This window comes from Glycine soja, chromosome 7, assembly GCF_004193775.1.
Source record: "Glycine soja cultivar W05 chromosome 7, ASM419377v2, whole genome shotgun sequence".
Classification (NCBI taxonomy): domain Eukaryota; kingdom Viridiplantae; phylum Streptophyta; class Magnoliopsida; order Fabales; family Fabaceae; genus Glycine; species Glycine soja.
In genome coordinates this window covers 15,492,688-15,616,799 of record NC_041008.1, presented here as the reverse complement: position 1 = coordinate 15,616,799, position 124,112 = coordinate 15,492,688, and the positions used below count along the sequence as shown (strand labels likewise).

Below are 124,112 nucleotides of genomic sequence, written 5' to 3'. Positions count from 1 at the left end.
AAATTAAATACTTTTGTGTTTGAGTTCTTTTCGGTAGGGTTATTTTTATATACCCGTCTACCCATGACTAGGAGTTTCATTGATCTACTTCACACAGTCAAACCAGCATAGGTGAGATTTTAATTATTTGACAAGCAAGTTAACTAAAAGCTAGAAACCTAATTAAAAAAACTAATTTTATCTAAAATGATGTTAAACTAGTTTATTGAATTGGAAGTATATATGTAGTAAAATTAACAATAAATGTAAAATGAAAATGACATAAAATGCATTTCTATATATTTATTTGTTTTTAGGTTTTTGGTTAACTTCTATCTCCTCATTTAAACAATCATGCATCAAATATACAAAATCCCAAATGAATTTATTGTTGAATTGTATTACTAATTTTCTTTTCTTTTTTGTTTTTACCAAATATTACTAATTTTCTTAATTCAAAGGAAAGAGAATCGATTTTTATAAATGAATCTTGAGCTTCAAATACCATGCATAATACAAATGCTGTGGACAATTTAGGTTGAGAACGGATAATTTTGTATTTAACTGCATAACCTCTTTGTTTAATTTTATGCCCCCCAAACCCAACTGGGCGACTCCCAATCCTATCACATCCTTTACGAACGAAGTTGAATGGAAATTGCTTGCACAAAACACTAAAAAAAATAATGTAGAAATTATATTTATACACTCATTTTTTTTATCTTATTTTCTTTCTCATATTATCATATTACTGAATCAGTTCTTGTACAGTTAATCATATTACTTACTATATTTACTATTTTTTTCTTTTTCCGTCATATCATTTATTAAGCTTATCATTTTTTTCCTCTTTTTTCTTTCTATCTCCTAACACTCCTAAATGAAATGTACACTAAACATTTTTCTTCATTTGGTCTATCAATATGCGATATCGTTTATAATATTTGTGGAATTTGAACCCTAACCATCATCAATATAAATTAATTTTCGCGGGATCGAGAAAATTCCCAATGACTCAAATTTCTTCACAAATCACAATGCACATTACTAATGAAGTCAAAACTACTAACTCATTATTTGACTAACATCAGCTACTTCCATTTACAATTGAAGCAGTTAGCGTAAAGTTAATCAAAAAGTAAAATATTATTCAATTAATTAATGCCCTTTCCAGTTTGCGTAAATGATTATATAGTTATCCAAAGAAGCAGTAAAAATCTATTTCTAGGCATTAACACTGCATGTAAAACTCAAATCAATTTGTCAAAAACATCATTTTCATGAATTCATTGTTAGCATGACAAGTCATATCTATCTAAGGATAGGAACAAAAACTTCATTAGTGTATTTTGTCAATCATCATAATCTCGGATTTTCGTGCCGACCAAGTCAATAACGCATGATACTGATGCATTCTCCGGTGGAGGGGGACTCGAAGACTTCTCAGCTTATTTTTTTCAATAAAGCAAATTATTATTGAGAAAGAGAGACATTCCACATGCCTTTTTAAGTTTTTTTTAATAAAAAAAGAGAAAAAAATTCAGTGATTAAATAAAATTAAAAAAAAGGGTGATAGGAAGGGGGAAAATGACAATATAAAAGTAGTAAAACGGTTACTGTGAATTAAAAGAAAATATATAGTACAAGTTTTAAAAGTGGTTTAAAAATAAAATTGTCTAATGACATGTATATACTAAATTTGATTGATGAGTTAATACTTAATAGTACATGTATATATAGTTAATCATATTCTAAATTTTAAACGTTTATGTGATAACTACTTATTATTAGTAAACATTTTATAATTTATGATGAGTTTATATTAATGTAAGTTAAATTAGTTATTGCATAATCAACAACTTTATATAAATTTTGATTTCACTTATCAAACCATTATCTTATAATATTATATTACATTGTTTATATTCAATTTTTCAAAATTTAATAATAAGAAGAATATAATCAAAATATTCTTATTTTATGAATTGAATATTAAATAATTTTGTTAATATAATTTATAAATATAATATATAGAATATCATTCCTAAATAAATCTATTTGATAAAATATTTTAATTTACCAATAAATTTGAGAGAAAATTATTTGATAGTGAAAAAATAAATTGATGCCTCCTCTAATTTATTAAAAAATTAAATTTAAACATATTAAATTATTATGTTTTATAATATTAAAAAAGCTATAAAAAGTCTCCTTTTCAATATTCTCAGCCAAGAAATCTTACTCCTATAAAGTGGACAGCAAATTATTCTCCACATAACTGCTTGTCAACTCCTTTTTTAGATGATAAAAATGCCACCCTTGCTTCTTTTTTCAGTGGAAGGTTATTTCGTTCGCATTTTGATGATTTTTTAAAGAAAATTTGTGTGATTGACAATGATATACAAATGCTCGAATCATTTATAAAATGCTGTAAAAATATTTATTTCAATAACAGAAAATAATTCCTTTTGTTTAAATTTGAAGTACTTAACATTATCTATATATAAATAAAAAAATAACTATAAAAATTATTCTGAATTACTTTCTTTAAGCTTATTTGGAAAAAAGATTTTGCCAAACATGATTACGACCTTGAATCAGATAAGAATAGGAATTGTGAAAAAAGAAAAAGTTTCACACCATAAAAAATAAGTATACACGAGAGAGAGAGAGAAATAAATAGGTAGAGGAAAAAAAGATATAAATGCGTGCGATACGTATTAATTAAGTAGTGAAATGAAAAGGAAGGAGTTGAAAAGAAAGTAAAATAAGTATACAAAATAACGTAAGGAATTGCTGTAATAATGTAAGCCTCAATTGTATTCATATAAATGAAAACAAATTTTTTAATCAGTCACAAATCACGAGCGTGTTTACGTATCCATCACCATCCAAGTCAGAAACACACACATGGAACTGAAAATCACAATCTTGATGAGTCTTTAGCAAAAGTAGAAGGGGACCAACAATGACCTCAGCACGTGTTTTTGAGATAATGCATTGTTTATAATAAAAAATTGCATTTGTAACCTCTAAAGAAAAAATGAAGAAAAATTACCCTTTATATCCTCTAAACGAAACATTTTTAGAATATTTTCAAATTTCAACCAGAGTGGTTTATGAAATTTCTAAATTTATGCAGTTCATCATTAAAATAATCCTTCTTATCAGTTCTTTGTTGAAATTCATGATTCTCACAAGAGCTTAACCATTAAATGCTCTTACATCACTGCCCTTCAATACTCACAAGTCACATCCATTAAAATAAATGCTATTTATCATCTAAATGCCACTTTGCCACCATGCCGAAGTTTCGCACCCTCGACTTCAATTGTGAAAGACAAAGAGGAAAATCGCATATTATGGCAAAGAAAACAAACAGAAAAACTAGACACTTTATTCCAGCAATAGTACTAGTTTAATATTATAAGCAGAGATTCATAATTCAGATTAACTAGCCGAACTTTATACAGAAGCGACCAATTACCAAACATTTATATATATATATATATATAAAAAAAAGGCAACCATGACCTTAACACACCCATCACAAGTCCAAAACACTTGAACTTGCTCAAGGGCAAGAAATGACCACTTTATTCTAAGGGTGTTTGTTTAGACACAAAACACCAGAGTGCAACATAATACATACTACATAATTTTGAAGTTTTGAAACTACATATAGTTTTTATCATTATTTCTAAGGGCCATTTCTGCTTGAAGCTTTAGCTCTCCAACACCTCACTTGCAAGTGCAGGGGTTGCAGGTGCAGTTAGCTCCACATTTGCAGCCATCGTTCTCAGCGGGAACACCCATTTCAGCACTCTCGAATTGAGCCTTAACTGGTGCCACTCCCATGACCAAGGTCTCGGTGGTGGTTGACTCGGTGTAGCTCAAGTCTGGGTACATCTTGCAGCTGCATAACAAGTAGAATAAAGAAAACACGGATTAGTGAAATTTACATAACACAATTACACAAAAGCAAAAGAAGATTCTTATGATAAATTTTCACATGAACATCTCATGTGAAAATTGTGTCTCTCTCTTCTTAAAAGTGTACGAAATTTTATATGATTTATATCCAAACATGATCAAGTGAATTCATATTCAACACACGCCAGTGCTCTCAGAAGAAACATTTTCCCCCGAGAATAAAAACCTCGGGGTGCTTCTAAAGAAGCACAGGTTAACAAAAAGGGTACCCTAAAACCAAATAAGGAACGAAGCATGGCCATCTTTACACAAGTAAAACAGATCCTCAAAGTGAACCTCAAAGTGAACAGAATTGAACTCGTAGAAACCCATGCAAGAATAAAACAAAAAACATTATTTTTTTTTATAAAATTTACCAAAAAGGTACCCAAAAAGCCAAGCAAAACACCCCAAAAACCTATAAAATCGACATGTTCTGACTTCTGTAAAGCAGAACAAAGGTTCAGGTGATCAGAATGTCCTCATGCAAGAATAAACAAAGCATAATTTTTTCATGCAATTCAACCAAAAGGGTACCCAAAAAAGCCCATAAAAAACCCAAGAAGAAAATTTTCCCGGAAAAACTCAATTTTTCGAAGTGTGAAGCAACAGTGACACAACAAAAATCTTACCCTCCGCAGCCGTTGCCGCACTTGCAGGCGCTTCCGCAACCACAGTTACCACCGCAGCAAGACATTTTCAGGTGAGAGAAAAAACAAACACACAAACAACAAAAGAAGAAGATAACGACGAAGAAGAACGAGTCACAACAATCACATACACTAGAACGAGTTTCAAGGCGAAGCCACGACCCCAATTTATAAAGCGGTTGAGGGGAGAGAGTCCGAAACATCCACCGTACACGTGTCGAAATCTGACGACGCGTCTAATCCGTTTGCGGATCTTCTCCCACGTCGACGTCGTTTTCATCACTTGGGTGGATTGATGAGAGAGAGGGATTTTCTGGTATGTTCTAAAATGTACGTTTGTTTGCCGTTGGATGAGATATTAAATGATGATCAACGGGGGAGAGTTGATGTGATGGAAAGGTGTGAAAATATCTGTCTCGAATTTGTCACCATGTGCCACTCATGCAATCATTCTACTCTACCTCTTGCTTTTTTTTTTTTTTTTTTTAAATTTATATTTTTTTATAAAGCTTGCTCATTTCATTTTAATCCTTTCCTCTCTCTTACATAGCAAAAGTGCACAACATAAACTTGAGTTTTCAATTTTTTTCTTAATGAGACCACTATTTTTCACTATGGGTATTAATTAATTCATCTAGATTCTTAGATTCTTATTTGTGAATCTTATGATTAATTTCACAGCCTAATATTTCATTTAAATTCATTTATACTTTAAATTATAATATATATACAAATATTTTTTTTCACTTACAAATAAGGTAAATAAATATTGATTGTTAAATTTTACTATTTATGATTGCATAATTCAAACTTACTCATCACTCTCGTGTAAAAATATCAACTCATTAGAGATGCCTCCTATTATCATGTGAATATGGGGTGTGTTAGCAAGTATAAATGTTAAAAAAAAGTTATAATAATTTACGCATCTTATTTAATTAAATCAACTTTAACATGCACACATAATTATACTTAATTGTCCTTATATAATTGTATCATACATATTTACTCATCCCAATTTTATATAAAACGGGCAATCTCATTTATTTGTGAGTTTTAATATTAAATATAAATACTATTACTAGAATTATTTTAAAATTTAAATGTTTTTGGATTTTTTGAAACATGTTACTTTTTTGGAATGAGTTCTTTTTTTAATGTTTACCTTAGAAAAAAAATGTGTGTTTTAATTTTATGCCAAGATATTTTGGTGCTAAAAATAATATTTACAATTAATAATAAATACAAACAAATGGACTACTTTGAAGAAAGGTCATATTTTTGCCCTCCAAAAAATCATATCTTTAAAGGTTAAAAATATATTTAAGATTTAAGTTTGAGGTTAAAAACCATCATAATTTGTATTTGTATTTATTTTTATTCTATAATTTATGATGGTTTTTCTGTAATTTGTGATGATTTTTAATTGATTTTTAGAAATTCTCACAAATTTAAATTTACACGAATCTTGTTATGTTCTAAAAATATAACATATTTTAATTTTATTTTACGTGGAAGAAAAATCAACGATAATTTTACAGAAATCGAACATTTCTACTTTTATAACAACGAAATATATGTATTAGAAAGATAAAAAAAAAAAAAAAGTATAACTAAGTCCGTTCAATGATAAGTTATTTGAGCTAAATTTTATACTCATACATGATACACCACAAGCAACTTGTACCCATCACACACGTTCCATTTCACATTTTCCTATGCTTCTGTTTTTCAATTGCTTTTCATCATTGGCTAAAGTAGAAAGTGAAAAATAAAAAACAAAAAAAATATGCCACTAAAAAACCATATGCCTATTCATTTTTTTAACATCTTGCTTTTTTTTAAGAGACATCTATGGCTATAGAAATAAAAAAGATGACAAAAGTTAGTAATGGTTATTGCAATGATTATTACTTAAGATTCTATGAAAAACTATGGAAATCCAAATGGGTGGATGTAATGGAAGCAGGACATTGGGCAGATGTGACCCGATTTGAGGTAAAATAAATAGATTGGTTTGAATTTTTATAGGTAAAATCAATTAAAAAAATGTTAGATTTAATTTTTAAGTATCAAATACATTACTAATTAACTCATTCAATTTTTATGTTGTAAGAATTAATTCATTCAATTGATAATACGTGTCAAGTTTTTTCACATACATCACTTAATGATTTTTTTTTATGAATTACAGAATTTAACAATCTAACCATTGAATTGAAGTGAATTTTTATAAAGTTGATTGAGTTTATAAAATTTCATGCAAATTAGAGACTAATTGATACTTTATTATACTATTTTTTTATGGATAATATATATTTTTATCAGCAAAAAATATATATTAAATGTGGATACAAAGGTACCCCAATCCATTTACACTATAGTTTGGCCTATCTAGTATCTGCATCACCCTTGGCATATTGTTGTGCACCATTAGATTTATAACATGTTATTTAAAATATAAACCAATGTCTATTTCTAGATAATATATCAACTTGTTAGCTACAAAACCATGTTCCACTCTCGTGATTAAAACTCAAAAGAATATACACGTGGATATATAATTAAGGAACCTTTTTCTGATATTTCCGTCCATCTTAGGCTTGTTGATCGTCTCTTATATCTAACAATTATAAGATTTGATCTCTATTATATTCTGCAATATCTTAGTCAATTCTTATTAATTAGCTTCACCTCTAATGGTTCATTATCATGATTCTATCAAAGTTCTCAGACATGTCAGAGGTACTTTAGCTGAGGGTTGTTTTTTATGTATAAAAGCTAATTAGAAAGAATGAATTCACGCATTAGTAATTAGAAATCAATTACAAGCTTTTCTACATGAAAAAATAACATTATTATGAATTTGCGTTTTCAGTAGACATCAATCATGCACGTTGTAGAAGATCTTGGACTTCTCAAACGACTACTCTGTATTGCACTAGTTTATTAGAATTTTAGATTGAAAAAAAAACAATAGATTAAAATAGAGATGGTGTCCAAAACAGAAAATATAATTTATATATAATTAGATTAAATAATTTATATCAAAATTGCAAATTATGAAATCTTTTAAGAAAAGGAATAGACTAAAAACAACACTTTTAGATGAAATTATTTTAGTTTAATATATTGAGTTGGATTAAAGGCCATCAAGGTAAAAACCTGTTTTGTATACAATTTCAAAAGCCGCTTGAGAAAAAAAAACATTTTCATTTAGAAATTTGCGTGGGCTTTATTTTTTCTTCTCCTGGAAGTCAAAGATTAGCATATTGTACCGGAGTTTTTACTTTCTGCACTACTTTTTTCAACATCACTGTCCTTATATTCAACTCCGTAAGATTAGATGGAATTACCGAATTACCAGAGAGAGGTTTGAGTAGTTTACATCTTAAGTTCAAATTTTATTGTCCTTATTGTACAAAAAAATGCCATCCTTTATTTTTTTAAATTATTATCTAAAATTTCCATTGCTTAGTTGAATCATTTTTAGAAATTTAATTTTAGAATTTATTAAATTTCTTTTAGAAATTAAAATTTGAAATTAATTTATAAAATATTATTGAAAATTTTAATCCTAGAATCTATTTAACTTTTTGTTCATAAAATTAATTCCACAAGTAATTTGTAAACTTTTTTTTTAAAAAAAAGAAATATTAAAAGATACTTTATAAATCACATTGGAATTAAAATTTTGAAAAAAATAAATACATTTTAAATTAAAAATTCTAAAAGATATAACATCACACTCATTTTATTGGAATAATGGTAATTTTGAAATAATAATTACAAAAAATAATGGGTCATACCGTAGGAAAAAAGGTGGTGTAGCAAAAACCATCTTGCATTGGTATACCGGTGGGCCCTTAGTTTAGTGTGACCGTCCTATGTGGGCACCGAATCCATTTGGACTGTGGACCAAATAATCTTTTTGATTAGTTCTTACACGATGTTTCATATTTATTTTGGTCCTACATCATAACCTTTATCTATTATCAATAATTTCTCATCTCTATCAACAAAACAAATACATGTTATTCCTATTATGAATAATTAAATTTTGATTATTCATATTTATCTCAGTAGTATATTTTATGAATTTCTTTATTATTATTTACTTTTTTGTAACTTTCTGGTTATTCGTTGTATTTATAAATAAACTACTACCCTTGAAAATAATACATGCAATTCTATTCTCTCTAATATTCTGTCTTCTTTTTTTTTTTCTCTATTTTTGTTTGTTCTGAGTTATTTTATTTAACAATTTCACATTCTGTTTCTAACAGCAACAGATAAAGCGTTTGCTGTAGAGAAAAGAAAACCGAATGCAACAACTATTTGAAAAAGATACTATCCTCACTATAATTTGCTAAATTTGTTCATATGCAGTTAAGGGGAAAAAAAAGTAAAGCAAAAGTTAACTTGTGCTTTTCTGACAGAGTAAAAGTTGTATGATCAATCAATCTCGGAAGTTTTAGTTTCACAACCTCCACTTTCTTTCCACTAATGTTTAGCACTGATATTTTGTATTTATTTTTTAAATCTCACGAGAAGTAGTATTATATTTATATCTTTAACTGTATGGTTGGATTAATTTATTTTAAAATATCAAATATTCTATCTAACTATATGATGGTGTTGCATTAATTACATATGACATCTCAATTATATCTAATGATTGAGCTTTCAACTCAAATACCCTTTTAATTCTCCCGACATTCTACAGTGACAAATCCCAATTTTCTTCTATTGTGCCATTATGTACTAAAACTTCTGCATTCATTTTTAGCATGTAATAATATATCACAAAACTACAATAATAACAAAATATACTCTTTTTTATATTATAAAGGCAAAATTTTAACTTTAATTTCCTTATTTTTTTCCAAAATCTCGCTTCTCTTATTTTATAAATTTATAATTTTGATTCAATTTTTAATTTTATATAGGTTTATTTTTATATTTTTTTACAGTTAAGTAATTAAATTATGTTTTAATGATACTAAAAGTAAATATGTTAAGTCTACAATTTAATTTGATTAAAATAAAAGAAATAAAGCATATCAAGTATATGATTTGATGAGTCAGATTACTTGCTTTATTAATTAAAAATTCTCAATATTGTCTTGTCATAAGTTTTTAAGAATTTGAAAAAAACTTTTACCTATGTGTGATTTTGAATTCCCCTGACATCATTTCTCCTACTTGATAGACAATCCTCCTCTAGAAGATCTCTTAACCCCTAGAAACTAATTAAGTAATCCTGTTTAGGTAAAATTGTTTGCGATTTGGACATGTATAATAATCCTGAGGTAGATCTCTAGGATAACATGACATCCATAACATTTTTACCATTGGGAGTGCTTTCCATTCTATCATTTTTTCAGCATGAAAAAGTTTTATTATTTTTTAAAGACTAATTTTTTATTTTTCTAAAGAATTTATTTGTAATAGAAATCTTTAGAAAGACATCATGATTCATGACATGATCCAACTTTTTGATTATTAAACTGCCAACTGAGTGCTTAGTCTAGTTACTTTAATGCTATTACTCTTTAAATTTTGAATTATTCATTGTTTAAACTAATATATGTATTAAAAATATTATTAGTTGCATTAATTATAGGTTTAGTTAAAGATAGTCAGACAAGGTTTTTGGTAGAATCTGATATCATGGTGACCCCCTAAAAAAATATCCTTTATAATACATAATTTGAAACAATGAATTAATTTTATGAAATAGAAACAACTAAAAGTATTACCAGTAAAAACATCGATTTAATATTTTAAAAATAAGAAATATTCTCAGATAAATTAAAAGTCTTAAAACAACAAATAAATAATATGAAAAGCGTGGGAATTATTGTTTGGAGAAGGGTTGAGTCATGGAAACGCCCCAAATAAAGCTTCAGTGCAGTGTTGTAATTGTGACATACAACAAAAAACGATGAACATCATGAGTGGTTGTTCAGAATCTTCAACCAAACCAAACACCATCATCAACAATTCACCCAAATCCAAGCCTCCTTTCAAGCCAGCAAAGGATGATACCAAGCCCGTTCTTCAAGATCCTGTAAAAACTCTTTCTCTCTCTAGTTTCTTTTTTGTGCTTCTTTCTTTGTAAATTATTAACCTTTTTTCTTCTTCTTAATTCTTATTATTCTCTGTCAGATACTGAGATCCGACCCAATTGAGACAGAGGAAGCTGTGCTGCGATTGCCACCATTCAAAATCCCCACTTCAACTTCAACACCTGAAATGGCATGAATGTATTTAATTTCACTCTTTTTTTTCTCTTCTTTTTTACGTTTTTTCGTCTTCAACAATGGGTTTATGAGGTTTGGTTTGAATGTTTTTTTTATGAGCAAAATAATATATTTTAGTAGTTTTAATTAAAATAAAGGTAATATAGAAATAAAAAATAATTATTTATTTTGCTCGCTTCCTTATCCGAGAACTTTGTAATATTTTATTATAGCATATTGGAACAATGGAATGGAGGATTTATTCTATTATGATCTGTTATACTTTATTCCATTTCATTCACATCTTTCTGTCTTATCTCTTTCTGTTGATTCAAACATAGGCCCTGTTTAAATAAAATTTGTCTATCACTGTTTATAAGAGAACTAAATAAAAGGTAAAATAAATTAACTTATGCAATTCAGCTTTTGTAGAAGTTAGATGAGATGGGTTTCTATAAAAGTTAAGTTAATTTTAGCTCATGCCAAAAACTAATTCATTTTATCTTCTTATTTTCTTTTCCTGTAAATACTTAAGGGCCATGGTCTTAGTTTTCAGCAGTTGAGAGGTTCAGTGTTGATTATCACGGCATGGAATACTTTGTTAGTCATATTCAATTCATCTCTTAATCAAAGATTATCACTGCTCTTATGGACAGCCTTTTAAATTTTCTCGTATTTCTCAGAATTTAGGTCTGGCTTGAAACTTGAAAGAGTGGTTTCACTGCCAAACAGTAGTGATGCAAGAATAATGAGTTAGGATTTATGATCATTTTGGTGCTTGCTTCATTGGTTTTGTCTGTCAGATTGGAAATTTAGAATGCACATTGTCAGTGTACACTACACACTGCACAATCATGTTGTTTATTTGCTATTACTTGAGTTGATACCACAACAATCAATATTAGTTCACATAATAGTTTTTGAAGCTTAATTTCTTTTTCAGCTTGAATATGCTATTGTACTGGTGTTTTACTTATTGTTTGGGAGGGAGGAATATGGGATGTCTGTTTCAAAGTGAAAGATTTGGTGGTTGCTGATTTTATCGATGTTTTGACGACTATATTGAAATGATTATAGGTTCAACTAATCATTAATTATTTGATCTCTATAGGTGACACTCGTTTAGGAGTCAATCTTTATATATGAAAAAAACTTGAGTCCCTATACACCCTTATTAGAATATAATGGTCCTTATCGTTACTATGTTTCAAGAAAAACTAGAGTTTTAGTTTGATACATTCTTATAGGGACTAAAACTTCATTTTTTTCATTAAGGGATTGATTCTTAAATGAGTGTCACTTATAGTGACCAAATAATTAATTAAACTATGATTATATTTGAAGGATGCATGTGATGATGTCACTAGCATGAAGCTTCAAGGTCTTTGTATGACTGCCACCTTGTGTGGGTGGAATTTGGCTTCTCCAATTTGCAAATTTTGACAATCACTTCAAATCTGTAAAGTCCCAGATAGCTTGCAAAATCTAAGTAATTAATTTATGGAAGTAAAGGGAATGACTGGTGTCAATTCTGCCCCCACCCCCTTTTTCCTAAGATTTGTTTTGGTTGTTCTGTGTATCACTTATATTGGGTTTTCCGTTCTTACAGCTTCGGAAATGAAAGATTCCTGTTTGCAAAGAATTTCTAATTCTAATACTATTGGTAACTAATTATCAGAAGCAAAATTAGTTCGAATGAAGCTTTAAATAAGTTTTATTAGAATTACGTTCTACAAAGGGGCAATGGAGGTGGAAAGATTACTTAAAGAAATTTATTTGCAGAGTCATTGCTTTGACTAATATTGAGTGAAATAGCTGCCTCTTGCAAAGCCTATTATTTTTATAATTTAATTTCATCTACTTTTAGGATTCATCTAACTGAATGCGTTATGTGATTCATGTAGACTACGTCACCTAAGGAAATATGATTATTGTTGTGATCATCCATCTAATCTTTGAGCTTATGCTTTTCCCAAGATTTAAAAGAAACTTGTAATGAGTTTTTAAGAAAAGTTGTTTAGGTAGATTAAATATGCAGTATCCATTGAGATTTTAAGAGTTGCATGTACAGTCAAACAGATGAATGTCCCAAGTTTAGTTAGTTAAACTATGAGTAACTACATTGACATGTGAATCACCAATGCATCATTAATTCGAGTCATATATATGTGAGAAAATAAATGACTTATTATAGCATGTGTACAGTAGGATATACAATGTTTTTCACTTTTAGCTTGGATGATATTAATGCTTTTTTTTGTTCACGATACAATTTCTCCACCTGATGTGACAGTCTACCTTGACTATATAAGTTTACCCCAAAGAGTTATTAGCATTGCATAATGAAATAATTGATATTAGAACTGAAATATAATAATGATAACTGAGAAAGTTCAAGTTATTTCAGCAGGATCCTCCGAAGCAAATTAAGCCGCATATTATACTTTGGAATTTGTGTAGTAGTATTAAGATTGTATAAAAACTAACCATTATTAAGGTGGTATCAGTAAAATTGGGGTTTAAACTATTTAAGACATTGAATTCAAATTTTATAAATGAAAAAAAAAATCTAAATTTTATGAAAGGTTATTGCACGAAATCATATGAAGTAAGATAGCTGAAATTCAAGTAGTTACGTAATATTCACTTCAATCACTCGTGTATGGCTATTAGGACCCTTACTTGTCCAACTCTATACTTAGTTTTTGTTTAAATTTTCTTCTTAACAAATAGTATTAGTGATGAAAACAAAATGTAGTTAACAAAAGTGATGAAGATTAATTATTAACAAAAGTGATAATTTTTTTTAGTGTACAAACTCCGTTTAGCCCTGAAGAAGTTCACCCCATCCATTAAGTTTTCCTAGATCTGCACTTGCAAGATCAGGTATTGTTTGGTCAGCCTTGGATCTCAAGCACGTGTACTGTTTCATTTAAGTCAAAATGCCATGATGAAATTATTTATTATTAAGTTATACATATCTGACACAATTAAATTCTGCTTTGTCTTTGGTGTCTCCATGAAGTTGAGGAATCTCATAGTTCAACTGCATGGTCAGATTCTCCACATTTTTTTTAATAATTTGTTGTTCAACATTCAGCAATATCATATCAGTGAGTCTGGACTAAGATTTTGTATCCGTTATCATCCAATCACCATCTATACATGCGAATAATCATGGCAATGAAGCAAGCAAATCACTAACAAGAAGTGACAATTTGTTTAATATAAGGAGAATAAAATATATCATTAATATTAGATCGACAATAATAGAAAATCTCTCCATTCATGCTTCCAAATGAAAGGAGATTAAAAAAAACTCTTCCGGTCAAATAAAATCACTATGGATGAACAAAATTTTTCTTTTAGAATATTCAAAACGGGTTGTATATTTAGAATTCAAATTATTAGTTGAATTAAAATAACTTTATATCATATAATTAAACTTATAGGATTAACAAGTAATATAAGATCTCGTTATATTCACCGTGAGAGAAAGATTTAGTAAGAGAATCTGAACTTGATTCTCATTGTGTTTAAAAATTCTCTTAAGTCAGTAATAATCATGCATTAGTTTTCTATCTAATGAAATAGAAGATATCATGATCTTTGATTCAGGACAAAATAAAACTTTATATCAAATAATATACCAAAAAATTTATGTTAGGTGATTAAATGATTGCAAGTTGTTGTTATAAAGTATAAATCTTTTCACACCTATTTTCAATTCTTACATATCAAAACAATTATAAACTGTTTGATACCTACTTACAGTTTCTGCAAATAAAAAATCAAATTATCTAGGCATTCCATTCATGCTTCTTAAATAAAGTTATAAAGAAATAAAACATAGAAGGTAGCAATAAGAATCTTCATAAATGCCTCCAACGCCGCTTCTATGCTAACTCTGGAAAGTCAAAAGCATCCAAATTAATGGCCATTGCTATTTCAATTTAAAAAGTACACCACCTTCTCCCTTATAAACTCTTCCTTATTCAAACTCACCACTACTAAAATAAAGAAACTCTTCCTCATTCAAACTCACCACTCCAAAAAAAAAAAAAAAGAAACCTGTCTCTCCTAGCCTTTTACTCAAACTCATAGTCAACTAACTCATCAGAAGAAAGGAAAATTCAATTAAACCATAAAAGAAAAACGGCCATGAACTAACTAGAAGAAAACAACATTTCCATTTTAAAAATTTAAAGTGCCACAAAGTCAACACCCCCTCCCTCTTCCCTCTCTTGCAAAAAACCCTGTTCCTTGCATTCAACCCTGTTTTGCTCTGCTCTGTTCTGTTTTGTTCTGTTTCCGTCTCCTCTGTTCTCTCTGCAATGCACGTTGCTTCACTTTCGGCATTGCCACACCCACATAAAAAGCTCAAAACTTGAACCCTTTATTCTCTTTCACTCACCAATGGGTAACCGAATCGGTAATCTCTGCCTCTGTTCGTCCGGCGACGCCTCCGGGAGGTTCGAGAACAGAGCTTCCTTCCTCTCCAAGCAACTCCAGAATTCCCTCGGAAACTCCATCTGCTATGTGAGATCTGAGACGTGCCGGTTCTCCGACGATGACGTCACCCTCTTGACTTTCCGGTCGGTCTCCGGCGCCACTGTGAGTGCAAACACATCGGCCACGCCTTCAACTTCGCTCGACGATTCGCTTCAACACAGCGTCGTTTTGGATTCCTCTGCTTCGTTTGAGAGCTCTGGCTCCTTCACTTCCACCTTAGTGCCTTTTCAAAATCAACACATGCCCCGTGGATTCTCTGTGGAAGGCTCCACGGAAAGAGGGTTGTATTCGGGTCTTCGTGATAGTGTGATGAACGGTGAAGGGTCCATTGAGAAAGGTTCTTCTGAGGTAGCAATAAAGAAGGGGAAGAGAAGTAAAAGAGATTTGAAAAAGGTTTTGAGTAGAGCGTTTTTAAGTATTAGGAGAATATCAATAAAGAAAAATGATAACGCTAATGCGAGAGTAAGTTGCAGTACTAGTTTGAGTGCTGAGATGAGTTTGCATGGTTCTGAGGGTGATAATGATAATAAATATTTGGATGGTGATGAGTGTGATGTGCTAATGGGGTGTGAGAATCTTCATTGGGCACAAGGGAAAGCTGGTGAGGATCGTGTGCATATTGTGATTTGTGAGGATCATGGATGGGTTTTTGTGGGGATTTATGATGGTTTTAATGGCCCTGATGCCACTGATTTTCTTCTCAACAATTTGTTTTATGCTGTGAATGATGAGCTCAAGGAGATCTTGTGTGGTCACAACAAGTTTGAATCCATGGTTATGGATTCAGACACTTTGGAGTTAGATGAGAATGTGTTTTTATCATGTAATGGAAATGGAGGGGCTGATGGTGGTTGTTCTTCAAGTGAAAATAAAGAAAACTATCCAATAGAAAATGAAGAGTTAAATTTGGAATGTGCATCAGAAGGAGAAGAGGGAATGAATGGGATAAATAGTGAAAAAGTGGGTTTGAGTCATTCAGATGTGTTAGAAGCTCTTTCCGAGGCATTGAGGAAGACTGAAGATGCATTTATGAAGACCGTTGATGAGATGATTGGTCACAACCCTGTGTTGGCTATGATGGGTTCATGTGTTTTGGTGATGTTGATGAAGGGTCAAGAAGTTTACTTGATGAATGTAGGAGATAGTCGTGCAGCGTTGGCCACTCACACTGGGGAATCTCTTCAGCTCACCATGGACCATGGCACTCACGTGAAAGAGGTAGCTTGTGCAATGCAACTTGTTTTTCTGAGCAGTGAATGAATGAATGAAAGTTAATTGGTGTTTTAAGTTCATATGACATAGTTTGTGAGACCTTTTGTGAATCTCAGGAGGTTTACAGAATCAGGAGGGAGCATCCTGATGACCCTTTAGCAGTAACCAAAGGCCGGGTGAAGGGTCACTTGAGTGTCACAAGGGCTTTTGGGGCTGGGTTCCTTAAGCAGGTAATTACTTACATTTCTGCATAAAAAAAGCATTTTCATGGGAGATTTCATTGTGAATAATAATATCCGGGAGAATTTAGCAGTTAACCGAACTTAACGACGTCATATAATTTATGTAACTGACTTTAATTGTAATCACGACCTTTGATTCTTTGGTAGGACTCTAAGGTATCTCTTTAAGTTTCAATCTTTTGGATCAACTATAAGATTATAATCACACTTAAAAAGCTTTTTGCTCCTTTCCCAAAATGTGTTGTAGGCTTTGTTGCTGCTATTACTGCATAAAAGCATGCAATGCTAGTTTCATTCCCCTATTTTTTACTGTTACATGGAATTATAGATATTGATTATATTCTTCACAAGTAATAATAATAAGACAAGTCAACTTTGTTAAGACTCAATCCTACCACATCTAGCATGTTAACAATCTTAAAATTTTGTAGCACCCCAGTTGCTACTTTAATGGACCACTATATTTCACCCATGGCATGATTTTGTTGGTCCATTTTGCAGCCTAAGCAAAACAATGCAGTGTTAGAGACTTTCAGGGTCAGCTACATAGGGGAATCTCCATACATCACATGTTTTCCTTCACTCCACCACCACAAGCTCAGCACAAATGACAAGTTCCTCATACTGTCTTCAGATGGACTTTACCAATACTTCACCAATGAAGAAGCTGCTGCCAAAGTAGAGTCATTCATTACCATGTTTCCGGATAGAGATCCTGCACAACTTCTCATTGAAGAAGCACTAGGTCGAGCAGCAAAAAAGGCTGGTACAAAGCACTTTTTTTCCCTCAACTGTTAGGTTTGTTTAAACTTAAAAAACACAATTTTAAAATAAATGCTTTCTAAAAAATTGTTTTTTTAATAAACAAATAAGATTTGTTTCTCAAAATAAACAAATATTTTTTAAACCATAAACAGTTTAGACAAACATATTAAGAAAACAAAAAGTTGTTTATTTTATTAAAATAAGTATTTTTTTCAAGAAATAAATTTAAACATGAAATGAAAGAAATTCACAAGTGGTCAGAACAATCTTAGTGAGCAACTCAGAAAAAAAAAATTAAAAAATCTTAGTGAGCTTGATTTTCATTGTTGCAGGTATGGAGTTCCATGAGTTGCTTGATATTCCACACGGGGAACGCCGCAATTACCATGATGACATTTCTATTGTCATAATCTCCTTAGAGGGAAAAATATGGCGTTCATTGGTGTAAATATGCATTTGCTTATAGTAACTAAGCACTGAAACTTTGGGGCATTCCTTCTAGTTCTTTTTTTTGTTACCTCTTTCTAACATTTTTTTTTTCAATACCAAAGATTCAAAATTAGGGGCAATCAAGAGCTACCAGTTCAAATTCCCTTCCAGAAAGGACCAGTTCTGTTTTGATAACTCTCAATCATATTTCTTTCAGTGGTATATCTAATATTGCAAGGGAAATATTCCCTTTCTCTTGGAATATAAAAACATTGTCATAACCTGATCATAAAGTCAACGTCCATTTTTTTCCTCCAATGATACCAAAATGGCATGCAGTTGACAAAAGATCCTTATTTTCTGCGCTAAATTCATCAAGAATTTAAATAATCGGTTTCAAACAATGAGAAGCTGTAAGAAGGATCCACAAACTAGTATGATTTTAGAGTACCAACAATTTCAAATTGCTTAGTCAACCTATTAAGGAGCAGGAAGTAGTAGGTTTGGATATAATAGGGTTGATAGTCTAAGAACTTGTCCTATTTAATTCAAACTCTGTACTGTTGAAATTAATGATTGTTTATATATAATCTACGGCAAATTGATTTTGAAAGCAAAGTTTTAATTTGCTCGAAGAAAAAGTATACTTCGTGACATTTTTTCCCTAATTGTTTAATTGCCAATTGGTTTCAGCAAAACATGTATACAAATCATGCGTGACAATGACAATTCTAGAAGCAATCTACAATATACTATGAACTTCAACTACACTACGTAGAATGATAGGCACAAGGGTCGTAAAAGACAATGCAGTGGGTCTATGGTAATTAGAAAACGCGTGGTTGATTTTAAAATCACATGCACATACACAGATCAATCTGTACTAGGATGTTTAACAGTGATTTAGGTCTATCTAAGATCTTTTGATAAAGGATCACTTGAGTTAGAACATTGAAGCCATTCTAGAATTATTGTCTAAAAAATTGAACTAGCTGATTTGATTGGAAATTTTTTGAATGAATTAGGTATACGATTTCTTTAAGAGAGTTTCTACCGTGTCCTGTTAATTTTGGGGTATTCACACTGTTGTTTTTTCAACCCAAAAGAACTACTAATTTCAAAATCAATGGACTAGTCAAATTTGTCCAAAATAGATTATGAAAATTCGAGAAATCAGTTGTTTTAACTTTAAAATGTTTATTTAACATTTTTTTATATTAAATAAGGGCCTAATGTCAAGTTATAAAAGTCAATCTCTATGTGTCTAAAAAGAAAAAAGCCTATGACTATGGTTCACATATAAATTGTTATTATTTAATCTCTTATATTATTGATTTTTTTCCATCTTGGAGAGCATATAATATAATTATTTTATATTAATATAAGATTTTGCCTTATTTCTTTTATGTTTGTATTAGTTTATTATTTAATATACATATAATATTAAAATATATATTAAATTAGAATCTGTTCAACTGTAATTAAATGTGATCAAATCAATAAATCGTGAACTAATATCTTCATTTGTTCATTAACTAGTTTGATTTTAAAAACAATTGGTAGAAAGAAGCATATTTAATCTTAGAAAAAGATTTTCTGAAGTTAAATTATCTTTAAATTGAACATCGCGGTAATATTTAACCTTGAGTTTTAATTACTAGTAATGGGTTAAAATTACCATGTACCTTAAATTGAATGAAATATTAATACATTACTATTTATTCACTTTATAGAAAAATTTACTTTATATAAATTTATTTATTTTTAATAATGTACAATAAAATGTGCACTTTGGTTTGACAAATTTATTGAGACCTTATTTTTTCAAAAATGCCAAATCAACTATCAATTTTTATTGGTCCAGTGTACAAATTATAAAAGAGAGGATCTCTCCTATTTTACACTCCTATTAAAAATATGTGTGGTGGTAGTACATGACAATGACATAATATAGGACTACTGGACTACTTGTCTTGTTTTGAACAAAACAAATTAATGAAACACATAAAAAAAGAAAAGCAAATTGAAATAGTTTGAACCTTTTCAGAGGTAGTTTGAAGCGTTTCCACGCCTTAGATATCTCAACTGCAACAACTTGACTTTTACAATTTTGTTTTAAAAGTATGGTGAAATTTCCAAAGAAACAAGCAAAGAGCCCAGCTGGAGATGTTGAGGATTGAGAACAGCACAACGCCAATTCTGAATTGAAAAATGTTAGTATAGAAATTGAAAAGACTACATAATTAAATGAAATTTAAATAATGGAGCAAGAAATTATGCACATTAGAGCCAGGGGAAATTGAAATTGAGGGATCAATGTAAATGATTACTGAAAGGGATCATGTAATCTCTAAAATTTAAATTTTAAGGACGCGAATTTATAAAAAATATATATTATTACATTATACCTAACAGGTAAAAAATGTTCTATGAAAATTTCAAAATTGGCTCAAATGTGCATTTCAAAGAATGCAGAAAATTTAAAAGATATTTGTGGTGAAAAAATCAATTTGTTCTTTTGGTTAAAATTACGATTTTGTTTAGTCAATCCTCTATTTTCACACACACACACACATATATATAAAAGAAACAAATGTCAGTAACACTTTTTTTTAACATGTGATTAATTGAAATTTTTAAAAAATTACCTGATTTAATCTTGAGACTTACAAAAATTAATAATTTTTAATAAATTTTAACTAGCGCTCGTATGCCTCCCTTCCCTGAGAGGTACTAAAAAGATAGGACTAAGACCGAAAAAATAAAATTTATCAAAAATCAAAAACAATTTTAGGAACCAAAACCAAACATTATTATTGTATAAGGACTAAGAAATTCATTAAAACTACCAAAATTGTCTAAATGATATAATCCACCGGCCATACAATATCAAAATGTCAAAAAAATAATCCAGGTAAAATCATGTGCTGGTGTGGAACAAGGACTCAATTTTGATCATATGACACTATTAATTTTTCAGGTTAAAATCTCATCATAACAATGTCGCATCATATGATAGGGAAAAAAATTACATCAGTATCAAATTTAAACTCTTGAACAAAAAGTTGTAAACTCCTACAAAACCCGGAAAAAAAGAGAGCCCAAGAGATTATTTATTAGTAACAATGTCGCCTTGATTTAAATACTGGAGTACTATAACAATATACAAGCATTATATAGAACATTTAATTTTAAATATAACGTAAAGTAAAACAAATAAAATTTGAGGGTGGATACATTCCTACTTATTGAGGACATTGCATAGGTTATTATAAACCCTTGGGTATGTCTTCAATTCCTACCGATAAAAAAAAAGCACTTTACAAATAAGCTTACTTCTAAAAAGCTTTTTCCATGAGGATCATCAAATTAATGTAAAGAAAGACCTGGACTTGACAAAATATTTGCAAGTCACAGCTACAACAGAGCAACTGTATTACATATTCAGGCAAAAGCACTCGATGATAGGCTAAACCATAGGGCAGCATGAGAAAAGAAATAAAGAATACTAACATTTTTCTTCTGGTGTCACTTTTCTATTACCTATATTTACATCATTCCTAATGCTAGTGTAACACTACCAACTGCCAGTCCAGAAACCATTTGAATCACTTGTAATTGCCATCATTCTCCAACAGGTTTACAAGCAAGCCAAGAATAGCATCAACAAGAAAGTCTAGCTCACAGCCTCACAGTGGCCTATCATAGCTGCAACTTACTAGGAAACCAACTAAGAGGCGACTCATTTTTACATACATTTTTGGAAATGGAAAATACAAACAGTTCTAGAGTTGAACCATCCAATGATTTGAATATCTTTCACTAGTACAACTTCAAACAGAACACAGACTCACTCAACAAGCAGTAATGGAATGAAACTTGTCAAACATTTGGAACCTGTAAAATCAAGTTATTAAACAACTCAGGCTCAATTTCCCAAACCCATATCATTCTTTAAGCATGTCACAAAAGAAATCATGTAATGCAACATACCAAAACATTCATCAATTCCCTTTGTTTAGTCATCCATTTCCAGTCTTGGGCAGACTACAAAAGAAATAACCTGCAATTCAATGCAAACAGATGAATTAGAGATTGAAAATACGAATGCCACAATTCGGAAATAGACAGAAGTAATTGAAATAACGACAGATTACTCACTCATGTCACCATGTTATCATAGTCAACCTTCCATAAGTTACAATTAAACTTTGTAACAAACTTGGTGTCAATGTGCAGCTATAATGGTCTGCCATTATAATCAGACAAATTGTGCACAAAATTCCAGTAAGAAAATGGTCCCTGATCAATTGATTAACACTTTCAAGTTTACTAACTGGAGAGTATACAACATATAAGAATGACTTTACATTGGATAAACAGTGCCCAGCATTCAATCCCCTTTTGTCATCACCTTCGGACCTTCCAAAGATCAGACACGACAGCATATCCCAAAGAATTTCCATCATCACACCGCATTCTCTGTTAATATCCTATCAAGCTCAGAAGCATTGCCATCTAAATTACCCACAACAAGTTTTAAGAAAAGATCCCACCATTCACCGTCAACTCCAGTCGTCATGGCCAACAAAACTACCTTGTCAATTTCCTCTTTCTTTCCTCCTGAAAGAGAAATCCCATCAACCAATATTGAGAATGTCGACTTGTTAGGCAAGCATCCACTCTCCACCATCTCCTCCAGCACCCTGATAGCCTCCTTCACATCCCCAACCTTACAAAACCCTTTCATCAACACATTATAAGTAAAAGCATTCGGAACACGGCCCTTCTCCACCATCTCATCCCACAGCCTCCCCGCCTCGCAAAGCTGTCCTCTCTCGCACATCCCCGCAATCAGCGTGTTATACGTCATCAAACTCGCAACCTCCCCTTTCTCCAGCTCATCCAACACGCCCCTCGCCTCCACCACCTTCCCCTCCTTGCAAAGCCAATGCACGATCGTACTCACCACCGCGCCACCGACCCTCCACCCCTTCCTCACCACCCCCCTCCACACCTCGCAAGCCCTCTCCACACTCCCCTCCTCACACAACAAATCAACCACCTTACAACACAACACTGAACTCGGCACAAGCCCCTTCTCAACCATATCCTCGAGCAAATTCACCGCCTCCCCTGGCTTCCTCCCTTTACAATAAGCCTCAATCATAACACCATAAGTAACCTCACTAGGTTGAACCCTATTCTCTTCCATCAAATCCATCATCCTAATTGCATCCACCAACTTCCCCAATCTACAAAACCCACTCATCAAAACAGTGTAAGAGGTTACATCAGGCATCCACCCTTTATCCAAAATCTCACCAAAAACCCTCATAGCACTCTCCATATCACCCTTAAACACAAACCCACCCAACACAGTGCTGTAACTAACCACATTGGGAACCAAACCCATCAAACTCATTTCATCCAAAACCCTAACAGCGACATCAACCTCGTTCCTCTTACACAGCGCCTTGAGCAGAATGTTGCAGCTAACAACGTTCGGCACAAGCCTGAATTTCTCGGTGGAACTTTTAAACACGGAATGCGCCAAACGGTGTCGTTTGTTCTGGACGAGCGCGTTGAGGAGAGCGTTGAGGGACCTGACGCCGAGGGGTTGGAATTTGAGGAAGATGCGGAGGGCGGAGAGGGGTTTTCCGGCGAGGCCGTAGGCGCGGATAAGGGTGGTGAGAGGGGGCTCCGGCGGGGGGTTGGGGAGGTGCGTGAGGAGGGATTCGAGGTGGTAGAAGCGACGGGCGCGTGAGAGTTTGAGGAAGAGCGCGTGGAGGGGCTGGGGCGCGTGGGAGAGGGAGGGGTGGGCGTGGTGAAAGATTTGGAGGGAGAGGTCGGGGTCGTGCTGGCGAGAGATGAGGGAGGCCAGGTTGTGGGGGGTGAGGCGGCGGGGCCAGGGGTAGATTGGGGGCTGAATTCTGAAGGACGAAGAGGGGAGGGCGGCGGCGGCGGGGACGCTGTTGGCGGTGATGGCGGCAGCGGCCGCGGTGGAGAATGGGTGGAGTTTGCGCCGGGGAGGGCGTGAGAGTATGGAGTGGAGCATTTGGCAAATACCAACTGGCAACAACAAAACGAAGTGTGAACTGAACTCTGAAGTCAATCTCAGTTATGCTCTTTTTTTTGGAAAACAGCCATGGTTGATGCCGTCACAAATTTAGTCTTTAAAAAATCAAATTAGTCTTGTTTGTGAGAATAATTTATCATTAAGGTGTATAGTTGAATGATTAATTTGATAATAAGTTTATTTTTTAAAGATTAATGTGTTACGACTAATTTGTCGAACGTTTTGTGCATCCTGAAATTAAATTTGTATTCTTTCATTTTTAAGGAACTATTCTGTCAAACTAAATATTTATTGAAAGAAAAGCTACTGGCACAACATGCCCTTTTCATTACGGTTGCATTTATTGGGAGATTTTGTAGTTGCTAATAGAGCATCAATATTGTAATTCACAAAAATCGAGCGTGCTGCATCAGGGATCAATAATTTTTTTTACAAACTTAAGAAGAAACTAACAAATCAATTATACAGTTAGTTATATAACAATTGAATCACTTGATCAAGGGGACACTTCGTGCTGCATGGATCTTAGCCTCTTACTATCTATAGACTGTAGAACCCATGTCATACAAGTGAATAAGATGATCTCCCCAGCATATTCTCTAATTCTAACTCAATCAATTGAAGCAAAATTCATGCAACGGACATAAATGAGAGGATATTCCTTCATGAACTTCGACCAAGGAAGATCCGAGATAAAAGTTGCAATAAAAAATGGGGCTCATAGCTTTATTTTTATATTCAGGTGAAATTCATATTGTGGCAAGTGGGGCTGCAAGGAAAAGAAGAGCAGTAAATGCGCTTTACTGCTTCTCGGTCAAAGTACCAATCACCAACGGATTCAGCAATGGTCTGCTTCAGAGGCAAGGCAACAACAGTGGATCAACCACAATGGATTATATGTGGTAATGTTAATTTGTTATCAAGAAGTAATGCATTGTATGGCCCAAGCATATTGCTAAATTAGCTAGAGTTGCTACATCGACACCAAATCTAGTATTGAATGAGTAAGGATCTTCGTATTCTAATGGACAGATGTGGATAAAGAAGCTATTCCACGAGTACCCAATTAAGTTTGGTACTTTAAATATCAGTACATTGACAAACCAATGGAGGTGATGGACACCATGATTCAGAGAAAAATTAGCATCATGTGTCCAAGAATTAAGTTCCTGCAACTCAAGGATGACAAATATGACAGAGAACTATAGAAGGATAGACAAATGTTCAAATAGTAGGCTCTAAGGCTAAGGAAGGTAGCTACCTAGGTAAAGCCTCCCCTATATGAAAAAGAAATGATCAAAAGCATTTCATCAAAATTCTCAGACATCATTATCGTGGGAAAAAGGTACAAACAGGCATGAGTGTGAAAATGACCTACAGTTCTGGCAGGAGTGTTAACCGTAAATATCCATTGAAGTTGATGAAGAAGAAAGGGAGATTAACTATGTAGCTTATTAACAAAGAATGGTCCCTCAATGAAAACCCCACTACAGGCCCAATTATCCTCGATAAATATTCCCTACTTACCGTGTCTCGTACATCACAACTGTCGCATGAACTCCTTACCCTCAACCCTACAACCCAAACACACCATATCAAACACCTCCACCTGTCCAACTGAATCCACCTACTGCACTACAACCCCAACCATGGTTCCAACCCAAACCAAGCAAGACCCCACCCCAACCCCCAATAACCAAGATAAGAAGCCACCCACTCGATCAAATCTTGATGACTTAAAAGGGAATACACCTACACCCACAACACACACACACACACAAATGAGAATGTTAAGATGTATGTGTGACCACACAAGAAAGAACATGATACAAAATTAGTGTATACGAGGAGATATTGGTGTGACACCTATCGAGAAGACGATAAAAAAACAGTGGAAGTGATTTGGACATATGTAAAGAAGGCAACTGGAAGCAGTTATGAGAAAAGTAGATAATATGGTGTATTATTGTATTTTAAACTAGGTAGTTAAAAGTGTTGTGTTAGCAGAATGCAATAGCCTTTTTTTGACCATGTGTGACGCGATAACTGGGTGTGACACAGTTTTGCAAACATGATGGGTGTAGAAACTATTAGTTGCGAGTTCACACTAGTTGCTCATATGCAGGCACAATTGCAAAATCGAAGAAAATGGAATTAATCCCTTTTCACATTGTTCCAGAGTTCTGTTTGTTTTTTAATCTTTTAAACCTTTTCAATTGTGCCCCTCCCCTCTCAATTTAACCATTCTTCTCCTATTTCTTCTCAACATTATTTTCAGCTCTTTACTTTTTCTCTATGATCTCTTATTTCTTTTTACCATGGCACCATCTCAACCACCAAGTGAACAACCAATTCTTGGAAGCATTGCTTCATCAACCGGTTCAGCCTATATAGGTGACAACCTTGATATCGTTTGGGAATGGAATTCCCTAAAGGACATAAACAATAAAAAGGCTGTCATTTGTGATTTTTGTTTGAAGACTACAATGGGTGGAATAACTAGAGCCAAGAGACACCAAATGGGGATGAAGGGAGATGTTGGTGTTTGCCAAAAAAATCTCACTTGAAATCGAGCTCAAAATCAAGGAAGCTTATGAGAAGAAGAAGGTTGTAAATAATGCGGCATTTGGGGTGGAAAAAGATGATGATGAGGTAGAAGCATTGGAAGAAACTAACAATATAAGGGCTGGAAAAAGACCTGCAGCAGCAGGTTCTACCGTTGCATTTGCTGTCAAGGGAGATACAGGGAATGATCATATGGATTTGCATACACTTAAAAGTCCAGAAGCATCAAATAAACTCACAGGTGCAATGGCTAAAAGAAAAACAGCATACAAGATACTTGTATTAAAGAAGCAATCTTGTATTCTTCTATAGGAATTTCCTATAGGAATGGTTCTAGCCCTTTCTTCTTTAACACAAGCATACCGTATGTTTGTTTCCTTTTAGCCATTGTGAGTTTGTTTGATGCTTCTGAACTTTTAAGCATATGCAAATCCATCTGGTCTTTCACATTATTTCTCTTGGCAGCAGGAGCAAGGTTAGAATCTGTTGAAGCAAATCTTTTTCCAACCCTTACGTAGTAAATTTCTTCCAATGCTTCTACCTCATCATCATCACCTTTTTCCAGCCCAACTGCTACATCATTTACAACCTTATTTTTCTCAGAAGCTTCCTTGATTTTGAGTTTGATTTCAAGTGGGACTTTTTGGCATGCACCAAATCCCCCTTCACCCCTATTTAGTGTCTCATAGCTCTAGTTATTCAATTGAAAAACTTTAAAAAATTAAAAAATTAAAAAACACAGAAACCCAAAATGGTGTTAAAAGGGACGAATTCCATTTTCTTCCTTGATGTTGCAATTGCACCTGTGTATGTGCACAATTGTTGTGATCTGGCTGCAAATAAGAGACGAATTTGATTTTCTTCTCTAATGCTGCAAATGTGTCTACGTATGCGCGCAACTACTACAAACTCGTCACAAATAGTGGTCACACCCACCACTTCACAAACTCATGCCACACCCAATTATCAAGTCACACATGGTCAAAAAACGCTACCGCATTTTGCTATTCTATGCTAACACAACGCTTTTAACTACCTAGGTCATAATCATAATATTAATGGCTTTATAGTGTTTATAAATGGAAACATAATTACCCGAGTGTGTTTGGATGGAGAAATTTAAAATTTTGAGAAATTTTAAATTCTAAGAAGTTCAAATACTTCAATTGAAATTCTTTTATTTTCAAAATTTTGTGTTTGGATAAAAAAAATTAAAATTATGAGGATGAAAAAAATGAATGAAAAAAAAAAGAGAAAATATGATTGGTGTACTAACTATACGTGTGTTCCTCTATGCTCATACCCGATCGATATTTTAGGAGCTCAGACGGTGTTTCTTGAAGAAGATTGTAAGAAGAGAATTTCAATTTCTCACGTTTTAGAAGGAAATTGAAATTCCAGATTTTTAGTTGTTTAAAATTCTGTTTTAAAATTCCAAAATTTTAAATTCTTCATAAAAAGCATCCAAACAATGAATTCTAAATAACAGAAATTTAAATTCTCTAATAAATTACTTTCCTCGGTTAAAATTCTCTATCCAAACGCACTCTAAAGTGCTTCTTATTTCTATTCACAATTCTTTCTAATGCAATAATATTATGATTTACCAACTTTATGTGAAGTGCCAAAACTATGGTTACCTTATCGTTTATTTTAGGACAGTTGGGTGAATTCTATGTCTTGAGTATTTAACTATTTATATAACTTATACTATCTACACAACTTATGTTAGGTGCCAAAACTATGGTTACCTTATCATTTGTTTTAGGAGAGTTGGGTGAATGCCAGGTCACATCCATCTCAGGCAATGGACAAAGCAGGAATCTATAAACATTCCAATCTCCTTTCATTGTTGGAATTCATTCACAGCCTTCAGCAAAGAGCCACCGTAACCAAACAATGATAATTTCCCAAGTTATCCCATGCCTCAGCGTGGCTACTACATTTAGGTTCCAGGTTAGATCATCATTAATCAATATCTGCAGTATTCCAAATCTAATCCAATTGAAGGCTTACAGAAGTTAACAAACCAAGAGTACAACAACATATCCAGAAACTATTTGGTAGCTATAGTGTTTACTTACTTTCAAGTTTATCAATCATGTTAGCATTACAATTGCGAATGTTCAGTCTGTACCTTTGCCAGTGACCATCAGGATCGGATCCTTGAGGCACCAAAATATTGCGTATCTAAATACATTTTAATTTGCATCAAATATCTGTCACAGAAAAATTAGACAAAAAATGTTTTATGACAATGAAACATGCATACTAAGGGAGCTTACCTGCCAGAAATCATAAGCTGGATGAACAAGGAACAGTGGAGTCTTTATGTTTTTAACAATTTCTGATGGAAAGAGACACTGCATTACAAATACACAGTTGGTTGTTCTTTAGTGGAAATATACGAACCAACTAACCAAATTTTACAGTTACAAATTATATCAAAGGGTGAGGCAGCGAGATTTGAGAAACTAAAAAACCTGCCTTATATGGTTCCATTTTAGCAATGCAATCTTTGTGCAAACTTTTTGCAAGACCCTAACAACAAGATATGCGAATATTATATAATTAACTGAAAAAATCACATTGTACTTTTTTTTACTTACAGTAATAAACTTAACAGAGAAGTATAATTGTAGTTCATTAAAGAAATATTGTTATAAATATATAAGCAAGCACAACATTACCTGAAGCTGGACAACATCATGATAGAAAGATCTTATTGTACTGTTTCCACTAACATCCTTCTTGAAATTTATAGAATAAAGATTATACTAATTATTTTACTTAGTAACACATAACATGAGAGATGGTGAACAAGCCATGTACAGGTACAAATCAGAAGTGAATGCACCAAATGCATGGTTTTTCAAATCCAGTAGCAGATAATGAAACTCAAGTCAATTACTAGTCACAACTTTTTTTGTCAAGCAACATCATCCTATGATGACCCATTGTGTAATAAAATAAAAGGACTTTTGGTAACTTTCAGTTTACATTTTACAGTTTAAAGGACGGCCTGAACTGGTACAGGGAGAAGTTGCTTGTCACGCCTGAGAAAACGCATGTGTGTGAGCTTTTTAATGTGTCGTCAACTGGTTTGTGTAAATTGGCAGACGGTGATCCTAACCACGGGGTTGGCTACTGGAAAGGTTTCCGGAGGAGTGACGGGGGCCAGCAGTGGCCAGAAAACTTATCAAAATTTTGCCACCGGGGACAGTGGGTCCTCACGGTTTTCGAAATGCCTCTGTCAGACTCTGGATTACATGTTAAAAAAGGGAATGGACCGAAATCATGTGCATGGAGCTGATTTATATAGGCTAATTATATTAATTACACAAAATGAGAGGATATTCAGTTTCCTCTAAATTAGATAATATATCCCTATAAAATTTCTATATAATAAATGCAGGATATTTTCTTATTTTCAATAGATATGTTGAGAGAAACCTACTCATCTAGGAAGAATCCTGCATCGGCAAGACACTCGACAGTTGCTTCCTTTGGAAGTACTTGTCGGAAATTATCAGTGTATAAGAGTTGCCAATCCTCCAGCAGAGCATCCTGAAAGCAAAGCCTACAAAAGTAGCCTTATCAATCATCAAATGCTAACAAGTTTTACATCAAGGCTAATGCATCATAATACATAAACAGTGCATTATTTCAATAGCATATAATCTAGTGTCTGGAGTGACATATATCTGGCCATTTAGAATTCAACTAATGTCAAAAGAAGACAAAAGAACTAAAAATGCAGAAATTCCTTTCACACCTGAAACTGCACTTGTTCAAATCCATAAGCTCAGATTTAATCTTTCACACTACCATCTATGCTTATTGCTCAAGTTCATTTACAATAAAGGACACTACTTTCTTGTGTTAACCAAATCAAGAAATAATCAAAGTAAAGAGAAGTTCTTTGATTATAAACTAATAGAAAGATTATGATAGCAGACCCTCAATTAAAAGGATGTAACTAGAAAAAATACAAAGGAGTGTGATAATCAACCTCTGATTAAGGAAGTTTATAGGAAAAGGAATAGGCTAGGCCAAATAGAATTCATGCCTTAAAAGCAATTTTCCTTGTGAGCTGTGACAAAATGTTACAGTTGGTTAGCCAACTAAGTAATGACTACAGAGGTTAGTTAACAAACTAGGGTGAAGATTGTTATAAAAGGCAGGGAAACTCCAAGAGGGGCATCAGAATTGTTTGGGAAAATTGTGGATGGAGAGTCCAGACCTCTCAAAAGTCTAGGTAGTATCTGATCCAGTTCTATTAGAGTGCAGGGAATTAAGGTAGTTAGTTAATGTTGTTGTGTTGGCAATAAGATGTAAAAATGATTATTTGTGCTGTCAATTACTGTTAGTTAGTTGAAAAGACTTCAAAAATAAGAGACACACGGAGGACAAAAAAAATAATCTTTTTGGATGATTATCAAGAAAGGCGAGGAGAGGAAGGACTTCCTGGATGTAGAGTTCTTTTTGTACATTGTCACTCTTCTATCTCTGTCCTGTGAGATCTCTGATTGAGGTCTTGAGAACAGAATTCAAATGATAAAATCTTTATATTTTTCTAGTTTTCTTCATCTATTTCTGATCCAGTTCAATCAGAATAATTTCATAATGTCTTTCATTGTTTCACATGCATCAGCTGAGGATAATAAGTGCGCAACAAACGTAATATCCGCCAAACTGATCCATACCTTTAATGTTTACAGTGCAAGTGATAAAATTGAGCAGAGGACTGACAGCCAGATATTATTGTATCCATGTTGATAAGCATTATTATTATTATTTGTTTGTAACAATCTCAGAAAATTTTAAAAGATATCTTAGATTGTCATTGTGGTAAAAGTATAACCTGCTTTGCTTTAGACAGGCCAGTTGATAAGAGTTCATCCATAATAGTTTTCCATATGACCTAGCCTCTGAAGAACAACCCACTTCCTCTCTGCTATATAAAATAATTTTAAAAAAATACATCAACATAAACCCAAATGAGTAAAAGTTATGAACAACCACCAGTGCCAAACATAAAATCAATCCTAACCTCACTCTCTGGATGACCGGCAAAAGATGCGCCGCCACAGTAGTGTATCTTCACCTTGTTCCAGTTAAAGAAATTTGAATAAGTTTGACACATCATATGAAGTAACATCACTTATTCAATATAACTGACTGTCTATCTATATTTACCTACATACATTCACACATCCTACACCAGCACAAACCACACAACTGCCAGATATGCAAATCCAATGGTGTTGGGTATGTAATTATGCAGGTTTGGGGGAAAATGTCACCAAAACAATCAATCATCAATATTACAACAGTAGTAATCTATTCTACAATTTCTCTAATGATATAATCCACAGAACCCATAATACCAAAACAAGAATAATGACAAGTTACTAGGTCAATGTAAAACATTGTCACCGTATCATTCAATCATGACAACATAGCAGCACATGATTGGATGATAGTAGAAAAATGTCTTACAAAATGGTGCATTTAATTTAAACTCTTAAAACAAAAAACCACAAATTCCTACAACAATGGGGTAAACAAAGAGAGAAAGATAGCAAGATATTGCTGACTAGCATCAACTATCAAGGTAGGGTGTGATAGAGGCAGTTAAGTGTTATGTTTACAGTGGATAAGCCAAGGGGTTTAAATTGCAAGTTGCAACAGTGGCAGGGACCTCAAAAACCTTGATATAGCTCAAAAACTCACACAGATGCAACCGCAATAATGGGATTTAAAAGTTAAAACCATGATATATAAGCATGTTACAGTCATTTACAGAGAACTTACCAGTGTTCTGAGCAGGGTCAGAGCTCAATATTCCTGAAAAAGGAATAAGCTTCTCCATATGATTGGAAGACCCCAAATGAGTGAATTTTCACTGATGACATGAAAGTATCGAATTGCACCACCTTCCTCCCTGCACACACAATCGAAACCAGGTCAATAATATTTTCGAGAGGAACACAACCTATAAAATTCATTGGAATTGGAATCTATAAAATTACGAGCTAAACTTATTAAATAAGAAGTGAGAATTGCAAAATCTTATGATTTTCAATAGATTTCAATCCTCGATAATAAAGAATGTGTTTAAAAGAGTATGTCAGAAAGAGTTTGTTTTTTTAATATTTATAGGAATGAAAGACAGGTATAAGGAATTTACAAAAACTCACCCCCATCCAACCAACTGAACTATACCCTATTAGTAGAAAGAGAAATTATTACGCGTGTCTATAGTTCCAGCTAATTTCTATGTGTCTTTCAAATTTACAAGAGATAGTTAATAAAACTCAATTATGAGTTACAGAGTTACATAGAGATTATCTGGGACTATGGAAATGGAAGTTTGGGACTACGTAATAATTTCAAGTATTGGAGAGTGTGTTACTAGCATTTCTCCATTTTAGAAACCAAACTCATTTTTAACAACAAGGGAGCCAGAAACCCCAATGTGGATCAGCCAATTGCGGGATCCGGATCCGAACCGGCTTCGGAAATGGTAACCAGGGGCGCTCCCGTCCAAGCATACTGCACATACGGGAAAATGAGGATTCAGTCAAAAAGAAAAAAGGATGGAGGCGCGTGGGTGTGTTTGGAATGGAACATACGCGCAAGCGTTTGGTTGGCGTTGCGGAGGAGGGTTAACGGAATGAGGTTGGAGTAACGGGAACGTGAATCCAAGTGGGAGAAGAGAAGGAGAGAGAAGAGGACGAGGAAGATGAATGCGGCGATTGCGTAGTACTTGGAGGACCAAATTCTGAGGGCGCGAAGATGCAAATTGGGAACGGTTAGAGCGGAAGAAGAAGAAGAAGACGAAGACGATGAAGGCATTGCGTTGTTGTCGGAGGAGAATGAATGGAGAGAGGGACACTGCAGGAGTGAATTCAAGTAGTCCGAGTCAACACAATGAAGATGTTTATTTGTTTGTTGTTCAACGTGCTCTAAATCTAATGCTAGATTATTTGTTATTATAGTTGATTTAACTATGTTTAGTCTATAAATTTTTTCAAATTTTATATTTTAGCCCTAAAGTCCTTGTCGTCCATTTGTGCACTTAGTGGATAATGTGATGGTAATTTTATTATATTTTTTACTGGTTAGTTTTTTCTGCAGTAGAAAATCGTCAAAAATTGCCATGTTAAATTTTGTAAAGCACATAAAACAATTTCCGACGGTTTAAACCGTGGGAATTTGCTTTCACCTTTTTCAGATTTCATGCATTTTTAATTTATTTTTTAAAATATGTTTTCTTGTCTGGTTTATCAATGGTTGGTAAAGACTTATTCAATATAAACCAAATGAAAATCTTAATGTAGTGCAAAACCATCATCTTCCAAATCCATGAAAATAGTGCAATTCAACTCTATTGTCTAAGCTCCAATTATATTTAGGATTTGTCAAATAACAATTGCTTTGAGCTTCTATCATGGTATCCTCAATTTCCTCGTGCAATATTTTATGATATCTAGCAATCCAATATTGAATAAAAACGGTAACAAGAAAAACAGTAACAAGCAATACAATTCCAACAACCTTCCATTATAATGTCTCAAATACGATGATGGTGTTAAGACAAAATTCTTCCAAAAACTAATATTTTAATGATGATAAACTACTAGAAACAAATAAAGTGATTGAACTTAGTTATTAATGATTATTTTGAGTGTACTTTATTACGATATGACATATTCATGAAGATAACATATGTGTGAAGTATATACTTGCAGAGGAAAATTTTCATTATATAGATTCTGCAATCAAAAGCAATATTGCTAGAAGGAGAATTATTCAGAAGTTGAAAAGGTAGTCTTGTTTTACCGGTCAAAGTGTATGTCAGAGTTGTGTATGATTATAAAAATGATGATGCTAATAACTTGAGTCAAAGGATATGTATTAAAAGCTACACATGGTGATAGGAAAAGAACCATGAGCCAATAAGATACTATTGTGGACATTAATAAAAGGCCCAAATGGAAAATCACTCCACCAAAGCATCTAGAAGATTATGTCTGAGGAAGACCTAACCAATTATGTCAGGAGGAATGTTGTGTTGGCACTGTAGTATTGGTTGGCTCAGATTTTAAGAATATTATTGTCTACCATTCAAATTTTGTTATTTGTCATTTTCTACATTTTGTTATTGTCAGCATCTATGTTATGTGTGTGTGCGTGTGTGCGTGTGCTCTATAACTGATTCTACTCGTTCCAAGTCCAATATGAACCGCATCGAAGAGGTTATAACGAAACTCACCTCCAATCAATTCACCATCATCGCCACTCAAAACACCATGACCACAAAAATTGATGAACTTCTTCAAAAAATGGCCTATCTCGAAACTAGTCAACATTTTCCTACCTTTTCTTCTACAAACCCACATTTCTCTTATGTATATCTAGCTCTATACTATGAGATTGATTTTGGGAGCACCTGGAACCGATTGCTAAGCATGTTCAGTACCGTGGAAACTCTTCATTCATCATCACCAACTTCAAGTCATGCTATACTTGGAAATGATATTGGCACCGATATAAATGCTCTGAGAAACCAAAGTGAAATGAAGAAGATTCAAGTTGCACAAGTGAAAATCTAAGGCGTGAAGAAGTAGCTCTATTTTCTTTCGATGACTCTGATTCTGATCTATGTTGCGCGCCTCATACAGTTTTGGAAATGAAGATTTTTTTTCCTATTGCTATCCCTAGTGCCTTACAACCAATTTTAGAATGAGCATCATTATCTAAGAAATTAACTCATCTTTGCCCTTCCACCAAAAAGCTCAAAGCCCATTATATCAAGATGGAACCATTTCGGCAAAACCACATTGACATTCAATTGTTATGCAATGATGAAACTCCCTACTCTTATGTTTGTGCCTTGTGGTTCCTCAAACAATTGGATGACTACTTCATCTTATTTGATGGTTGTGTAGTTGATGCATGCTAATTATTTGATGATACAAGCTGGGTAACAAATGCGACATCTATGCACACCTTTAACAAGAGGTTTTGTTCTGGTGCTATAAGGAGAAAAATTTTGGCACATGCCCAACCAAATCCACATGAAATGCATCAACATCATCCTGCATTTTCATGATTCTGCATATCCAAAAAGGAAGTTGGATAAGAGGTACTTAATGTTAGTTGACCATCATTGTTCATTGTATGTTGTTAATGCTACACTTGCAATTATTGAGATGCAATTTTTTAATCTCATTGTTGCCATTGATCATCAGAAGGGCAACAGAAGTTTGCCTTACGTTGAAAGTGTTCATCATCCTTATGAAGAATTCATCTCTATTGCTAGGAAGGCTTCATATGCTTTTAATGAAGACAACTGGTTTTCTTGTTTTGGATTTAGAGATGGACCATGGGATATGAAGACATTTGATGATATTATCCCTTCTTGGCCATTTGACAATTTAAAGTTTTTGAAATTTGTTGAAATAATGAATATTGTAGTGTTTGTTCAAGGTAATTTGATGACCGATTTCTAGGACTTGCAATGCTTATCGATCATGCTAAATTTGAAAATGGCGTACCTACAAATCTTGTCTCTCCTAAATTCTTATTGCACAACTCAATAGAGATGGCCTTTGAGGTCAACTTACCCATTATTATTCAAGTTGAAGATATTTTTCCACAAATAGAGTAACCAAGTGCAGTTCTTGGGAGGACATTTTTCACAACAACAATTGCTATTGTTTTCAGAGTTGCAATTCTGTTTTGTGCCACATGGACGTGTGCTATTTGGGAAAGGTTGTTTGATAATGTACGATGTTAGTTCAACCAATATTACATATAGTGTTGTTGATACATTTGTAGTACTTCTCTTGGGAGCTATTGCTGGAATTCTTGGAAGCTTATATAATTCCCTTGAGGATACAATTGTTCAGACTTATAGAATCATGAATGACAAGGGTGTCATTACTAAGAATGAGGCTTTCATGACTGAAGTGGTGTTTCATAACCACATACTTATTGTAACAAACATAGTGGTAGCCATAAAAAAGTCTTCCCTAACACAAAGCAACACCTCTGTTTGATAAGCTTGCATTTGAGAAGACACAACAAGCACTAGGTGAACATGTCCCTATCCTACAACTAGGAGTTGCTTCTTTACCTTGACTTGTGGAAGATATTTGTTTCTCATATATAGGATTTAACAACCTTCTTGTCCTGCATTTCATTTGTTGTAGCAATGGTGCTTATTGTTTGAAAGTTAACTATCACCTTGAGGACAAGGTGCTTTTAGATGGCATAGGGGATGATAGGAAAGGAACCATGGCCCAATAGGATACTACTGTGGACATTAATAAAAGGCCCAAAAGGAAGATCACTCCACCAAAGCATCTAGAAGATTATGTCTGAGGAAGCCATATCTAATTCTATTAGAAGGAATATTGTGTTGGCACTGTAGTATTGGTTGGCTCAAATTTTTTAAATATTCTTGTTTGCCATTAACATTTTGTTATTTGTCATTTTTGTATTTTGTTATTTTCAGCATCCATGTATGCTATATATATATCCTAAATGTAAGAGTATGAGGTAGCGATAAAATATTATCTCCATTAATCATCTTTTATTCTTGGGAGGTCCCTAATCCCCAAATTCTAAGAATTTGTCACTGTGATCCTAACACATTGTTTAAGGATCACCAGAGCAAAATGACTTGTTACAAGAACATAGACAACTCATTCAATATCTAAAAAATTGAATTCAACCTCGTACGATTACCATAACGACTAGCTCTTGATCAAGTCTATAAATTCATCAAATTCGAAGGAGCAACTTGTAAGGAAGACTTGTCAAAATAGGGCACATTTCCCTGTTTGGGGTTCTTTTAGAAAGAATTTCCCAAACTAGGGCTGTTTTGGAGGTATTTCCCAGGGGGTGTTGTTTTGTATGTAGCTGGCCATGCATGGCGCCAGTGCTGATGGCGCCTTCGACAGGGACGAGCCACGTGGCCATGGAAGCACCATTCCCAGCAGCGCTTTCCCTTTTGCTGAGGTGGCTTTGGAAGCGCCAGCAGTAGTGGCGACTTGGTGAACGCGTAGCCCTAGGTTTAGGTTGCAGCGTTGCAAATTGGCCTGCAATAGGGAAGCGCCAGTGGTGGTTGCGATTTTGGAAGCGCCATTGGTTCCTGCGACTTGCATGAAAACGTCAATGGTGATGGCGTTTGAAGGTGTTTAAATACCTGAGTCTTGTACATTTGTTCTGCGTTTTCCCTTTGAATATTTTACTTTCATTTTCGTAGCTTTGGCATTTTGGTGACTTTGAAAATTTCTGTGGTATGAAGCATTTTTTTTAAAAAAATTATATTAGCTTTTTTTTTTTCTTCAGCGCTTTCCCTTTGAACATTTTGCTTTCATTTTGGTAGCTTTAGCATTTTGGTGGCTTTGGAAATTTCTGTGGTATGAAGCATTTTTTTTTAAAAAAATTATATTAGCTTTTATGTTTTTTCTTCAGCGCTTTCCCTTTGAACATTTTGTTTTGGTTTTGTTAGCTTTGGCATTTTGGTAGCTTTGGAAATTTCTGTGGTATAAAGCATTTTATTTTAAAAAAATTATATTAGCTTTTATGTTTAAAAGGCTTGTTAGTGTGTGTTTAAATGTCAAAAATAAACAGAAAACTTGTGTAACGATGTTTATTTGAAGAAAATATTTTGAATATGAAATTTGTATTATTTTTTTAATTAAATTAGGTTGGTGTTGATGAACGTTTGAACTTTGAATTAAAAAAATTTATAGATGATATTTATTTGAAGTAAGTATTTTGAGTAGGATTTTTTTTTTTAATATGAAGTTGTAGTATTTTTTTAATTAGATTAGGTTGGTTTGTTGGTGTGTTAAAAATTTAGAAACATTGAACTCGAAAGTGTTATTTGATGCTTTGTTTTTTCTCGTACTACAAATATTTTATTATATTTGTAGTAATTTTGTAATTACCTTTTTCCATTTTAAAGTTATTAATGGTTAAGATTAATTATTTATACTACTAACTTCGTTAATGAATTATTAAATTTTCTGTTAAAAATGACTATGTTGAAATTGTTCATTTTTTATAAGTTTGTCCCATAAAATTAATTTGAAGTTAATTAAATTTTTTTAAAAGAGAAATTGAATGTGAAGTTCCAATAATGAGATCTTTTGTGATTATATTTTATTAGTTTTGATTAAAAGTTTTATAAAATCGTTTGTGCTATTTAAGTGTGTTGATGTGAAATTTATTTAAAGTTAATAATTTTAATTACATCTTGATTAGTTTAAAATTACTACATTGAAATTGTTAATTTTTTTAAAGTGTCTTAATGTGAAATAGATTTGAAGTTAATTTTTTTTTAAAATTAAGTTTTATTTTGAAGTTTCAGTAATGACTTTTTGTGATACCCATTTTGTAATTTATTTGACGTGTTAAAATATTGTTTTTGTAGGTACACGATGAATTCGGTTATAACAGTGTTGTATTTCAATGGAAAGGTATATGAAGATAATGATGGTGTAATATTTGAAGGCAGTAAAAAAGCGATTCAGATTAAACGTGGAATTATTTTCAATGCTTTGAAGAAAAAAATTGGAGATAAGGTAAAGTAACAAAATAATGAAATTATTTCTGCTATTAGCTATAGATTTTTAGTGTCAGGAAAATATATTGCCTTGCAAATTTGTGATGATGAAAACATTGAAACAATGTTGGAAAGTTTTAAACAACAAAACCAAATGTCAGTTCTATAATTGTACATAGAAAAAGATGTGGCTGGTGGTTCAATGTTTCATTCTGCCAATTCGCTTACATCATGTGGAAATTATTTATCTAATGATGAGACACAACCGGTAACAAATATGAGCAATTTACATATTGACGAAAACGACGATGATGATGATGATGATTATCTTGTGTCTAACTCATACGTTGAAGAGTCTTTAGACAAAGATGACAGTGTTGACGGTATATCTGATACAAACGATGAAGTCATCAACATTCCTCAACCAGTAAGAATTGTTCACCCAGCAGAAGGTATAATTTGTTGTATAAAAAAATTAGACAATACATTTATTATTTGATGACAATTGTATTTAATGCTAAATAAGTATTATTTGTTTTTTTATTTTATTTTGAACTGTTAGGTGCACAACGAATTGAAAATCCAATTTGGAATGATGCCTTACATTATAACAATATCAACTGGAGTTATCCTGATGAGGAGGACATTTGCGGTTTGGAGATGCCGTCGACCTTTAATGTTGGCCAAGAATTATATGTTGGCATGAAATTTGATAGTAAAGATGCGGTTAAAAATGCAGTCAAACAATATGTTATGAAGGTGCATCAAAGTTTCAAAGTTGTTGAAAGCAAAACGAACAAGTATGTGGTTTGTTGCGTGAATAAAAATGCAGAGTGTCCTTGCCCTTTCTATATGAGGGCAATTTTATCTAAAAAAACAGATACGTGGAAAGTCACACAATGGGGTGGACCACACACATGTCTGAATATGACCATGACACAAGATCACGAGAAACTTGATTCAGATTTAATTGCCACTTGTGTAGTAGGTACGTATTTTATGTTCATTTTTTGTTAATTATCATTTAAATTTTGTTATGTTATTGACAGGCATGATCAAAGAAGATCCATCAATAAAAATTTCTTTGATTGAAGAAAGGATTAACAGTGAATTTGCATACAAGGTGTCGTACAAAAAAGCTTGGTTGGCGAAACAAAAAGTCATTGCAATTGAATATGGCGATTGGGATGAGTCATATGCGAAACTTTCGTCGTGGCTAACATACATCTTTCTATATAAATACGCAAGCACGGCAGGTCCCCACGCATACGTGCTGCACTGTTCAAAGTCACGTAAAAATTGTAGGTACCTTAAGGAAACTCTGCTACTACTTTTGTTAATAAAGAGGACACCTCCTATGAATCGAAGGATCCACGCACGGGTAAACCTTTGTAATTGCTCAACGTTATCCTCATCAATATTCATGTGAGAAAAATGGTGAGCCAACCAACTTAATTTGACGACACTGCCTTCAATTTCGCCTTCCTGTGGTCTGACTCCTAATAATCACTAATTAAGACCGCATTTATCTTTAGATATCTCATCTCCATGATCCAATAAAACCCAAATTGCCGAAGCAAAGGAACAATTTCCTCTGGTATTTGTTCTTCACCTTGATACGTCGGGACTGCTCGTCTGATGTGTAGTTTTCTGTCTGGTTCCCCAGTCCAAACATGTTCTAAAACATGCTTGGGTTGCATCCACAACACGTCACAATCAATTGGATCAGACCTAGTTTGTATACTTGATGAGCATGACGACGAAGATGTCATTGATCCTACAAAATAAAATATAATACAATTAATTGACAATAAAATTTATACATTAATTATACATAAACAAATTAAGTATATTTACAAAAAATTAATTAAAATAAATAAGAAATTATATTTTTTAAATTTCAATAACAAAATATATTATATAAATAACCTAATTCATATATATTCTATAAATAAATTAAATTACAAACAAATATAAATTTAAATATATAAATTAATGACTTCAAATAATTACGAGTAAAATAATTTAACATACAAAATCAATAATTTAAAATACATAAAACTATTCTAATTTAAACATAACATATGAAACTAATAATAATAACTAAAAGTAACGTAATATAAAAAATTTAATTCTAACCTAATTTAAAATTACTAATTTACACTACATAAAATTATTCTTAATCTATCATAACAAATATTTAAACTAAATGTAATCTACCATATACAAAATTAATGACTTCAAATAATTACGAGTAAAATAATTTAACATACAACATCACTAATTTAAAATACGTAAAACTATTTTAACTTAAACATAACATATGAAACTAATAATAACTAAAACTAACGTAATATAAAAAATTTAATTCTAACCTAATTTAAAATTACTAATTTACATTACATACAATTATTCTTAATCTATCATAACAAATATTTAAACTAAATATAATCTACCATATACAAAATTAATGACTTCAAATAATTACGAGTAAAATAATTTAACATACAACATCAATAATTTAAAATACCTAAAACTATTCTAATTTAAACATAACATATGAAACTAATAATAATTAAAATTAAAATTAACATAATATAAAAAATTTAATTCAAACCTATTTTTAAATTAATAATTTACAATACATAAAATTATTTCTAATCTATGATTAAATATTTAAACTAAATGTAATCTACCATATACAAAATTTAAACTAAAGCTAATCTAAACTTAATACGTTATGGTACCTAAAATGATTCCTAATCTAAAATTATTAAATTATGGTACCTAAACCTATATAAAAAATTTCAACTAAACTTAATCTATCATATAAAATTATTCCTAATCTACCATATAAAAAATTATTCCTAATTTATCATATAAAAAATTTAAACTAAATCTAATCTGTCCTATAACATTAAGAATTGAAACTAAACTATACAAAATTATTATCTTACACTACCTAAACTATACAAAATTATTATCTTACACTACCTAAAACCATTTTATTATCAGAATATAAACATCTATATAAATAAAAACATACAAAAGATTCAATATGTAACTTACAAATTTTTTACGAAAATGGAAGAACACCAACAAGAACAGCACCAACCAAGCAGTTCTCTCTTCACACAATATTTCACTCTCTCGGATAACAAGCAAACTCGAAAACGCAGGCAAACAATTGAAGGCCAAATGCAGTTTATAAACGAAAGAAAAAGCACGAAGCGCCAATGGCACCAACGCCTTTAGCAGGCACGAAGCGCCAATGGGAATGACGTTTCCTTGCACCTAAGTTGCCTAGCCCTACTGCCTTCTGCTGCCCTCAGCAAAGCGCCAACACCACTGGCGTTTTGCAATACATGGTCAAATCGCCAATCAGGTTAGCGCGTCTCTCCAGCAGTCGACACTTGTTTGCCATGCATGAAGTCGCCAGTTCTACTGGTGCGTCCCATGTTGGGTACGTGCAAAAACAGCACCCCATGGGAAATATTTCCAAAATAGCTCTAGTTTGGGAAATTCTTTGTAAAAGAACCCCAAACAGGGAAATTTGCCTCAAAATAGAAGGTAAAGGTCAATGTTGACAAATCCCCTAACTGAACTTCCTTAGCCAAAACACTATAGGTGGAGACAGTAAAGCCAAATTTGAAAGAGTGTTTGTCCACCCCTAGGAAAAGAACTCAATAGAGTGGTCAAGGGATTACTGCTTCTGAAGTTTAGTGGAAACGCAACCAGTAGTTGTGTGTGTCTAATAGCAAGTGTTACTAAGGGTGAAGTTTAAAGAGATTTTTTAAAAGAATATTTGGACAATGTCTACAAAGGCTTAGAGAATACTGGGGTGCAGTCTCAGGAGGAGATGCTTTTTGAAAAAAAATTGGATAAAGTCTTTATAAGCATAAAAATATTGAGATGAATTTGAAGAAATTTTTTGAAAGAATATTTAAAGAGCTTGCAAATGCTTAAAAAATATTAGTTGTAGGAACATGTGGAGACTTCATAAAAAAAATAAAGACTAGCTGATAATGCAGGTACGAGAAGTAATATTATTCAATTTGATATTTTATTTTTTTTTAAATATAATATTATCCTTTGATTTAATTTCATTAATATCGTTAGTGTCAATTTGAAAGAGAAATAATATCAATTTAAAAAATAATTAAAAGAACAAATTAAATATTTAAAACACATAGGATGAAATTGAATAATTAAATAATGTAAATAAAAAAAGAGATATTTTTTTAGTAAAATAATATATATATATATATATATATATATATATATATATATATATATTGGACAGCAGCATTTGGGTTGGATACACAAGCAAAAAAAAAATTAAACTTACACCTTAAAATATATATGACTTTAAAATCGTAAATAAAAAAATTAAATTAAAAAAATTACAACTTAATTAAAAAAAATAAAAAAATAAAAAATCATAATGAATATTATAATTTCTATTTAAAATTATAACACTTACGACTTATCTCATTTTCAATCTTATTTCATTTTCCATAATAATTTTAAATTGACCCTGGAAAAAGCAAATTTGTTTTGCCCCATTTGATAAAAAAAGCCACCAAATGGCGCGATTTATTTCACTTGCTCAAAACGTCTCCTCTCCACGCAATAATTCCCCGCTTAAGCCCTCTCAGCAGCCTCCAAACGAAAACCCCAATTCACTCACCCCAATAACGTTTCCGATCTATCATCATCTTCTCCATAATCTCTCTGTTCGCGTCGGAAATTGAGGTAGATAGTGTCGTGTCGAACCAACGATCGAGAAGGAAAAAAGCGCTCCAAAATATACCATCGAGCATAACGGTAACAATGCACAAATTGTGCCTATATATCCCTCTTGTTTCATTTTAATGACTAGTTATTGTAGTTTATATTGTTGGTTCATGTTTATAATTTGAGGATATACCAACAATGGTTGACATAAGTGATAGTGACTTGTGTTCCTTAATCTAGTGGTCCTGGGTTTGAATGACTGGTCCTTGAATATGGAATAAGTTGTGCTAGGAGGAAAATAATCACTTTGTGTGCACTCACTTTTCCTGACTTTTCCTGATGAAGATTAGTCATTGCTTTCTTTGGTGGCTAATTCGTACCAATAGCATGGCCAGAGAAAAAAAAATAATGCGACAATATGATCCCCTCTGTCCCACATGTTTTCTGTTTTTGCTGAAATTTTTTAGCAATGTCCCTTGACAAATGAGTAGGGTTGACTCTGGATTGTATGTTTTTATTCATCTGGTTTGCCAATGAATGAAATTAGAATGTGATATGTTTGTATTTGTTGAATTGATTTGTGTGTGTGTGTGTGTGGGGGGGGGGGGGGGGGGGGGTAAGCACTTATTTCAAACTCTTTAGATTCTGGCATTTGGCATAAATTGGAACCTGAATGAGGAAAATAAAGTGGATATTTCTTCATGTTAATGGAAATTATTGTGATTTTGCAGATATAGAAGATGGAGTTTTGCCCCACTTGTGGTAACATGCTACAGTATGAATTGCCCTATATGGGTCGCCCTTCAAGATTTTTTTGTTCTGCTTGCCCATATGTTTGCCTCATCGAGAATAGGGTAGGAATTAACTTTGGCCATTTCATGCTGCTTTAATACGTTATTAGCTGCTTGTTCATGGTTTGTGTTATTTTTACTTCACAGGTTGAGATCAAAAGAAAGCAAAGGTTGGTGAGTAAAGAGATAGAACCTATATTCTCTGAGGATGACATGACGAATGCAGCATCAACTGAAGGTACATTTCTTTTCTTTCTTATTTAGATAGATATTATCTTTGAGAAAATTATAGTTTAAGATGTCCCATAAATGTATTCAGAATTCACGATATATTAAGCACTGAGATGACCAATTAACCATCTTTGAATGTTGCTATATTTGGAGCCCAAATACACAAATTTTGCTAAATTACTAATGTCCTATGGTTATATGATACTGAGAGGCATACAAACAAAGGCATGACATAGAGCAGGAAGTTAAGTGTTTCAGTATGAACTCAACTTTTCATAGTAGTTCTAGTCTTTCACACATACTATTACAGAAGGGGGCAGGAATATAGCTAGGTTGTAGCATTACTAGCATATCTTTTCATTACAAAGCATAGCTGCTCTGGTGCTCGTGTTGGGCCCTGGCCTCCCATATCCTGGTTCTTATTTCTGGTCTCATGGTTCTTGCTACTGAGTCTTGAACCTCACTTCTCTCGTCACTCCTGGTCTTGCTCACACATCTCATGTTCAATAGCTCCTGATTCTATTGCATGTATTTTGAGTCATCACTATATTGCAGAAGTTTCTTCCGTCCTCTGTCCTGTGCCTTCAATAATGAATGTGGTAACACTGTAAGAGGAATTAACCAACCTTTTAATCTTCACATTGCTTGTTGCCTTGTTGAGTAAAAGCAAAGAAAATGGTTAGAACAAATGGAGTGGAGAAAAAGGCTCTAATTCTAGAATTGGTAATTTTTTTTTTCTTTGGAAGCTGAAGATGATCATGCTCCACTGTGTGATCGAGGAGGCAATATGCTAGAGCTTATTTATTTATAAAAGAAAGATACCAGTTGTGTGAACTAGCATTGATCATTGGAGAGATGATGTGGTCTGTTAGTAATTCCAATATAATTTAGCTTGAGTACAAATTTGGGAATATTGTTTTTATTAAGGGAGGCGGATCATGATTGATAAAAAAAAAAGGAATCATGACTAATTATGCGATATTTGTTTCTTTGTTTTTTCTTTATCAATTCCTTGTTCTTTTTCTCACCTTTTCTCACTCATTTCCTTTTCTTGTAGCGACATGCCCATTTTGCGGTCATGGTAAAGCTGCTTTCAAAGAATTTCAGACTCGATCAGCTGATGAGCCAGCAACTCTATTTTATAAGTGCTTGAACAATGAATGTAAGAAACAATGGCGTGAAGGGTGACTTCAAACATTTGCCGTATATTTTTTTAATTAATTGGCTGAGGATAGAAAAGCTTTCATTGTAATTGGGCTTATATGGAGCTAAGAGTGTTTGGATAGTTTTTACATTTTCGCTGATAATTATCAAAATGCTGCATTTTTTTCGCTCTTTATATTGTCGAAGTTTGTTTTAGGGATTACAAAAATGAGATGATAAGAATTCCTCTTGTTTAATATGAAAGATTCAAAATTGCCAATAAGATAAAAGTTAACATGGTTGTTATTCACTATTGTAATATGCTCAATTCACTCGGGTATTTCATATAATTAGGTTTTGATTTTTACAGTATGGAATGTGGGTCCACGTTTTCATATCAAATGTAACAGAAATGTAAAAGTTACATATTTCTAAAAAATAAAGATAAAAAAATGACGTTGTGTTTAGATGTTTTTTTTATTACCACACACTACCCCCCCTCTAAATCTGAGAAAAGTATCCAAATTCCAAATAGTATCCACATGTACCCAAATTAAGTACTTTTTTTTATATATTTTTTTGTGGTACATTACTATCCACACTCACTAGTCACGAGTATCCAATGCGTACTAGATACGAGTCCGTACCCGATAGGCCGATACACGTAAAACTAGAGTTTAGGAATATCCTACTTCAGAGTATACGCTCAACCTAAAATCCTAGTATTTACATTATACAGAAAGTATAAAATGAAAGGTGGTAACCATTAGAACTTGAAATTTCAAAAAGAAAAATTAATACTTTTCTTCAAGTAATTAACTAAGGAGATTCAAAATTTTACTCTTGTAAAAATGGGGGTAAAAGGCTAATAAAAAGGGCAGTTTCTGTGTTACAAATCTTGTTTTTCTGATGAATTGAATCACCATATAAACCTTTGAATTCCAGGCTCATGATCCCAATGGAATGGCCGAAACAGAAACATCATCATTGTAAAGATATTGACACCAATATACAGTGTGCCTGTGAGAATCCAACTTTGATCATCCCAATTGTTACAATGAAGCACCAGGAAATAGAATGGTATAGTGTAGTATCTGAACTCTATTAGTGGAGTTGGTACAAGAACAGCAGCAGTAGCCAAGAAGTATGCCAATACCCATATTTTACTCCTAAATTTTCCTGTTTGACAAAGGATGTTGTTAGTTATAATCCCACAAGCAGTTGAATCAAACACGAATGCATAGTATGTCTATGTACTAACCCAACATGTGGATCATAGAGAGCCATGAGCATATATAAACTGGGACTAAAAGATATTTAATTGGCCAGTGAGCCATGATAACTTTCCTCCAAAGATAAAAAGGGTAATGGCGATTATCGGCAAGCAGGTATGGATGAGCTACACTGCAAAAATTGAGAAACGCAAGTGAGCCAGAAGTTGAGATTAAACATGTCAAAGAGAATGCATTAGATTTTAGATATGGCTCTGTTTGGGTAAGCTTCGCAATGAGCACTTATAAAATAACAAAATAGAAAGATAAAATGGATTAATCTTCCCTCATAAGTTAAAATTAGTTTATCCATAAACTAATATATATAAAATCTCTTATTTAACTCCTAAAAAAGCTAATTTTAACTTATGGGAGAAGCTTAATTCATTTTAACTTCTTATTTCTTTTCCTACAAGTGATTATGAGAAACTTACCTAAACAGGGCTATAGTAAGTTAAATTCTTGTAGTAGAGATTTAGAACGAGTTTGGCTTCATGAGAAAGCGTTAACATTCATGCAAACTCAAGTGGAAAAGTTATCACTTGAAATAGATATAACTGCTGGACAAACTGTATTAAGAGACAATAAATAAGCGGGCCTGATAATGAACACCATAAGGACACCGGTTAAAGAATTAACAAAAAGAAGATTTTTATTAGAAATCATGGTGGGGGTGCATTGGTAATAATAAATGTTACATTTTCCTATAAAAACTTTCCACTTCTGATTAGCATTCTCCACAAGTAAAAAGTTGGAAAGTAAGATGAGCTTAAAATTTTACAGTATTGGAGAAAAACTGCAAAAGCAGTCTATAAATTCACCACCACCAGAACATGCATTTAATAGTTAACAATCAAAATACAGATTCTGCTAGCTAGTTTACGTAGTCATCTGAGTCTGACATCACCTGAAAAAGTGTACTGAAAGCAGGCCAACAACAAGGGCCAGAAACATCTGAAAGTAAAGAAGGGGCCTACTCTTCCGAAACATCTGAAACAGGTCCACAGCTTGAGTGATAGTGAAGTGCATAGGAGCCTGAGCCAATACAGAAACCAGACTAAAATAAAGCATCTGTGCAAAATGTGGGGTAACTGCATGCGCTTCTTTTGCACCTGCAGTGTCAGTGGGATATGTGTGAGGAAGAAGAAGGTCTTAGTGGCCCCAAAAGATCACAAGGGAAAACAAGAAAAATGAATGTTACCCAGAACAACACTTCCATTCCAATAGACAAATAAAAGAAAGGCCACCACCACCATGAGATAGGGACTAAATGAAATTAAAAGCTTCCACTTCATGTACCATAATGTTAAAAGGATGGACCATATTTCATGAGCAAAACCTGCAAAATGATAGCAATAATCGTGTCCTATATATGTTGCAGAAAGTTGAAGGAGTGGGATGGGATTAACTTCTTGCTCCCTACAGTTATATAGTAATTTTATTTTCTTAGGAGCATAAAATAGGCTTCATGGTTTTCTTAAACATGTGAAAGCAAACCTGAAGAAAAGGAAGAAGAAGCATGTGAACTAGACGACGAGTGCTCAACGGTATCCCTAGATTTAACAATTCTTCGTCTTCTCAGATTGAAACCCTCTGTATTTGTACCAGTAGCATATGCCAACCCATGTTGGATAGATACATCCGACTCAGCAGTTTTTGTATGGTGCTTTGCATGAGTCACAGAAATATTTATGATCCCAGAGCATGCAACAAAAACCACCCATATAATATTTGTTTGCCGAATAATAACTGCAAACGCTCCAATCTATATGAATAAAATTTGGCGCATTACCATCATTATAAAATAGAATGACAATTATAATTATCTATGTATGCTGCTAAAAGTATCTGTAAACCTATACATCAAGAGTTCTGTTGTACAGACTAAAGTCAGAAAACCAAGAGATTAAGTGTGCGTGTGTTTGTTTTTCAGATTTTAAAAACTATTTTATAAAATGATTTCAAAAACTAATTTTTAGATAATAGAAGTGAGGGAAAAGTTGTGACAGTGTAATGAAGAAAATAAATAATCAAAAACTGAGAGTAGAAAACCAAAACAATTTATAGAATGACAAATATAATTATCTATGTATGCTGCTAAAAGTATCTGTAAACCTATACGTCTAGAGTTCTGTTGTACAGACTAAAGTCAGAAAACCAAGAGATTAAGTGTGCGTGTGTTGGTTTTTCAGATTTTAAAAACTATTTTATAAAATGATTTCAAAAACTAATTTTTAGATAATAGAAGTGAGGGAAAAGTTGTGACATTGTAATGAAGAAAATAAATAATCAAAAACTGAGAGTAGAAAACCAAAACAATTTAGAGATGTTCAGGTTTTTTGAAATTATAAACTAAAAAATAGATGTTATTTTTTAAAACAGTTCTCAAAAACTACTCTTATTAAATAATCCATCCATCCCATGATAAGTGTCGTATAAGAAGAAAAAATAAGTCCCAAAATAAGTGTCATTTTATCTTTTCAATGTAATATTAATAAAATGGTTAGTTTTGTAAAATTACTACTTTCTTTCATCTATTTATTAGCTTTTCTTGATCTGTGTAAAAAAAACATAGGATGACATTTATTATGGGACAAAGGGAGTATTTTTTTTTTCAAAAACCAAATAGTTTTCAAAAATAGGATTCATAGAGGCCCTAAGAAGTTTATAATCTAGAATTAACATACATGAGATAAGGGAGCCTTTCAAAAAATAAACAAGAGATAAGGGATAATAAAGATCCATTTGAACTAAGAATAGCTATGAATATAATGATAGAACTAATTCTATAAAAGTTGTTTTTTTTCTTTCTTTCTGAAATCAGACCATAATGAAGAATTGATAAAGTAATATTTTGAACTTAGTTGTGCAATAACATACAAACATACATATATGTGTGTGTGTGTGCATATATTCCTACAAAATTAAGAAACATAGGTTCAACTGTTTTAGAAGAGCCATGATATAGTAAAATAAAGGAACTTGGATAAAAAGTAATATACACAAATTAAAAAAAAATATCAATTTAAATATTTTTTTACAAAATTAAAATCTAAATATACCTTACCAATGCACTAAACCAGTAATGTTTCTTCAAACTTGCAAGATACATAGCCAGCACTGCAGTAACAGATGCAACATCTGTATAATAGAGAAAAGTGAAGAACCAGTGAAGGGGGTACAAGGATAGGACCACTGCATGAAGCATCGCCTTCCTATCATTAAGTGTTGGATTCAAGTGAGTAACTATGTCATATAGAATTACACTGCAGACAACTGCTAAGACACCATTAATTGATCGAAGAATTGCAGCAGAGCACAAGTCAGAAAATGAAGCAGCTTCTACCCAGTAAAAGCCTGGAAACAAAGCAGCAACATGGGCAAGTGAAAGATAGTACCTGCAAAATTTATTAAATTGCAAAGATCAACCTTGATATTTGATACTACATAATACTTTCGGTAATATTAAAGCAGAATTGTTTAAGTTTAATCTTAGATCCAGATATTTGAGCAGCACTTCAATAATCCATCAGAACCAGATAGTTTTCAATTATTCAAAGTGGCTCAGGTTCTTTCCCATAAGTTTTTAGGATTAATATAATACAAATATTGCACTGAGACTGTGGCATATCCCACATATTGGTATCCAGTTAATTGTTATGAATGATTTCATAGTTTCTGTTCTTCATCCTACAATATGCTTGCTTCATTCACTTTCATTTCATCAAACATAAGGAGTTTTTTTTTTGGTTAATGAAAGTTAGGGGGAGGAGAGGCTGCTCCATTCCAAGGACATGGCAAGCCACATGCTTCAACAAGGACAATACTGGCAGCCAAGGGAGATTGTTAGCAGTGAGAGCTGAGCCTAAGGTCTAAGCCTTTCAGGCAAAGTACTTCAACCATCTGTAGCTGAACCAACCCCCTTAGGCATAACACATAAGTAGTTGTATATAAGCTAGTGGCATCAAATTTTCCTGAATATGGGGCCAGAGGCAAAGATACCAAAGAGAAAAGAGAACATACAGGCCAGGAGGAGTGGTAATCATAGGGTCCCAACTTCCAAACTTTCCCTTGCAGTACTGCTGTGCCTGTGGTATATGAAATATTTCATCCTGCATATCATGGACATCAGTCATGTTGAATAAATGGAAATTTTCTTCAGTATCAATTTAAGTATCAACAACTGTCTGGTCCCCAGTTTAATAAACTTTTTTCTTACCATATATGGCTCAGGAACTATGTGATTAACCATTACAGTGGTAGGAATAACCCATAGGCTCACTATTACTGCAAGAGCTATTTTTCCCATTTCCCCCTCAATCTTCAGTAATAACAGGACCACAACAACAACTGTAATTGTAGATGTCAAAAAGTGTATGTCAATGTCTGAAAGTCATGTGCAATAGTTATGACACTGCATGCTCAAGCTGAACATACTAAAGCCTTTTCCTGAACAACCAAACTGAAGAAGCTATATGATTATGAACTGTATACCAGATGTAGAAATCACTCTTGTGAATATGAAATTAAATTACCTAAACTATGGAATACCACAAAGACATTTATATATCCAACTATCACAAGACAATAAACACAAACTAGGGTGCATTATATTGTCAAAGCTAAAAACGTACATATTTCAAAGGTGAAAGAAATATCTATGCTCCCAGCTAACAAGTAGGCATTCAAAATCAGCACAAACCCCAAAGTGCCAATTTCTAGTTAGTATGACATTATTCCTTTCAATGGCAAACCTTCTATGGAAGTCGTGATTTATTTGTTTCTACCTAAGTCAATGACAATAAGAAGGTTTAGGGGTGTGGAGGATAAAAGATGTAGAGTCTACGTGGGTTGTGTTACATGCATATAATACCGCAATTGATTGATGGTTTGAGAATTGGGGACGACCAAAAGTCCACATAAATCAATAGCTTTGTACATCATTGTAATCAGCATACACTTCAAAATTCCAAACTGATGAGTCTTGGTCTGTTACTTAGCTGATTACAACAGTACAGAAAATCAAAACACAGACACAAATGGAAGTCCAATAACCATATGCAGAAACCATGTATGTAGCATATCAGATAGAACTGAATTCCTTCCATGCCATCCAAAGACAAGTTTAATTTTTTCTCAAGAATTCTCAAACTAAAACTTTTTGTTTAACGCATCATCATACCCACTGATAACAATGTTTAACTTTTCATCAGAAGCCATGTCAACCAGTCCATAATTTGATGTTATTCCACAACAACGCCAATAACAATATTTTATATATAAAAAATAACAAAAATCAGCACTTATTAAAAATGCTCACTTCTCATTGCATTTACATGCAAATTTCTCTGTAAGTACTTATAGGAGAAAACAATACGCTAAAATGCATGTCAGCATCAATTGTTGTAACACCTTTGTTCTAACATCAATTTATGCACATTAACTTCTATAATCTAATTTCTCCAAAAGCTAAGGTGGTAAGTTGTTGATTTTAACTTATTAGCAAAGCTCAACTCATTTTACCCCCTTACTTTTTTTCTCCTATAAGTGGTTATAGAATAGTTGATCCAACCAGGGCCTACGTTACCACATTCCTCATCTTCCCAATCAATTAAGCTAATAAAAAATTTACAACCTCCAGTAAAAGCCTCTATTGTGCATTCCCTTAGATAAATAAAAAAAATGAAAATTGACATTTTATTGGAGTACCCATTTCCCCTCTAAAGCATACCCATACCCTATTAAGTCCATTTGCAAATACATTACTAGTTCCTACACAAAATCTACAAAAGGGTTGTTGCAAACTGTAAATGTGAGTGATAATGGGGTCATAAAAGATTGAAAAAAGAAGAAGAAAGAAAGCAAATCAAGCTCCAACAAGGCATACCAAAAGGGTACCAAAGCAGTACCTGTACATTTGCAGAGAGAAGCGGGTGATGCGGAAGCGCACGCTGTGACCTACGACGAAGGAAAGTGGTGACAGAGAAAGAGAAAAGAACCAAATTTGCAAAAGGGGCGGTTGTTGAATTGAAGTTGGACGGTGTGAGAAATGTTTTCAATAAAACAGAACTTTGAAAAGGATGAACTGAAAAATAGAAAAAATAAAATAGGTTTGGAATCTGGAAAAGAAAATTGCTGCCCCAAATACTGTCTCTGGTGTTTGTTCAGTCAGTGTTCACAATCCTGGGATTTGGCTGGAATAGGGTCCCGCGGCTCTCTTCAGTCTTCAGTTTACACTTTTTTCTCACAAGAAAACAATGGTGGAACAAAATGGTCTTTTTTTCCGTATGTTTTTTTATTCTATAATTTTAAGGAATAATTGCACTTATCTTCTTAGTCCTTTCAAGTTGATATTTATTAATTTCAATTACAGTTATTTAGTCAAATAATTATACCATTTATTTGATATTTTTCTAATTTCAATTATTATTATGACAACGCCTTATAGTTTCTGGATTAAGATAATAGTAATTTGTTATTAAAGAATTATACTTATTTCCTTTCTATTCCAAAGTAGAAATAAAATACATTATTTATTAAAAACAGAAGTCTTCTTGATGTTCTCTTTGATGTGTGGTAATGTAGGGAGAAAGTATGATGCATTAAAGTATGATTTAAGAGATCTTTTAGGTGGATTTATCATATTGAAAGAGGAGATTATATCATTAATTATTATAGTTGAAATTTCATGAATGATCACTAATATAATTTAGTATGAGTTGACTTACTCTGAGTTCATAACATAGTTTTGGATACTAATTAAGGAGATTGTGTCATTAATCATTATGATTAGATTTTCTCTAATAATCAGTGACATGAGAATTGATTGAGACATAGTTTGAATACTGGATCATCAATCATTATAGTTGAGATTTTCTACCATGATTAATGACATGAGAGTTGAGTGAGGCTCATTCATAATATAGTTTAGGAGATCATGTCATCAATCATTGTGATTGAAAGATTCTCTCCAATAATGAGTGATAAATTTAATGGTATGAGCGAATTGAAGTCCCATTTATAATAGTCTAAGAAACTATGAATACTTAAATATATAGTGATTTGAGTAAGTAATGTTGATTGTGCTATTAATGTGTAACAAAATTAATTTTCAAAATAAAATTCAAAATTTGATTTAGCATTATAAATTATTTTTTTATTGTTTGTTTGATTTTGATTAGTTGGCTATTTTTATAATTATTTATTGGTTTATGGAAGGCCTAAAAAAGCTAAATATTTGTCATTTACTTGGCAAGTTTCTCTGTAAAGTTTAATCCAATTTTTTAAAAGTTTGATTATGTTTTTAGGGGATGTTAAATGTCAACTTTAAATAAAGGCCTATAAATAAATTAACGAACCTTTCAAAAGGCTAATGAGTCCAAGTCCTTAAATAAACCAATAAATAATTATAAAAAAAACTTAACTAATCAAAATCAAACAAACAATAAAAAAAATAATTTATAATGCTAAATCAAATTTTGATTTTTTTTAAAATTAATTTTGTTACACATTAAGTATGTGGTATGCTTTCTCAAGTTACTTTGCACTTAAAGTACTTGTAATTTTCTGGACTATATTATGAATGGAGTCTCAATCTTCCATACCATTAAATTATGTCACTCATCATTGGAAAAAATCTCAATCATAGTAATTGAAGATACACTTTTTTTAATCAGTATTCAAACTATATTATGAATTAAGTCTCCATCAACTCATACCATCAAATTATGTCATTACTTATTGGCAGGAATTTCAACCATAATAATTGATAACACAATCAAATTCTATCTCAATCAAATCAATCTTTCTAATAAAAGAGTTATTTTTCTCATTTTTTAATTATTAGTTTTATTATGAATTTTTATGATAAATTATGAATTCGTATTAGTTTTATTATTAGTTGAAATTTCCCTTAATTTTTTAAATAAACTCTTTATTTTATATGACAAATCTCATAACTGTCCAGCCTATTGTACTTTTTTTTTTTATATATATAAATTATCGTAGTTCAATATACTGAGCACGTATTGGACCGCCGTTTAATATTTAGAAAAAACAAACTATTTTTTTACATATAAAAAAAACTATTGAATCATAGGAACTGAATAATTGCTCCCCAAATGAAAAGAAAAATCCATAGGAACTGGACACTCCAACCGTTGTTCATCGTCCTTCAAAACTGTTCCTAAGGATAAAACTAAAATTACACATATAATCTCGGTCAATAATATTAAAAAAAAAACAAATTATGAACCATTGTCTTGTAAACACAGATGATAAAATTAAACTTGTCATTTTATATAATTACCAATAGAAATAAATATAGCATTAATATTTTTTTTTCCTAAGTGTCTTTCAATAATCCAGTTAGTCAGATGTTAATCTTGCTCGTAGTATGTGATTGTGGCTGATAAAAAAAATTTACACGCTAGTGAGAATCAAATTCATAATATAATAAATATAGTACTAATATATAGCTAAAGAAAAAAGCACACAACTTCTTACACAAAATATGCCAAGATTAAACTAAAAATAATAATATTTAAGTTAGATAGTTTTCTTTCACTTGAATTTTGGATGTCTGTCTCTATTTTCGATTAATTTTACTCATTTTATATAAAATTTAGTTCTACTATTAGATATTAATTAAACCAGTTTGTTTAAATTTATTTTAATAAAATAAATAATTTTATATTTTTAAGGTGTTTGTCTAAATTGTTTCTGTCTAAAAAATAGTTTTCTATTTATTTTTAAAAACAATCCTATATGTTTTTTTAAAAAATATTTATATAAAAAATATTTATTTTAAAGTTATCTTTTTTAGTTTAAACAAATTCACTCACTAATTATTTGGAGAAATATTAGTAATACATTATTTAACATATTCTTTTGAACCCATATTCTATTCGTTAAAATTTATTGAACATCACAAAGTTGTATAGCTTCTATTTATTATTTAATGAATCTCTCACGTAATTTTTATAGTTTTAATAAATTTTAACTAATTAAAAAAGTGTATTCAAAAGCTTATGTGAGAAAGTGTATTGTTATTACTCTTCTTTATCCTTATATTGTTAATATTTACTTAGATTATAGTGTATATAATTTCTATTTTTTATGATATTACTTGTTATTTTTTATGAAAACAACTAATCCTTTTAGTTTTTTTTTATAACAATCCTTTTAGTTATATATCGAGACAGACTATATTGATCTAAAAAAAATCAAGGTCAAATGCTAAAATATAGTGTTGGACATGAAAGGAATAAATAACACTAATCTTCAACCAATAAATAGATTATTAAATACTGATTGAAAAAAGCACATAATAATACACGTTAAGACAATACAACAACATGGTTGTGTATAACAGTAAATTAATAATAATCGACGCAGATGATAACAATTTATGTCTCCTTTAATTAAGTATTTTAAAATTTGAATATTGAATGATCTTTAGATATAAAAAAATATTTATATGGTATGTCATCACAATTAATCTCCAATCAAAATTAATCACTACGTACCAATATTATTTTAAAAAATTGATGTATAACAGTAAAACCACGGATAGAAAGGTTTTGATCCAATCTCAATCAACAAACTTAAGAAACATGATCTCGATCGATCACAAGCTAGAGGACACGCACAGACTTTTGCCCGACCAATCATTTTCAAAATTCATGAAAGATTTAATGGCCCACAATGATTTATCACGTTGATTTAAAGCTATAAGACTGTGTAACGAAATAGTAGTAATAAGTAATTAAAAACCATTGACATTTCATAACTTACTAGTACAATGAAACTCTGTAGCACAAGTAACGAAATACGTAACAACAGCATGAAATATTGAGAATTGAGATGACCCCAACAAAAAATATTATGGTATCAGATTTGTGGTTGACTTTGTAACGAGTTGGTGACGTGAGGGAATTGAAAAATGAAGGGTTGAGATGAAGAGGAATGTTGACAGAGATGACAAGTCCAAAAACAGACAAGGCATTGGACACTCTGAAACTTGCATTTATGGACTCATAACTGTTCCATGCTTGCTTTTTCAAAACGTCAGCACTAAGGACGAAGCATGCATATACACACAAAAGGGAGACCCCACCTCAGTCACTTGCCATTTTGCCAAGTCTCACCTTTGCTACCCCTGTCCCTAACACTGTCTTCATATCAAAATTCACAATTGTTAAATACTCCATAGTAGTAGCATTCATATGCTTCCAATAAATAAAATTAAAATGCCAACATTGTTTTAATACTGGGGAGGGAAGGTTTGAATTGGAAACACTTCAATGCAAGAAACACATTAATTTCGTGCATGGGATAACCATTACTACATGAGAAATTATTAGATAATTCGATATTGTTACATGTTTGTAATTTTGACCAATTTTTATCTTACATATACTTAAATTTAATTTAGAGAAAAAAATTTAATAATATTTGATTGTATATCTTGTGGAGATTAATAGATATTATGTTGATCCTCTAAACTATCTAATAATTTTTTCATTGCATCCCTTTCAAAAAGAATATATTCAGAATAAAAGATACAAAGAGTACCATATTCTCCAAAAGTATGTTTAAATCACAAAATTGTGTGCAATATATTGTTACCCAAACATATCACTTGTTATTAGTTAATTTGTGCATGCTTGGATTATAATTTATAAACTTTAATGTGATTTTTTTTATCAGAAAAAATTTAGATGAATTAAGCCCTGAGGCTCACCAAACTTTAATGTAAATGAATTTTAATTATTTTGTAAACTCAATTTGTAAAAATATTTTTACTTTTATTTATCACCCAACATATGAATAAATTATGTCAGATTATTTTAGCTTAATTAGATGTTTTAAGTTCAACCTAAGTAACGATTATATTAAATATTTAAAGAAAAATATTATTGTTCATAGTGATCTTATCCAATTCTTGCAAGAGTTGAATTGTCCCCACATTGATGATAGATGTGATGCATAAACTCCCTTTACAATTACATGCATGTGGTCCATACCCCAAAAGAACTAAATAAGAGACTTTTTCAGTTTTACTTTTTAACCTGAAAATCCTTGCAACTTAAAACCAAACATAGCTTTTGACATTTTATAAAAAGTATAGCTCTTGGGTCATCCAATTGCAGAATAGTTGAGTAATATTAGAAATGTTAAAAAATATATACTTTCTAACACACTATTTGAAAACTTGAAATTTATTAATATATTCGAATTTATAAGTGAGGGTTGAGACGTGTGTCATTTGACATTTAGTCAATTTTAATACATGATAATGCTTGGAATACTGCTAGCCTTTCCTCGTAATAATATATGCATCAATAAATACAAGATTTCACACAATCATAGAATTTATGAAGTATATAACAGGTGATGTGATAGAGGTGGGAACAAATATGATTTGCCACCAGATTAGAGAGGTGCTTAATTATCAGGGGAGAGAAAGGGCAATTTGTCCAAGTTGAAGAGTATAGTTGTAGAGTATATATGGTACTGAATTAGCCTTACTAGGGGAGAATCTGATTCATTCGGTTAAGAAAAAGTTAATAATAAGGTCATGATGACTCACACTCACAATCAGTAATTCTCTTCATTCACTCATCTCTTTTCAGAATCTCTCTCTCTCTCTCTGCATGGACTGAAGCCTCACTTGAATGCTCCTCTAAAAGGAACACGAGCATGAGAGGCTAGTACTTTTTACCAATCTAATTCACCACTCCCTTTTATGCCTGCCTCAACCTCTCTCCTTTTTGTCTCTTCCTCTCCTCTTTACTGTATCTTTCTCTCTGTCCCTCTATTTATACATCCCCCTTTCTCCTGTCTCTAGAAAATCATCATCAAAGAGATTAAGAAAAATATAGACTACTATTACTATACTATGTCCCCAGCAGGTTCACCAAGATGGAGCCCTACCACAGAACAGCTCATGATCTTGGAGGAACTGTACAGGAGTGGCATTAGAACTCCTAGTGCATCTCAAATTCAGCAAATTACTACACACCTTTCTTTCTATGGCAGGATAGAAGGAAAGAATGTGTTCTACTGGTTTCAGAACCACAAGGCTAGGGATAGACAGAAGCTCAGAAGGAAACTCACCAAGCAACTGCAGCTACAGCAGCAACAACAACAACAGCTCCAACTCCACCATCATTGCCCAAAACTCAATCAAGATCATTTCACTAACCATTTTGTTGGTAACTTTGGTTATAGCACTCTTCGTTCTACTACCCACGATTTTCCCTTTTTTAACCCACCTAGCTTGCTTTTTCAGGTAATCTTCCTTTTCCCCACCATGCAAGCACAAAGCCTGAGTAATATTGTATTAGGCCTCCTTCAACTTACATTTTTCCAATAAACGCAGTTTGATGATATGTTTGGTTTTCCTTAAACGCACATTCACACATTTATATTAGCTTGAAACCAAGTTTTCAATTGAAAACTATCAAAGTTGCTTTTCCAAACTCAATTTGGAAAATGAAATATACTTTAATTCAAACTTAATTAAGTTTGCAAACTTCAATCCATGTACTTAATGTAAATTTCTTTGCTGTGTCTTGCCTCTTCATATTTTTCTGAGTAATATCTATAATATAACTCTTGAATGCATGGGAGTTGCTGACTTAGCATCCTTCTACAAATTGTTGACTAAGATAAATGATGTAACTGCACATAATTAATTACACTTGGGGCATTGCACAAGGATGGGGTTAAAGAAGCTTGAAGTCTTGGATTCATTTCCAAAAGTTATGCTTTGAGTTTGAGCTGTACTGTATTGGAAGCTAGGGAAAACTTAAACTATGTTTGTTGCTAATTTCTTCATTTCATATATGTTCAGGGAGGTGCTGCGAACACATCGTCAGAACAAGCATTGAGTTGCAAATGGAATGTGCATAACCCTCAAAGTAATTTGGTGGAGAGTAAAGAGATGGCATTCTGCAACTATGGTTGGACACTTGTGGATGTTGATAATAATCAAGCATCTTCATGTTGCACCACTCGACCTGTCAAGACTCTTGATCTCTTTCCTCTCACAACTACCAGAATCAGTGAAGACTGCACCACACCACCCAAGTAGCTCTAACTCATTGTTCCAAGACTGCATGTGTGTGACATTTGATGTTAATAGCCTATTGCTTAAGGAGATTAATCTCTATATAGGAAACCATGCTGGAATGTTCCAATTACCAAGAGTACCAAGTCTTGTACGTAGGACCTATGGTTGCACCATGTGAAAGCATGATCTAAGGTCAACATACTTTCATTCTGGTACAAAAATCCTATGGGTATATGGTATATCCTAGTATGATACCAACTACCAAGAATTATTAATTAATTTTATCCCATATAATGAACCTGTACCTTAATTCTAAGTGTTTTCCAGCCACTCCAAGTTGATGTTTGTTGTCTTCACTTTCATTAGTTTAGTTACATCAGGTAAATATATTCTGGCTATATAATATGCTCAATTTATATGGAAATTGTCAAACTGGTAATTTGTGTATTGATACTACATGGTCCCAACCTGTTATATCTTTTAAGTCTATTTAATGTGTACTGGGGTGTCCTTTGTTCATCAATCTCGAGTTCCTCTCATCATGCATGATGAAAACTAAAGACTTTATGGACATGTGGTAAATCAGCTTTTTGGTTAGACTTAACTTTTTGAGTGAGTGAAAAGGTAACTGCTATTTTTGGGCATGGATCACACCCACATTTATAAAGAGTACATGCATATATGGTCTCAAGTCTCAACTGTCAATCATTAAGTTGATGCTCGTGATAGGTGTAATGATGTTAACTTGGCATGACGAATGAGGAAGACAATAAGGTATAAAGGCAAGATAGGATGCACATGCAAGTTTGGATTAAAGTTAATGTTGTTGAAACTCGCATCAAAATCCAGAAGTTATTTGTTAAAGTGGAAGAGAATTACCCACATTTTATGAACAACTAGAGAGTTAGTATAGTTTTATCGTTTTGGTTAGGGTAAGGAGAAAGAATGCTATTTTATGTATATCTATTATAAGAAAAATATTTCATTTTGGTATAAACTTTTAGTTGGAAATAAAATATGATTTATTTAACCTCCTTCTAAGTGGTTACCAGTATAATCTAATCCAATGACCCAATTAATCTAACCTAAATAAAGGAGAAAATTTTGGATTACTAGTTTAGATTATCGATCTAGATTTGAATTTTAAAATTATGAAATTGATAGTTGAGACAAGTTGGTGAGATTAGTGTCTGATTATGCATCAAATCAATTCCACAAGTTAGTGACATAAGATTTATGCATCAAATCAACTTCACTTGTAGTCACAATGGTTAGCTTTTGAAGATGCCTCTAAATACCATAAGATTTAAAGTTCACCCGTAAAAAAATTATGTGTGAACAAATTATCATCAAAATTCAAATATCTTTGTAAAATTTATTCTATGCTAAAAGATAGAAACACAACACTCAAAACCCGCGATATATATATCTTGAGAGTACAAGACTTGAACTTTATCCTTGTAATCCATATATAAGATGATATACCCAATGTGTACCTTGATCTTAAATAAATAAGTGTGATTTGTTGAAAAAGAATACTTAAGAATTTATTTGAAGAGGCAAGTAAAAAACTACTTAATTGCTTGAAGAGACAAGCCTAAAACTACTTAATTTGAGTCAAAAGTGACATGGAAAGAAAATATTTGTAACTTGCATTGATTATAATAAAACTTGATGGGTTAGCTAATAATTGAACATAATTTCAATAATAAAGACAAATTTGAATCAAAATCTTGTGTTTTATTTTTTGCTTTTATAGTTTTATCTAACCTTAAATTATGCTTTTATCTTTTATAGTTTTTTTTGGAAAATATTTTGATATATTATTGTTAAATGTATTTTTCATAAGATGATATCTTATCTGAGGTTATAAGAAATAGAATTTAGTCTTTCTTGTAATAGACAAATATATTAGATTTAATATTTTTTTAGTTTCTAAAAAAATAAGCATTTTCAATATTATGTGTTGTTTTGAATGGAAAATAATATAATATATTTTCTTATTTTTAAATTATAACTTTTATTATATTTTTAAACTTATAAATAAAAGTGCATTTGTCATTTGTAACCACCACTATTTTAAATTATGATTTTTAATTATTTATTATTTTTAAAATTTAATAAATTAAAATAATAAAAGTGACGAGTATAAATCGCCATTAATTACTAATGTTAGTAATGTAGTTTTAGTGGCAATTTAAGACTATCGAATTCGCATACCTAATTGTATTAAAAAAAGACAATATATATTGCATGAATTTTTAAAATTAAGAGATATAATTTAATCTTTTAATAATAAAGAGACAGAATAAAATAAATAAATATAAAAGACAAAAACGTAATTTAAGTTTTTTAATATCCTAAATCTATAACTTTTGTACAAAGCATGCTAGGGTCCGATTCATTGATTTTATCCGCAAATTTTTATTTATTAATAATCAGATTTTTTTTCAAAAGTATGATACGATAATAAATTAATCATTAAAAAAATAAAAAAAAATTTAATATTTAAATATACAAAAATTAAGATAAATTAATTGTTAAATTTATATGGCGTGACACAGTAAGAATTTGACTATTTATTTATTTATTTTTCAGTTTTAAGTTCATTGAATATTATTCCACTCTTACCCTTTCTGGCTCAGTCGCTCTCCTCTCAAGTCTCACTTCACCGTAAGCTTTCAGATTTCACCATCGTTTGTTTCTCGCTGTGCATCTTTCTCTTCTTCTTATTCTAACATTGTCAATAAATAAAAATAAATAAATCTGCAACATTATGTCTGAATTAGGTAACGCGCATGCCTTTGTTTGAAGCTAGCCTTCGTCGAATTCAATTTGTTTTCCCTCTCACGCGGTCCTAAGTGCTAACCTGTATCTGAGGTATGCCACCCTTGGTCTTTCTTTATGTTTTATATTTTTTTTTTATCAATTTTTTTGGTACAATACCATTTTTGTACATGGTGAAGCTGATTGCAGCAAATTTGGCTACTTTTTTAATTTTGAGAACCATTTGGGTTTATTGCATAAAGATTGTTTACTGTGTTAAGCTAATGCTAGTGTCTGCTTTGGCCAAGTGATACAAGATTCTTCTTTAATTTTTACCTTTTTTTTTTTGTATTGGGGGGAAATGAACATGATATAAATTTGACTTTAGTCTGGCATAATATGAAAACATGATGTCCTTTTTTTGTTTGTTTGTTTAATTGTAAGTAGAAAGGGTTTTAAGTTTTATCTAGCTAATGTCAAAAAGTGGAATGTGATAGATTATAGTGTTTGAGACTTTGAGTATGTGGCCGTTCTATTGGAGTACATGTTATAATAATAATATCATTATGATGTCTTCAGGATTCTCTTATAGTGTGGTTATCTGAGGTAATGATTTGCAACCATTTGATGTATCTGTTTAAATTGCAACCTTTTCATAGCTGATTGTGAGGGTTGTATTGTTTCAAAACTAGCTAGGTCTGGTTCTTATTATTAGGTGCCCCAACTCACCCTAGTGCAGGGTACGTTGTTGGTTGTTGTTACTTTCAACCTATTTTCCAATTGCAAGTGAACCCACCTGCCTTGTTTTTGGTGAGTTGAAGGAGGGACTGGTTGAGATGGGTTGGCCTATTTCGCTACTTTTGTGGGAATTGGTCCCTTGTCAATATCTTATCTATCAAGTAATTGAGAGGCTTTGAAGTTTGTTTTACTTTGCAGTGTCTTCTTGGCATTGATAATTAGATTCTATCTTCAGTTCTTCTCTAGGTCTAGGTGCACTTATATTCATAATTACAGTTTTGTTTATTGGGAGTGTGTTAATACCTCTATGTGCTCTATGGTAAATTGATAATCAATTTCAATTTCTATGTTTTTTTAAACCTTTTTTATGGTTAATTCATGTTTAACTTATAATTCATGTTCTTTCTTTTCCAATGCTAGTATAATGTGGGGGAATTGACCCTTAGATGTCATATCTTCCTTTAACAGATACAAAATGCCAAAAGTAAAGACAAACCGTGTTACATACCCAGAGGGCTGGGAATTAATTGAGCCTACTCTCCATGAACTTCAAGCAAAGATGAGGGAAGGTTGGAATTTTATATGTGATACTTGCCTTTCTAGATTTTATTGTGTTCTTTCTGAAACCCTTGAACTTAATTGTTTTGCATTCCTTATGTGGCAGCTGAGAACGATCCACATGATGGCAAGAGAAACTGTGAGACATTATGGCCTATATTTAAGATTGCACACCAGAAGAGCCGCTACATATTTGACCTCTATCATCAAAGGAAGGAGATTTCTAAAGAATTGTATGAATTCTGTTTAGATCAAGGATATGCTGACCACAATCTAATTGCAAAATGGAAGAAGGTACCTAAATTGAGTTATATTATTCTATTTTGAAACTGTTTTTGTTTTTCATTACATTTTCGTAGAAGAAATTTCAATTAAGGAAAATGAGTAGTACAACTAAGAGGAGGAAAAGAAATTCTCTAGTTACCAACGATTAAGTGTTTGACTTTTATTTGGCTTAAAGAAGTCATTGTCTTTTTAAAGGAATTGTCCTAATGTATTTGCTAGAGGTGTGGTATGTGGTGTGTACTATGCACTTCACAGCTAATGGCATGACTCCTCTGTTTCTTACTTCCCTTGCTGTTTCCGTTGCTCTTTGCAGCCTTATGCTCCTTGACTTTTGTTGTTGTTGACTTGTTAATTAGGCCTTAGACCTAATGATGTTTGTGTGCTTTGTCTGGGTTGTATCTCTACGACTTTTGATTATTAACAATGAATGTCTATAATTTTTGGGTGATTTATTTTAGCATTTATACGTGTATAATTTATCTTGTATGCAAAATCTTCAGTATAGCAGCCATCCTGGCTCCTGCTGTAGCACTTTTGGGTTGGCCGCTCCATGTCACTATCCAAGATTCTCTGACACAATTGTCAGTCTGATATTGAGGACTTGGGAAATGAAAATATACGAATACTCTGCTCATTTATGCCTTTTCCACTATGTTAATTGTTACAAGGCTATTGCTACTGGATAGCAAAAAAGTTAAAGAATGTCACCTTCTTATTGACTTTGGTTAATCCACTTACAGAGTATATCTTGTTGTAGTTATTACTAATACTAAGACTTTATCTCTGAGAACTGTTAAAATATATAGCTTGTTTATAGTACATGTGCTTTCTTGGATTTGAGTACTTAAATCATGATTTTTTTTTTGGTTTGAATTGCAGCCTGGTTATGAACGTCTATGCTGCTTGGGGTGTATGCAGCCACGCAATCACAATTTTGCCACCACTTGTGTTTGCAGAGTTCCCAAGAACCTTAGGGAGGAGAAGGTTATAGAGTGTGTTCATTGTGGTTGCAAGGGCTGTGCTAGCGGGGACTGAGTGGACATCAATTCTATTATCAGTTGCCAAAAAGGGGGTTTCTTAGGATTATTTTGTTGGTGTTTTTAGCATTCTCCAGATTGTGTTAACTATTTACTACATGAATACTATACTATGTAATGAAAAATATTAGTTAATTGTTAACTATCTGCATAGTTCAAAATCTGAATGGAAAATGAGTAAACCTTACGATCTATTAAATAAAAAATAATTGGTGAAATATATTTCTATCTATTCGAGAGTAATTGCAATCTTTAGCGAGTTTTTTTTTTTTTTTTTTTAAAAGTGCTCGGTAAACTTTGCCTTTGCATAGGGATATTTTAGTTCGAGAGAGACTAATTTTTTTATTGAGTTTTTTTTTTAAATGAATATTTCTTTTTCAGAAATAGTGTTTCCGAATTTGGACCAACACTTGTTTTAGACATTAGCCCGAGAGGAGTTGCTATTCTCACCCCTAGTTATTGTGAAATTACATACATACTCTCCTCTCTTCCCTACATCCCCTTTCTTCTCCCTTCCTCCGTCACAATTCACGCACAACCACCACCTCTTCTCTCTTCTTTTAGCTTCTTTTTCCATCCCAAACTCCAAATCTCCCTCTTATCAATTGCATTCTTTGGTATTTTTACCCATTTGATTTCATTCTATTTTTATATCCAACAAAATTATGATTTCCTTATGTTTTCAATATAATGGAATCATAATTCAATTTATTTTTTCAAAACAAAAATGGACTTATGTTTCTGTTCTTGTTTGGGCTGAATTATTCAATGGAATCATGATGATTTTGTTAGATAATTCAATTCAAACAGCAACAAAAACATAATTTAAATTGTATACTTTATTTTCTTAACTTGAAATAGTCCAACCAAATATCTTAATTCTATTGAGTGAAGATAACTGAAAAATTTGAATCAATCCAACCAAATTAATTATCGTTGGTTTAGATTTTATTTTAACCTAAAATCAAACCAATATCCCTGAAAATTATTGTATCCTATATATCCTGTAAGCTTCTTTAATTACCTTATAAGCTACTTTTACCAAAAACAATACTAATGATAACAAAAATACAAAAAACAATACCATGGCCTTGTTTATTCTTTTTATTTGGCTTTGTCTAATCAATGTGCCCTTTATTGTAAAAATCCTTGTCATCAATTTTATTCTTTCTTAACTTTTGTACCATAGTGAATAAGAAAGAATGAAATTGAAAAATCATTAAATTCTGGTTCATCTTGAACGAACTAAAAATCTGCTTCTCCTTGTCGATCCTTTCTCCAGTTTCCATTCATAGATTTAATATTTTATTTACCATAAGTTCTCTGGTAGATTGATGAACATTAAGTTTTGGGCTTATGCAAATTGTACATGAGACTGAGAAAAGATGAAGAGTGAAGACAAAGGTTGAGAAAAAAAATATAAATAACACTAAAGATATCTATGCAAAACCAACACAACTCTGACATCTAAGTACATACAAGAAAATTACAAAACTCTCAATCCAAACTCACTATAGATTTCTATAATCTTCTATTGTTTGATGATGCCAAGTGCCAAATTCAGGACTTATGCAGTGCGAATTTCTCCTTTAGAAGTTCTCCTTGTGAAACTGAAAACGGGTAGATGACTTTAGGCTGAACTCGTGACAAAGTTCCTTCAGTGTTTTTGTAAGAGTAGGACTTCCACAGTAGAATACACCTGCATCAAGAAAATAGCAGATAAAATTTTTTCATTTCTTTTATTAACTTTTTTGTTTTTTAGAATTTCACACAAAGCATCGCAACTTTGTATACCTATCCGAGAGCTTTGATGCGCGTTTGCTAATTCAGTGAAGACTTTTTTCCAGTTTGGTCTAGCAAAATGTGTTCGAATCTGATATATGGTAAGATAAAAAAAATAAAAGATTAACATTTGGTTGAATGGTGAAAAGGTTTTGGTTTAAATGAGTGGTAAATCAATCAATACCCGGCTTTCTGAAACAACATCAACTCCATTTTTAGCATGTTGCAGCCTCTGAATCATGGCAATAAGCGCGGACCTTGCATCACCTTCCTCGTAGACACTTGTCAAATAGTTGTGCATTTCTATGATATTCTGCATCATTCAAACATGCTAACATTTTTTACTGTACATGGAAGGAACAAAACCAGGAAAAAAAAATGAAGTGTTTGGTCCTTAGTCTCACATCGCAGTCATAATCTGCAATATCATCCATGACACCTTTAAACCATTCAAATGATGACTGCTCTCTTGTTACCCAATAGAAATATGCTCTTTCAGGACCTTTCTTAATTTGATCATCTGAGTTACTGCTAGGGACTGAGTCCTGCATATAGGTTCCCTGCTATGTTAACCCCTTGAATTGGAACTTAGCGTATAAACTACAAACAATAAATAATACATAAGCTAATTGCATTGTCATCCAATCACAAATCGTCAGAATTTAAGATTATTGACTTTTAAAATAATTACTTGAAAGTCATACTAAAGATGATTTCTACTTGATGGGCAATGTGAAAACTTCTACATGGACAATACCTAATAAACTCAAATACAGATATGCTGCCAACCAAAAAAAGTATATATAACCTGCCACTTACCTCTTTAGGGCTTTCTGACTTCATGTTGTTCAACATATCTTTTAGAATACTGATCATTGGTGTGGCACCGATTCCGAGACCTATGAGAAAGAGAACATCATAGTTCTTATAGCTTTGTGCTGGGGCTCCGTAGGGTCCTTTGATGAGGATCTTTGGATATCTAATTCTGGAAAGACCAAATAATGTCAACATTTATAGATGATTTTGTAAAGCTAAGAACAAAGAGTTGCTATTCACCTTGATTTTGAAGGATGGTTATAGGTTGAATTTGGTGCTCTAGTTTCCATCCTCATAAGGTTTCCCTTTCTTGGTTGAGCATTGTGAGGCTCACAAACCTGCATTTCTAAGTATTAGTACAACTAGATGTTCAATAATTACCATATTTATATGAACCTTTGACTTACTAAATACATAGGATTGATTGAGTTCGCAGTTCAGACATTAACATCACCTGTGCAAATGTGTTTTTAAGCTCTGTAGTCCAATCTCCCAAGGTTCGTATATGAACACTCAAGTAGTCATCTCCAGGTGCAGAGGTGATGGAGAAAGGATGCCTGCAACAAGATTCAATTTGATCCTAAAAGTGATTTTGCAAAAAAAATCTTTTTTCTTTGATCACTATCATCCAAGAGTCATGGTTGTTACCATTCAAAAGTAGATATATCTGGACACTTGACAAAAAGATACATTCCACTTTCATACTTGAATCCTTGGGGTTTGGTCATGTATAGTGCCAGAACATTTCCTGTATATATTATTGCCTGAAATTTCCAAGTGATAAAATCATTTCCGTGCTCCAGCCTGAAGAATCAAGGAAAAGTGGTGGACACACACCTTAATGATGCTTACTCGGTGATCTTTACTCCTGAAAAACGGGTGAATTCTCTCAAAAGCATAGAGTGCTAGTGGAACTACAAGGTACATCCAAGTCTGCATTAATCAAAGATATTAATGTCAAATCAATGATGTAGAATTGGACATGCAGTATCAGCCATCAGGTCAAAATACCAAGTGTACAACATCAACAAATGAAGGGTGGACAGAGTTCAATTATATGTGTTATGAGACGTAAATAAACCACAATTTATATCAGTTTAAAAGTGCAAAGCTGTTGTAACTGCATTTTGAGAGAAAACTTTTGGAAAATTGAAATTAGAAGGTATGGTTTGTTGGTAGTTAGAGCGATGAAAAGTGTTAGAGCTACACATACCGTCTTCTTGTTCCATTCCTTGGTGAGAAATAGAAAGTAGCCATGTATGATCAGGAGTATGTAAACCACAATAAGCAAATGATGAGCATACCAAAATGCATTGAAACCAGCCAATCGATGCAACGGGGAAGGCAACTTGACAACACTTTTTCTGAAATAATGTGTCGCTAGAGTGAAGGTAAAAGCCATAATCAAGACCATAAGAATTCCAGTTAAACCAGGAATGCTTTTAACTAGGGTGTAGTAAGTAGGCTGCTCATAGTTAAAACCATCCCCAAATATCGAAAAGAACTTATTTTCTGGGCATGATATTAATCTTGGAAAATCACAAGTGATATGCATCATTACATGAATAAAAGTCCCTATAACCACAGCTACCGCAATCGTCTTGTGAAAGTTTATATTGTCATCAAAAGGTATGATTCGACTTAGAAATGATCCTCTTAGTTTTGTAAGTGTTCTTCTGCACATGGTTAGGACAATAAGAGCCATGTTGAACTTGAGAGTCTCAGCAGCACCCTTTGCAAAGCAGAGACAGTAACCCATGACTTGAAAGGCTTTCTTTTCCCTGTATTGCTTAAATTTCCAAATAAAAAGCACCAAGTTTATGGCCAACCAAAGCGCGAAAACCCATATTTTTTTCCATTTATCGAGAGCAAATTCTGTGGTTTTAGATAGAAATTTGCTCACTGGTGTCCTATACTTGCTCGGTATCATAGCTTTACTCAAAGTCATGGCTCTACATTGATCAAGTTTTTTGGTGCCTTCTTCAGAACTAACCATTTCCTTCAGCAGAGTTTCTAGCTGCCAGATCTGTTTAAAAAGAAATTTAAGAATACTAAAGATGAAGGTTTATGTAAAATTCAATAAAAGAAGAAAGCAGTAAGAACTTGTTCACTTCTAACCTCTATATATCCATTATGATCAGGGTCAAGCTCTTCCATTATCAAAGATGCATACCCATCAGCATGCATTTTGAGGTTTCCTAGCTTATTTGCTGAGGCGCTCAACACTATAACCTTTTAAACAAAGACATTTAGAATTTTGTTTCCATATAATGAAAGAGAGAGAGAAAAAAAAAGAAAAGAAAAAAGGTAATCAGAAGAATTTAAGTGGTCTCAATACTCACCTCCTTAACCTCATCTTCTGATAGCTTACCATCTCCATTCTTGTCACACCTGAAAATAACTGATTCATTTATGCCAATCCATTCAATAAGAATGCAACATGCAAAAGGAATACAGATAGTGTGTGTGCGCTTTACATGTCAAAGAACACTTGAAGCCTAGATTCAAAATCTTTGTTGGTCATGTCCTCCCAGAATACTTTAGCTTCATCCAAAGATATCCCATTTTCTGCATAGACTTTCCTTCTCCTTGCCAAAGCCTCATACAGCTCCCCAGCAAAATCCTTTGATTCTGCCCCCATGCCTGTGGAACACAATTTCAATTTGCATCATTCAAACTTACCACTAATTATGAAAACTAAATATATCACAAAACGACAAAACTTGGATACAGTTCCATAGACACTTTTGCGGCGTTGTTCTCCAATCAGAATTGGAGTTTTATTTCGACAATCTACGTTGATCTTTAATGTAAACCTTTATTAACATGAATTACTAAGGCGAAACTCTAATTCTGACAGGAAAACACCACCAAAAAAGCACCTAGGAAAATCTAAGTTTTTGTCCAAATGCATTCCCAATAAAAACAAAAAGGAGGCAAATGTTTGTACCCATGCAGGTTCCAAATTTGTCTTTTGTGAGTTTTCCATCAACTGCATTCTGAGTAAAGCGCTTCTCAATGGACTTCCATGCATCAGTTTCCCTCCCTGTGACCGTTCTATCAAGAAAACGTAAACCCTTAATCCCTCTGGCTGCTCCTGATTCAGTCCTCATCATTTTCCTCCCTCCATTACTCCCCCGAATGCCAAGTCTGCTCCTCACATTGTTGTTGTTGTTGTTGTTGTTGTTGTTGTTGTTCACAGCAGCAACATCATTGGGAGATTTAAGCACCGTGCTTCCATTAGGGGGTGCTTCATCATCCCTTTTAGGCCTTCCCACAACGGGATCAATCTCAATGCTCTCAAGAATCCACGTTGATGATTCATCTTTGCCTCCTTTTTGTGATGACATCAATGAAAAGGAATTGCCAAAATGATATGAATATGATGATGATGATGATGATTCGGTGAAATGTGTTTGTCAAGGTGGTGGTGATGGTTTTTGGAATTGTCAAGAAAGAAGGGTGTTAGAGGGAAAGGAAGATGAAAATGAAATAGTCAAAGTGGCATTAGAGAGAGACATTGATCAGTATATATATATATATATATATATATATATATATATATATATATATATATATATATATATATATATATATATATATATGTTTTTATGTTGTGGCTTTGCTAATTATAGAGAAACAGGCTGAACCCTCCACACTTGTGTGTCTGGTTCAACCAGCCATGCTCCTTAACCAACAAATTAAGAAATCAAACGAAATTACCTACAATATTATTGCATGCTGCTTTTTTTCTTTGAATGCTTTTCTGACAGCCATATGTCACTTCTACATTGAAAAGAAAAGGGGGTGACTTCCACCACATTTTTTTTATTCTTTCACATTACTAATAAATTTAAAATTTCATTGCTTCATCTATTTAGACACATTTAGATTGATATTTGATTAAATACATATTTAATATCAACTTTTCAATAAGAATTTATTTATTAGTGTTAATTGTGAAGTTTATCGAAATAAAGTAATTAAAAAAATTATTGTAAACTTTATTAACTTATATTAAAATATCGTAAATGGATTGGATCCAAATTGTTTGAAGTGAACAATGACTCCAAGGTGTAAAGAGAGCAATTTCATTCTTTTTATGAAAAATTAATGATTATTAGTTATTACGTGCACTTGCATAACTAATGATAATTGTGTTGGAAATTTAAAGGGACTGATCAAGTAGAACAAAATAAGGCATTTCATCTATAAATGTTCTTTAAGTTAAAGAGACTTTTCCAATTTTAGACTGAGGCGTCATCTTATATTTCCATTCAAAAAAAAAAATGTATCAGAATATAAATTGTTGTTTTTCTCATCAACAGCAAAATTATTTTATCTTTGTTCACTTTAGAGGAACCGAATCATATTTTTATATGTTCAATATACATATTCGTTTTTCAATTTAAGGATTTATATGATAAAATAAGCTTCAATAAGTTTTGTAGAAGCATTTTATACGTCATTTGTTTATTTTTATTCACTTAATATATAATTACCTTAATTACCAGTATCGAAAAAAGGTACACACTAAATTTTTGCCTTAATTACACTTTTTGTCAACAATCTTTTATGTTCTCGCAAATTTTGTCACTAAAATTTACATATTTAATCTTGAATTTTTGCAAATTTTGTCATTTAATTTAATTTAATTTTTTTCATAGTTTTACTCAAATTTTTAAATTTTGCACATTTAACCCCTATGTTACAATTATGCTATTTTTTATATGTTAGGAGGCGAAATGCCTGAAATTTTAAAAGTTGGGTGACGAAATATGAAAAAATATGTGCTAAATTTTATAAGTTGAATAACAAAATGTGTAAATTTCATAATTCGTGAAAATGTAAAAGATAAGTAGGCAAAGCCAAATAAGGCCAATTTAAGCGTATATAACTTTTGTTAGTTACAAATAAAAAAAAAAATCTACATAACTTGTAACGTGTTTTTTCTTCAAATGTCAAATTTTGTTGGACATTTAAATGTGATAATTTGTGTGAATCGTGTTTCATGTGGTGGTTACAAACAACCTTACCTTACCTGTGATATTTTATCATCACTATTCCTTTAATGGGAGCTTTAGTGGTAACCAGTTGCAAGGAAGGATCTTGGAGTGGGTAATTGACTTTTGGGTTTTATACTTCAACTTGTCTTAACAATAGTAGTGATTACCTTGTTTTTTGCTTTTTATTTGTATGAGTTATGGTACCCTTGTACCATCATTAATCTTTTCCCTTTGCTGATTAAAAAAAACAATAGTAGTTGATCAGTTAGAAGTTAGAAGCTGTCAATAGCACCAAAGGATAACCATTTTGTCTATAGCTTATCTTTGATATTCTTAATTAATTGGAGAATTGACGTGCTTGCATTATGCCAAACATGTTTGGTCCAGCTCAAATGCGAATCATATTATATTGGACTATGATGATACCTTCAACTAGTTATTAATTATTAATGAAATAATAGTTATACCTTAAACCCCACATAGAAAATCTTCAATATATAAAGAGCTAGCCCACGTAAGATAATATTTACGTGACACCCTCTATCCATACATATATGTATTAATAATAAATTATAATTAATTAACAATTCTTAAAACACGTTTGAATAAAAGTATTTCAAAAGGGTAAAAGACTCACATTTACTTTTCTTGCATCATAGTAAACTTGTTTGAATAAATAATAAAATCACTTCGGCTCAAACAAGGTCGTCCAAGACTTCATACAATTAATATATAAACATATACCCCAATGTCACATCCTATCAGAGCATTGTGTCTCGACGTCCTTCAGCACAAGGTTCCTTAAAGTAATTCACTTAGTCATCTGCTCCCCCGAACATAAAGTTCAAGATCAGCATAAGATTCAAACACAAACAACACACAAGGAGTGAGTTATTATATTCCTAACTAATAGAGAAACAAGACAACTAGATATACATATCATATAAATGAGATACAATTTACTTCAACATAGCTCACGTAATTCTACCACTTTGTCATTTAAAATTCATTTTTCAATCATCAATCACATTACACATGAATCACACATCCCGATCAAGACATAATAACACATCAATTTCATAATAAACAATTAGCAAGCGTTATGCAAAAGTTATGCTAAGACTCAAGCTTATATGCAATGTGGTACTATGTCAGTAAAAAATCACACTGGGGCGCTTAGGAGTACATAATTAACAAGACACACCACAAAATAGGTATGTCAAGTCACTTTCACTAAGTAAAATCATAGGAAGATCAGTCAGGGTCACACTGTTTTGCGAGAATGCTCCAACCATGTAGGATCGACATATGCTTAAAGGAACACTCAAACCGAGTGTATTTACCCTCAAGACTTACACTCCGAAGAGTCCGTTTGGGTCTCTCCCTCTTGATTCAGGTCCAACCTCTAAAACAATTTTTACATGCAGACACTGCTCATGAATTATACAATACTCATGATCTCACACTCGTGTTTTAAACACGTTCAACACATTGCGCTACAATTTAATATTGGTTCCTAAATAGGAAGCCTACACTTTCCCTTTAACATTGCACATCCACTTTTTTCAAGATAAACACTGGTCGGGTTATTGTATAATTCATAGCTCACAATACAAGTAATGTCACATCAAGTGTTAAACACACACTTATCACAACTAAAACTCATGTTCATAATTTCACATCTTATAATGTCACAATCCACCATCACATGCTTACAAGTATCTCACAAATTAACACATGTTCAACTTTGCACTTATACTCAATCTCAATAACAATATTATAATCTCAAAGCAACATGTTATTTCACAATTCATCACATATTCTATTTATAGACATTGCTAATGAATTATACAATACCTACAACTTCACACTTGTGTTTCAAACACGTTTAACACATTGCGCTACAATTTAACATTGGTTCCTAAATAGGAAACCTACACTTTCTCTTTAACACTGCACATCAACACTTTTCTCAAGATAAACAATGGTCGAATTATTGTATAATTCACAGCTCACAATACAAATAATGTCACATCAGGTGTTAACCACACACTTACTCACAACTAAAACTCATGTTCACAATTTCACATCTCATTATGTCACAATCAACCATCTCATGTTTACATGTATCTCGCAAATTGACACATTCCACTTTGCACTACTGAATCTCCATAACAATATTATAATCTTATTATAATAATTTATCACACCTCATAACTCATATACACATAACATGTTGATCATCATCATGGGAAAATTAGAACAAGATAATAATTTGTATAAAATAAGTCATTAAAGAATATTATTTAGAGTATAATTCAGTGAATAAAAAGAACTCAATTTTTTTAAGGATTCACACTCAACACAAGAACATATCAATTTCACAACAATTTTTCATTGGGACATCAATTGGCTCATCAAACATATATAATTCACAATTATAATTGTAAGGATAGAATTAAAATTTGCGGAAACACCCCAAAACCGATTCCAATTGATACTCTAAGGATCCTTACACATGTTCTCACTACTCCCCAATTGTGAATAACTCATCTCTTACATCTAAACGAGCTCCCGTGTGTATTATGACAACAATAGCGGCATCTCTAACCGTTTCCTGAGATTCCTCAGGTTTTTTCTCTGACTGCTCTGATAGGGTTCCCAAACGTTAGAGAGTATGAGAAGGGATTGAAGCCTCCATTCCACTGTCTACGTGCGATGATTATTTCTCCCTCCACATGCATTATTTTGCAAATCCCAACAGTGAAGATGTTTGGAAATGAATCTCGAACCGCATATCAAAATTTCATGACAATCCAACGGTTAACGAGTCCAAGATTATAGTTTTACTGAGATAGTTTTGGATTTCTACGGGAAAGGAAAAAGTTACGATGCAAAGGATATTTCTCTCAGCTCCGACATCTTTTCATAATTCTCAACGGTGTGAATGTTCGAAAATAAGTTCCGAACCTGGTGCTCAAATTTTACGATAATCCAACGGTGAATGAGTTCCAGATCGTGTTTTTCTAAGAGAGTTTTAGAAGGACGAGAGGGGAAAACGAAATTGAGAGGAAGATGAGGCATATGGTCAGTCTTAAAACTGACCTAAGATATCTCTATTTATAACTAAGGGTACTCAAAACTTATTATTTACTCTATTTATTTTTTTTTTATAGAAAGAAACTCTATTTTCTTTTTTATAAAGCATACTCAATCTATAAACAATTAATTAACAATGAAAGTTGAATATGTAAACTACTCTCAAGATATCTGTTTCTCTCTTTTAAAAAACATATAACGTTTTCTAACCACCATCTATTTCTTATAAATTTATTTTCTCATATAAAGACAATGTGCATGAATTTAAGAAATAATATTAAAATAATTTAAAAAAACTCTTTCGGAGGTCTACTATTTAAAAGAAACAAAAATATATTTAAAGATATTTTAGTTAATCATCTTCATTAGCCATGTAGCCTTATCTTGTGTCACAAAAGATTAAAATATTTGATTTCATGTTTGATAAATCTTTTACAAATTTTATAATTAAATAAAATTTTAAATTAAATTTAAAATTGTTTTATTCTTAATTTTTTATTTTAATTTAAAGGTTAGAATTATTCTCATTTCTCACAATCATTCTCATGATACATTATATATATGTCATTAATTATCTTGGTGCATGTGTTGAAAAATGGAAACCCGTTGCTCAATTGTTAAATACCACTATTCAACCATGTAGTATAGCAAAAAAGTAAATTAATAAATAAATTTATGCAACGTGAATCAGGACAAACAATAGAAATCACTGAATTATGAGGATACATCTCGGCTGTCATAAAAGAAATATAAATCTTATTTGTATAATCCTAAAGTGAGATGTTTAAGTTTCTGTGTATAGTATAGATTTTAACCTTTTAAACAAATTCGAATATTTTAAGGATTAGTCTCTAATTCTAATTCTAGTGCTGAGTGCTGAGAATAACCCCGATTCATCCAAAATGTGTAACATCTTTTCTCGAAACTTTTGGTTGTAATATAGTGCCAATAACAACCAATGTGTGTGTCTTATGTAAAGCGACCACATACAAAATTTGACAAAAACCAACCACAATCAGACGCACAAACAATAATGAAATTTCAATTCATTAGAATTCAACCAAAAAAAGAAGAAGAAGAAAAAATCAATGTTGGAGATATCCCTGTTAGATCCACACGTTGTCACATCAACTATGCGAGGCTGGCACCAGAATTAGCTTTCTCAAATAGAAAAAATTGCTGCATTTAATTGTAAAATATCGTTCTTTATTAATATGTGTGTCAATGATGTTCAATCTTTATTTAAGTTAATTTATAAAAATAAAAAGCGAAGAAAATAATCATATTTTTGTATATTTAAAGAAAAAATATAAATTACATGATAAGTGGTAAGTTAATTTGCTATTTTGAAGTATTTTTTTATCTGACTATTTTGAAGTTTAACATGTATATACAATTTTTTTTCATATATAACGTCATCATATATATATATATATATATAAAGAAAAAAACCTTAATACATACTTTTTTTCTTTTATCATATCACTTTTCTTTTTATTCCCTCTCTTTCCCATCATATTTATCTTCTCTTTCACCATTTTATTTTTTCTTTCTTCTTTTCACACTAATCTACACTAAAATTAGAAGTCATAGTCGTTAGGCAAGATTTTTATTTTTATTTTTTAATTTCAACTGGAAGCTAGGCGATGTGATTATAATCAACGACTCATTAATATGAACCTTATAGCCGATTTCCGCAGAGCAGTTTCTGTCTCTTTTTTATAGGCTAAGCTTGCACAATTAATTAAATAATCCGAAACAGAACAAAAATCAAACGTGGTAGTGGAATGAAAAATAAACCAAATAGGAAATGAAAGCGATGGTGTAGTTTAAAAAGTAGAATATTGCTCAAGGACGACATTGACATATAGTTTATATCAAACGGAAATGACTCATTAATTTGCAAATGATGATTAAGTTGATAAGATCACGCGTTCCAACTGGACACTACAAACACAACTTAAAAGTTCAATATCAATATTTTATTCATTTCTATTTTATTATAGTTCTGATAAACATATAATTGACGATTGACTAAAAGGATATTTAATTTGTCGGTTTAGTTCCTTTAATAAACAAACAAACAAATATACATAATTAATTTGAAAGAACTGGAGATTTCACATACTTAACAGTAAATACAATACTAGGAAAATGAAAGTTAATATGAAGCATTCAAAATCTGTATTTTTTTGGATTTACTTTTATACTTTGGTGTATAGTTTTTTATATTTATTACCCTCAAGTATATAGTGTGTTTTATATAAAAGAAATATATTATTTTTACCATTTTTGTTTGTATTTCAATTTTAATTTAATTTATTTATTTTAAATATGTTCTTTTTTCGGTGAATTATTTTAAATATGCTCTAAAATATTATATCTTTTAAAAAAATATCTGATGAATTACCTTCATAAGAAATGTCGGGTAAAGTTAACTTTTTTAGTTACAAAAATTAAGGACAGATCGATTAAGCTAAAAGGATCCATCAATCACTACAAAAAATAATGATAATTTTTTGTATTAAAAAATAAAGTTTTTTGGCGATTAAATTTCACAAATATTTTTTTTTACTTTTGAAAAAACTTCTAATTTTACTTATTGGTGCAATTTTTTTTTCAATTTTTAATTTACTTGATCGCTGCTCGACAGTAATATTGCAGAAAAAGAAAATGTTCAAATCATTATATGTTGGTTTAGAAATAGAGGAGGCAAAATGGACACTTGGCCCAATATGAGTCAACCCAATGCGGATTGCAGGATATAGTAAATTAGATAAATAAAAAAAACACACAAATTCAATTCAGATCTCTAAATAATGTTCAAGTCCTATAAAAGTTAAGTTTATTTTTGGATTGCTAGTTGTTATAGGCTAAGTCCTCATTAAGTCATGATCTAATTGGGTTACAAAGGTCCATGTTTGATTTTTGCTTAAAATTTTAAGTCCAAGTTCTATATTTTGGCAAGTTTGAACCAACTTGATTAATTCAATTTATTTTGCCACCTCTTTAAAATTATCACAATTTTTTGTTTTTTTTTTCATTAAAAGAAATCTTAAATTACTATTAAAATCACAAATTATAATGTTTATAGAAAAAAAAAACAATCCTTGTCTAAGACATGTTAGTTGTATAATGGATCATTTGAGATTATAGTGGGAGGTCAAAACAAAATATAAATTACTATTGGATAGAGATTGAGAGGGCAAGGGAGGGGGTTGAGCTTTGAAAATTGGAAGATTTGTTTCCAGATTGAAAGTAAGCGATTGGGAGTTTGATATGTGAAACCAAAACCATACAGCTAGTGATAAAATAAATAAATAATAGAACATGCTTCAGAAGATTTACGTTGGAAAAAGGCACTTAAAAATAATAACTAAAACTGAAACCATACGTTGTAGAGATCATGTATTCATTGGAAGCCTCTTCATCTTGATTAAGCCCCATTCGGAGAACAATTTTATGCAATATTGTTAATTGTTGATGCTTATGCTCTCCTGTGACACTAAGGAAAATAATATTTGGAAGATTAATCATTATTTCTTATATTGATTATTTCGTAATAATATCATGATTAAAAAAATTAATAAACTTTTGATAATTGATCAACATGCAATGATAGTTGCCCCTATAAGTATCTAATGAGTATTTTCTACTTTCTGAGAAGTATTCTCACTATACAGGCAAGTAAATCACCGTTATGCTGGTTCTAAATTTAGTATTTTTAATCAGGTTCTTTAACCAATATTTTAACTAATGTAGGTTCACTCAACCGATGTTTTTTATAAGCTTCTATCTCTCTCTCTCTCTCTCTCTCTCTCTCTCTCTCTCTCTCTCTATATATATATATATATATATATATATATATATATAATAATGATAATACACTCCTTATGAAAAAAAGGCTCGCTAAAATTTAACAAGCCTATTCCATCTATTTTGCTTCCTAAATTAATGTACATGTTCTTTTCGATAAAAAAAAATCAAAAGTAAATATTGAACCCAGCTTTCAAAACTCATAACCTTGGTATAAGTTGGAATAAGTGAAAATCAGGATATAGATATTAAGTACTAAGCGAAATAGAGATGTGGAAAGGCAATGCAAATGCCAAGATAAATATTAATCAGCTAAAAAAAGGAGTTGATTAATTCAAGTATTCAACCTCAAAATCTATCTCATCACATGATTGGCCTGAGGTTTTTGTTGTTGCCCTCAAAATTTCCAATAGCCGCACCTTGCAGTACTGGGAAAAATTCAGGTTAAAACATAGAAACCCAATAATGTTACGTGGACGATGGATCCATGCATGCATGCATGCATGCATTCCATTCCCTTCATTCATGCCGTGGCATATTCTTTGAGGGGAGAGAGGAGAAACGAAATCCAAGTAAGAATGATGAATTGGCAAGCCTTATTCTATGGAGATAGTGACTTCGCCATCTGAGTCATGGCCATTATCGTCCTCCTCGTTGACCTCATGAATTCTTTGTACAGCTTCTTTTAAGTCCCATCTCTTGTCCTCATCCCATTCACAGCATGCCAATGCAATCTTCAAAAGCTTGATCATCTCCCCCTCGCTGTTGTTATTGTTTGTCTCCATCATCATGTCCTTATCAAACATCTCACTAGTCCACTCTTGTGAATGCACCCAATTTGCCAAATTCTGTTGATCACTTCCTTTGTCTTGTAGAAAGTTATCAGGGAAGTTGCCAGTGAGAATCTCCAAGATGAGTATCCCAAGACTCCACACATCAGTCTTCTTTGTGATGCGGCCATGCTGCACATACTCCGGGGACTTGTAGATGAACATCATCTTAGGAGCACTGTCCTGGTTTATCACTGGTAACAACCCATAGTCTGTGAGGAGTGGCTCCAAAGATTCACTCAAAAGAACGTTGGAGGACTTTAGATTCCCATGTGCCGCAATTAGGCTTGGCATCTCACTGTACAGATTCTCAAGTCCTTTTGCTATGCCTTTCACTATCTTCAACCGGCTTCCCCAATCCAGGCTTGCTTGTCCTACAGGTTGGGATCCTGAAAATTGAAAGAGAGATTAATATATATAGAAAGGTTTTTCTGTTTTGTTTATCAAGAGATATTAATTATTAGGTTATTAATTTTTGTTAGCTAAAACATTTCAACCTTGTGACCTTTTTGTTTTTTATTTGACAATTAAAATTATCTTTACCATCAAGGGAACTTTATATTATATATAGAGAACACTAGTTAACGTGAGTTTAGACTTAATTTAATCATAAAAGTTAAGTTAAAGAGTAAAGATTACTTCTCACTTATATATTCTATAATTTGATTTTCTTATTTTTATTTTTAATCGATGAGACTTGGATTTTTTCCAAACACATAGTAAGTACCGTGAAGGCGAGCAGCCAAGCTTCCATTGGGAACAAAGTCGGTAATCAAGACTCTCTCCTCCTCTATGCAGTAGTAGGCGACGAGAGGAAGGAGATTAGGATGATTGAAGCTTCCAATCCGTCGCATGTGCTCCCGAAACTCGTCCCTCCCTACATTGTTCATCTGCGTGAATTTCTTCACCACAATCTCAGTCCCATCCAACAGAACAGCCTTGCAGGAAGAGCTGTAACCATCGCTGCGCAAAATCCTTGCTGAGGATTTCAGCAGATCCCGCCAATCAAAATCATCTCTTTCATCCCTCATAAATGATAACCTGAAGCGTCTCTTGCCGTGGCTCGAGGAGCTACTATGCATCCACATCCTACTTCCTTTATCTGACCCTGCTTCTTCCGCAGAAGCCACTTCTGGCCCAGCTTGTTTTCTTCTTCGACGACGCAGGACTAACAATATTACTGCTCCAATCACTATCAGTCCAAAAATAACAAGAACCACAGCCACAACAAAAATCACGGTTGATTTCTTTTTGGAGGAGGAGCATGCACTTAACGGTGTTCCACATACCCCTTCATTACCTGAATTTTCAAACAAAACAAAAGCCATGTATTTGATATATATATACACACACACACACACACACACACACATATATATATATAGGTTTTGTGATTAATTATATAGTATAACACAAATGTACCAGAGAAAGATGAAGCTGGCATGTTATGGAGGCTGGCTGGTATTTCTCCCTTTAATTGATTATTGGCTACGCTAAATGATTTGAATGCATGTTGAAAATTGGGAATGGGGCCGGTGAAATGGTTACCCTCCAACCTCAACTCCATAAGCCTAGGAATGGATGCGAGGGAAGTTGGAATAGGACCTGTGAACTGGTTGTTTGACAAATGAATCTTCTTCAACCATTGCATGCCCTGAAAAGCCTGAGCCGGAATCTCCCCGGAGAACTTGTTGTTTGAAAGGAAAATGGTCTTCAAACCCACAACCTTGTTGATTTCAGGCCATGCAGTGTCGAAGTCATTGTTCATGAGGCTTATGGTTCTGAGATACGGTAAATCCAGGAGGGACTGGACGTCAATGACACCTTTGAGCCTCATGCTCTCCAGCTTCAAACCCCAGACGTGTCCCTTGTAACACTGAACGTGAGGCCAGTGGGATGATGCATCATCATCTGAACATGGAGGGATGGATGCATTCCATGAGGACAACAACGCGTTGTTGTTTTCAAGGGAGTCTCTGAATTTGAGGAGAGATTCTGTGTCTGAAGCACTGATCATCACAATCATAAATGATAATAATGTGAATGAAATTATAAAAGAAGTGAGGACTAGTAGTGCCATAGTGAAGGGGAAGGGTTGGCACACGCCCAAAGAATGGTGCCGCGTGCACGCCCTCCAGAAGTACCTGCTGGTTTGGAATGATGGGTGTGAAGAAGGCAAGGGTTGGAGATGGAGGGTGGACAACTTTAGAATATGGCAGTGAAAGGAGAAACGCAACGAGAGAGAGAGAAAGCCAATAGTTGGTATAGGAATAGGATACAACAACAGACTAGAGAGATTAATTAGTTCTGTTTCGTTTAATTACCAAAATAATAATAATTAATTAGTGAGGTAAAAGGTTGACCAAGTCCTATATTTATTTGTTGCATGAGAATGTGTCACTGTCTTCTCTTCATCATCAGAAATACACGCCCAGCCACCACCACTACACCTTCTTCTCCCTCTTTTTAGACCCCACTCCACTCTAGCTACCACATTAATCATTAATCACTAATAAAGGCTTTTTTTTTTCTTTCAATTTTACTCTAAACGTCTTTTTTGTTCATACTAACAAATCTTTGTCTATTTCAAACTCTCAAGTTAGCCTCAACAACTTAACTAACTTACCCACCAAAGGATATTGCAGCGGAAATCAAGTTATTATAATGATGATGAATGACATTGTTAATCAAATTACAAAACTGCACTTATCAGTTAATTAAACACCTTAATTGACCGTTAGTTTTTTTAGAGAATTTGACCGTTAGTTATTTATCATGTTCCATTTCTTATCCAAATTACGTCTGAATTTTAGCTTGGTTTAACTCCAATTTTAAACCAAAATAAGAAAATTATATAACCAGGGAAAGAATCAAAACAACTAAATAAAAATTCATTCACATGCCTCTCGCCCGCAAAACAAAAACAACATAATCCTCTTGGCTATTTTACATTCACAGCAGCAACGTTATTTCTCCACTTGATCTAGTATCGTTTCTCTAGAGAACGATGAAGAACGGATCTAAAACTTGACCATGGGGGGTTAAAATTATATAGGTCAAGATATTAAAATAAAAGAATTTAGTTCAAACGTTAAATTAGCATGCCTTTATCAATAAGTATAAAGTTAATTCATATCATGATTTTTTTTTTCAACAAAGAATTGAAATTTTATTTTGTACAATACATGTTAAATCTTTTTTTTTTCACCTTGAATTGTTTAAAGTTGCATACTCATTTCTGTAACAATAAAATAATTTTTCCTTTCATTAATATGAATTTATTTAATTTTCTTTTAAAATAATTACCAATGCATGTCTCAAACCAAACGTTTAAAACAGTACTAATCAGTTCCTGAGCAAAGAAAACTTGTCAAATTGATTGTTTTTCTCTGTTTGGCAAAATATTCTGTTGTGTAATAATAACTAGTTGACCACCGCAGTAATTGCATTCTGCAGTGGATATGTCATCTCTGTTTTCTATGACTATATCTTAATCTCAAGCATTCCTCCTAGTATAGAAAAAGCATACATGGATCGATGTGTTGTGCATCTTTCACGTATATAAATTTTTTGTACAAATTATGCTAACAATTCCTGACATTTAATACAATTATACACAATAATTCACCTTTTTTTCTGATATAAAATTATCCTCTCACTTCATGGAATAACTAGCATGAGAAATTACTTCACATTTGTGGAGGTGAAGGTAATGCTCCATCACAACTCACAAGGTGTTATTGATCAGAATAACGAAGCGCATAAACAATATTGACTATCTGAAACTACAAGGCTAGTCAACACAAAGGTACACTGACGATCAGCTATGACAAGTTCCTTGGTAAACAATTCCACCATGGCATCACTGACCTTGACGTGTTGTAGCAGACAGTGGTTGAACAGCTGCCAGAGGATTTACTTGGTAGGAAAACGCAAGCTGCCACAAATCTACCAAAGCCCTCTTTACGGCCATTGCCTGTCTTCTGACAATCCTAAACCATGAACGAATATTCAGAACCATGTAATCCCTCAGGAGAACGGGAACAGTGTTTGGTCACAGTTAACATTGAATAAATAAAATCTGGTCTCTTCACCATGAGATACGGCAGCATAAAGTGAAACAGATTTTGCTCATGATGATGATAACAGATTCCTAATGAACTTAAATACTACTACAACTTACTGGAAAATCTCAGCCTTAGTGGGTAAAACAAGAAATTACAACGGATATTAATATAAGAATTAAAACTACAGTTGAATATATACTAAAATATTTTTGCATGAAGGGCCGTCCTTGAATTGAAATAAGGGACCTTGAATATGATGAAATGACAACATTTTACTTCAAAGCCAGTGCTAAATAGGTCAACCCATTTGGAATAGCATGGTTTTTCAGGAAAGGTTACAAAATATCCTACAAATTCTGTAACTAATAATAACACCAGGAATCACAAGTGTTTGATATCAAACAATATAACAACAATTTACAAGCTGCCTGTTCAGAATCTTGCAATCCATTACTCCTAGGTATAGGCTAAAACACTCCATTTGTTACTGTGTTATCCTAAATTTTAGGAATATGTTAGGGGGAATACTGAAAAGGTATGGGAAGTCTGTTAGGGATCATCTTCTGCTATTTTATGAGGAAATTCTTTGGATGTATCAGGATCCTCTCCTTACTCTGCAGCACAACCAAAATCTGAAACATTCATCTTATTCTCTCTCTTTATCAGTTACTGTGCAATGACCAATCAATGGTTGAGATCTTGCCCAATTTTAGCTGCACACAAAATTGGCTTGAGCAAATCTGATTTTTTGTTTGAAGCTAGGGTCTCATAAAGGAGGATAGCAGATCACTCTGCCAGTAAATCTCTTTTATATGAATAAAACGGTTCTTTTGGATCAGGAGTCTATCAAATTGCTAGTGGAATTAAAGTATATAAGGAAATAAAGAAATACAGCTATACAAATCAGCATAATGCAGATCCTAAAGTATATAAGGTCATATATTGCCCAAATTAGAGATTCAATTTCCCTAAATAAGAGATAGTTTCCAACAAGAACAACAACCAGAAAGGAAAAAACAAAAATGGTTAATTTAAACTAAAGATGACTTTGATATGCAATGGTGATTGTATCCTCGAAGTTAAGAGGATACAGAAACAAATACTTGAGATACATTCTACTATGGAGCTATGAACTTAAGTGAGTACCTTTCTAAAGTAGCTTGCTTCTTTCTGAAAACATAATAGATGAACAATATTAAACAACCAAGCATGATCTTCCCACTAGTTATGACAAACTTAGAAGTGCCAATCTTCAAATTGATACCACGGAAGCACCAGAAACATGCTTCTATTCGTTCAGACAATTTTGTAACAGCTTCTTTGGACCTATACTTTTCATTACTTTTCAAGGCTTTTGGTAATCCTTCAGACACATTTTGTTCTTTCAAAGGATAAGCTTCATTGCTATTTGTGGGTGACTGCAGAAAGGAACTTTGAGACAAAATGGTACTTTTAGGAGACTGCATGGAGTGTAATCTTCTCAGAAGTTCCTACAAATACAATGGCATACAAATACTTAGCAAATGAATGTGGAAAGCACACTGCCAAAGGACAAACAAGGCAATACTTAACAAAAGACTAAAGGAGGATTTTTTTTTTAATTTTCAGTTAAGGACCAGATAGAGTGGTAATTATGTTGTACAGACTAGTGAGTGTGCTATTGAATGGTAAACATATTTAGAGTGATTAGTCACCTAGAGACCAAGTTTTACCAACGAAATAACCACCATATAGACAACAACAAAAAATATAACAGTAAAATTTTGTTTTAAAAAGGTCCACTTTGTAAATTTTCCACTATATATTCCTTAAGTTTTATAATCTATAAATAAATTCCTCCTTTGATGCTTATTAATGTTAATGAAAACCAAAATACTTATCACTCTGATAATTACATTTGACACAAACAGCGTGCAATTTTTCATAAAACAAGTAGAATCATAGGAAAGACAGCTAACTCCAAATGTCAGCTTAGACTAATAAATTTTAAGTACAGATAAAAGATAACATCTGATTCCATTTCCACCAATATAGACAACAAAGAATGAAGTCAACTGCTTTATTTCAATGAAAACAACAGTTAAGAGAAAGGTAAGCCTGCACAACAGCACAAGTATGCAAGAGACATTACTCACAGAAGATGAACTTGCAGAACTCTCACTAACAAGCTTTGGGAGGTAAGGTAGATAAGAAATCATTTCCAACAGAAGTAAACAAAATCTAAGCAAAAGATCATATAGGAAGAAAAAAAATGAACTACAGGATCAGAATCAGTAATCATACCCAGAGTAGCATGCTTCAAGTTTTAGACTTTACAAGCCCCCCAAAAATTCTTAGTTAACCTTTAATCTATTCATGAACACATGCACAAACACAACACATATGTCGCGATCAATTTTGAGGATGTACACAACGATAAGTTAATGCTCAGGCCATTGAACCGCATCACCCAGACACCAGCTTCAGTTATACATACAGAGAGATTCAATTGATCCACTGTTGACACGGTCATGTCAACTGGTGGATTGTTCATTCCAATAAATCAAAACCACACAACTTTGTTTCCCATTTCTAGGTCAAATGCCTAATTACATGCAAAGTTGATCTGCAGACAAAAACATCCTTACCTGTCGATTTTCCTCAGGCAATGAAGCATTCTCAACCCAGGAGATTGCAAGATCAACATTTTTTTGAAGTGTTGCAAGAAGCGTGACGGCATAGAGCTCAACAACTTGCAAATATTCAACAATTGGAAGAAGAATGAAGCGGCGGCTTTGGTCTCTACTTGCAGCCTCGGTAATGACAGCAGAATATTGTGAATGTTCAAGAGTCCATCCATTGAGAAACTCGTGGAGAAATTGTTGAACGGAAAGTGCAGAACCTTGTGCTATTTGAAAACAAGCTCTGAAGCAAAAGAGGAAAAAAAAAAAAAAAAAGAACATGAGTGACTGAGCAGCTTGTTGTTGAAGGGAAGAAAGCAAGGAAGCATAACGACCCAGTAAGAAGAAGACGGGAAGGAATAGCTTTGGGTGAAACGAAGTATAGTGTGAGTTGATTAAGAATGTGTGGTGTCTTGGAGGGAAGTTGGTTGAATGCCTGAAGCAGCACCATAGCACTTGATTCCAACATATCATCTCTATCGATATCATGATGGGAATGACGCAAGCGTTCCAAAACAGAGGAAGCTAATTGTGCCGCTTCTTCGTACATAGAACAAACAAGGTAACTGCAAATGCAACATCATATTCATATATTAATATAATGGCTGGATTGATGTGTGTGAAATTCCGTTACGTACCTCTCTGAAGCCTCAATTTCTTTCCATATCGCAGCAGCAGCGTCTGTGTCCATGGTCTCCGCCTCAGCCGATGCTCCAATTGCCTGCTGCAAGGAACTGCCTTCGTTCCTGCTCATCAAAATCAGATGGATGGGATTTTAGAAGAAGAAGACGGCAAAAACGAAAAAAAGAAAAAAAAGTTTATTAAAATTTTAGTCCTAAAAAATTATGGGGTTTTCTATTTTTTATCCATACATTATTTTTTTTATAAATATTTGATCCTTAAATAATTTTTGGTTGTTATAAAGAATTCCTAAACTATTTTCCCACTACTCTGACATTGAAAATGCGAGCAAAATTACTCCTTTCCCACACAATATGAGTATAGATTATAGATGAGAAGGGTGAATTGATATTTCACGCAAATATCTTTTCATGAGCGGTTTTTGTACATTCATAAGTGTTTGGAGTGTTAGGGTTGAACAGGGTTCTTCTCTTTCTCTTTTACATTTTAATAACATGATATTCTACTCATTTATATCTAATCATGTATGTAATATACTTGTGACATTTACTCTATCTTAATTTATGACATTTCATCATTTAATGGAGGACATTAATGACAGAGACTATTTTTAATAATAACAAATTCTTTAAGAATCAATTTTTTTTTAAGAATAACTTCGGAATAAAAAATTTAAAAGCCATGGTTTAAGAACTAAAAACTTAATTAACGCAAACAAAATAATATTTTTGCTCTAGCTAAATACACCCACCCCTCTTTATTTGCTAAGTAGGCATGGCAAGAAAACTCATACTCGTGGGTACCCATCCGAATCCGTCACGACTTTGACGGGTGATACTCGAGTTGACTCGGTATGGATTCGGGTTCGGGTTTTTCCCAATAACCAAAAGTCGAGTACGGGTATGAGATTACTACATCTACCCCGACCCCGAACCCGAACCCATCCTGTCACTTAAAATTTTTAGAATTTTTGCATAATTTAATCAAAAGGCCTAGAATTTGTAATACTAGTTAATTTTATTTTAGAATTTTTACATGATTTAATATTTTTTTTCTTAACGATTTTGTAGACACATGCGCTATGATAAATTTATTGATATATAAGTAGTTAAAAATAAATATTTAACAATCAATTTATTTTTTCTAAAATCAATTTTTATTATTTTCTTTACACAAAAGAATATTTTTCTAATTTGAATCGAGTACGAGACGGGATCGGGGATATCCGATATCCAACAAATACGGGGATGAGATAATAAATTTTAACCCGTCAAGTATAGGGTACGAATATGGGGACATATTAGGGAGTCAAGGTCGGGGATGTGGGAGACAATATTCGTCTTCGTCACGTCGCGTCCCATTGTCATGTCTATTGCTAAGTACATTCTTTCGTTCTCTTTATATTTGTTATTACCAATTATACCCATTTAACCTAACCTTATTTTTACACCTCCACGCTAGGTTATTCCTTTAAACCTTGTTTTACACATGTTTCTTCACACACAACTCCCCTTTGGCTTGCATGTCATCACAATGACATGCTTGTCTTCGTCTTCTGCAACCCCACCATGTAAACAACATTCCCGTCATAGGTCGTCCTCAATGCTTTCTTCCTTCGCATGCAATTTTTTGGAAATGTAGTTTTGAAGTTTCGTTCACTGCTGATACGAACAGTAAGCAAGGTCTACAAATAGCAAGGCCCAAACGACAAACTAATGCCCTTACTTACTTGAAGGATTAGGTGCAACACGGGTAGCAGTAGCTCCATGCTCATGCAGCGTCCGTACATAAAGGAAGCGCACCACTAGGATTGGATCGTGTCTTCTAGAAAATGCTTAGGTAGTGGAGAATAAAGGAATATCTTGCTGTTGTGATATTCCTACTTTTGGCATATTTCCATTAGTACTTGTCAGGCTCTTGTCCCCTCCGTAGCTTATATATACATGTCTGTAATTGCGCTTCTAGAATAGAGAAAATAGCATAATTCCTTTTCTTCCTCTTGCTCTTGGAGGTAGCTTGGTCCTCGAATTCCAAGTGCTTCTTCTTCTTTTCTTCTTCTTCAAGAGGTGTTGGACCCTCGAAACCAATTTTCCCATATGCAGCACCTAACATTTTGGTGCTTTCATTGAGAGCCCATGGCTCCCTTCCATGGCTGCCATACCAACTTTCACTACCACAACCCACACCACTCGCCAAACAGAGCTTACATGGCTGCCATACCAACTTCCACTACCACAACCCACACCACTCGCCAAACGGAGCTTCCATGGCTGTCATACCAACTTCCACTACCACCACCCACACCACTCGCCAAACGGAGCTTCCATGGCTACCATTCCAGCTCAAACCACCACAATCCACAACACTCGCCAAACCACCTTGAATTTTCTTCCGCTACCAAGGACCATCTTGAGGCCGCCTTGGCCAACCTTGCTGCAGCTCAACGCCGCCTCGACTCCACACTAGATGCTCTTCTCCTAAAACTGTCTCTGAGAACCAGCTACCACTACCCTTCTTCCTCCGTGCAGTCACCACTGCCACCACCGCCGTCCATGCCAACTCCACCTCCATTTTCCGCACTCATACAATTGCGCCCCACACCCTTACTGACTTCGCTGCCCATGCCAACTCCCTCACCCATGCCGACTCTGCCGTCCATGCCACCTCCGTCACCCATGCCGACTCCGCAGCCCATGCCACCTCCGTCGGCCATGCTGCCTTCGCTTCCCATGCCAACGACGCCTCCATCCGCGCAACCATCCCTTCCACCATTGTCGGGTTCGCTTCCTATGCCTGCTCTTCATCGGTCCTATCTCGGTCTCGTTTGCACTGCCATTTACATCAACAAGTTCATCAACATCGTTCCTCTTTAAGGGACTGTCATGGCCGCATACAAGCTCCAACCAGTTGCCTTTGCATTACGCACAATTGCTAAACTAGGTGCAATTCGCCGGAATAGACCTTGGGATCCCAGTATCACTTTTGGAAGCCATGCGTTGCAACCCAACACCTCGAGAATGATACGAATAGTAAGCAAGGTTTGCAGATAGCAAGGCCCAAACAACAAACTAATGCCCCTACTTACTTGAAGGATTAGGTGCAACACGGGTAGCAGTAGCTCCATGCTCATGCAGCATCTGTATGTAAGGGAAGCACACCACTAGGATAGGATCGTGTCTTCTAGAAGATGCTTAGGTAGTGGAGAATAAAGGAATATCTTGTTGTTGTGATATTCCTACTTTTGGCATATTTCTGTTAGTGCTTGTCGGGCTCTTGTCCCCTCCGTAGCTTATATATATATATATATATATATATATGTCTATAATTGCGCTTCCAGCATAGAAAATATAGAAGAATTCCTTTTCTTCCTCTTGCTCTTGGAGGTAGCTTGGTCCTCGAATTCCAAGTGTTTTTTCTTCTCTTCTTCTTCTTCAGGAGGTGTTGGACCCTCGAAACCAGCTTTCCCATACGCAACACCTAACAACTGCATTCCTTAGTTTCTCTCATTTACAGGGGCAGGTTTGTGACCAAACATAATTTATGTCCATTAAATATTAAATCAATATGGTTTTTACTTTACTGTCATTTTGTTTCACTGTTAAGTACTAATTTATCACCGTCTAACTGAAAGGATCGAGAAGCTACAGTGCATCGCCTAAAATAGCCGAAAGTTGCATCGCTTTCCTTCACATGCATTACTCTTAGAAATTAAGTGTCATTGTCATCTAAATTCTTAAATATTGAATATGAAGTTTTTAGCAATTAAACATACTCTTATTTTATTAGAATGAATTTCATGTAATATAGTCTTGAATGAGTGAATTCAATCAAAATCAGTTAATGAAATATTGAAAAAAGTTCAATTCTCTTCCTCCATAAAGTGATTCTTAACATGGTTCCTTCCAGCCTTCACAATCAATCTTTGAGGATTTTGATTTTACACAAAAACTAAGTCTCTAACACTGCAGAAATTCAACAATGACTGCTATGGTGTCCAATTTTGTGAATAAGAGCATGGGATCCCAATTCTGTGTTACGTTTCTAATTATGTAGTTACTTACTTGGACTTTGGTGATTACTAGATTTGCATCCAAGAAAAACAAGTCTCACTTTTGTTTGCTAAGAAAATTAGGAAAAGCAAAAACCCTTGAACATAATTGAGATTTTTTTTTGCTTGGATTAAGGCTAGAGATTCCGTACCAACCTAGCTAGAGTAGCCGGAAGTAAGGTCCAAATGGTGGAGGTTATGCCGGCATTCGTTTGAGAAAAGGGAAGGGTGTTGTGCCCGTTTAATGAAACAGTGAGTTTTTTGCTTAATAAATCTGAATGGTTAATTTTAATCTTACGGTTTATATTTATTTAACTGAACACTTTACAGTTTTTAACAATTGGAGACAATCAAAATCCCTTAGTCTCTTTGGATGAGAGATTTTGGAAATTTAGAGAATTTTAAATTTTAAAAATTTTAATTGATTTAATTGAAATTCTTTTATTGTTAAAATTTCTTGTTTGGATAACAAGATAGCTTGATAGATAATTAGATGAACTTATGTCAAATAGAGGAACAACCATCATGAACGTCACTCTCTTACAACCCCCACTCTCTCCCTTCCAACGCGCCACTGCAAGAACCTCCTTGGAACCTACGATCACAAGCTTCTCTCCCTCCTTCATGACCGTAAAATTGAAGAAGTTTGGCTCACCTACTCTCACTCCATGCACCTCCCTAACTCCACCTGTCTCAATCACTTGGCCTTTTAGCTTTCTTACCATAACACACTCTATTCTCTCACGCATGCCCAGTCCATCGTCACACGCCTCCGCAATGAACGCTAGCTTCACTGCCTCAACGCCAATTGCCTCGGCCTCCTCGTTGTCTCCGTCACCAAGGTCAACCACACGCTCTATGCTGCCTCCTTCCTCCGCTTCATGCTCCGTTCCGGCTACCTCCCCCACATCAAGGCCTGGATTGTCATTGTCGACCACCTCACCGCCTCCCCTGATCACGGACATGGCCCTGCAAAGGCCTTCTGTGAAAGCTTTTGGGAATTTTAGAATTCCTTCATTTTTGAAAGAATTTAAAATTCTAAGTTTATAGTTAAAAACAATTTCCATTTTAAAATGTCAAAATTTTAAATTTCTTCTAAATGAGCATCCAAACAGATTATTTAGGTTGAAGGAATTTTAAATCCTCTGGATAATTACTTTACTCATTTTAATTTCCTCATTCAAACACATTCTTAGTGTCACTAAGTAAAATTAATTAAGTTAGTCATGTGAGTTTATAAAAAGATTGTTGAAAGGTAAAGTATATAGAAGCTTATAAAAAACATTGGTTGAGTGAACTTTCTTGGAATTTTCTATTCCAATAATTAATGTGGACTAATATTATAAGACAATTATATTGGTTATTTATCATTAGTGGATTTTATTTTATGTGATCAAATTAAGTGAGCTCATTAGACAACTAAATCAAATGATACGAATTTAAATGAACAGATGTAATAGGAACCCTATTAGATTAACACGCTATAAGAAAGCTATGGTCCCCAATATATCAAACTGTTACATATAATTTATCTTCACTCCATCTAAAGAGTTACGAAGGTCCTAGTGAGAAATAAAGAAATTCTGGTTAAGGAGGAACCATGAAGTCACCGGTTACGCTATTAGCCGGTTATCCGTTGTCTCCACAACATTCCACAAATCCTAAGAAGAGTATGTAGATCAGAAATCACCTACGAATTCAAATTCTCATACGTAATATGTGGTGGAAAAAAATCATGTGATTTGAAAATGTTTTCCAAAGATAATTTCTAAATCATTAATGACTCTCGTATAATATGTGATCCATGGGATATGATTTTTTTCACTCATGGTTTCTTTGATTTTTTTCCTCAAATTATAGACAGTAAAATCTCAACATTTATAACTCACGGTCCCACTCATCATGGAGACATATTTTATAAAATAAATATCTCCCATGATCTATTTTTCAAAACTTAAGTATTATAGGTATTTTATAACTTTGTAACGATAGCCATTATATTCCGGTTTAGGCTTTTAGATACAATAATCTAACTTCTTTACCATGTAAAAACGTTGAACATGAACTTACAGCCAATGTCATTGATCCGATCGAAATAGTGAATTAATAGTTGAATTGGTAGGTCACTAGTTAGTCAAGTTTAATCCAGCATATATTAAAAAAAAATAAAAATTTCATAACCTACTTCGAAAGATGCCCAAAAAATCATATCACAAATTAATATAATTTTAATATAAAACATATTAGTTTAATTTTTATTATTATTCTTCATTTGTTTATCATATTACATGTTTTGTTTTATTTAATTTATTTAACTATTATTATTTAGTTTATTATATTATTTGTTATGTTTTAAGTGGTTTATTAATTTTTATTTTATTTATTATTAAGTTTATTATAATTTGTTTGTTATTTAATAATTATTTTTTATCATATTATATGTTTTGTTATTATTCTTTCACTTTGTTAAATCTTTATATATATATATATATATATATATATATATATATATATATATATATATATATATATATATATATTAAATTTACCAATAAATATCCACCATCACAAGACTTAGTGGCAAATGACACGGGTGCTATTTAATATGTGGGATTCTACCTTGGGGCACACAAGGTGACACCTAGGACTAATGTTATGAAACTCTACCCGATCATTTACTCGATCGAGGTAGTGGATTAGTAGTTCAATCGATGAACTAGTAATTGATCTGATTTGATCCGGTATATATTAAAAATTATAAAATTATATAAGTATCCATTATATATAAGTATATAACTAACATTATTTAATTAAGAAAAGTTTATTTATACTCCAAAATCCAAAAGCAGCTTGGTTATTGCATTGGAGATTGCAAGTGCAGTACATACCCTTTTTCCACCTCCAGGCATTTCCTCTTCCAAAAGCAGCTTAGCAAACCTCTCCTTCATCATTTCCACTTCTACAAAATGAAATTGCTCTTCAAATTCAAAATTATCACCCAATTAAAAGGCAAAAAAAGTTATTTACGTAGAAGGAAGAGAAAAAGTCCCCGACAAATCAAGGTCACACTTTCTTGTTGAATTTCTACTTGTGAGCACTTCTTCCACTGTTGTTGTGTTCCCTCCTCACCTTTTTCTTCATCTCTTTCTCTTGAATCATGCTCTTCTACAAGACTCTCCTCATTAGCTTTAACCTCTTCAAAGTTTTCATGAATTGCATCAACACATTCTCAAGATTAGAAAGTTTTTCTTCTTCATATTGATTGTAAGGGTGTAACTCTTTCTCCCACCAAGAATTTTTCATGGAGTAGAGATGACAACTATCATTGAAATGTTCTCCTTCACATAAATCAAAATTTATTGGTGGTGGGTGAATAACCCCTAATTGCATGACTTCAACATACTCAGACAACCTCATTAATTGGTTACTAAGAAGCCTTCGATGTCTGAGCATACCACTCAAAATATCTTCCGTGGATCAAGTTCTTCTAAGGATCCATCCTTTTTTTATCATTTAAATTTGGAAAATTAAGGAAAATTAACAATTAAAAATAGAATATTCAAAATACCAAGTACAAAGAACAAAGTCCTCGACAACGGTGCCAAAAACTTGTTAATGAATTGGCAAGCGCACTAATACATACCAAGTAGTAAAATTAAAACGGCCGTTTGAGTGTCGTCTTCATAGGGACTTTGTTTCTACTTAGGTAGATGAACATTTTATTAATAAAAGATATTAAAGAAAATTGACTTGAAAAGGTTATGAGAAAAATAATAATTTAAATTGGTAAAAAAATTATATCAAACAAGAGAAGAAATTAAACAAAAATTTAAATTAATTAATTAAAAACAGAAAACATGAGAAAATCCAATGTTATTGTAGAAGAAAATTCAGAATATTAGAATGTTGGAAACTTAGCCTACCAGAGCTACTCTTTGATGTAATGTTAATGATTTTTCTCTATTTATAATTATTCTAATTTACACCTATATTTACTAGTATACTCTTACTTTGGTCCCCCGCATGAAAGAGTCTAATTTATCTATTTTCTCTCTCAAATCCTTTTGCAGAGCTAAAATAGTAAATTGCATTAAGAATAAAGATTTATAACTGGTTAAACACATATCAACATATCCCTAGTGATAACGTTATTTAGATACCATTTCTGAGTTCTAAATAACGTTTATCAATGCTACCCCTAAAACTTACCATGCAAATGGGTAATCAAGTCACAAACAATAATATTAAACACAAAAAAAGATAATGCAAATGTAATATTCATAAATAGATAAGAAGAAGAATTACAGCAAGAGTAATTGACGGTCAAGTTTCCAACAAAGGGAGTTTAGTATCTCATTGTCATGGAGACTTTACAATTGCAAAGAGCGAAATATTTAGTAAAGAGAGAAAAGATAAGAAAGAGAATGGAGAGAATGAATGACTCTAAATGCTTGATTCTCCTTCTTCTAACATTTGTGTTCTACAAGGAATTGTATTCTCTTGAAATTTATGTGTGATTTTTCCTTCTTCTCTCTTTTTATAGGTGCAGATTATCAGACTTCTTGCACTAAATTTGTCTTTACTTTCCTGAATTAGTATATTTTTCTTAATTAGTTTGTTTCCTTAATTAGTCTATTTTCTTAATTAGTTTGTTTTCTTAATTAATCTTGTTTTCTTTAATTAGCTTTGTTTTCCTTAATTATTCATACCTTCGTGAATTATCTTTTTGGTTTTATGTTACTTACTAAGTATCATAAATTCATCACTTTTAATATTCTCTATACAAAAACTTAAATGATGTTAATTTAATAATTATTTGTTCAAAAAAAATTATAATTTTTTATATAATTTAACCCAAAAAAATATACTCATAATTAACCATTATCAATATCAACTCTCAAAACAAATGGTTTATTGAAAGAGTTTTCTATCTTTTATCAAGTTCTCTCTCCTTATTGTGCGTAGTTCTATTGAAAATTTAAAAAAGAACAAAAAATAAAAGGAAATTAAATTACTCAAAAACTTCAATTAGATAGCATACTTTTCTATGTTTTAACTTAAGTCAACACTATTTTTTTAATTTAAAGTTTGAAACTTTTAATAATAGAAGGAAGGAATACTGGGGACTAAGATTAGGAAGGAGATAGATCGGAGATTGCCTTCTTGTTGGCCTTGTGGAGTCAGGACTGACGTCGGTAGGAAAGATGGATAGAACGGAGGAAAGGTTAGGTTTAGAATTAGGGATTAAAGTGTTTTTAAAAAAATATTAAATTAAAAATAAAAAATATCAAATTTACAGAAAAGTCTTTAGACTTTAATTGAAAAAAATAAAAATAAAAACTTAAATTTAATCATTTGATATAATTAAATAAGTCATATACCATTATATCATTAAATAATATATAACCCACGCCCATGTAACTTATTTTAAAGTCACACCGACTTTAATTTATAGGCAAATGACATCTTTTATAAGAAAAACGATTTCATTTCTTAATTCTCAAATAAACCAATTACCGTTCGCTTTGGATGATTTTTCCTATAAAACAAAATGATAAACGAATAAATAAATATCATATCATATTTTATATATATATATATATATATATATATATATAATTGATAGGGTGGGACACTTTTATATGTGATTTACATTAGTGCATTTTCTTTTTCTCTTAACTTGGTGAATTTAATATGTAATTCTTTATTTATAAGCATTAACATCTCAAATAGCTTCCCAAGAGAAAGTAATAGTAACTTACAAGTTTGTTCCTAACTTTATTTATCTATATATAACTTTTACTTTATATCACTCAATGTGAGGAAATTTAATCATTAACTATAACAAGAAATAACTATTTACAAACTTCATCATATACAGTAATTTTGTCTGTTTGGTGAAATTTACCAAGTATATCCTTTAACAACTCTAACATAACGATCTAAATTAAAGTGTGGCTTTGGTCAGATAGGAGAAGAAACCCAGCAGCCCAACTGTATATTCCCAAAATGAAGGGTTTCTGGTTTAATTCTCCTAAAAACATCACTAATTTTGGAACCTAACAACATAGTGCAAACTAATCTGCAACAACATCAATTTTCCACTCACATTGGAGTTTCAACAAATTGCTAAAAATCCAGCACATGACTAGTTATTATTATATTTATTATGTGATGAAAGGCCAATAAAAATGCTAGTGAACTTGTTTCTTAATTTCTAATCCTCAACACGTATCATAGTATAAACTTTGTATCAGGATTCAATCAAGCTAATTAAGCCACACGGCCAACCACACAACATCCAGGCCAGAAATTAATTAAAGATGTCGAGGATGAATTCAGAGAAGAAACTGGGTGCAGGACGTGTGGTGGCTGTGGCAATTGAGAATAACAAGACAAGCCAACACGCTGCCAAATGGGCAGTGGATAATCTTCTTCCCAAAGATCAATGTCTCTTACTAATCCATGTTAGACAAAGAGCATCTTCGGCTCCATCATGTAATTAATCATTACCTCTACATTTCTCTCCATCATGAAATTAATTTCTTTAACGTTTCATATTTTGGTAGCTTTATATGCAATTGCATTTGACTTTCATGCCTATAATAATTATGTTTACAAAATTCTAGTTTATTGATCTGTTTGTAAAATTTAGCATATATTCCTGACTTGAATGGCTATGCGTGCAGCGGATCATTTGAGCGAAGCTGTGGCCGACAAAGAATCTAAGGAACTTTTTGAATCATTTCGAGTCTTCTGCAATAGAAAAAGTGTTAGTACTCATCATTTTCATCATTCAACCAATTAATATAAACAGAAGAAAGTGCACTGGTGAACAAGATCGATCCTAATTAATTAAAACTGTTTGTGTTTTATTTGAAACAGATACAATGCAAAGAAGTGCTGTTGGAGGACATGGATATATCTAAGGCATTAATAGACGCCATTTCCACGAATACCATCGAGCTTCTTGTACTTGGGGCGCCATCAAGGAGTGGCCTTGTTAGGTGATTAAACGATCGATGGACTTTTTTCTCTTTCTTAATCAAGATGAAATTAAAACATGCATATACTGATGATGAAATATTATTAAGAAAAGAATAAATTACGGGTTGATGGTAATTATATAACTCCGAGTTGATGAAATATTTATGACAGAAGATTTAGGACAACTGATGTTCCAAGCACTGTGTCCAAAGGGGCACCACAATTCTGCACAGTTTATATAATTTCTAAAGGAAAAATCTCAAGCGTGAGATCTGCTACTGCTCCATTGGCTCTTAAGAAAGCTGCCATTGCCGCTGCCTCACCTCGTAACCAATTGCAGCCACAACAACAACAACCACACCCGCAGACAATGCCAAGTCCTGAAAGATTTTCAGATCCTCAGCTACCCCGCAACTACCCACCACGACGTATGCATGTCAACTAATTCATCTGTTTAATTTCAATTTGCCTCATTCAATTATTATATATGCCATTCTGATCTCAATTACATACATATACACAGCTACATCAGAGAGGGCAGCGCCACATGGGAGTCATGGGGCACGCCCCACCATGATGGATGAAGATGATATCATGTAAGTTACAAAATTAATTAATTAAATACAATTGCATGCATGCATGCATGCATGAATGCATTTTCTTTTTCTTTGTTTGGTATCAACTGTAATTAATGCAACAGCAATTGCATATGATTGGTTCATTAATTAGTTGATAACAAATGTAACTATTGGTGACGCATGCATGCAGATCACCGTTCACAAGGGCTGGGAAAACATACGAGTCTTCAAAGCTTCTGGATTCTGATATATCATTCGTGAGCAGTGGAAGGCCAAGTGTGGACCGAATGTTCCCAACAATGTATGAGGATATGGACAGTGCGATGAGTGGAATTGCCCCCGGTAGGTTCTCAGACTATGATGGCAGAAGCAGCTTCGCTTCCTCCTACTCTTCACAATCGCAAGGCATGGATGACTGCTACTCCTTCTCCTCCCAATCAAGGTTATCCGACTGCAGCACCGATGATGTCGAATTCGAGATGAGGAGGCTGAAGCTAGAACTCAAGCAGACTATGGAGATGTACAGCTCTGCCTGCAAGGAAGCCATGACAGCAAAGCAGAAGGCAATGGAGCTTAAACGTTTGAAAGTGGAAGAACAGAAGAAACTGGAAGAGTCCTCGTCGTTATCGTCGGGGGGTGAGGCTGCTGCAGCAGCATCCTCCATGGCACTGATGATGGAGATGGAGAAGGAAAAGATCAGAGAAGAAGCACTCCAAAAGATAGCAGCATTGGAAGAACAGAAGAGAATGAGCCTGCAGATGGAGAGGAAGATTAAGCCTGAGAAGAACGTGAGCGTGAGTAGTTTTGGACACGGGACAGCCAGCTACAGAAGGTACAGCATTGAGGAAATAGAAGAGGCAACAAACATGTTCTCGGAGTCTCTCAAGATCGGGGAAGGAGGGTATGGGCCAGTATACAGGTGCCAAACCATTTTTTTTCTTTATCAACAAATAATAGTTGTTAGGCTTAGAAGAATTTGAACTTAACTCAACCCTAAAAAATTATAGCTCATAGGGATGAGGATTGTCTTCCATTCATATACTCTATTTTGCTACTATCTCTATTTTTCCAATACTTTTTAGCTTAGTACATGGATAACATGATGAATGGTCTTTTGAATATAGACTTTGATATCATCTTATAAGAATTTGAGTCTAAATAGGAGGATTGTCCTCCACTTATATTTTCTATGTGAGAGTAGGATTTTTCCCCATAGTTAGTATCATTAATTTTATTAGTGGAAGGACTAATTTGAAGCCGGCACCTCTTCCCCCCAGGTGTGAACTAGATTGCACCCAGGTTGCAATAAAGGTGTTGAAGCCAGATGCAGCACAAGGACGAGAGCAGTTTCAGCAGGAGGTGGAAGTGCTGAGTTGCATAAGGCATCCAAACATGGTTCTTCTGCTGGGTGCTTGTCCAGAGTATGGGTGCCTGGTGTACGAGTACATGGCCAATGGAAGTTTGGATGAATGCCTTTTCCCAAGAGGAAAATCACGTCCACCTCTCCCATGGCAGCTAAGGTTCCAGATCGCTGCAGAGATAGCCACGGGTCTCCTTTTTCTTCACCAGACCAAACCAGAGCCACTCGTCCACCGCGATTTGAAACCCGGAAACATTCTTCTTGACCGCAACTACGTGAGCAAGATCAGTGACGTGGGCCTGGCCAGGCTCGTCCCTCCTTCGGTTGCAGACACTGTCACTCAGTATCGCATGACTTCTACTGCTGGAACTTTCTGCTACATCGACCCGGAGTACCAGCAAACGGGTATGCTCGGAATCAAATCTGACATATACTCTCTCGGGATAATGCTTCTTCAATTGGTCACGGCCAAGCCACCGATGGGTTTGACTCATCATGTTGGAAGGTCCATTGAGAAGGGAACTTTTGCGGAGATGCTTGACCCCGCCATTCAGGACTGGCCACTTGAACAAGCCTTGCATTTCGCCAAGCTTTCCCTCGGATGCGCTGAAATGAGGAGAAAAGATAGACCTGATCTTGGAAAAGTTGTGTTGCCGGAGCTCAATAAGCTTAGGTTATTTGCTGAACAAAACATGTCACCTATGATGATGTTTGGACTTAGAAGTACTGGTGGAGGTGGTGCTGCAGGATATGTTCCCAGAAACAGTAACTCTTCCATCCATTCCGGACTTTCTTCTTCAACCCAAGTCAGGCCTTCATCACACATTCATTAATTTTCTTTTCTTTTGAAATTGGATATATAATCATCAAATGAATGAATGTTGACATGTTGTGTTGTGTTGTGTTCTAGGGCATGAGTGAAGTGTCTGGCTTCTCTGGATATGAAAGCCGCTCAAGCACATCATCACTGGGGAGAATATGATCCAAGTGTAGAGTTATTGTTTTACCTTTCTTTTTGTGTAATTTTTATCCAGCCTTACGCTCAAATTCTTTTTTGAATGAATATGAGAGGCAGGGGGGTATCAATTAAACTTAATTGGTTGGATATTATCCACAGCACTCGGCCACATGCATCTTTGAAGAATGTGTATCATACAAGAAAATATTGTAATCCCTAAATGTATTTCACAACTTCAATAGGAATCTATGATGATTTTTGTCATTAATTTAATGAAATCCAACAAAATTTGATGTGCAGAACAAAGACAAACTTCCAGACTTATAGCCTTGTCTTTGTCAATATATTTATTTATGCGGATAGTCATATTTTTTTTTCATAAGACAAAATTTATTACCTCTGCCCACCCATTACATTCTTGTGTATTCCAGACATAATAACATAACAAGAAAAACTTAGTAATAGGTAAGACCACCACTCATAAAATGATATTTTTCGACCTAACTTCAATGCATAACCAGCTTCTCACCTTTATTATTTTCACCACTAGTTCATCTATGTTCAGTTGAGAAGAATTAAAACACAATTGATTATATGCATTCATATTGACCAGATAATGCACATCCAAATTAGTTTCCACTTTCCAGAAATTTACCTCCTCACTCTTGTAATTGCCATCCCTAAATTGGATCAAACCTGAGCATGATAATGCTGATAGTCGTATGTATCGCACTTAATTCTAAACCTCCCTTTCCACTTTATTATCTAATTCACGACGACCCTTTCAAACTTTCCCATGACTTTTTATATTACTTTTGAGTCTTGTCACAAATAATTTGACTATTAAGTTGATTATATATAAATAAATAAATAAGAAGGAAAAAGGCCGACGATCAAATCATCCATCACAAAAACCAGTTGCTAAATTTGTTAGGAACCGATTTATATCAATTTTTAAATACTCAACTTGATTATTAACAGCCCTCTTTAAAGTTTAACAACATATTTAACGAAACGTAAATAATTAACTAAAAAAAATCATAATATATGTATATATATATATATATATATATATATATATATATATATATATATGACTCGTTGATAATATATTTTGTTACGGACACAAATTTAAGTTAGTTTGTAACGGATTTTATGACAAAAATGTTCCCTCTCCAAATTATTCACCGCAAATTTCATGACTTATTGAAAAAACATATTTCTACGAGGAGTTTTGTGACGAATTTATGTCCTTCTCAAAAGTCTGTTACATCGCAAATTTCATGACTTATTGAAAAAAACATATTTCATAATCTTATTGAAAAAAGTCACAATCTGCATATTAAAGATTTAGCGAGAGATTTTGTAATGAATTTTAATCATTCTCAAAATTATACGTCACAAAGTACATCACAAAAGATTATGAAATACTATTACAGATTTCTCCCCTCAAAGTTTATTGTTACATAATCCGTCACCAAAACTATAAATTTCAATTAAATATTTTTTAGTCAATCTCTCCTTAGATATTTTCATCACAAATTTCAATTAAAAGATTAGCATGTGATAGATTTCATTACAAATAATGATTTTGAAATATATTATATTTAAATTTATGGATAATTATATATTTAAAATATTTTTATATTTTAAAATTATATAAAAATCATGAATTATTATTTTAATTGATGATTTTTTTATCAAATTAAGAAATGTCATATAAAATAATAATAATAATAATAATAATAATAATAATAATAATTTAATTCAATTATTTTAGTTAATTATTTACTATAAATATATAAAGAATTACATAACTTCAAAAAAGAAGAATGAAAAAAAATTGTAAGAGAAGTATTAAATTTTTTCGTTATTCTCTTCTTATTTTTTTGTCTGGACATTTTCTTCTTTATATAGTGTAATAAGATTTTGAAGTCAACTATTTTTCTATAAATTTAAACTGTGTAAATTGATTAATTTTGATTCTTGGAAAAAGTATTTAATAATTAGATTAAATTATAACTTTGGTCTTTTTATAACTACAATTTTAGTCTTCCTTTTTTTTTTACTTATGAACTTGGTTTCCTTATTTTTTTTAAATCACAATTTTGGTTCAACCTTCAATTCTAGTACATTTATTTCTATTGTTTTTATGTTTTGATTAATTAAATTATTTTTTATGGTAACTTAATTGAATATGTTAGGTCTAGGTTTCAATCCATAGTGGTGTGTGTAGAATCAGTGGCAGTTATTTGAATTTACGCTTACATGTTGCAAGCTGAAGGACTAGTAATTTACACTATATATATAACCAATTTGTCTAGATCGATCTCTGTAGCTTCTTGTTGTCGCATTCTCCCCGTTTGGGTATATATTTGATCTTCTAAATCTAATCATGTATTAATCATATTTATTCCAAGTTTTTCATCCATTGTCACTAGTTCTTTTTCCCCTGTTCACATTTGCAATTACTTGTAGAGAAGCGCACTTCTATTCTATGATTTCAATAACCCTTTTCTTCTGCTAGACTTTTGATTCTTATTTTAGATGTAGAAGTTTTCAATTATGTTTATAAAATTGGACCAATTAACCTACATTATAAAGTCTTTAATTTCTTCTTTGATGGTCTGATTATGGTTAAATTGTGTTTTAATCAGTAATGATTAAATACATCCACTTGTATTTTATAACAACAAATAATAAAATAACATACTAATAATTAAATGACCTAATTATGTTTTGATTCCTCAACTTTGGAATATATGTGATATTGGTTTTCTAAAATTAATATATTCAATTCATAAAAAAAGTTGACTAGAAAATGAGAATTTAAGGGATTTTAAGTATAAAAAAATTGAAATCAATAAGGAGACCAAATTTGATTAATTTTAAAATAGAAGGATTTAATTAATTTGTAAAAAAAAATGGGGAACCAAAACCATACCAGTCAGACTAAATGGGTAAAAAATTAATTAAGCTAAATAAAAACTATGAAAACCACAAAATTAAAATGTGGATCTGTTTTTTGTAATTTAGAAACTGATAAAGTAAGCTATTTTTAACTTTATTTTTTAACATCAATAAATATAAAAAAAAAAGGGTAAAACTCTTAAAGATAATAACATCCTAAAAAAACATTTTAAGAATTTCAATTTTTTTTAGAGGAATTTTATAGATGAATTGAATAAATTTAAGTGTACTGATGATTAATTTTAATGAATAAGTATCTTAATTCTTACCCAACAAACTTGGAAAAATAAAAAATGGGAGAGGAAATTGGTTCTTTATCTTGGATGAAACGTGAATGCACTGCTGTAGCTGGGCCATAAATTTCTCGAAACTTGATGTGTTACACTTGGCCTTACATGTAACATGTGGTTCTCTCAATTGGTTGGTGACTGGTGCTGGACTCAGCTGCATGTGCCCTTTTGGAACACTCTCTGTCGCATATATATTCATATTCATATTCCCTTAATTAAATTAATCAATTAATATTGAATTATGTATGCAGAGACGAGAAAGCGTTTTGTGGTGCAGAATGCCGTGAGACTCACATTAGCATTAGCATTAGCAACGATGATCGCCAAGACTTAGACAAGTGCTGCAGGTCTCGTGTTCTAGTGCACACTCACATCTGCTCTTCTTGCTGCAGCATGAATTCAACCTACACAATCAAATGTTTCATTTTATTATACATTTAATCGATGAAAGAATAATTAAATTTGGTACTAGCTATCTCGTCCCAGGGGAGAGTTGCCACGAAAATTAATTGCAGCAAATTTAGTGTAGATTGTTCAATCTCCAATGAATGGAACATTATATATATAACGTACATAGAGTTCCTCTCTCCATGCAATATATATAAATTGCAACCAAGTTCATTCTCCTAGTAATTGCAATATATATAGATTTCTTCTGTTTTACGTTATCTTCTGGACAGCATAACCATCTACGCCGAATTCATTAAAACAGGTAACGAAGAAATTTCAAATGCAAATTTAAGTATAAATTTACATTATAAATGTTTAATAAGTCAAGTGTAATTGGCAACTTCATATAAGCATAGAATTAACAATAAAATCATGAATATTAAGAGAGTCTAACTGAATAGGTTGAACAATATAAGTAAATTATTATAATTTTTCTTGAGACTGTTTTTAAGTCCCACACATTTAAAATATACAATAAAATTACGAATAACTTACATTTGGAAAAAAGAAATCAATTACATGAATTAGGGCAAACTCCTTGCCAAAGTCTGAGAAAATTGTCTAACCCTTGTTTCTTTAAGCTCTTCTCTCGAATGTCTCTTGGTCTCTTAGCTGATGAAGATTATTATACCCTAACGACACACCTTAAAGGCTTACTCTAGTATACTAATTTATCGCGCAAATAATGTTTTTTAGGAGTTAGAACATTACATAGTCACTCAAACTAGAAGGAAACATGGGTCAAGTCAAGCTTGAACATTACCAGCCAGACTATTAACGAAGCACGTGTGGAATGTGTCATCTGAAAAGCTGAAATAATCTTCACTCTTCACAATACAAGTCTTCCGTGGTCTAATACAATAATTGATGACATTGCCACGGAATCCGTATAGAATTGGTTAGCCAAATGAATCCTTGTCGATGGTTCACCCAATTGAGTTCACAAATGAGCCAGATTTTGTCACCTCCACAGGTTGCACACAGAGACCCACCGGCATGTTTATGTTTGTGCTGCATGGCGATTTGCCAATGGGAAATTCCCCTGCTCCCCACAAACAAACTCAAAATCCGCTTTCAAAAATCTATTTGGTTACTGTTCCAGTTCCAGTTTTGCACCTCCACACTCTACGTTCACTAATTTTGTTTCCTTCATATGAATGAACGCAACAAAATAAAAGGTTCCCCACTATGAATTAATGTTTCCTATATATTTATAAATTACAACCTCTAACTGAAATTTTGTTCTCACTATAGCACTGTTGTAGTATTTATGTCTAACTACGTGCGTTGCACCGGACTTTTTTATTATTATTAACAATTTATTGTATTATGAAGCCTAATTTTGTTTTTTATAAAAAAAATTGAAAGAAAAAAAATAGTCAAATATAACATAAAATACTTTATGTTAATTTGTTATGTTACATGTAACAAAATACAACAATAATGAGTTAAACTAAATAGCAAAATATTTCATTCATTTAAGTTTGAGTAATTCCCAATTTTAATGAATCACCTTTAAATTTGTTAGCTTTGCAACAATCTTGTCAGCCTTATGTAATGCAACAATAATATTGACCATCGGATTTCCAAGAAAATTTGCACCCCCATTTGCTACAATTTGGATGAAATAACTGAATAATTTGAGCCCCAAGAGTCAGACCATAATGACAAAATCCCAAAGGCAGATACTAAAAATAAAATCCAATAAGTAAACAGTTGAATATTCAAATATTAATAGTTAAAAATTTATAAATTATAAATGAAAAAGATATATAATAAAATAATTTTGTACCAGATGATCTAGAAGATATCATTTGCTGTCAAATTCTTGAACAAAACATTATGAAATTTAATTGAAGGTGGATTATTAGGATGTATCTTTTTGCCTTCACCGTAAACAAACTTATTTTTATCATATTTTTTTAAGTAAATTTTGATTCTCCATAAAGAAAATTGACTTTTTGAAAAAACCGCCGGTTGTTGAAAATAATTTATACTCAAATATATCAGTTTAACCCACCCACTTCATTGAGATCATAAAGTTCTGCCAAATTTTGACTCCATTCAAATAAATAAACTCTAATATTTTCTCTTTGCAAAGCAACTTCCAACGTGTTTCCTATGGGATCTTTCAAAGTAACTTGATTTGGAATTTGGTCATATGCATAATGAACCTATCAATGAAACATACTAATAGCTTACCTGCATCGTAATTTAGCATGAGCAAATCACCTATTATCATGTTACATGTCCTATTTGCCTCGTTAATTGAATAAACTATTATCATGCACAAGTTTCAATTATAAGTATGTCCTATTTGGTCATATATTACATTAAAACACCAGATTTTTTTTCTTCAAAATAAATTTAATTACAAACTAATTTTATAATGTAATCTTGATATCGATACATATATTTGAATAATAAATGTATAAAGAACATATTAAATATGATGGGAAATGCTAACCTAAATGTTAAAATATTTAGTTAAAGAATTAAAAATAATAAATATCATTCAAAATATTATCAATTCATTCGCACTATAAGTTTAACTATGCACTTCTAATTGGATGACACTAGCTAAAAAAAATTGGTTCGCAAAGGATATGCTATTGCTGAAACCTGAAAACATACTTCTCAGTTGTCACAAGCTGAGTCCAAGATTCCAAGTTTAGTGTAAAAGTTACATAACCACTCCCCAACAAAAGCACAAGAAAGATACATGCATTAAAGCTCCACTACGAGCCTATTATATCAAATGATGCCTACCAAAGACCCAAAACTCTCTTATATACACAATATACCATGTGAAGCATATTTTTTACCTTTATTGCCTACACTTAGATTACCAATTTCTTGTAAAGTATCACTTTTTTGTAAAGACATTTGGAAAGTTAAACCAAATCTAGCAAAGTACTTCTACCACATGGTTATCTATTAATAAAAAACGACTGAATAAAAGATTTAATGTGATTCATATTTTTGCACTGTAATGACTGGCTGTTAATAGAAAATGAGATCATGACACCTGAGTAGTTATTTGTTACATCTCCTAAAACTCTCACTGTTTAACTGCTGCTCGAGAAAATGACTGAATAAAAATTCAACACGTCTCAAGGGAAGAGCATTAAATATATTGGAATCACCCCCTATCTTTTTTTTAAAGGAAAAGATAACATCACACACACACACACACACATATATATATATATATATATATATATTAAAGAGTCACATGTATACAAAAGTATAGTGAGCCACTATATATACATATACTACTCCAAAAAAATACCAACCCACACCCTTCGGCATCAAATCACAAGGCTTTAGTCATTCATCATGCGCACAAGAACGAATTCGTGCACCATGAGGAGAATAAAATCGAGTTGGTGACATTCCTATACAAAAAACCATTGTCAGGAAACAACCTTAATCCTATCAACAACATTCTCAACACTTACCTCCTTCCCTCTAAAGAAACAATTGTTTCTTGCTAACCATAAGCGCCACCTTGTCGCGAACCATAACAGATTTTTTCATTCTCTTTGCCTTGAATCACCACCATCTTGCCCCTGCAACACTTTTCATTGCTAGCCTATGCCCAATATCACAACTCCAATCTTCCCTGCCAATTCCCTGTTGGTGTCCTCAACATAGAATTTCAGCTAACAAAATTTATTTGATCCCTTACTTAAGACAGTTACATGACAATAAAGAATATTTAGGAGAATAGCGTATTATTTGGTTTAGCCACACCAGCTGTAACAATTAAGCTTGTCCAAAGTTTCTACCAGCCAGATTCAAAAGATTCAAATCTTATAAGCAATGCGTCCAAAACATTTCGATTGAGGATATGGTGTGTTCTACTTTTTATTCTTCAAAACACTCCATTAGTTTGAATATGATCAAAATAATGGACTTTAGTTTCATCAAGGTGAGTTTGCATAATGAAATTCCCAAAAGCCAACTCTGTTACAACAAACATATCAAATACTTGCATATTGCTTCCTTGGGATGTGTGACACCAATATTTATTAAGAAAAACAACAGTGAACGATTCAAATTAGAGCAGTAATTTTTTGCTAAGGAAGCATGCCAACTAAGAATATGATGAGATTAATATTGGAACCATCCACAGGGGAAGTGTACGTTGCTGCCGTATTAGCCAATATATATTTAATTATACAACATGACATTTAATTAATTATTATCCTTGTGCATGCATAAGTTCATTTTACGTGAATTATTATTAATTACCGATGATTACCATTGTTCTTCGTCAACAATTACTGAATTAGAATAAGAGTGAGTCGATGATGAACATTAGATTCATGTGTCAAATACTAGTAATTGATCTCCTGTACAGTCAAATAACTCCAACATTTTTAGTACTTACGCTTCAAGCAAACAATGCAACAGTATGCACTTGACCTTACAACATTTGAAGTTTCTCTACTTCACAGTCATATTGGCTAAAAAATAATAAGGTGCCTCCAAGGATGGAAGATCATGAAAGCTTCCGCAAAATCTAGCTGCCTAAGACTTTATACATTCAAAATTACCGCTCAATGTTAAACCAGAGCAGCAGCTCACTTCTCCGCCCTCATTTGGCTCTTCAAATTTGCATGTCCGGAACATAGACAAAACTTCTCCTTTCAAGTCCTGATGGTGGACACAGAAGTCCGCAGTGGCATAATAATTGCCTTTCGGAATTAGGACAATAATGCATCTCCCAGAAATAATCTAAGTTAACAATACGGAAGAATAGTTAGCGTATTACTGAACTTCATTTAAGTATTGCCACCGTCAGAGCTGCTACAGGCTTGATTTTGAAGGCCACCATTGCCAAAATCTCCGTCCAAGCTCATCTGCTGCACTTCTTGAGGAGAAAGTATTTTAATACAGCGGACACAGTTCACAAACTCCCTGAAATACCCATCACAAACAATTAAAATATCAAATCAATTAATCAGAAAAATTCAAGGTTTTACGAATTTGCCCAAGTTTAAACATATATCCCAACTATTATATATTCGTTCCTATATTTATTGGCATTCAGGAATCGCTCCAAATACAAGATGCATATTGGTCCAATGCTTTTGGGGTTTGATATTTTCCACCGTAAAAAATGCTTTGAATTATATGCCTTTCCTCTTAATGTCCATTATTTGTTATCTTATCCTAAGGAGGAGAACGCATCAACTCTGGAAAAAAAAAACTCTGGTTGGTAGGCTACAAGGGTCAACGAAATGACTATTGAACTATGGAACATCATATTTCTTGCCTGCCAAAAATATGCACATGCAAAAGGACAAACCCAATGAGAAAAGGGAATAGTCAGACTTACTCCCAAGGATCATCTCCCACTAGAAGAACATCACTCTCATGATCTACATAGACAAGTTTCCAACCTATCCTTTGCCGATCCTCCAGCTGTCCCTCTATGCCAAACCTACGAGCTAGATCCTTTTTAAGCTCCTCATAACCTGAATATCGTGTTATGTCTATGGACCTTCCCACAGCTCCGCGTTTATATACCTAAAGGGCCAAAAGAAAAAAAGGTACTTTAGAATAACAGAAAAGCACACGCACACATGAAACAGCTTACATCTACCATCAAGACAGATTTATTATTAAAATAACAATTAACATCAATAAACCTTGGTATATGTCCTCATCCGCTGAAACTGTGCTGGTGGCAGAGGTGGCGGTGCTGGTGGTGGAGCCCACGGACCACTGTTCAAGAAGTTACTATCATCTATTGTGGAATCAATTGAATTGAAGGCCATATCAGGGACACCAAATGTCTGTGAAACCATTGAAGACGAAAGTTCTTGCTGAGCATCTCTGTTATTTTCATAATTTCCAAGCATGCCTTCTGAAGAGAAATTATTAGACAAATACTTCCCCAACCTTAATGTGCCTTTGGTTAAGAGTGAATCTGGATTCAGTGGCATTCCTATTTGGCTATCAATGTTATTGGCATAAGGAATATTGCTCCTAGCATCTGCCTGAACTTCCCCATCTTGATTATTGTCTCTAAACAACATAGACTGTCGATTGTAAGACAATGGATTGCTATTCTGATTCATATGAGCGTCACTCTGAGAAAGGCAAACTGACGTTGTAGAAGATGATGTGTCCAAACAATCTGTATGAGCAGCATTACCATTCAAGTACGTATGTGGAGCAAAATGGCCTTGATTCTGAATTTTGGAAATATTCAGAGATGGCTTAACTTCAAACTTTGGCTGTAAATCTTTTAACATGTTTGCATTTGATGACGAAGTTTCCAAGGCACTTGAACTCAAGATTGTGGCAGCAGAGTGCGCCATGTCATCCCCTACCATTGTGCTTCTCGGGAATCGTGAATTTATCAATTGTGGAAGTGCATTGGTACAGTTATTTGTAGAAGGTGAGGTGGAGCGAGATGGAACATCATCTGTAATTACAGACTGCCCTGCACCACCTGCTCCAGTCACTATACTACTGCCACCAGCAGAAAGTTGGTTAGTTGTAGCAGTAGGGAGAAGTGCCATGTGGCCAGGCATTTCAGAAACCATGCCAGGTTGTTGCTGCTGCTGAAGCTTGGGCTGCTGAGAGAATTGAATATTGCTCTGGCAATTGGCCTTTGTCATCTGATTTGAGATAGAATTAGCCTCGGGCAGTGAATTCTGAATAATATGAGGAATTTCCAGTACTTGACCAGGTGTTAGTGCTCTAGACAAGTTATGTGTTTTATCTAAAAGCTGTCTTTGCTGATCCTGGATTTGAGTAAGTTGAGTAGGCTGCTGCAATGCAGTTTGTTGAGCCAATAGCGTTTGTTTTTGTTGTTGAAGCTTCTGTAACAACTGCAACTGAATCTGATTGTCAGACATCTGTAATTGTTGAACATGATCAGGCATAGGGGACTGGATCAAATTTTGCGGTTGATTCTGACCAATAGTTGTCTGCTGCTGTGATGGGTTCTGAGAGAGGCTTCTATGTAGTTGATGGTTTTGAATGGATGGTTGCTGCTGCTGAAGAATATTGTTGGTTTGGACCATGTTCTGGGGATGCAAGAGTTGGGACTGAACTTGACCCTGAGGGATAGTTTGATTTGCCAAGTTCTGCCTCGGTTGTTGAGTGATATCACCCAACTGTTGCTGTGGCAGCAGGACTGTTCCCAATGTGCTAGAAGTAGATGGTAGCTTCTGAAGGTGATCCAATTGTTGAGCAGTCTGAAGAAGCCTCTGAGTATTTAAGGCTACATTGTCTGACTGAGAAATTTGTGGAGCAGAAAATCCCAGCTGGCGAGAAATATCAGCTCCAGGAATATTTTGCAAAATAGATCCAGATAAGGAAGGTGCATAATTTGGCTGAAGTGAGTTAGCCAGTGCAGGATTTTGCTGCATGTTCATCCATTGAGCTAGGCTAAGGCCAGGGAGACCTTGGGGATCCTTCATGCACATATCATCACCAAGCCAGGGCATTGTCCGCTTGAAAATGTTATCAAAATCAGACAATTCATCATCTGCAGAAGTAAAGAAAAAAAATGAGCCACAATAAACTACATATTTCCAATCACTAATCCAAATTCAAATTTTCTTCCATTAAGAAATTTGATAAAATGAAAGGTCCACCAGGAAACAAGTAAGAAGCACACAAATGAAAGAATCTAGAAGAGGTGGTTTTGAAAAACCAATATATTTCATCTTTGCATCTAAAATGTATGTAGTAGAATTATTTACCAGGCATTCCAGGTTGTCTTGGTCTCTTGGATCTAAAGAATGGAGGTGGACAGATGAAAAATGGAGCAGTCACCGGTTCAATTTCCCAGAGTGAGACCCTGCTACGCTTTTCCCCAGCGGTTGACTCATCCCAACCAACCTGACCAATGATATGTAAAACTTAACAACCAATGCTAGTGCATATTAAAGAAACAGACATATTCTGAAAATATAAATCTCCTTGATTCAACTACTGATAGACAGGGGGTGGGAAATTACATACATGAAATGCTAAAGGATGTAAGTAATGGTACCTGCAAATTACGCCATTGAGAGTTTTTCCATCGCACAGGATCCAGATCACTGATACCTGTAATTGTACCCATATACCTGCAATACGATTGAAATGATTAAATATAATTTTCATTGTCAGCCAGTATAATATCCATTTTCAGCCAAGCATCCCCTATTCCAGGAGTGCTACATAAAATAATGCCAATTTTAATGAAACTGGATGGAGAAATAAATACTTATTCAAGCACCAACTAAATTAAAAGACAAACTAACTACATCTTCCAACTATGACATTCATTCAACCACCCAAGTTTACTTCATGAAGGCATTAATTTGAACTCAATCATCCATACTTTTACAACGCATACTTCATATAGATGGACATAAAAGTGAGGCACCTTCTTGTTCCTGAGTCTTCAGTTTCAAACATCATTCGGAAACGCATGCCAAGTGATGGCTGGTGGCTATACACTGACTTGTAGTACTTGGCTAAAGGAATAACAAATTCTGAGGGACTAGTCCTGCAAACAAAAGAAAGACATAAATTGAGAACTTAGACACATTTGACAAAATAGCTAATCCGTGCCTTTGCAATCTTATTGGACAGAGAAGGAAGCAAAGTGAAAATCAAAGAGATTAGGTATTAATATTAAATAGTGGACCTAGGATTATAAAAGACGGTGAAGGGGCTATTATTTGCAGCTGCATGAGCCGCTGCAGCAAGAATTCCAATGTGCATGCTATCACTTGACAACACTGATGACGATATATTGGTGGGTTGCCTGTTAGCTCGTCTGATACCCAAAAGAAGATGCTGCTTTTCATCTCTGGCAGAGACAGACAGAAACATTAAAAATGAGAGAAGAAAGAGATATTTGGAAAGTTGTAGAAAGCAAGAATGAATGAATATACCTAATAAACAAAACAGAGTCTCCGGCCAAGAGCCTCTTTCCACTAACAAATAGACTCCATCCAGTGGTAAGCAAATGACGTTTTGGTTGTCCTAGAGAGAGAGAGAGAGAGAAGGAGCAATCATCATGAGATTTTATTCAGAAATTAGAGATAAAAGCTATAGGGTGTGATTGGACTCTGAAACGTACCACGGTAAATGTGGCGGAATGTCCAAACGGTGTCGTGCAAATCCCTGGCGACGAGTTCTTGAGCAGGAGGTTGCATAGAATAATCCTGGAGTAGATGGAATGAAAAGAATTAGAAGAAAGAAAGAGAGAAGTGGATGGAAAAGGGAAATTTGGAAACGGAGGAACGGAGTTACGAGAGGAGGGAAAATCTTATCGGCGGCACGGCGAGGGACGGAGAAACCACCGTGAGTGCTAGTATCGCTGGCGGTGAGTTGTTTGCAGAAGAAGTCGGGTTGTGGCTTGGAGGACTTGAGGGCGAGATCAGATCGCAAGAGAGCATCCTTGTCAAACTGAAAAGAAAGGGAAAGGAATGTGATTAGAAGCAAAGATGATGAATGGAGGGAGGGAGGGAGGAAGAGAAGAATGGATTGTTACAGAAGGGACTGGCTGAAGAGTGATCTGAGCGTAGACTTCATCAGTTTCGGGATCAGCAAGCAAAGTGAGATTGTGGAGGAGACAGAGAAGCTTGGAAGGTAGATTGGGATAGTTGGGGATTTGAGAGTGGGGATCTTTGTTGAGAGAAGCAGCAACCTGTTCGCTGTGACCTTGAGGGAAGTAGATGACGTGGGTGCCGGAGGGAGGAAGGTTAACCAAAGGCCCTGCACAAGCTTGCCATAGCTCAGGGTTTATGCTCTTCTTCTTCTCTGCACCAACCAATATTATTATTGTTGTTAGCACACACATAAATACAAAGAAAAGAGACTGAGTCACCTTCACAGGGATCGCCTTGAGGAGCTTCAGGCTGCTGCGTCGTCTTCATTAGGAGGATGCGTTCAAAGAGTGTGTGAGACACAATGCAATGCTCATTACTCTCTCTTTCTCTTGAGTTGACCTCCGGAGTTTTCCACCAGACGCCACGCTCGCTTCCTTACACCAAAAAATTGGTTTCTTTCCAATTTCAAACACTTCTCCTACTCTCTCTTCCAAACAACATCATTGTAAAAACACAGTACATTAAGAGTTTCAAAAAGAGACAATTACCTAATATTTCTTCTTTTTTATTCTAATTTTAAACATCATTCTCGTACCCTTTTTTTATTATTCTTTGGCCAGTTTTATTTTTCTTATTATTTTTTATTTTTTATAACTAAACATTAAAAGTTATAACATTAAAAATCGTTTACTCTAACTCGCTTAATTACTTTTAAAAAAAAATCAAAATATTCTTTATATTTTAAACTAAAACTTAAAACTTAGTATAACAGGCATGTAATATAAATAATCATCTATTTACGTGTGACTCACATGTATCCATCCAATCTAGTATGAAAAATATACGTGATTTTTTAATTAGAACAAAAATTTGAAAACTATTATTTGATCAAAATTAAAAACAAGTTTTTTCTACTCCCTCTTACACAGTAAAATTTCAAAGAGAGAAATAAGTTACCAAAGATAAAAATGGAGTGAGTATATTTAATTGCGTAACTTTGGAAAGAAATTTTACTGCTCCTTCTTATAGTAAAATTGATTTTTTTGCACAAAAAAATATTTTTTTAAAATTTTTGGTCCAATAAAAATGATTTTCTTTAACACAAAAATTATTATTTCTCACATATTTCTTTTAAACCAAACAACAAACATATCATTTTATTTTTATTTTTATTTATCATATTTCTTTCTTTTAAATCAAACACACAGTTAATGATAAAACAAAAGTGGATAAAATTAATTTTTGAAAATTAAAAAAATACTACAGTAACTAATATTTTTAATGACTAAATCCAATAAAATTACTAAAATACTTCTCGTAAAAAAAAATCATTTTTATACAACAGGATTGAACTTAGGAGTATATTATACCTTATCTTAATAAACAAACTTGACATGATAATTATTTGTTTTCCTACAGTAACTGGCATTATTATTAGATTGTAAACCGTCATAATATCGATTAACTTAATTGTTCTTTTGTAAAAAAATCATATTTCTCATTGTTACGCGCAACGCATAATAATAATAATAATAATAAAGATGAATTGGCCATTGCGTAAGGAAAGGAAGGAAACTTCTGCGGCATTGTATTATTGGATTGATCCCAAATGCGCTTGCCCGCACATGGGCGCTGCACAGCCAGTTCATTTATTTCGTTGTTTATTTAATTGATTAGTATATTATTTCAGCAATGTGTTGTTTTTAAGACAACTATTATCTATCTAATCTTCAAAGAATCCTATCCTTAGGCCTATCCGAGTTGATAAACCACTTCATAATCATACTGAATTTGTAATCTCTTAAAACAATAAGAGTTAAGTATAATTTTTAGTCTTTTTATTTTGTTTCATTTATAATTTTGATTTTTCTATTTAAAATAGAAATATTTAATCTTCTATTTAAAAAATTCACAATTTTGATTCAATTATTAATTTTGTTAATATTTTATTTCTTTTATTTTCATCCAATTGAATTTTAATTTTAAAATATTCATTATTTTTTTATCGGCCTTAACACATTCATTAATTAATTTCTCTCACAAAAAAAAATCATTAATTAATATTATCTTTAATTCTAAAAACATCATATATTTTTTTTAATTCTCGACAATAAAAATAAACTAGAAAAAATAGTGTACTATAAAACCAAAGTTCCAATACAATTTTAGATGGACAAGGAATTACTAACAAATTAAAGTCGTATTCTAGTAAATAGTAATGCTCGTAATAAGCAAAGATTAAAAAATCACTAATAAAATATTAAATAGTTTACCTCAAACTTGAATTAATATAGTGCATAATTATTTAATTTTTATTATTTATGATTATTATTATTAGCTTTCCTTTCAAACTTTGTAAGGAGTTTTTCATGTAATTTTTTCAACTCGAATGTTACATATATTATTTTGACAACTCGTATGGTGTGGTTCGAGAATGAACTTAACAGAAGCTGGTGTGCATGTAACATTCCAATGAATCACATTAAAAAAAATAGGGATTTAAAGATTATGCAGGTATGAGACTATATAGTTGAGAATGACTTAAAGAAAATAATTGGTATTACCTATATAAACAAAATGCATATACTTTTCGATAATCTATCACTTAAGAACTTCACAGTTTAGCATGCTTAACTTTGAGTAATTATGAGATGAATGACTTTCTAGGAAGTTTTGTTAGAACAAATCTCTTTTAACCTGTGATATTACAAACTACAAAGAAACACAGGTTATTAATAAAATGCGGAAATTACAGATCAAATCATACCTCCAGCCATTGCTATGAAGAGTTTCTTGTTTTGGTTCTTCCAAGCTCTCTCTCTTCCACTCTCTAGATGGTGTATAAGACTGAATTCGAAGGGATGAGCTCAGGGACCAAATTCATGTGCTTATATAGGCATTCTACCATCAAGAATGCATTTATCAGCCATTACCACTCATTATTGGCTGTTACAATTCTTTATTGGCCATTATCATCCATTAACAACCATTCAAAATGGCTTTCAAAACTGATGAGCGTTACAAAATTTCAAAATGTTATGACCATGAATTATTACATTCTCCCACTTGGTCCAAACATTTTGACTTAATGCTCAATCTTCTTAAGAAATGAATATATGAATCATAGTGATAGTTCCTCTTATAACGAGTAATATCATCTATGTATTACAATATACTCAATTTCCCAAGCAGTATACTTAAAGTGGTAATAAAACTTCATGAATAAACCCAATGTTTATTCTTGGTCCAAAACATAATTTTTCTCAAATAAATCAATGTGCACCAAAATATGAGAAAATATCATAATATAAAAGTTTCAATTTTTTACATATATGTATACAATCATAAATTGGAACCAAGTCCCATTCTTTCTACATGATCCTTAAATTTAAACGGTGGCATGCCTTTAGTTAAAGGATCAGCGATCATCAACTCAGTGCTTATATGCTCAATGACCACTTTCTTGTCTTTTACTCTTTCTCTAATGGCTAAGTACTTAATGTCGATGTGCTTACTTCGACTTCCACTTTTGTTATTCTTAGCCATAAAGACAGCAGCTGAGTTATCGCAAAAAATTCTTAAAGGCCTTGAAATAGTATCAATTATCTTCAGCCCAGAAATGAAACTTTTAAGCCATACACCATGTGATGTAGCCTCAAAACAAGAGACAAACTCAGCTTCCATGGTAGAAGTAGCAGTCAAAGACTGCTTAACACTCCTCCATGAAATAGCTCCACCAGCCATCATGAAAATGTACCCAGATGTTGATCTACGAGAGTCAACACAACCAGCAAAGTCTGAGTCTGAATAACCAATCGCATCTAGATTGTCTGTCTGTCTATACATAAGCATGTAATCTTTGGTCCCTTGAAGGTACCTCAACACTTTCTTAGCAGCTCTCCAGTGGTCAATACCTGGATTACTCTGATATCTTCCTAACATTCCAACTGCAAAAGCAATGTCAGGCCTTGTGCATACTTGAGCATACATGAGGCTTCCAACAACTGAAGCATAAGGAATGTTTTTCATTTGTTCCCTCTCAAAGTCATTCTTTGGACATTGGTTCAAATTAAACCTATCACCCTTCACAATGGGAGCAACACTTGGTGAACAATCTTTCATCCGAAATCTCTCTAGAATTTTGTTAATATAGGTTTCCTGTGATAGACCCAAAATACCTCGAGATCTATCTCTATGAATCTTAATGCCGATGACATAAGATGCATCACCCATATCCTTCATGTCAAAATTCTTAGAGAGAAATTGTTTCACCTCATGTAGCAAACCCCGATCATTGGCTGCAAGTAAAATATCATCTACATATAAAACAAGAAAGCATATTTTACTCCCACTAACCTTGTGGTATATGCATTGATCCATGGGGTTTTCATCAAAACCAAATGAAGAAATTATCCCATGAAACTTAAGGTACCACTGACGAGAAGCTTGTTTTAAACCATATATAGATTTATTAAGCTTGCAAACCAAATGCTCACCACTATTAGAGGAGAAACCTTCAGGTTGTTTCATATAAACCTCCTCCTCTAAATCACCATTAAGAAAAGCTGTTTTCACATCCATTTGTTGCAACTCAAGGTCAAAATGAGCAACTAATGCCAAGATTATACGAAGAGAATCTTTCTTAGATACTGGAGAAAAAGTCTCTTTGTAATCTATTCCTTCCTTTTGAGTAAATCCCTTAGCAACAAGTCTTGCCTTGTATCTCTCAATGTTGCCTAATGAATCCTTTTTGGTTTTAAAGACCCATTTACATCCAATGGCCTTCGCCCCATTAGGCAACTCTACAAGGTTCCAAACTTTGTTACTCTGCATGGAACTCATCTCATCCTTCATGGCATCATACCATAAATTTGACTCTTTACAACTCATGGCTTGATCAAAAGTTTCAGGATCATTTTCAGCTCCAATATTATAGTCAGATTCTTGCAAATATACAATATAATCACTAGGAATAGCTGATTTTCTTACTCTAGTAGACCTCCTTAATGCTGCATCAACATTTTCTTGGGGATCATGTTGTTCAACTGGTTGTTCATCATTTTCATGAATTTGATGATCAACTTGATCTACTAGATTATCAACAACAGTTTGTGGAATGCCAATCATGTGTTGTTCATCATCCCTTTGAACTTGAGGGGTATGAATTACAACCAATCTTTCATTTGACGTGGAAGGTTGAGATTCTATATAATCAATTTCAGAACCTAAGTCCCTCAATTGATCACTCCCACTGATCAAATCATTTTCAATAAATTTGGCATTTCTTGATTCCACAATCCTAGTAATATGATGTGGACAATAAAACCTATAACCTTTAGACCTTTCGGCATATCCAATGAAATACCCACTAATGGTCCTCGGGTCAAGTTTCTTCTCTTGTGGGTTATATATTCTCACCTCAGACGGACAACCCCAAACGCGCATATGTTTCAAACTCGGTTTCCAACCTTTAAATAACTCAAAAGGTGTCTTTGGGACAGCCTTGGTTGGAACACGATTTAATATATACGCTGCCGTCTTTAGTGCTTCAGCCCACAAGGATTTAGGAAGATTGGAGTTGCTAAGCATACTCCGCACCATGTCCAATAATGTTCGGTTCCTTCTTTCTGCCACACCATTCTGATTCGGAGAACCAGGCATAGTGTATTGGGCAACAATCCCATGTTCTTGAAGGAACTTTGCAAAGGGACCAGGTGCTTGTCCATTCTCAGTATACCTGCCATAGTATTCTCCACCTCTATCTGATCTCACTATTTTTATTTGCTTGCCACATTGGTTCTCAACTTCAGCCTTAAAGACTTTGAAGGCATCCAATGCTTCGTATTTGTTATGAAGCAAATAAACATTCATATATCGTGAATAATCATCTATAAAGGTGATAAAATATTTCTGACCATGTGCATCCATATCTGGACAACAAATATCAGTATGAATTATTTCTAATATGCTTGAACTCCTATTAGCACCTTTCTTAGACATGTTGGTCTGCTTACCCTTAATGCAGTCCATACAAGTCTTAAAGTCAGCAAAATCTAGAGTATTGAGTACCCCATCTTTCACTAACCTTTTAATCCTCTCAATGGAGATATGTCCTAATCTCCGGTGCCATAACATAGAGGAATTCTCATTAATATTACACCTTTTAATACCAGTTTGAACATGCATAGAACTATAAGTGGCATTATTTTGTAAACCAAGAAGATAAAGACCATCAGACAATATACCATTCCCAACACATTCAGAATTATAAAATAACTCAAATGATGTGTCTTTGAAATTAAAGGAATATCCAAACGGTACAAGCCTTGAAATAGAAATCAAGTTTCGGGAAAAACTTGGTACATAAAAAGTCCTTTCTAATTTTAAAATAAAGCCACTACTTAAAGTCAAAATGCAAGTTCCAATGGCCTCCACATGTGAGCCTAGCTTATTGCCTGATAAAATGCTTTGCTCACTTCCCACTGGTTTCCTTAGGTTTTGCATACCCTGTAAAGAATTTGCAATATGAATAGTAGATCCAGAATCAATCCACCAGGTGTTAATATTAACACTAACCATATTAGATTCATAACATACTAATGAGATTGATTTACCTTTCTTCTCAAGCCATTTCTGGAATCCGGGGCAATTCTTTTTCATGTGTCCCTTCTTCTTGCAAAAGAAACACTTTGCCACCTTCTTAATATCAGCTTGAGGTGGTATTTTACCATTCCCCTTCTGATAAGCTTGAGACTTAATTGCTTTGTTCTTCCCATAAGCAGTAGTCAGTAGTGCACTCTCACCCATCTCCATTACAAGCCTTTCTTCTTCCTGAACACACATGGTCATTAATTCATTGATAGACCATTTATCTTTATGTGTGTTGTAGGAAATCTTAAATGGCCCATATTCATGCGGAAGGGTGTTCAAAATGAAATGCACTAGGAAGGACTCAGACATATCAACCTCTAGTTTCTTAAGTTGAGCTGAAATATCTCGCATTTTCATGATGTACTCACGCACACCTTTCACACTGGTGAGCCGAAGAGAAGAAAACTTCATGATCAAGGTGCTTGCTAAAGTCTTATCTGAAGTGATGAACTGGTCATCAATGGCCTTAAGCAAGTCTCGGACCTTTTCATGCTGGTCAACAGAACCACGTATCCCAGCCGAGATTTTAGTCTTAATGAACATCACGCTGAGCCGGTTGGATCGTTCCCACCGCTCATATAGCGCAACGTCAGCTGGGCTACTTTCATTTGTGATTGCAGGTGGTTCGTCTTTCCTTATAGCATAATCTATGTCCATCCACCCCAATTGTAAAAGAATTCTCTCCTTCCATATCTTATAGTTATCTCCTTTGAGTTCGGGAACATCACATTGAATATCAGAAAAATTAATAGTTTGAGAAGCTGCAAAATTCAAAGGCTTATGTCAAAATTTGAGGCATACTAATCTTAATTGTATCTTTTACCAATGTAAACATACCATAAAATTGAATCTTGTGACATAAAAATTGCCTGTGGGCTAAATTTTTAATTCAATAAGAAACAATTAAACCTTATGATAGAATAATCAAATTATTTGCTTAATATTCATGCTTTACGGGTACAATATGAAAATAATTTAATTTCTATCGTAAATTTTTACTTTATGATAAAATCGACAAATTATACATATATCATGATGCCTGTGGGTAAATCATGAAAAATAATACGTCATTTTATCCCAATTAATTATACAGATATAATAAAAATTCTTGTGAGATAAAATTCATTATATAAGTATAATTAATTACAATATTATGTCTAATTCCTTATATGATCTTTAACCAACTTAATATATAATTTTAATCAAATATAGATGCTGTGGCTAATCCATAATTAATCAAAATCATAAAGATCACTTAGACATAAAAATTTATTATATGAGAATAAATAGTATTTTGCATTTCAAAATCAAGATACAATATAATTATGAATAAGATTCTCATATAATTTTATAATTGAAATATAATATTATGCATTTGATTTCATATATATATGCATAGAATAAAATGTTCTAGAATATATTCATGCATAAATTAAATCAAAAAAAAAAACTGTAAAGCACAATGTGTATATAAGGTATTAAAAACGACAACATATCAAAAAAGCCTTACTAGTTTAGTGGTCCGCACATATATTAGTGTTCTCGGAGTCAAGGGTTCGACACCCAGCTAGCACAAAACGTAGGAGTTTTTGTCTTTTTTTTTTTTTTTTTTTTTTTTTTTTTTAAACACTGTTCATCATCTTCAACCTTTAG

At 33.0% G+C, this 124,112-nt stretch overlaps 13 protein-coding genes and 1 long non-coding RNA gene across 26 annotated transcripts; 6 read left to right on the top strand and 8 right to left on the bottom strand.

Moving 5' to 3' along the window:
- Nucleotides 1-3,356: 3,356 nt before the first annotated feature.
- On the bottom strand, nucleotides 3,357-4,755 carry LOC114418928 (metallothionein-like protein type 2). The gene is made up of 2 exons (XM_028384491.1): nucleotides 4,584-4,755; nucleotides 3,357-3,895 (listed from the first exon to the last, which is right to left on the bottom strand). The coding sequence occupies exons 1-2, from the start codon at nucleotides 4,646-4,648 to the stop codon at nucleotides 3,721-3,723; spliced, it is 240 nt and encodes a 79-aa protein (XP_028240292.1). The 5' UTR covers nucleotides 4,649-4,755; the 3' UTR covers nucleotides 3,357-3,720.
- A 9,751-nt stretch (nucleotides 4,756-14,506) lies between these two features.
- LOC114419229 (probable protein phosphatase 2C 4) lies at nucleotides 14,507-18,228 on the top strand. Its single transcript, XM_028384870.1, has 4 exons — nucleotides 14,507-16,576; nucleotides 16,687-16,800; nucleotides 17,314-17,578; nucleotides 17,910-18,228. Exons 1-4 carry the CDS (start codon nucleotides 15,263-15,265, stop codon nucleotides 18,023-18,025), a joined length of 1,809 nt encoding a protein of 602 aa, XP_028240671.1. The 5' UTR covers nucleotides 14,507-15,262; the 3' UTR covers nucleotides 18,026-18,228.
- Nucleotides 18,229-21,236: 3,008 nt separating this feature from the next.
- Nucleotides 21,237-29,015, bottom strand: LOC114418925 (pentatricopeptide repeat-containing protein At5g16420, mitochondrial-like). 8 transcript variants are annotated; one of them, XM_028384489.1, is made up of 7 exons: nucleotides 28,936-29,015; nucleotides 28,735-28,840; nucleotides 28,402-28,629; nucleotides 22,377-25,837; nucleotides 22,168-22,255; nucleotides 22,000-22,069; nucleotides 21,237-21,903 (listed from the first exon to the last, which is right to left on the bottom strand). In XM_028384489.1, exon 4 carries the CDS (start codon nucleotides 24,062-24,064, stop codon nucleotides 22,475-22,477), a length of 1,590 nt encoding a protein of 529 aa, XP_028240290.1. In that variant the 5' UTR covers nucleotides 24,065-25,837; nucleotides 28,402-28,629; nucleotides 28,735-28,840; nucleotides 28,936-29,015; the 3' UTR covers nucleotides 21,237-21,903; nucleotides 22,000-22,069; nucleotides 22,168-22,255; nucleotides 22,377-22,474. The 8 variants fall into 8 exon arrangements, with proteins under 8 accessions (XP_028240290.1, XP_028240285.1, XP_028240283.1 ...); XM_028384484.1 differs by having other exon boundaries at nucleotides 22,168-25,837; nucleotides 28,402-28,645; XM_028384482.1 differs by having other exon boundaries at nucleotides 22,168-25,837.
- Nucleotides 29,016-29,135: 120 nt separating this feature from the next.
- On the bottom strand, nucleotides 29,136-33,610 carry LOC114418927. Of its 3 annotated transcripts, XR_003668132.1 has the most exons (7): nucleotides 33,289-33,610; nucleotides 32,854-33,208; nucleotides 32,468-32,597; nucleotides 31,704-31,757; nucleotides 31,515-31,604; nucleotides 30,108-30,230; nucleotides 29,136-29,191 (listed from the first exon to the last, which is right to left on the bottom strand). It is a non-coding gene; the product is annotated as an uncharacterized LOC114418927 (long non-coding RNA). The 3 variants fall into 3 exon arrangements; XR_003668131.1 differs by having other exon boundaries at nucleotides 31,515-31,607; nucleotides 32,468-33,208; XR_003668130.1 differs by having other exon boundaries at nucleotides 32,468-33,208.
- Nucleotides 33,611-43,835: 10,225 nt separating this feature from the next.
- Nucleotides 43,836-46,337, top strand: LOC114418924 (DNA-directed RNA polymerase III subunit RPC10-like). Its single transcript, XM_028384481.1, has 4 exons — nucleotides 43,836-44,066; nucleotides 44,708-44,830; nucleotides 44,915-45,005; nucleotides 46,056-46,337. The coding sequence occupies exons 2-4, from the start codon at nucleotides 44,717-44,719 to the stop codon at nucleotides 46,184-46,186; spliced, it is 336 nt and encodes a 111-aa protein (XP_028240282.1). The 5' UTR covers nucleotides 43,836-44,066; nucleotides 44,708-44,716; the 3' UTR covers nucleotides 46,187-46,337.
- A 549-nt stretch (nucleotides 46,338-46,886) lies between these two features.
- LOC114418923 (dol-P-Glc:Glc(2)Man(9)GlcNAc(2)-PP-Dol alpha-1,2-glucosyltransferase-like) lies at nucleotides 46,887-53,688 on the bottom strand. Its single transcript, XM_028384480.1, has 9 exons — nucleotides 53,322-53,688; nucleotides 51,632-51,762; nucleotides 51,436-51,524; nucleotides 50,480-50,810; nucleotides 48,910-49,177; nucleotides 48,614-48,751; nucleotides 48,320-48,524; nucleotides 47,403-47,545; nucleotides 46,887-47,320 (listed from the first exon to the last, which is right to left on the bottom strand). The coding sequence occupies exons 2-9, from the start codon at nucleotides 51,719-51,721 to the stop codon at nucleotides 47,061-47,063; spliced, it is 1,524 nt and encodes a 507-aa protein (XP_028240281.1). The 5' UTR covers nucleotides 51,722-51,762; nucleotides 53,322-53,688; the 3' UTR covers nucleotides 46,887-47,060.
- Nucleotides 53,689-59,173: 5,485 nt separating this feature from the next.
- On the top strand, nucleotides 59,174-60,892 carry LOC114417749 (WUSCHEL-related homeobox 3-like). Its single transcript, XM_028382821.1, has 2 exons — nucleotides 59,174-59,707; nucleotides 60,272-60,892. Exons 1-2 carry the CDS (start codon nucleotides 59,315-59,317, stop codon nucleotides 60,509-60,511), a joined length of 633 nt encoding a protein of 210 aa, XP_028238622.1. The 5' UTR covers nucleotides 59,174-59,314; the 3' UTR covers nucleotides 60,512-60,892.
- A 2,195-nt stretch (nucleotides 60,893-63,087) lies between these two features.
- LOC114418922 (protein BUD31 homolog 2-like) lies at nucleotides 63,088-66,092 on the top strand. The gene is made up of 5 exons (XM_028384479.1): nucleotides 63,088-63,163; nucleotides 63,280-63,370; nucleotides 64,463-64,563; nucleotides 64,659-64,846; nucleotides 65,717-66,092. The coding sequence occupies exons 3-5, from the start codon at nucleotides 64,470-64,472 to the stop codon at nucleotides 65,870-65,872; spliced, it is 438 nt and encodes a 145-aa protein (XP_028240280.1). The 5' UTR covers nucleotides 63,088-63,163; nucleotides 63,280-63,370; nucleotides 64,463-64,469; the 3' UTR covers nucleotides 65,873-66,092.
- A 1,074-nt stretch (nucleotides 66,093-67,166) lies between these two features.
- LOC114418921 (putative respiratory burst oxidase homolog protein H) lies at nucleotides 67,167-71,972 on the bottom strand. Of its 2 annotated transcripts, XM_028384476.1 has the most exons (14): nucleotides 71,423-71,972; nucleotides 70,950-71,115; nucleotides 70,815-70,863; nucleotides 70,591-70,704; nucleotides 69,686-70,498; nucleotides 69,310-69,405; nucleotides 69,121-69,236; nucleotides 68,927-69,029; nucleotides 68,713-68,810; nucleotides 68,476-68,641; nucleotides 68,061-68,201; nucleotides 67,841-67,969; nucleotides 67,669-67,747; nucleotides 67,167-67,573 (listed from the first exon to the last, which is right to left on the bottom strand). In XM_028384476.1, the coding sequence occupies exons 1-14, from the start codon at nucleotides 71,820-71,822 to the stop codon at nucleotides 67,464-67,466; spliced, it is 2,580 nt and encodes an 859-aa protein (XP_028240277.1). In that variant the 5' UTR covers nucleotides 71,823-71,972; the 3' UTR covers nucleotides 67,167-67,463. The 2 variants fall into 2 exon arrangements, with proteins under 2 accessions (XP_028240277.1, XP_028240279.1); XM_028384478.1 differs by lacking the exons at nucleotides 67,167-67,573; nucleotides 67,669-67,747; nucleotides 67,841-67,969 and having other exon boundaries at nucleotides 68,116-68,256.
- An 8,654-nt stretch (nucleotides 71,973-80,626) lies between these two features.
- On the bottom strand, nucleotides 80,627-83,487 carry LOC114420302 (pollen receptor-like kinase 2). The gene is made up of 3 exons (XM_028386238.1): nucleotides 82,646-83,487; nucleotides 81,951-82,523; nucleotides 80,627-81,612 (listed from the first exon to the last, which is right to left on the bottom strand). Exons 1-3 carry the CDS (start codon nucleotides 83,301-83,303, stop codon nucleotides 80,990-80,992), a joined length of 1,854 nt encoding a protein of 617 aa, XP_028242039.1. The 5' UTR covers nucleotides 83,304-83,487; the 3' UTR covers nucleotides 80,627-80,989.
- A 1,222-nt stretch (nucleotides 83,488-84,709) lies between these two features.
- Nucleotides 84,710-88,967, bottom strand: LOC114418920 (protein APEM9-like). 3 transcript variants are annotated; one of them, XM_028384474.1, is made up of 6 exons: nucleotides 88,907-88,967; nucleotides 88,589-88,696; nucleotides 88,286-88,516; nucleotides 87,918-88,194; nucleotides 86,437-86,780; nucleotides 84,710-85,215 (listed from the first exon to the last, which is right to left on the bottom strand). In XM_028384474.1, coding segments are annotated over exons 1-6 (1,092 nt in total). In that variant the 5' UTR covers nucleotides 88,909-88,967; the 3' UTR covers nucleotides 84,710-85,085. The 3 variants fall into 3 exon arrangements, with proteins under 3 accessions (XP_028240275.1, XP_028240276.1, XP_028240274.1); XM_028384475.1 differs by lacking the exon at nucleotides 88,907-88,967 and adding an exon at nucleotides 88,823-88,841; XM_028384473.1 differs by lacking the exon at nucleotides 88,907-88,967 and having other exon boundaries at nucleotides 88,589-88,773.
- Nucleotides 88,968-90,727: 1,760 nt separating this feature from the next.
- On the top strand, nucleotides 90,728-91,465 carry LOC114420410 (protein diaphanous homolog 1-like). Its single transcript, XM_028386313.1, has one exon. The coding sequence runs from the start codon at nucleotides 90,728-90,730 to the stop codon at nucleotides 91,463-91,465; it is 738 nt and encodes a 245-aa protein (XP_028242114.1).
- Nucleotides 91,466-100,404: 8,939 nt separating this feature from the next.
- Nucleotides 100,405-102,748, top strand: LOC114417693 (U-box domain-containing protein 34-like). The gene is made up of 3 exons (XM_028382785.1): nucleotides 100,405-101,124; nucleotides 101,483-102,371; nucleotides 102,476-102,748. Exons 1-3 carry the CDS (start codon nucleotides 100,493-100,495, stop codon nucleotides 102,545-102,547), a joined length of 1,593 nt encoding a protein of 530 aa, XP_028238586.1. The 5' UTR covers nucleotides 100,405-100,492; the 3' UTR covers nucleotides 102,548-102,748.
- Nucleotides 102,749-110,539: 7,791 nt separating this feature from the next.
- Nucleotides 110,540-116,329, bottom strand: LOC114418918 (auxin response factor 19-like). The gene is made up of 12 exons (XM_028384472.1): nucleotides 116,087-116,329; nucleotides 115,751-116,019; nucleotides 115,510-115,665; nucleotides 115,337-115,421; nucleotides 115,149-115,239; nucleotides 114,899-115,063; nucleotides 114,635-114,757; nucleotides 114,257-114,332; nucleotides 113,964-114,102; nucleotides 111,894-113,746; nucleotides 111,581-111,771; nucleotides 110,540-111,159 (listed from the first exon to the last, which is right to left on the bottom strand). Exons 1-12 carry the CDS (start codon nucleotides 116,133-116,135, stop codon nucleotides 111,024-111,026), a joined length of 3,333 nt encoding a protein of 1,110 aa, XP_028240273.1. The 5' UTR covers nucleotides 116,136-116,329; the 3' UTR covers nucleotides 110,540-111,023.
- Nucleotides 116,330-124,112: the final 7,783 nt, after the last annotated feature.

Coding starts and splice junctions, on each gene's coding strand:
- LOC114418928 (XM_028384491.1), bottom strand. CDS start 4,648: ATGTCTTGCTGCGGTGGTAACTGTGGTTGCGGAAGCGCCTGCAAGTGC. Junction 3,896..4,583: donor TGCGGCAACGGCTGCGGAGG/GTAAGATTTTTG, acceptor CTTGTTATGCAG/CTGCAAGATGTACCCAGACT.
- LOC114419229 (XM_028384870.1), top strand. CDS start 15,263: ATGGGTAACCGAATCGGTAATCTCTGCCTCTGTTCGTCCGGCGACGCC. Junction 16,577..16,686: donor ATGGCACTCACGTGAAAGAG/GTAGCTTGTGCA, acceptor TGTGAATCTCAG/GAGGTTTACAGAATCAGGAG. Junction 16,801..17,313: donor GGGCTGGGTTCCTTAAGCAG/GTAATTACTTAC, acceptor TCCATTTTGCAG/CCTAAGCAAAACAATGCAGT.
- LOC114418925 (XM_028384484.1), bottom strand. CDS start 24,064: ATGCTCCACTCCATACTCTCACGCCCTCCCCGGCGCAAACTCCACCCA.
- LOC114418924 (XM_028384481.1), top strand. CDS start 44,717: ATGGAGTTTTGCCCCACTTGTGGTAACATGCTACAGTATGAATTGCCC. Junction 44,831..44,914: donor TTTGCCTCATCGAGAATAGG/GTAGGAATTAAC, acceptor TTTACTTCACAG/GTTGAGATCAAAAGAAAGCA. Junction 45,006..46,055: donor GAATGCAGCATCAACTGAAG/GTACATTTCTTT, acceptor CTTTTCTTGTAG/CGACATGCCCATTTTGCGGT.
- LOC114418923 (XM_028384480.1), bottom strand. CDS start 51,721: ATGGGAAAAATAGCTCTTGCAGTAATAGTGAGCCTATGGGTTATTCCT. Junction 47,546..48,319: donor CTTTCAGTACACTTTTTCAG/GTGATGTCAGAC, acceptor CAATTTTTGCAG/TGTAGCTCATCCATACCTGC. Junction 47,321..47,402: donor CTCTATGATCCACATGTTGG/GTTAGTACATAG, acceptor TTTGTCAAACAG/GAAAATTTAGGAGTAAAATA.
- LOC114417749 (XM_028382821.1), top strand. CDS start 59,315: ATGTCCCCAGCAGGTTCACCAAGATGGAGCCCTACCACAGAACAGCTC. Junction 59,708..60,271: donor CACCTAGCTTGCTTTTTCAG/GTAATCTTCCTT, acceptor ATATATGTTCAG/GGAGGTGCTGCGAACACATC.
- LOC114418922 (XM_028384479.1), top strand. CDS start 64,470: ATGCCAAAAGTAAAGACAAACCGTGTTACATACCCAGAGGGCTGGGAA. Junction 64,564..64,658: donor TCAAGCAAAGATGAGGGAAG/GTTGGAATTTTA, acceptor CTTATGTGGCAG/CTGAGAACGATCCACATGAT. Junction 64,847..65,716: donor TAATTGCAAAATGGAAGAAG/GTACCTAAATTG, acceptor TTTGAATTGCAG/CCTGGTTATGAACGTCTATG.
- LOC114418921 (XM_028384476.1), bottom strand. CDS start 71,822: ATGTCATCACAAAAAGGAGGCAAAGATGAATCATCAACGTGGATTCTT. Junction 69,030..69,120: donor GATATATCTACTTTTGAATG/GTAACAACCATG, acceptor ATCTTGTTGCAG/GCATCCTTTCTCCATCACCT. Junction 68,642..68,712: donor AACCATCCTTCAAAATCAAG/GTGAATAGCAAC, acceptor TGGTCTTTCCAG/AATTAGATATCCAAAGATCC.
- LOC114420302 (XM_028386238.1), bottom strand. CDS start 83,303: ATGGCACTACTAGTCCTCACTTCTTTTATAATTTCATTCACATTATTA. Junction 82,524..82,645: donor GCCAGCTTCATCTTTCTCTG/GTACATTTGTGT, acceptor TTGAAAATTCAG/GTAATGAAGGGGTATGTGGA. Junction 81,613..81,950: donor CTTGGCTGCTCGCCTTCACG/GTACTTACTATG, acceptor TTCAATTTTCAG/GATCCCAACCTGTAGGACAA.
- LOC114418920 (XM_028384473.1), bottom strand. CDS start 88,704: ATGAGCAGGAACGAAGGCAGTTCCTTGCAGCAGGCAATTGGAGCATCG. Junction 88,517..88,588: donor GAAATTGAGGCTTCAGAGAG/GTACGTAACGGA, acceptor TTGCATTTGCAG/TTACCTTGTTTGTTCTATGT. Junction 88,195..88,285: donor TCCCGTCTTCTTCTTACTGG/GTCGTTATGCTT, acceptor CTTTTGCTTCAG/AGCTTGTTTTCAAATAGCAC.
- LOC114420410 (XM_028386313.1), top strand. CDS start 90,728: ATGGCTCCCTTCCATGGCTGCCATACCAACTTTCACTACCACAACCCA.
- LOC114417693 (XM_028382785.1), top strand. CDS start 100,493: ATGTTCCCAACAATGTATGAGGATATGGACAGTGCGATGAGTGGAATT. Junction 101,125..101,482: donor GGGTATGGGCCAGTATACAG/GTGCCAAACCAT, acceptor TCTTCCCCCCAG/GTGTGAACTAGATTGCACCC. Junction 102,372..102,475: donor GACTTTCTTCTTCAACCCAA/GTCAGGCCTTCA, acceptor GTTGTGTTCTAG/GGCATGAGTGAAGTGTCTGG.
- LOC114418918 (XM_028384472.1), bottom strand. CDS start 116,135: ATGAAGACGACGCAGCAGCCTGAAGCTCCTCAAGGCGATCCCTGTGAA. Junction 116,020..116,086: donor TCAAGGCGATCCCTGTGAAG/GTGACTCAGTCT, acceptor TGGTTGGTGCAG/AGAAGAAGAAGAGCATAAAC. Junction 114,333..114,634: donor GAAGACTCAGGAACAAGAAG/GTGCCTCACTTT, acceptor ATCGTATTGCAG/GTATATGGGTACAATTACAG.